General features: G+C 42.7%; 1 protein-coding gene across 2 annotated transcripts; it reads right to left on the bottom strand.

Moving 5' to 3' along the window:
- Positions 1-45339: 45339 nt before the first annotated feature.
- Positions 45340-105276, bottom strand: LOC132821468 (membrane-spanning 4-domains subfamily A member 18-like). Of its 2 annotated transcripts, none has more exons than XM_060834061.1 (7): positions 105093-105276; positions 88875-89081; positions 83835-83963; positions 69035-69091; positions 54532-54600; positions 54263-54379; positions 45340-46975 (listed from the first exon to the last, which is right to left on the bottom strand). In XM_060834061.1, exons 2-7 carry the CDS (start codon positions 89067-89069, stop codon positions 46898-46900), a joined length of 645 nt encoding a protein of 214 aa, XP_060690044.1. In that variant the 5' UTR covers positions 89070-89081; positions 105093-105276; the 3' UTR covers positions 45340-46897. The 2 variants fall into 2 exon arrangements, with proteins under 2 accessions (XP_060690044.1, XP_060690043.1); XM_060834060.1 differs by having other exon boundaries at positions 54475-54600; positions 105093-105275.
- Between the last annotated feature and the right edge of the window lie 38903 nt (positions 105277-144179).

Below are 144179 nucleotides of genomic sequence, written 5' to 3'. Positions count from 1 at the left end.
CCACGAATTAAGAAATGTGGTAAGGAAAGCCATGGAACTATAGACAGGTCGGCCTGATGTCAGTGGTGTGCATGTTGTTGGAGGGAATCCTGAGGACAGGATTTACACATATTTGGAAAGACAAAAGCTGATTAGGAATAGTCAACGTGGTTTTGTGCTTGGGAAATCTCAGCAACTTGATTGAGTTTTTTGAAGAAGTAACAAAGAGGGTTTTTGAGAGCAGAGCAGTGGATGTGATACATATGGATTTCAGTAAGGCAATCGACAAGGTTCACATGGGAGACTGGTTAGCAAGAGTAGATCATAGGGAATACAGGAAGAACTAGCCATTGGATACAGAACTGGCTCAAAGATAGAAGTCAGAGGATGGTGGTGGAGGATTGCTTTTCAGACTGGAGACCTGTGACCAACAGAGTGCAAAAAGGATGAGTGCTGGGTCCACTACGTTTCATCATTAATATAAATGATTTAGATGTGAACATTAGAGGTACAAATAGTAAATTTGCAGATGACACCAAAATTGGAGGTGTAATGGACAGCGAAGCAGGCTACTTCAGATTACAATGAGATCTTGATCAGATGGGCCAATGGGCTGAAGAGTGACAAATGGAATTTAATTTAGATAAATGCAAGGTGCTACATTTTGGAAGAGCAAATAAGAAGAGGACCGTTACACTCAATGGTAAGGTCCTAGGGAGTGTTGCTGAAAAAAGAGATCTTGGGGCGCAGGTTCATAGTTCCTTGAAAGTAGAGTCACATGTAGATAGAATAGTGAAAAAGGCATTTGGTATGCTTTCCTTTATTGGTCAGAGTATTCAGTACAGGAATTGGGAGGTCATGTTGCACTTGTACAGGAAAGAAATGAAACAAAAGACTGTGGATGCTGACTATCTGATATTAAAACAGAGAATGCTGGAAATACATATTGGATGCAGGAACATCTTGTGAAAGATCTCAGGATTTATCCAAGGATTCTCTGGGAAGCCAGGGAGGAGGTGTTGGAGCCTTTGGCTTTGATCTTTGAGTCGTCATTGTTTACAGGTTTATTACCAGAGGACTGGAAGATAACAAGTGTTGTGCCCTTGTTCAAGAAGGACAGTAGAAATGACCCAGTGAGCTTTACATCTGTTGTAGGAAAAGTTTTCGAAAGGATTATAAGAGATAGACTTTTGTATAATACTCTGGTGCGGCCACATCTGGAGTACTGTATGCAGTTTTGGTCGCCATACTATAGTAAGGATGTGGAGGCACTGGAACAGGTGCAGAGGGGGTTTACCAGGATGTTGCCTGGTATGGTAGGAAGATCGTATGAGGAAAGGCTGAGGCACTTGGGGCTGTTTTCATTGGAGAAAAGAAGGTTTAGGGGTGACTTGATAGAGGTGTACAAGATGATTAGGGGTTTAGATAGGGTTGACAATGAGAACCTTTTTCCACGTATGGAGTCAGATATTACGAGGGGGCATAGCTTTAAATTAAGGGGTGGTAGGTATAGGACTGATGTTAGAGGTAGATTCTCTACTCAGAGAGTCATGAGTTCATGGAATGCCCTGCCAGTAACAGTAGTGGACTCTCCCTCTTTATGGGCATTTAAACGGGCATTGGATAGGCATATGGAGGATAGTGGGCTAGTGTAGGTTAGGTAGGCTTGGATCGGCGCAACATCGAGGGCTGAAGGGCCTGTACTGCGCTGTATTTTTCTATGTTCTATGTTCTATGTTCTATGTTCTATTGGATTTATAATCACCTAGTAAGCAACAATTTGATTGTAGGTAGTCAACATGGTTTCGTCAAGGTCAGATCATGCCTCACAAATCTCATTGAGTTTTTTGAGAAGGTGACCAAGCATGTAGATGAGAGTAGGGCAGTTGACGTGGTGTACATGAACTTCAGTAAAGCCTATGGTAAGGTTCCACATGGTAGGCTGTTGGAGAAAATGCAGAGACATGGGATTGAGGGTGGTTTAGCAGTTTGGATTAGAAACTGGTTTTCTGTAAGAAGGCAGCGAGTGGTGTTGATGGAAAATATTCAGCCTGGAGTCCAGTTACTAGTGGTGTGCCACAAGAATCTGTTTTGGGACCACTGCTGTTTATCATTTTTATAAATGACTTGGGCGCAGGCACAGGTAGATGGGTTAGTAAGTTTGCAGATGACACTAAAGTTGTTGGCAGTGTGGAACAATGTTACAGGTTGCAGGGGGACTTGGATAAATTGCAGAGTTGGGCTGAGTGGTGCAAATGGAGTTCAATGCAAATAAATGTGATGTGATTCGCTTTGGGAAGAATAATAGGAAGGCAGAATACAATGGAAAGATTCTTGGTAGTGTGGTTGTGCAGAACGATCTTGGAGTCCATGTACATAGAACCCTGAAAGTCGCCACCCAAGTTGATAATGCTGTTAAGAAGGCATACGGTGTGTTAGGTTTTATTGGTAGGGGGATTGAGTTCCGGGGCTGTAATGCCATGCTGCAACTATACAAAATGCTAGTGCAGAAGCAAGTGGAATATAGTGTACAGTTCTGTTTGCCCCATTACAGGTAGGATGTGGAAGCATTGGAAAAGGTGCAGAGGAGATTTACCAGGATGTTGCCTGGTCTGGAGGGAAGCTCTTATGAGGAAAGGCTGAGAGACTTGGGTCTGTTCTCATTGGCAACAAGAAGGCTAAAAGGGGATGTGATAGAGACATACAAGATGATCAGAGGATTAGATAGGGTAGACAGTGAAAATCTTTTTCCTAAGATGATGACATCAGTTTATACAAGGGGGCATAGCTACAAATTGAGAGGTGATAGATTTAAGACAGATATCAGAGCCAGGTTCTTTTCTCAGAGAGTGGTAAAGGCATGGAATGCCCTGCCTGCAAATGTAGTTAACTCAGCCACATTAGAGAGATTTAAACAATCCTTGGATAAGCACATGGATGATGATAGGATAGAGTTAGGAAGGGGCTTAGATTACTTCACAGGTTAGCGCAACATCGAGGGCCAAAGGGCCTGTTCGGCACTGTTTTATTCTATGTTCTATGAAAGAGATGTGTTGAATTTTTTGGAGGAGTTTGAAGTTCCATTGTCCAGAGGTCCCCATTCAGGCACTGGTATTCAAGGTATTTTGCAGAAATTAGAGGTTCAGATGATTTTTCTGGTGTCAATCCTTCCAGCCTTTGTTGTTAGCCAGTCTTCCATGTACCAGTGTTTAATAAAAGGATGCCAGGGTTTAATACAACAAAACCACTTTCTCAGCCATTTGAGGAAGCAGTTCAAACTCAATCACATTACCATGGACCTGGAGTTACATGTAGGCCAACAAATAAGAATAGATTTCCTTTTCGGAAGGGCATGAATGAACCAATTGGCTTTTATGATCTTAATATTAACTTATTGAAACCATTACTGATTCCAGATATATCTAATTGGATCTTATTTCCCCAATGAGTGCAGTTGGATTTAAATTCCTGTTTCTAGACCATTAGTACAAGCCTCTGAGTTGTTAGTCTTCTGTCATATTTAATACACTACCATTGGGTACTCTCTTGCAGTTTTACCAAAGCAATGCTATACAATCCATGTCCGTAACATTATAATTTGTTATGTTATATCCTTGTGTTTTACAAAGCTGTTTTGGACTAAAATAAACAATATTTTCCACTTTATAAAGTGACACTTACACCAAGGGCTTTGAGCTTTCCTTTGAGCATTTGCTGCACACGAGATGTGTTTTCAGCATGTGCTGCACTTGTAATTTGGTTTAGTTGACCATTATCCACAAATTGCACCAATTGAGGGCCATTGGGCAGTGGCTGTGATGACGGAAGCTGGTTTGGCGCAAGACCATTTTGAACATTCTTTGACAAGTCAGCCATTTTCACAACAATCGTCTGAAAGATAAAGTAGAACAAATGTCTTTTTTCTGATTTGTAAACCAATCTTCCATTCTATTTCTCCACACATTTTTGTTACCAACAATTGTAATGCTTATGTAATAATGTACTGTGTACACAATTGTGAATAAAACAAATGCTTCTATTTATTTTAGAGAGGTGAGGGCCAAAAAAATGCTTTTATCTGTCACAGGATTACAGTGATGGACATGGTTATCAACTATGCGTGTCAACAGAAACTTAATTGAGCAATGTTTTGTTTCAGTATGAACAAGCTAGAACCTGAAAGAGATTATTAGAAGAATTAAGCAATTTCCTCAATAATCATCATTGTATAATTAAATTAAAGTGATTACCATTAAGGAAAGCATTAATTTCTTAGACACCACTGTATTTAAATTGGTATAAGAAAATAATCCCAAATTAGTCTCAATTGATTTTTTTTTAAATAACTAGTACACACTTGTACACACAAACTACCATTATTCCCAAATATACCTTCCACATATGGAAGTTACAGCTCATGTTTTTCCATTGCACATGCACAAATCTGGTAGATTTTAGCAAGGCATTTACCACTGCTTCTACTGTAACTCAGATTTAAAATTAGAATTGTCACAATGTTTGTTATAATAGCATGCACAGCATTTTCCCCAGATAGCAGCTACCGAACGTATTCAGCTTAAAACTGAAGATTCCATATTCATCTCCAAGAAATTGATTACCTCAATAGTTTTGATTTTCCTAACTCACAGTTAGCTGAATGTTTATTTTGTTCACAGGGTTAATACTGTACTTTCTTCTTGTGCCTATGCTTGAACTTTCCCATGCCCAGGTTTGCGGCCTTGCAGGGTTTCTGAACGTTGGCAAATTTTGTTGTCCTTTATTAAGGCTATGTCTATGTTGCAGTAAACTCTGTCAACATTGGAGTACTTTATCCAGAATGCATCCTGACTGTCGGATCTGTCAGCCATCGGGGCATGGATGCATGGGTTCTCACACCAGGACAATCAGGCTTGCAACTTTGCAGCTTTGCAACTTTGATTCAGAACAGATGCTTGATGGAGAGCATTTTAAGGTCATTGAGACAAGCAATGCTTCTTATCTTTTGAAGATATGGGCCTTAGCGATTAACAGATATGTACTAACTGGACCTGGGTACACCCACAATGCTGGTTGGAAGATTATCCCAGGACTTTGACAAAGTGACTCTAAATGATTTAGTTCCAAGCTGGAATGGTGTGTGGCTTGGAGAAATTGCAAATGATGCTTTTTCCATGTGTTTGCTGCCTCTATCCTTCTGTATGGTAAAAATTATTGGTTGAATGATGTTGTCATAGGAGAGTTGTCTCCCGCTTTTTGTCTCGAAAATGGTACAAATTAGAGCCATTATACATTGGGAATGAAGACAATGAATGGGATGTTAATCAAATGAGCTGCTTTGTCCTGAATGGTGTCAAACATTTTACTGTTTTGGAGTTAGATAAGGCAATGCTATTTTTATCAGACCCTCGACCTTGGCTTTTTGAATGATCGACGATCTGTGATGGGTACAGCTGAGAACAGAAGTGAGTCAAACAGTCAGGGCAGGCAGGGAAAAGGTAGGATGAATAAATTAAACTGCATTTATTTCAATGCAATGGGCCTAACAAGGAAGACAGATGAACTCAGGGCATGGTTAGGGACATGGGACTGGGATATCATAGCAATTACAGAAACATGGCTCAGGGATGGGCAGGACTGGCAGCTTAATGTTCCACGATACAAATGCTACAGGAAGGATAGAAAGGGAGGCAAGAGAGGAGGGGGAGTGGCATTTTTGATAAGGGATAGCATTACAGCTGTACTGAGGGAGGATATTCCTGGAAATACATCCAGGGAAGTTATTTGGGTGGAACTGAGAAATAAGAAAGGGATGATCACTTTATTGGGATTGTATTATAGACCCCCCAATAGTCAGAGGGAAATTGAGAAACAAACTTGTAAGGAGATCTCAGCTATCTGGAAGAATAATAGGGTAGTTATGGTAGGGGATTTTAACTTTCCAAACATTGACTGGGACTGCCATATTGTTAAAGGTTTAGATGGAGAGGAATTTCTTAAGTGCGTACAAGACAATTTTCTGATTCAATATGTGGATGTACCTACTGGAGAAGGTGCAAAACTTGACCTACTCTTGGGAAATAAGGCAGGGCAGGTGACTGAGGTGTCAGTGGTGGAGCACTTTGGGGCCAGCGACCATAATTCTATTCGTTTTACAATAATGATGGAAAAGGATAGACCAGATCTAAAAGTTGAAGTTCTAAATTGGAGAAGGGCCAATTAGGGAAGAACTTTTGAAAACTGATTGGGGGCAGATGTTTGCAGGTAAAGGGACGGCTGGAAAATGGGAAGCCTTCAGAAATAAGATAACAAGAATCCAGAGAAAGTATATTCCTGTCAGGGTGAAAGGGAAGGTGGTAGGTGTAGGGAATGCTGGATGACTAAAGAAATTGAGGGTTTGGTTAAGAAAAAGAAGGAAACGTATGTCAGGTATAGACAGGATAGATCGAGTGAATCCTTAGAAGAGTATAAAGGAAGTAGGAGTATACTGAAGAGGGAAATCAGGAGGGCAAAATGGGGACATGAGATAGCTTTAGCAAATAGAATTAAGGAGAATCCAAAGGGTTTTTACAAATACATTAAGGACAAAAGGGTAACTAGGGAGAGAATAGGGCCCCTCAAAAATCAGCAAGTCGGCCTAAGTGTGGAGCCACAGTGTGAGAAATGAAGCTCACTCACTTCAATAATTTCAGTCCGAGACAAGATCTGAATCAGTAGTGTCATTATTTCACTCTTGCAAGAGGAGTGTGGTGTCCAATGTCCACAAGGCAGGGACACACGCACACTGAATTCAACTCGTACACAACATTTATGTAATTCGTTCCTATTCCATCCTTCCATTGCTCCTCCCGTGTTTACATCTCCCATTTCTCTAAGACCGGTGCCCATCACTCTTGTTCATCTCTTGCCTTATCTGGCCTTGTCTGTGAGAAAATGTTTATTTTTGGCCTCACAAGGCCATTTGACCACATCCCGCCATGGTCCACTGTTAGGTATGTCCTCCTTCACTGTCATCTGTTTCTCTCACTTGTTGGACCTTATGACCTCATGACTTCTTGATTGTGGTTTGTTACTGTTTTGCAGAAGCGGGAAATAGATGCTTATAACTCCTGTTTGTATAGGCATATCTAGCTTAACTCCCTCCCCTCACGGCACCTTATCTATTTGTCTGTAACATCTACCATTGCTTGCACATTCTAAATTGGATTCTTGCATGCACATTTTGGCTAATACAAAAACAATTATGTATTTCCTTCACATAGTTTTCATTCTTGTTGACTCAGCTCTTGGATGAAACAATTATACACTGGTGTGAGTTCATTTACCTTGCAAAAGTAATTATGATTGCAGAAGTAACACCACTTTACCTATATCCCACACACAGAAAATGGGGGAGATACTAAATGAATATTTTGCATCAGTATGTACTGTGGAAAAGGGTATGGAAATTTAAACTGTAGGAAAATAGATGGTGACATCTTGCAAAATGTCCAGATTACAGAGGAGGAAGTGCTGGATGTCTTGAAACGGTTAAAGGTGGATAAATTCCCAGGACCTGATCAGGTGTAACCGAGAACTCTGTGGGAAGCTAGAGAAGTGATTGCTGGGTGTCTTGCTGAGATATTTGCATCATTGATAGTCACAGGAGAGGTGCCAGAAGACTGGAGGTTGGCTAACGTGGTGCCACTGTTTAAGAAGAGTGGTAAAGATAAGCCAAGGAACAATAGACCGGTGAGCCTGACCTCGATGGTGGACAAGCTGTTGGAGGGAATCCTGAGGGACAGGATCTAATTGTATTTGGAAAGGCATGGACTGATTAGGGATAGGCAACATGGCTTTGTGCATGGGAAATCATGTCTCACAAACTTGATTGAGTTTTTTGAAGAAGTAACAAATAAGATTGATGAGGGCAGAGCAGTAGATGTGATTTATATGGACTTGAGTAAGGCGTTCGACAAGGTTCCCCATGGGAGACTGATTAGCAAGGTTAGATCTCAAGGAATACTGGGAAAACTAGCCATTTGGATACAGAACTGGCTCAGAGGTAGAAAACAGAGGGTAGTGGTGGTGGAGGGTAGTTTTTCAGACTAGAGGCCTGTGACCAGTGGAGTGCCACAAGGATCGGTGCTGGGCCCTCTACTTTTTGTCATTTACATAAATGATTTGGATGTGAGCATAACAGGTACAGTTAGTAAGTTTGCAGATGACATCAAAATTGGAGGTGTAGTGGACAGCGAAGAGGGTTACCTCGGATTACAACAGGATCTTGATCAGATGGGCCAATGGGCTGAGAAGTGGCAGATGGAGTTTAATTCAGATAAATGCGAGGTGCTGGATTTTGGGAAAGCAAATCTTAGCAGGACTTATACACTTAATGGTAAGGTCCTAGCGAGTGTTGCTGAACAAAGAGACCTTGGAGTGCAGGTTCATAGCTCCTTGAAAGTGGAGTCGCAGGTAGACAGGATAGTGAAGAAGGCGTTCCTTTATTGGTCAGATTATTGAGTATAGGAGTTGGGAGGTCATGTTGCGGCTGTACAGGACATTGGTTACGCCACTGTTGGAATATTGTGTGCAATTCTGGTCTCCTTCCTATTGGAAAGTTGTTGTGAAACTTGAAAGGGTTCAGAAAAGATTTACTAGGATATTGCCAGGGTTGGAGCATCTGAGCTATAGGGAGAGGCTGAACAGGCTGGAGCTGTTTTCCCTGGAGTGTCGGAGGCTGAGGGGTGACCTTATAGAGGTTTGAAAAATTATGAGGGGCATGGATAGGATAAATAGGCAAAGTCATTTCCCTGGGGTCGGGGAGTCCAGAACTAGAGGGCATAGGTTTAGGGTGAGAGGGGAAAGATATAAAAGAGACCTAAGGGGCAACTTTTTTACGCAGAGTGTGGTACGTGTATGGAATGAGCTGCCAGAGGATGTGGTGGAGGCTGGTACAATTACAACCTATAAGAGGCATTTGGATGGGTATATGAATAGGAAGGGTTTGGGGGGATATGGGCACGGTGCTGGCAGGTGGGACTAGTTTGGGTTGGGATATCTGGTCGGCATGGACAGGTTTGATCGAAGGGTCTGTTTCCATGCTGTACATCTCTATGACTCTATGACAGGGATTGGGGACCAAGGAGGTGAGTTATTCATCGCAGGATTTCTGAACCTCTCACCCGCTCTTGTAGTCAAAGGATTTCCTTGTCTTGTGCAGTTTAGGTTCTGGTTAATGGTTACCCACAGAATGTTCAGAGTAGGGGATTCAGAGATAGTAATGCCTTTGAATGTCAAGAGGAGATGGTTAGATTCTTATGTGGAGATTGTCATTGTCTATTACTTGAATAGAACAGATTTTAGTTGTTAGTTATTGGCCTACACTGTATATTGTCCAGATTTTATATATGGACAATGACTGTTTCAATATCTGAGGAGTCATTAATAATTCTGAGTATTGTCCAGTCATTGGAGAATATCTATACTTCAGACTCTATGACAGATGACTTTATGAACCAGGTGAAAATGGTTGGGCTTAGAGCACTACTTCAAAGAGCTCCTGCAGTGATCCTGGGATTGAGATGTTTGACTTCCAACAACCACTACCATCTTTTATTTTCAAGATATGATTCCAATCAGTGGAGAGATTTTCCCCAACTCCCACTGACTCCAGTTTTACCAGGGCTGCTTGTCAAAGGGTAGTCATTGTCAAAAGGACGTCATTGCTCACTATTGGAACTGAGTTCTTTTATCTACATTTATAATCAAAGCTGTAATAAAGTTAGGAGCTGAATGACCCTGGCAGAACACAAAGTGGGTGACAATGGGTAAACTATTACTTTGTAAGTGCTGCTTCATATCATTGTTGATGATATTTTCCATGATTTAACTGAAGTTTGAGAGTAGACTGATGGATAATAATTGGCTGGGTTAGATTTGTTTTGCCTTGTACACACAGAAACATAATTTTCAACATTGCTGGTAGATGCTAGTGCGGTTGCTGGAATGGAACAGCTTGGTAAGGGCTTGACCTTCTGGAGCACAAGTTTTCAGTATTATTGCTGGAATGTTATCAGAGCCTATAAACTTTGCAGTTTCTAATCCCTTCAATCGTTTCTTGACATCACGTGGATTGAAATAAATTGACTGAAAACTGGCATCTGTGATGTTAGGGACCTCTGAAGGAGGCCAAAAAGGATTATCCACCAGAATATCTGACTGTAAACAGATACAAATATTTCAGCACTGTCTGCTGTATTGGCGTGCTTAGCTTCCCCATCATTGAGAATGGAGATATTTGTGGAGTGATCTCCTCCTGTTTGCTGTTTAATTGTTCACCAGCATTCACTGGATTTGATGTGAAAGGACTGCAGAGTTTAGATCTAATCTGTTAGTGTGGGAACTTTATACCCTGTCTATCTCTTACTGCCTTCACTACTTAGCATGTAAGGAAGTTTGTGTTATAGCTTCAACGGAAGAATCATCTAGAGGGAGATTATTCTGCTGTTGACCATTCAGTGACATTTGACCACTAGTAGCTATTGGATAAAATTGTTCCAAATTCACAATGAAAGGAGGTCAGGGATCTAGTCTCCATGATAGGAGTGACCACCAGAGAGTGCTAGTGGGAATCACCTTCTGTCTTCATATCCCTCAGACACTTATATGGCATTAGCACTGTGCTAAATAGGTTAGATTTCAAAGAGATTCAACAACTCAAAGTTGAAAACAAAACTGAGAGGCAGTCAGTGCAGTGTTATCAACCCCATATCTTGCAGTGTCAAATTAAACTAGTTCAACAATTTGGGATTGGTCCTGGTATATTTCCCCTCGGCTCAGCTATTGCTTGGATCAACATCCACATTCCTAACTTGATACCACAGCCTTAAACTTAAACTGCTACCATGTAGACTTTCCCCAGATTGATAATAATTAATTTTACTTGGGTATCACGTAGGGAGGCAAGGTGACTCAATGGTTGGCACTACTACCTCACAGCAGCAGGGACTCGGGTTCGATTCCACGCTCAGGTGACTGTGTGGAGTTTGCATGTTCTCCCCATGCCTGTGCAGGTTTATTTCCATTGCTCCCATTTCCTCCCACAGTCAAAGACAGGCAGGTTAGGTGGATTGGCCATGCAAAAATTGCCCGTAGTGTCCACAGATATGCGGACTAAGTGGATTAGCCATAGGAAATGCATGGTCACAGGGAGAGATTAGGTAGGCTGGATCTGGTTGGAATGCTCTTTGGAAGGTCGGTGTTGACTCAATGGGTTGAATAGGCTGCTTACACTGTAGGGATAAGATGAAATGAATCCTTCACATTTAAATCCTTCATATTTAAATCACAACTAATTACATTGACAGTTTTGACAAATTATCAAACAGGTACTGATTTTAGTCAGAAAAGCGTGCATTAAATTTAAGCCATAGGGTCATAGAGTTGTACAGCATGGAAACAGACCCTTCGGTCCAACCTGTCCGCACCGACCAGATATCCCAACCCAATCTAGTCCCACCTACCAGCACCCGGCCATATCCCTCCAAACCCTTCCTATTCATATACCCATCCAAATGCCTCTTAAATGTTGTAATTGTACCAGCCTCCACCACATCCTCTGGCAGCTCATTCCATACATGTACCACCCTCTGTGTGAAAAAGTTGCCCCTTAGGTCTCTTTTATATCTTTCCCCTCTCACCCTAAACCTGGACTCCCCAATCCCAGAGGGAAGACTTTGTCTATTTATCCTATTCATGCCCCTCATAATTTTGTAAACCTCTATAAGGTCACTCCTCAGCCTCCAACACTCCAGGGAAAACAGCCCCAGCATGTTCAGCCTCTCCCTATAGCTCAGATGCTCCAACCCTGGCAACATCTTTGTAAATTTTTTCTGAACCCTTTCAAGTTTCACAACATCTTTCCGAGAAGAAGGAAACCGGAATTGCACACAATATTCCAACAGTGGCCTAACCAATGTCCTGTACAGCCGCAACATGATCTCCCAACTCCTGTACTCAATACTCTGACCAATAAAGGATAGCATACCAAACGCCTTCTTCACTATCCTATCTACCAGTGACTCCACTTTCAATGAGCTATGAACCTGCACTCCAAGGTCTCTTTGTTCAGCAACACTCCCTAGGACCTTACCATTAAGTGTATAAGTCCTGCTAAGATTTGCTTTCCCAAAATCCAGCACCTCGCATTTATCTGAATTAAACTCCATTTGCCACTTCTCAGCCCATTGGCCCATCTGGTCCAGATGCTGTTGTAACCTGAGGTAACTCTCTTTGCTGTCCACTACACCTCCAATTTTGGTGTCATCTGCAAACTTACTAACTGTACCTGTTATGCTCGCATCCAAATCATTTATAGTAAAAAATGAGGTCTGCAGATGCTGGAGATCACAGCTGAAAATGTGTTGCTGGTTAAAGCACAGCAGGTTAGGCAGCATCTCAGGAATAGGGAATTTGACGTTTTGAGCATAAGCCCTTCATCAGGAATGAGAGAGAGTAGCCAAGCAGGCTAAGATAAAAGGTAGGGAGGAGGGACTTGGGGGAGGGGCGATGGAGGTGGGATAGGTGGAAGGAGGTCAAGGTGAGGGTGATAGGCTGGAGTGGGGTGGGGGCGGAGAGGTCAATAAGGAGATTGCAGGTTAGGAGGGCGGTGCTGAGTTGAGGGAACCGACTGAGACAAGGTGGGGGGAGGGGAAATGAGGAAACTGGAGAAATCTGAATTCATACCTTGTGGTTGGAGGGTTCCCAGGCGGAAGATGAGGCGCTCCTCCTCCAGCCGTCGTGTTGTTATGTTCTGCCGGTGGAGGAGTCCAAGGACCTGCATGTCCTCGGTGGAGTGGGAGGGAGAGTTAAAGTGTTGAGCCACGGGGTGGTTGGGTTGGTTGGTCCGGGCGGCCCAGAGGTGTTCTCTGAAGCGTTCCGCAAGTAAGCGGCCTGTCTCCCCAATATAGAGGAGGCCACATTGGGTGCAGCGGATGCAATAGATGATGTGTGTGGAGGTACAGGTGAACTTGTGGCGGATATGGAAGGATCCCTTGGGGCCTTGGAGGGAAGTGAGTGTGGAGGTGTGGGCGCAAGTTTTACATTTCCTGCGGTTGCAGGGGAAGGTGCCGGGGGTGGAGGTTGGGTTGGTGGGTGTAAATGACAAAAAGTAGAGGGCCCAGCGCCGATCCTTGTGGCACTTCACTGGTCACAGGCCTCCAGTCTGAGAAACAACCCTCCACCACTACCCTCTGTCTTCTACCTTTGAGCCAGTTCTGTATCCAAATGGCAAGTTCTCCCTTTATTCCATGAGATCTAACCTTGCTAATCAGTCTCCCATGGGGAACCTTGTTGAATGCCTTATAGATCACATCTACTGCTCTGCCCTCATCAATCTTTAGATTAGATTAGACTTACAGTGTGGAAACAGGCCCTTCGGCCCAACAAGTCCACACCGACCCGCCGAAGCGCAACCCACCCATACCCCTACATTTACCCCTTACCTAACACTATGGGCAATTTAGCATGGCCAATTCACCTGACCCGCACATCTTTGGACAGTGGGAGGAAACCGGAGCACCCGGAGGAAACCCACGCAGACACGGGGAGAACATGCAAACTCCACACAGTCAGTCGCCTGAGTCGGGAATTGAACCCGGGTCTCTGGTGCTGTGAGACAGCAGTGCTAACCACTGTGCCACCGTGCCGCCCTCGTTATTTGTTACTTCTTCAAAAAACTCTATAAACCTTCATCAAGAATGGCTTATGGCCATAACATCAATTCTCCTGCTCCTCGGATGCTGTGTGACCTGCTGTGCTTTTCCAGCGTCGCACTCTTGGCCCAGATCTCCAGCATCTGCAGTCCTCACTTTCTGCGAGTGCATTAAATTTAAGGCAGGCCCTCTCTCATTGGATGACATCTCTCATTTTCCATTCAGATTCCCATATTGCTGACAGAAGCAATCAATTTGCTTTGACAACTCTTTATCCCCTGTGTGGAAAGTTCAATGGCAACTTAGTCGCACATACTGACAGCTGAGTAAAATCCAAGTGACATTGCTGACTGTGATCGTTGGAACGAGTTAAAAATTTATTACTATGGGTGCTGGAAGTAAAACAGAAGCTGCTGGGAATTGTATTGGAGATACTGTAAGTAGATTGATCACCTTTCATTCCATTGAAGCAAAGATTCTCCAAAGTCCCCCATTAATGCAATACTTGAATTCCAAGTTTGTAAATCGATTTCTAATTAGAAGTTCTTTCATCAGAAAAATTCCAGCATTGAAGGTGTTTATTTTTCAATTGCTGAACTATTTATATTGTGTCACAGGTCTGAAAATAATTAGAGACATAAAAATTCCCTACCTTGTGTTGCTCAACCTTTCCCCGCACCTCCCAGTACAGAAACAGATCCCCTTTAGGATTCTCTTGCCAGACAGGGGGTTTCCTGACCTCAGTAAAGTTGAAAGCTGGGGTGATACATTGTACAGCACATTCAGTTCAGTAAAGCCATTTGGCCCCTTTGCCTCTACTGGCTCTTTCAAAGACAGGAAATAATACTGTAGCAGAAATATTACTGAGCTATTAATTCAAAGTGCCAAGTTAATGATTTGGGAATATGGGTTTAGATCTCACACAATGACTGGCTGGATTTAAATTCACTTAATAATAAAGCAAATCTGGAATTGAAGGCTAGGCTTGGCAATAGTGACCAGCAACTATCATTAATTGTCAGGAAAATCCCATCTGATTTATGATGCTGCTGTAATGTGGTTTCCTGCATGCTATGAGTTACGTCAGACTGGCCAAGAAGGAGGTGAATGACTGTCCAAAGGCTTTGAATTCAAAATAACACTATTTATTATATAATGCAGTTATATATACAGTTAAATAGTTATTCATGGTAATTTGTATTTCTTCCAAACAGTGTCATACTGCTCTCTATTCCTTACAAACAATTCTAACTCAGTCTAGACTGTGACATTTATACACAGTGAGGTGCAGTTCCAACACTTCATAAAGTTGCTCCAAGATCCTGAAGCCATTACACAATGAGCTTTAAGAAAGGAAAATTGTCAGCCTTACCTGGTCTGGTCTACCTGTGACTCCAGAACCACTACAATATGGTTGACTCTTAACTGCGGTCTGAAAAATGGGAGCAAACCACCTTTTTCAAAAACAATTAGGAACGGACAACAAATTCTGACCCTTCCAGTCACGTCCATTTCCATGAAAGGATGAAAATAAAGCAACTCTTTTTCTTTTTCTCATTCGCTTGGAGTTTTCTGTCTCCCTTTCCCTTGTTATCCTGGAGCTAAGGGATGAATCAATGCATCATTCAGTGTGCAGTCACTGCTGTCCAGCCATCTTCACTGTGAAAACTCTCTACAAGTGTCAGACGAGGATGCCATATTGTCCCATTTCAACATTAACATAAGAACAAATATAGATCATTCAGCCTCTTGGCCCTGATCAGCCATTCAATCAGAAGATGAATAATCTGTCTCTCACTTCTCCTTTGCTATCTTTCTATTGCTAACTTCTATAAATACATTGAAAATATGATGAGAAGCAGGCCATGTGTCACTTTGAGCCTGTGTCACCATTCAAAATAATCATGTTTGATTATCCAGCTGAACACCCTGTTCCTGTTCTTTTCTCCCAATAACCTTTGATCCCTTTAGGCACAGGAATGACATCTACCTCCTTCTTGAAAACATTCAGTATTTTGGCCTCAACTGCTTTCTGTCTGTAGCAGAGAATTCCAGAGGCTCAGCACTCTCTGGATGAAGAAATTGCTCTTCATTTCAGTCCTAAATGATCTACACTGTATTTTTAAATCGTGACCCCTGGTTGTGCACGCCCTGGTCATCAGGAACATCCTCTCTGGATTTACCCTGTCTGCTCCAGTTAGAATGTTTAGGTTTCTTGAAATAACTACACAGAGGCTGGTACCCGGTCGCCAAATCACCCTTTATTTACTTGTGCATATTACAATGGCTGTGGCCAGCAAGCTCAGAATCAGTCCCCCGAATTGAGGAGATTCTAAATCTACTGGTTATATTTTTTTCATACAGTAACAATACACAAGGGAAATAAGGACACAACCATAAGGTGCCCAAAATCCCACAAAATAAAAAACACTACATACAACATATATAGAATTTTCACACAAGTCACTGTCTTTTCAAAGATACTACAATGACAGAAATCCAGAGAAAAGTCCATTTCAGCCCCTCAGTGCAAAGTTGCAGCAGGCAAAAACCCACAATATACAATTGCAAATACTTTACACATCACCCGCACCCAGGCACAAAACAGTCTACAAAACACAACATTGCCAAAAACAACATTCAACAATGAAAAATCATTGATTACATAACTCAACTCCCCCCAACACCCTCCTATCCTCGGGTACTCTACACACCTCCTGACACCTGTCCATACCACGTGCTGATCAGACCATCCTTGGCTAGCCTTCCTACATGACAGTTGTTGGTCTTCTGGTGTTTGGCCACCATGCATACTGACTGACCGTCCCCAGGTACGCTTAATCTGCTGGCTATATTGGTCAGCCATGGCTTCTTGAATAGCCTGGGTTAAAACCCCAATCAAGAACCTTATAGTCATCAAGGTCGACTTGGTTCCAATCACCTCATTTCTATCAAATCCCTCCCTCATTCGATTAAACTCCATGAAATTGTCTTAAACAATTCAGTCTTTCTTCATCCATCAGTCCTGCCATCTGAAGAATCATTCTGGTGTCTAAATACAATCCATCCATCTCAGCTTTGAAAATTCCTATTGGCCCAACATCCACATTTTGTAAAGGGAAAAGTTGCAAAATAGTTTTAGAAAAATTGTGTTCTAAAAGTCTGTGTAACGCAGAATAGTCTAACTCTAATTTTGACTTTATGTCTCCATGATGTAAACTCCCTTCTTTCAGAGAAATTTTTTTTGTATCTACACATTTGAATCCTCTAAACATTTTCAGCACCTAGATTAGATTACCCTTCATTGTCTTCTGAGAATAAAAGGCAAGTTTATATAACTTGTCCTCATAATTTAGTCCCTTAAAGTCTGGTATTTTTCTGTTAAATCCATGTAGTACCTTTTTCCAATTAATCTATCATTTCCATGTGCCCTATATGACTCCAAAGTGATCTCCACAAATGAATCATTTATCAAATCTGACTTATCCAACACAAAGCCTGATGAGCTCACATTTGTTCAAGTGTTCAGTCACTTGGTCCTTACTGTTATGCACCTCCGCACAATTAATTTTAAAGAAATGAGAGGTAATGCTCCCTAGGAATACCATGGCAGATGGTATATTTGGAATTCAATAAATAGTGGAATTAAGAGTTTAAAGGTAACCATGAACCATTGTTCATTGTCAGGTAGAGCCCATCTAGTTCACTAATGTCCTTCAGGGAAGGAAACTGCCATCCTTACATGTGATTCCAGACCCACTCTTAACTGTTCTCTATGAGCAATAAATAGTGGATGCCAACATTCTATGAATGTGTTTAAAAAATTGAATTATCATTGCCTGAATTGACATTCTCCTTAAATAATTGTTAGCACGTTTCTAATCATTGATCCTTCAATGGAGAGAGTTTTGAAAGTTTATGATGCATGCCTCGTAATTGCCTCATGTTTTCTTAGCATTCTGGTGCCAACACCCAGAGTTCCCGAGACTCATCTGTTTTAAATTCCACTATTTTCTCTGCTGCTGAAATATTATTTATAAGCTCATTCCATCGATTTATTTTAGTTTTGTTTCTCTCTTGTGTATTTTATCCTCAGAAATGCAAATGAACACAAAGAACTCAGCTAACAAAGCTGTCAATACAATCTTTTATTTACTGCATCACTTGTGCCAGCCTAACATGGGCTCACATCACCCTGAGCATTTTCCTCTTATTCTTAATGTACTTATATTTTACTCTTCGCCATTATTATTGATTTCTAATCTTCCTTTGAAAAATTTGCATTTTTTGTGGCCCCTGTTGTTTTCTATCTTTTTTCTGGTTGTTGGATTGTTGCTTCTTCAATTTTAACCCGCACTCAACTATTTATGTTATATGCATTTACCTGACAGAACATGTAGAACTATTTCCCCCCAGGGGTTGTGTAGTACTACTGAACTAAACATTTCCTTGAATATGTCTCAATGTTCACTTTGTCATGATGAAGTAAAACAGGGCCTATTAATCTTAAAGTCTCAGTGATCAACCTAAAGGCTTTGGACTTTAAAGTAAACCAACAGCTGCGTAACTCCTACTCTAAATTCAAGTTTGACAACACAGCATATGATTCTCTCACTTAAGAAATTTAATTTGATTGCAATTCTAGCTCCTATCACCTACTACCCTGTTTTTTTGTATGCTGGTACATGTGTGTGTAGTGTGTGATTCAGGACAGGTTTTAAATTTTTAGTCATGTTTATCATTTTAACTGAGTGAATTTACTATAATTCTAACTCCTTAATTTTGGTCCTTTCAAAAGACTGGCTGGATTTTTTTCATCAGTGTTTTACATGTGGTCATTGAATTGAAAAACATAACCTTTTAATATTCAAATTCTGTTATCACAACATCAGGAGTAGAAAGAGAGCAAGTATACACATTTCTGGATTTGGTCTTAACAAGTTAATAGGTCAGCCCAGTTTAGCATGTTCAGTTTAGAGCTCATTCCTTTTAAATCAGGTACTGAAACAGATCATGTCCAATTGCAACAAGACTTGGACATCATCCAGGCAAGTAACATTCATGTCACATAAGTGCCAGGAAATGACCATCACCAGCAGAAGAGAATCCAACCAAATTCCCTTCACATTTGATAGCATTGCCATCATTGAATCACCCACTATTAATGTGATGCAAGCTTACCATTGACCAGAAGCTGAAGTGGACTAGGTATATAAATAGGGTAAAAACAATGACTGTAGATGCTGGAAACCAGATTCTGGATTAGTGGTGATGGAAGAGCACAGCAGCTCAGGCAGCATCCAAGAAGCAGTGAAATCGACGTTTTGGGCAAAAAAGCCCTTCATCAGGAATAAAGGCAGAGAGCCTGAAGCGTGGAGAGATCAGAGGAAATGACCTGGGAATTGCAGTGGGAGAGGGACTCCCTGAGATTCTTGTAGAGAGAGGAGGAAAACTGCTTCAAGGCAGGTAAAAACAATGACTGCAGATGCTGGAAACCAGATTCTGGATTAGTGGTGCTGGAAGAGCACAGCAGTTCAGGCAGCATCGGAGGAGCAGCGAAATCGACGTTTCGGGCAAAAGCACTCCATCAGGAATAAAGGCAGCGAGTCTTAAGTGTGGAGAGATAAGCTAGAGGAGGGTGGGGATGGGGAGAAAGTAGCATAGAGTACAATGGGTGAGTGGGGGAGAGGATGAAGGTGAAAGGTCAGGGAGGAGAGGGTGGAGTGGATAGGTGGAAAAGGAGATAGGCAGGTAGGACAAGTCCGGACAAGTTATGGGGACAGTGCTGAGCTGGAAGTTTGAAACTAGGGTGAGGTGGGGGAAGGGGAAATGAGGAAACTGTTGAAGTCCACATTGATGTCCTGGGGTTGAAGTGTTCCGAGGTGGAAGATGAGGCGTTCTTCCTCCAGGCGTCTGGTGGTGAGGGAGTGGCGGTGAAGGAGGCCCAGGGCCTCCATGTCCTCAACAGAGTGGGAGGGGGAATGGAAATGTTGGGCCACAGGGGGGTGTGGTTGTTTGGTGCGGGTGTCCCGGAGATGTTCCCTAAAGTGCTCTGCTAGGAGGTGCCCAGTCTCCCCAATGTAGAGGAGACGGCATTGGGAGCAACGGATACAATAAATGATATTAGTGGATGTGCAGGTAAAACTTTGATGGATGAGGAAGGCTCCTTTAGGGCCTTGGATAGAGGTGAGGGAGGAGGTATGGGCGCAGGTTTTACAGTTCCTGCAGTGGCAGGGGAAAGTGTCAGCATGGGAGGGTGGGTTGTAGGGGGCATGGACCTGACCAGGTAGTCACGGAGGGAACGGGCTTTGCGGAAGGGGGAAAGGGGTGGGGAGGGAAATAATTCCCTGGTGGTGGAGTCTTTTTGGAGGTAGCGGAAACGTTGGCAGATGATTTGGTTTATGCGAAGGTTTGTAGGGTGGAAGGTGAGCACCAGAGGCGTTCTGCCCTTGTTACGGTCCGAGGGGTGGGGTCTGAGGGAGGAGGTGCGGGATGTGGACGAGATGTGTTGGAGGGCATCTTTAACCACATGGGAAGGGAAATTGCGGTCTCTAAAGAAGGAGGCCATTTGGTGTGTTCTGTGGTGGAACTGGTCCTCCTGGGAGCAGATACGGTGGAGGCGGAGGAATTGGGAATACAGGATGGCATTTTTGCAAGAGGTAGGGTGGGAAGAGGTGTAATCCAGGTAGCTGTGAGAGTCGGTGGGTTTGTAAAAAATGTCAGTGTCAAGTCGGTCGTCATTAATGGAGATGGAGAGGCCCAGGAAGGGGAGGGAGGTAGGCATCCTTGCAAGCGGATTCGCTGCAGGGTTAAAATCAATGAGGTAAAAACAATGACTGCAGATGCTTGAAACCAGATTCTGGATTAGTGGTGCTAGAAGAGCACAGCAGTTCAGGCAGCATCCAAGAAGCAGTGAAATCGACGTTCTGGGCAAAAGCCCTTCATCAGGAATAAAGGCAGAGAGCCTGAAGCGTGGAGAGATAGAGGAAATGACCTGGGAGTTGTAGTGGGAGAGGGACTCCCTGAGATTCTTGTAGAGAGAGGAGGAAAGCTTCTTCAAGGCAGGTATCCTTGCAAGAGGATTCATAGTAGGGTTAAAATCAACTAGGTAAAAACAATGACTGCAGATGCTGGAAACCAAATTCTGGATCAGTGGTGCTGGAACAGCACAGCAGTTCAGGCAGCATCCAAGGTAGAGGGCCTGAAGTGTGGAGAGGGCTCTCTGCCATTATTCCTGATGAAGGGCTTTTGCCTGAAACATTGATTTTGCTGCTTCTTGGATGCTGCCTGAACTGCTGTGCTCTTCCAGCACCACTAATCCAGAATCTGGTTTCCAGCATCTACAGTCATTGTTTTTACCTCGTTGATTTTAACCCTAGGCATATAAATACTATAGCTTCAAGAGGAGATTAGAGGCTAGGAATGTTGCAATAATTAACTTACTTCCTGAGTTCCAAAGCCTGTAAACAATTTACAAGTCACAAGTCAGGAATGTGATAGAATATTCCCATGTGGAACAAATGAGTGCAGCTCCAACAACACGCAAAATGCTTGACATCATCCAGGACAAAGAAAATCACTTAATTGGCACCACATCCACAAACATTCACTTCCCTTAACACTAATGCTCAGAAGGAACAATATTTCTCTAATACCCAAAACTCCCTTTTTTCCTATTGCTCTATTAAGCTTTCCTTTTCAGATAACGATACAATTCCCATTTCTGGCAATGTAGTAAGATTCAGACTCACTACTGATGAAGCAATGAAGATACCAGCAATTAGCAGGAAGAAAGACAAATTAGAACATAGAACATAGAACATGACAGCGCAGTACAAGCATTTCGGCCCTCAATGTTGCGCCAACCTGTGGAACCAATCTGAAGCCCACCTACACTATTCCATTCTCGTCCACATGCCTATCCAATGATCATTTAAATGCCCTTAAAGTTGGAAAGTCTACTACTATTGCGTTCCACACCCTTACTACTCTGAGTAAAGAAACTACCTCTGATATCTGTCTTATACCTATTACCCTCAATTTAAAGCTATGTCTCTTTGTGCTGGTCATCGCCATCTGAGGAAAAAGGCTCTCACTATTCAATCTATCTAACCCTCTGATTATCTTATATATCTCAATTAAGTTGCCTCTCAACCTTCTTCTCTCTAACAAAAACAGCCTCAAGTCCCTCAGCCTTTTCTCAAAATATCTTCCTTCCTTACAAGGCAACATCCTAGTAAATCTCCTCTGAACACTTTTCAAAGCGTCCACATCCTTCCTATAATGTGGTGACCAGAACTGTACTCAAAACGTGGCCAAACCAGAGTTTTGTACAGCAGCAGCATGATCTCACAGTTCCGAAACTCAATCCCTCTGCCAATAAAAGCTAGCACACCGTATTCCTTCTTAACAACCCTATCAACCTGGGTGGCAACTTTCAAGGATCTATATACCTGGACACCGAGGTCTCTCTGCTGAGAGACTATCAAGTCTCACACTACCAAGAATCTTACCATTAGCCCAGTACTCTTTATTCTTTTGCTCCTTCCAAAGTGAATCACCTCACACTTTTCTGCATTAAACTCCATTTACCACCTCTCAGCCCAAATCTGCAGCTTATCTATGACTCTGTAAATTACAACATCTTTCATTACTATCCACAACTCCACTGACCTGAGTGTCATCTGCAAATTTATTAATCCAGTTTAAATTACTTTAAACTTACCTTATGTAGGATATATAACTTGTGTGAAGAGCTACTTGTTCACTTTGATGTTAGTATGCTTCAAAAAGCCTGCACGTCTTCTTCCTGCTAATTGCTATTACCTGCTGGTGTTATGATTGATCATTGTCTCCACCCTGTTTGATGACATTTGTCTACTTACGATTCTGCTTTTTATTTAGACCATGTTTGTCACACCAGGAAGTTGTTGTACTTGGATAATGTTGCAAAAATGGTACATTTTTTGTGAGAAATAAACTGCATAGACATATGCAATTAGATCTTCCTTGTCTGTATATATGTTTAGACTCCACATAAGTCTTCTCTCTTTTATTGCATTTCTAACCTGTTTCCAACCCTTTACTGATTTGTTGAATTCACATGAAATATCAAAGTGAAGGGAAAATCAACATTTATACCAAATGAACAAAATAGTACTGAGTGAATGACAAGTGGATTCTGATTGACAGACGAGTTACCCAAGAGAAAGAAGGAGAGATTATGGCTGATAGATAATTTGTAAGCTTAAATCAGGCTGGTTGCTTCTCATTGATCAAAGCATTGTCCTGAGAAATGAGCCAAAGAATAGCTATTTTGTTAGCTGAAACAAGCTCAGGGCTCTAGTTATCTGAAAAGAACAAGTAACAATCATGGAACGCACTTCTACAAATTCTGTGAATAAAGCATATTTTTTGGCAAAAAGAAGATTGTTATGAACACCAGGCCAGCGCAGTCTCTTTGAAAGTAGTATCCAGGAAATCTCATTCCCCAATATGTCCATAAACTTGCAATATTTCCTTCTTAAATATAGGTATTTATATTTTGAAAGTTACTATTGAATCCACTTTTTATCACTATTCAAGTAATGCGTTAATATACATTTAAATCTCATTTTAGTGTTTCAACCAGCATATAAAACCAGGTTGAGGTGATGTTTCTATTCTAAACACGTTGGAAAAGATCTTGACATTATGGCAAAGCTTGAAAAATGCAACATCAATCTTAAACTCTGATTACATTTCTATTGGTTGACTTCTCTTGAATTTACATTGTTCCACTATTTCAACAACCACCCTATAACTTTTAAAGCAACTATTTTATTGCGCCATGTTATTGTGCAACAAGTGATTGACGATCAGCAACCACTATTTAGAAATCTTAGTTGCCAACTAAAGGATGATTCATTAAGAATGTGAATACCAGCATACTGAGAATGAGTCAAATATATTCAGGAATTCCATTCCCACAGCAGCTGAGGAATTTAAATTAATTAATTTAGTAAAACTGGATTAAAATTTTAAAATAACGTGGTGGTAACCTTATGACCTCTGAATGCTTGTTTGATTCCCGCTGATTCTCTGTTGTTCTTCAATGCAGACATTTGCCATCATTACGCTGATGGACCTTAAACTCCAGACCCACACAATATAATTGACACAGAATTACTCTAGCAAACAACCTAGTGGTTAGAAGGCAGTCAACTTCCTGCTTCTCAAGAGCAATTAGGAACAGTTTTAAATTCTGGATATTCTTGAAGCACTATATCTTGTGAATTTTTTTTATTAAAAAAGCAACATCATTCAGCCACATAGCTTGGTTGGCAGGTACCTGGTTAGTGCAGTAAGACACAAACAGTGTTGGTTCAACTCCTGTCCTGGCTGAGGTGAGCATAAAGGTTGCTCCTTCTCAACCCTCTCTTTTTGTCTGTGGTGTGGTGACTCTCAGGGTCAACCACCATCATTTGTCTCTCTTGTCAGAGAAATGGGACTATGGTAACATTATTTTATATGAAATAACATTTTCAAATGTAGTTTGAGATAAAACGTCGACATGCTTCAATTTATTTCAGATTGACCTAGCTCAATTTTTTCCATACACATACCACTCTCTGTGTGAAAAAGCTGCCCCCTTAAGTCTCTTTTATATCTTTCCCCTCTCACCCTAAACCTATGCCCTCTAGTTCTGGACCCACGACCCCAGGGAAAAGACTTTGTCTATTTATCCTATCCATGCCCCTCATAATTTTGTAAGCTTCTATAAGGTCACCCCTCAGCTTCCGATGCTCCAGGGAAAACAGCCCCAGCCTATTCATCCTCTCCCTGTTGCTCAAATCCTCCAACCCTGGCAACATTCTTGTAAATCTTTTCTGAACCCTTTCAAGTATCACAACATCTTTCCGATAGGAAGGAGATCAAGGGTCTGTTTCCATGCTGTATATCTCTATGACTCTATGTATTTTTTTACGAGTCACTAAGCAGGTAACTTAGATTTTGAACAGATTATGTAATCTCTCATTATGAAAACAATTAAAATATCATACTGCTTAGGCATAGGTTAGTAGCTTGACTGGAAATGCTTACTGTCTAGGATGCATAACTGGCAATGGGTCTTACTCAACACTTCATCATCTACAAATGTGTTGCTGGTCAAAGCACAGCAGGTTAGGCAGCATCTCAGGAATAGAGAATTCGACGTTTCGAGCATAAGCCCTTCATCAGGAATAAGAGAGAGAGAGCCAAGCAGGCTAAGATAAAAGGTAGGGAGGAGGGACTAGGGGAGGGGCGATGGAGGTGGGATAGGTGGAAGGAGGTCAAGGTGAGGGTGATCGGCCGGAGTGGGGTGGGGGCGGAGAGGTCAGGAAGAGGATTGCAGGTTAGGAGGGCGGTGCTGAGTTGAGGGAACCGACTGAGACAAGGTGGGGGGAGGGGAAATGAGGAAGCTGGAGAAATCTGAATTCATACCTTGTGGTTGGAGGGTTCCCAGGCGGAAGATGAGGCGCTCCTCCTCCAGCCGTCGTGTAGTTGTGTTCTGCCGGTGGAGGAGTCCAAGGACCTGCATGTCCTCGGTGGAGTGGGAGGGGGAGTTAAAGTGTTGAGCCACGGGGTGATTGGGTTGGTTGGTTCGGGCGGCCCAGAGGTGTTCTCTGAAGCGTTCCGCAAGTAAGCGGCCTGTCTCACCAATATAGAGGAGGCCACATCGGGTGCAGCGGATGCAATAGATGATGTGTGTGGAGGTACAGGTGAACTTGTGGCGGATATGGAAGGATCCCTTGGGGCCTTGGAGGGAAGTGAGTGTGGAGGTGTGGGCGCAAGTTTTACATTTCCTGCGGTTGCAGGGGAAGGTGCCGGGGGTGGAGGTTGGGTTGGTGGGGGGTGTGGATCTGACAAGGGAGTCACGAAGGGAGTGGTCCTTGCGGAACGCTGATAGGGGAGGGGAGGGAAATATATCCTTGGTGGTGGGGTCCGTTTGGAGGTGGCGGAAATGGCGGCGGATAATACGTTGTATGCGCAGGTTGGTGGGGTGGTAGGTGAGAACCAGTGGGGTTCTGTCTTGGTGGCGGTTGGAGGAGCGGGGCTCAAGGGCGGAGGAGCGGGAAGTGGAGGAGATGCGGTGGAGGGCATCGTCGATCACGTCTGGGGGGAATCTGCGGTCCTTGAAGAAGGAGGCCATCTGGGCTGTGCGGTGTTGGAATTGGTCCTCCTGGTACTTAACCCCATGGTCAACAAAGAAATGCTCGGTGTGATGTCCCAGTAATAAAAAGAAAGTTAAAGTGTCTTATTTTTACTGTCACAGAGACTGTAAGGTCTCCGATGTGGATGAGAAATGGGTCATATTAAAATTGCAGCCTAGTTAATACATCCAATTTTCCTGACTGTCACTGAACAGTCATTGACAGCCAAATGACTATTGCCAATTCATGTTATTGTTATGATAAATTTGACCACAGTTAGGCATGTGAATTGGATTGATAATGGATTAGTGAGACATAAAATAATCAAACTGTTAAACTTCACTGGGATTTTGGGCGGTGTTGCAATAAAACCTATGCTAAAGATGCAGCTCCCACAATACAGACAGACACTAAAGTACAGAATGACATTCTACAGCTTCAGAAGACTATTCAGCAAACCTGGCCTTCACTATCTCTTTGAAAGTGCTTCTGCTGTTCCTCTGATTATTCCTGACAGCTCTCCATTACTTCCTTCTTACAAGTGTGTATCACCAGTCATTTGAAAGCTTTAAATCAATCCTCTTCCACCACCTTCTTTCATATTAATTTAGCATTTCAATCCCATCATAGAATCTCTACAGTGTGGAAACAGGCCATTTGGCCCAACAAGTGCACACACTACCCTCCAAAGAATAAGCCATCCACACCCATTCTCCTACCCTATTACTTTTACATTTACCTCTAACTAACACATCTAACCTACACATTCCTGAACACAATGGGCAATTTATCTTGGCCAATTTACCTAACCTGCATATCTTTGGATTGTGGGAGAAAATCGGAGCAGCCAGAGGAAACCCACACAGACACAGGGAGAACATGCAAACTCCACACAGACAGTCGCCTGAGGCTGGACTCAAACCCCAGTCCCCAATGCTGTGAGGCAGCAGTGCTACTCATTGAGCCACCTGAATTTGAATTCTAAACAAATTACAGATGATGTTTCCAATCAAAGAATGTGGGTCAATGACTTCATGTGAGTTAAAAACAGGTAATTAAGACATAATAGGTCATTTAATTATTACTGAATTTGCTTGCATATTCCAGAATGTCGCTGCTATTTGTTTCACAGTTCATTGTACATTTTAACATTTTAATATGTTACATATTAAACAAGCACTGTTTAACATCCAGTGCTTGCCAATGAGTTCTTTGGATGTTAACAGATGTTCACATCAGGCCCTTTAATAAGAGTTAGGTTATATATTGATTGATATCCCCAATATTGATTGGAACCTACTTAGTTCAAATAGTTTGAATGGAGCAGTTTTGTCAGGTGTGTCCAGAAAGGCCTCCTGATGCAATATGTGGATAGGCCAAATAGAGGAGAGGCCATATTGGATTTGGTGCTTGGCAATGAACGATGCCAGGCATCAAATCTCTGGAGAAGCTGGAGTGGGAATTGGAGGAGGGGGAATCACAATGTTATTAGGCAGGAACTGGAGTGCCTAGATTGGGAATAAACATTCTCAAGGAAATGCAAAACAGAAATATGGAGGTTGTTCAGGAAGCACCTTCTGGACAGCTTTGTCCCATTGCGGCAAGAAAGGCATGGTAGGTTGAAAGAAGCTTGGGTGATAAGGGATGTGGAATATCTAGTCAAGAGGAAGGAAGCTTACTTAAGGTTGAGGAGGCAAGGATCAGACATGGCTTTAGAGGGTTACAAGGTAGCCAGGAAGGCATTGAAGAATGGACTTAGGATTGCTAGAAGGGGGCTTAAAAAAGCTTTCATGGGTAGGATTAAGGAAAACCCTAAGGTGGTCTACACTTATGTGAGGAACAGAAGGATGGCCAGAGTAAGGGTAGGGCCAATCAGGGACAGTAGAGTCAGAGGATGTTGTGGAGGTCCTTAATGAATACTTTGTTTCAGTGTTCACTACTGAGGTGGACCTTGATAATTCCGAGGACAGCGGGAAACAGACTGATGTTAGGTTGATGTTAGGAAGGAGGACGTGCTGAAAATTTTCAAAAACACGAGGATAGGTAAATCCCCTGGGCCAGACGGGATATACCCTAGGTTACTACAAGGGAAGAGATTGCTGCACCTTTAGCAATGATCTTTGCATCCTCACTCTCTACTGGAGTAGTACCAGATGATTGGAGGGTGGCAAAAGTTATTCCCTTGTTCAAGAAAGGGAATAGGGATATTACTGGGAATTACAGACCAGTCGGTCTTATGTCTGTGGTGGGCAAAGTATTGGAGTGGGTTCTGAGAGACAGGATATATGATTACTTGGATAGCCATAGTTTTATTAGAGAAAGTCAGCATTGCATTGTGAGGGGCAGGTCAAGCCTCACAGCCCTTACTGAATTCTTTGAGAATGTGACAAAACACGTTGGTGAGGGTAAAGCAGTGGATGTGGTGTACATGGTTTTTAGCAAGGTATTTGATAAAGTTCCCATGGTAGGCTCTTTCAGAAAGTAAGGATGCATGGGATAAAGGAAAACCTGTCTGTCTGGATACAGACTCGCCCATAAAAGACAGAATGTGGTAGTAGATGGAAAATATTCAGCCTGGAGCTCGGTGAAAAGTGGTGGTCCGCAGGGATCTGCTGTGGTACCTCTGCTCTTTGTGATGTATATAAAGGACTTGGATGAGGAAATGGAAGAGTGGGTTAGTAAGTTTGCCAATGACACAAATGTTGGTGGAGCTTTGGATAGTTTTTCAAGGAGAAGAGAAACATTCCACAGCTAAAAGTCGTCATAATAGAACCAGTGTTTACTCTGCCATCTCAATAGTATTGAGTGGTAACAGAGCACTTCTCCAACCCATACTTGCCCATTCAGGACGCGCTCACCTTCTTAACCAGATACATTGGCAGATTGCACTGATGTATAGGCCACCTTCAGGATTTGGACCATCAAGCGACAATTCAAAGTACCGCCATCTAAAGGTAGATGATAAAGGAATGATTATTCACCCTCCCTCTATCTTCACTATTGATCTGAACTGCAGCTACCTGGCCTACATTTGACAGCCCCATGTTTATTATTTCTATTTTGTTGTGCTTTGGTGTTGTTCTGGCAGATCTGTCCACATGACAGCCAACTTGAAACTGCAAATAGACTCAGACCTGCAACTTATTTCATTTCATTTATCTATTATTTGATATTATAATTGGATGAGGTCAAGCTTAAGATTAAAAATGGCAGGAGATCCCACACCTTTGTGCTCTTCTTGCTCTATGTGGGACCTCAGACTGATGTCCCTGACTCCATCATATGCAGGATGTGTGTCCAGCTATAGCTCTTGTTAGATTGCATGACGGCTCTGGAGCTGTGGATGAACTCACTTTGGAGCATCCGCGATGCTGAGGAGGTCATGGGTAGCACAGTTAGTGAATTGGTCACACAGCAGGCTAGGATTGCTGGGAGCGAAAGGGAGAGAAAGTGCAGGAAGGCAGTTTTGGATACTGTTGGGGGAGATAGCTCACTGGGGAACGCAGCAGTAGCCAGGTTCATAATACCATGGTTGGCTCTGCTGTACAGAAGGGCGGGAAAAAGGGGGTTCAATTGTAAGGGGAGTAGATAGGCGGTTCTGTGGTCGAAAATAAGACTCTTGAATGGTATGTTGCCTCCCAGGTGCATAGTCAAGGATGTCTCAGATCAGTTGCAGGACATTTTGAAGGAGGAGGGTGAACAGCTAGCTGTTGTGGTGCATGTAGGCACCAATGATATAGGTAATAAATGAGATGAGGTCCTACAAGCAGAATTTAGGGAGTTAGGAGCCAAGTTAATAAGTAGGACCTCAGAGATAGTAATCTCAGGATTGCTACCAGTGCCACGTGCCAGTCAGAATAGAAATGAAAGATTAGGCAGGATGAATGAGTGGCTTGAGAGATGGAGCAGGTCTGAGGATTTCAGATTTCTGGGACATTGGGACTGGTCATGGAGAGGTGGCACTATTATAAATTGAATGATCTATACCTGGGCCGGACTGGAACCAATGTCCTAGGAGGTGCTTTTGCTAATGCTGTTGGTGAGTGTTTAAACTAATGTGGCAGGGAGATGGGAACCAAATTAGGAGGTTGGTGAAAAGCAAAGAGGTAGTAACTAAAGCCTGTAAGGAACTAGATAATGAAGTCTGTGTGACTAAGGGGAAGAGTTGGCAGGGAGCAGATGGTGAACGCAAAGGGCGAGGTGGTCTGAGGTTCATTTGTCTGAGGTGCAAATAGTAGGTAAAGCAGATGAACTTAGGGCTTGGATTAGTACCTGGGTGTATGATGTTATTGCGATTACTGAGACTTGGCTAAGGGAAGGGCAAGATTGGCAACTAAATATCCCAGGATATAGATGCTTCAGGCATGATAGAGAGGGAGGTAGAAGGGGTGGAGGGATTCGCATTACTGATCAGAGAGATATCATAGCTGTGCTGAAGGAGGGCACAATGGAGGACTCAAGCAGTGAGGCAATATGGGTAGAGCTCAGAAATAGGAAGGGTGCAGTAACAATGTTGGAGTTGTACTACAGGCCTCCCAACAGTGAGTGTGAGATAGCGGTGTAAATATGTAAACAGATTATGGAAAGATGGAGGAGCAACAGGGTGGTGGTGATGGGAGATTTTAATTTTCCCAACATTGACTGGGATTCACTTAGTGTTAGAGATTTAGATGGAGCAGAATTTGTAAGGAGCATTCAGGAGGGTTTTATAGAACAGTATGTGAATAGTCCAACTCAGGAAGGGGCCACACTGCACCTGGTGTTGAAGTTTCAGTCGGGGATTACTTTGGGAATAGTGATCACAATTCTGTAAGTTTTAGCGAGACGAGAGTGGTCCTAAAGGAAGAGTGCTAAATTGTGGGAAGACCAACTATAGCAAAATTCGGCTGGAGCTGGGGAATGTGGATTGGGAGCAGCTGTTTGAGGGTAAATCCACATTTGATATAGGGGAGGCCTTTAAAGAGAGGTTGAGTAGAGTGCAGAACAGACAAGTTCCTGTGAAAATGAGGGATAGAAATGGCAAGATTAGGGAACCATGGATGACCGTGGGGTGGCATGGTGGCTCAATAGTTAGCACTGCTGCCTCCCAGTGCCAAGGGCCCAGGTTCGATTCTAGCCTCATGCGATAGTGGAGTTAGCATATTCTCCCAGTGTCTGCGTGGGTTTCCTCTGGGTGCTCCAGTTCCCTCCCACAATCCAAAGATGTGCAGGTTAGGCAAATTGGCAACGCTAAATTGCCCATAGTTTTCAGGGATGTGGTCAGGGTGCATTAGTCAGAGGTGAAATGTAGAGTAGTAGGATAGGGGAATGGGTTTGGGTGGGTTACTCTTTGGAGGGCCAGTGTGGATTTGTTGGGCTGAAGGGCCTATTTCCACATTGTAGGGGATTCTTTGATTCTCTGACAGGTAAAATTGTGAGACTATCTAAGAGGAAAAAAGAAGCATACATAACGTCTAGGCGACTGAAAACAGAAGAAGCTTTGGAAGAATATCAAGGAAAGAGGACCAATCTGAAACAAGGAATTAAGAGAACTAAAAATGGTCATGAAATGTCTTTAACAAAAAGGATTAACGAAAATCCCAAACCCTTTTATTTTTATATCTGGAGCAAGAGGGTAACTAGAGAAAGGGTTAGCCCACTCAAGGACGAAAGAGGGAAGTTATGGGAGTCGAGAAAATGGGTGAGATTCTTACTGAGTATTTTACATCGGCATTCACCAAGGAGAGGAATATGATGGATGTTACGATTAGGGATGGATGTTTGATTAATCTAGGTCAAGTCGGCATAACGAGGGAGGAAGTGTTGAGTATTCTAAACTGCATTAAGGTGAACAAGTCCCTAGGTCCAGATGGGATCTATCTCAGGTTACTGAGGGAAGTGAGAGAGGAAATAGCCAGGGCCTTAACAGATAACTTTGCAGTATCCTTGAACACGAGTGAGGTCCTGGAGTACTGGAGAATTGCTAATGCTGTCCCCTTGTTTAAGAAGGGTAGCAGTGATAATCCAGCTTAAAAATGTGTTGCTGGAAAGGCGCAGCAGGTCAGGCAGCATCAAAGGAACAGGAGATTCGACGTTTTGGGCATACGCCCTTCTTCAGGAACCTGATTCCTAAAGAAGGGCTTATGCCTGAAACATCGATTCTCCTGTTCCTTTGATGCTGCCTGACCTGCTGTGTTTTTCCAGCAACACATTTTCAGCTCTGATCTCCAGCATCTGCAGTCCTCACTTTCTCCTAGCAGTGATAATCCAGGTAATTATAGACCAGTGAACCTGATCTCAGTGGGAGGAAAGCTGCTGGAGAAGATATTGAGGGATAGGATCTATTTACATTTGGAAAAAAGTGGGCTTATCAGTGGTGGGCAGAATGGTTTTGTGCAGGCAGGGTCATGTCTTACCAATTTAATAGAATTCTTTGAGCAAGTAACAAAGTTGATTGCTCGAAACGTCGAATTCTCTATTCCTGAGATGCTGCCTGGCCTGCTGTGCTTTGACCAGCAACACATTTGCAGCTGTGATCTCCAGCATCTGCAGACCTCATTTTTTACTTGATGACAGAAAATGTCATATACATGGACTTCAGCAAGGAGATTGATAAGGTTCCCCATGGTAGGCTGATGAAGAAGTGAAGTCACATGGGGTCCAAGGCGTACTGGCTAGCTGGATAGAGAACTGGCTGAGCAGCAAGAGACAGACGGTAGTAGTAGAAGGGAGTTTCTCAAAATGGAGAACTGTGACCAGTGGTGTCCCACAGGGATCCGTGTTGAGACCACTGTTGTTTGTGATATGCATATATGATCTGGAGGAAGGTATACGTGGTCTGATTAGCAAGTTTGCAGATGACACTAAGATTGGTGGAGTAGCAGATAGTGAATGGGACTGTCAGAAAACACAACAGAATACAGATAAATTGGAGAGTTGGACAGAGAAATGGCAGATGGAGTTCAATCCAGGCAAATACAAGATGATGCATTTTACAAGTTCCAATTCAACAGCGAACTATATGGTAAATGGAAAAGCCCTGGGGAAAACTGATGTACAGAGAGATTTGGGTTCAGGTCCATTGTACACTGACGGTGGCAATGCAGGTCAATAGAGTAGCCAAGAAGGCATACAGCACGCTTTCCTTCACTGGACGGGGCATTGAGCACAAGAGTTGGCATGTCATGTTACAGTTGTATCGGATTTGGTTTGGCTCCATTTGGAATACTGTATGCAGTTCTGGTTGCTGCATTATCAAAACGATGTGGATGCCTTGGAAAGGGTGCAGAGGAGATTCACCAAGATGTTGTCTGGTATGGAGGATGCTAATTATGAAGTAAGGTTGAATAAATTAGGATTACTTTCATGAGACTGACAGAGATTGAGGGGGACCTGAGTGAGGTCTACAAAATCATGAGAGGTAAAAAAAGGGTGGTTAGCAAGGAACTGTTTCCCAGAGTGGAGAACTCAATTACTAGGGGTCATGAGTGTAAGCAGAAAAGTTTAAGGGAGATATGCGTGGAAAGTTCTTTACGCAGAGGTTGGTGGGTGCCTGGAACTCCTGGTAGAGGCAGGCACGATTGCATCACTGAAGATGTATCTAGACAGATACATGAATGGGCAGGGAACAGACGGATACAGGCCCTTAGATAGAGGATCTGGGATTGACGCAGGCTGGAGGACCAAAGGGCCTGTTCCTGTGCTGTAATTTTCTTTGTTCTTTGTATGGTAGGGTAAACTACCTGTCAAGAATTGCCCAAAAACATTGTTTTAGTTACACACAGGCATTAATAAAATAAGAAGAATATTCGCATGGAAAAATGAATGCAATTACCAACAAGGAGTCCTGTAACTCTCCACCCACTAAGCCCTCCACAAGGCAAAATGAGTCAAAGAAAGACTCAAGGAGGGAGCAGAGGGAATAAGGAAATGACAGACTGCTAAATATTAGCACCATTCCAGAAATATCCCACTTCTCAGCAGACTGAATGAATGGAGGAAGAACTGGTAGTTGAACAACCAGGGAAGTGACAGCTGATAAAGAAGTCTAAAGAGAAAAAAAGAGCACATTGGCAAGAGACCAATCCCTTGGCAATTGGCAATGGTAAATAGCAAAATTTTCTAAAGTTGGTTTTACAATTGCTTCCATTAACGTGTATAGTGTTAAGGCCACTACACAACATATTTCCACCTTGGATTAAAGCCAACCTCTTGTTTCAGCAGGTATAGGTAATACCAGTCTTCAGCTCTTCCAGCCAGTGGTCATGATGGTGGTTCTGTGTCCATTGACTATAAGGATTCAAATGCATGATTGACGTAGAGTACATTAGCAGCCTCTCCTTGTCATGCAGTGGTTCTCATTACTTGGCAGTGCCTCACCAAACAACTGTCTTAGTCGGATGGATCAGAAGGAGAGAAGGAAGACCCAGAGAAAAATTCACAAGCACTATGGTGAGAGAACACAATGCTGCCTTCTTTAATGCGATTGACTCTGAAAAGGATTCTGGGTCATCCAAGATGGAGGACGGGACAAGTTTCTGGCTGTAAGAGTTGCTCCTTTTTTTGAGGTATTTTGGGTGTTGGAGGCGATTTCCTCGAATTCCAGAAGCAGCAATTACTGTTTTATATACTGTTGCATTGTTTTGGAACTTTGGGAAAAAAAAGTCAAACAACAGCAGTTTTAAAAGGGAGAAGAACAGACAAAGGAAGCATGTGGTGAGGACAGTGCAGGAGGGAGAAAGAGAGAGAGAGAGAGAGAGAAAACCTGCACAGTTACCGCCTTTGCTGTTTGAAGTCATGTATCGCTGGACATCGGAGTGCATCTGGGAAAATTAACAAACAGTGAATTTCACAACTAATCTTGGAGGAACTGTTGGGCGAAGTTCACAGCACAGAATCAGGTAAGTTAATTGTTTTTTTAAGTCTGTCCAAGAGAAAGGCTTCAGTAGTGAGTATAGTGGATTCTTTCTTGATTATATGTTTTTGGAGATAAGTCTCTTGATTAAACTTAAAATATAAGCCATAGCTGTTAATTTAACCTGGGGCAGTGTTTGTAGAGGAATAAGACGGTGTTTTTTTTTTGGGTCTGTAGATTGTGAAGGAGCAAAAATGGCCTTTGCAGTGATATGTACTTCTTGTCAGATGTGGGAGTTTAAAGAGAGTTTAAGGGTTACTGCAGATTACATCTGCCATAAATGCTGTTGGATGCGAATCTTATCAAGTTGAGTGGATCGGTTGGAGAAACAAATAGAAGCGTTGAGGAATTTGTGATGGATGGCAATTGTAGGAAGGGGGGAAAGTCTCAGATACAGTCATACAATTGGGTTAACTCCAGGAAGGATAAGAGAGGTAGGCACCTAGTGCAGGAATCTTTTGTGGATATACCCATTTCAAACAGGTATGCTGTTTTGGAAAATGTAGGGGGTGATGGATTCTCAGGGAAACGTAGCATGAACAGCCAAGTTTCTGGTATTGAGACTGGCTCTAATTCAATGAGGGGTACGTCGGCTTCCAAGAGATCAACAATGTTGGGGATTCTGTAGTCAAAGGTACAGACCGATGTTTCTGTGGTCAGCAGAGAAAAATCAGAATGGTGTGTTGTTTCCCTGGTGCCAGGATCAAGGATGTCTCAGAGAGGGTGCAGAATGTTCTCACGGGGGGAAAGGGGCCAGCAGGAGGTCATTGTCCACATTGGAACCAACGACATAGGAAGGGAAAAGGTTGGGATTCTGAAGGGAGATTACAGAGAGTTAGGCAGATATTTAAAAAGGACGTCCTCAAGGGTAGTAATATCTGTATTACTCCCAGTGCTACGACCTAGTGAGGGCAGGAATAGGAGAATAGAGCAGATGAATGCATGGCTGAGGAGCTGGTGTATGGGAGAAGGATTCACATTTTTGGATCATTGGAATCTCTTTTGGGATAGAAGTGACCTGTATAAGAAGGACGGATTGCACCTAATTTGGAAGGGGACTAATATACTGGCAGGGAAATTTGCTAGAACTGCTTGGGAGAATTTAAACAAGTAAGAGGCCAAACAGGGAAGGCAGATTAACCCAGGGCATGGTCAGGAACATGGGACTGGGATATCATAGCAATTACAGAAACATCGTTCAGGGATGGGCAGGTCTGGCAGCTTAATGTTCCAGGATACAAATGCTACAGGAAGGATAGAAAGGGATGCAACAAAGGAGGGGGAGTGGCATTTTTGATAAGGGATCGCATTACAGCTGTACTGAGGGAGGATATTCCCGAAAATATATCCAGGGAAGTTATCTGGGTGGAACTGAGAAATAAGAAAGGGATGATCACCCTATTGGGATTGTATTATAGACCCCCCAATAGTCAGAGGGAAATTGATAAACAAACTTGTAAGGAAATCTCAGCTATCTGGAAGAATAATAGGGTAGTTATGGTAGGGGATTTTAACTTTCCAAACATCAACTGGGACTGCCATAGTGTTAAAGGTTTAGATGGAGAGGAATTTCTTAAGTGTGTACAAGACAATTTTCTGATTCAATATGTGGATGTACCTATTTGATCTACTCTTGGGAAATAAGGCAGGGCAGGTTACTGAGGTGTCAGTGGGGGAGCACTTGGGGGCCAGCGACTATAATTCTATTTGTTTTAAAATAGTAATGGAAAAGGATAGACCAGATCTAAAAGTTGAAGTTCTAAATTGGAGGATGGCCAATTTTGACAGTATTAGGCAAGAACATTTGAAAGCTGATTGGAGGCAGATGTTCGCAGGTAAAGGGACGGCTGGAAAATGAGAAGCCTTCAGAAAAGAGACAACAAAAACCCAGAGAAAATATATTCCTGTCAGGGTGAAAGGTAGGTATAGGGAATGCTGGATGACTAAAGGAATTGAGGGTTTGGTTAAGAAAAAGAAGGAAGCATATGTCAGGTATAGACAGGATAGATTGAGTGAATCCTTAGAATTGTATAAAGAAAGTAGGAGTATACTTAACAGGGAAATCTGGAGGGCAAAATGGGGCAAATAGAATTAAGGAGAATCCAGCGGGTTTTTACAAATGTATTAAGGACAAAAGAGTAACTAGGGAGAGAATAGGGTCCCTTAAAGATCAGTAAGGTGACCATTGTGTGGAGCCACAAAAAATGGGAGAAATACTAAACGAATATTTTGCACCAGTATTTACTGTGGAAAAGGGTATGGAAGATACAGACTGTTGGGAAATAGATGGTGACATCTTGCAAAATGTCCAGATTACAGAGGAGGAAATGCTGGATGTCTTGAAATGGTTAAAGGTGGATAAATCCCCAGGACCTGATCAGGTGTACCTGAGAACTCTGTGGGAAGCTAGAGAAGTGATTACTGGGTCTCTTGCTGAGATATTTGTATCATCGATATCACAGGAGAGGTGCCAGAAGACTGGAGGTTGGCAAACGTGGAGCCACTGTTTAAGAAGGACGGTAAAGACACGCCAGGGAACAACAGACCAGTGAGCCTGACCTCGGTGGTGGGCAAGCTGTTGGAGGGAATCCTGAGGGACAGGATGTAAATGTATTTGGAAAGGCAAGGACTGATTTGGGATAGTCAACGTGGCTTTGTGCGTGGGAAATCTTGTCTCACAAACTTGATTGAGTTTTTTTGAAGAAGTAACAAAGAAGATTGATGAGGGCAGAGCAGTAGATGTGATCTATATGGACCTGAGTAAGGTATTCGACAAGGTTCCCCATTGGAGACTGATTAGCAAGGTTAGATCTCATGGAATACGGGGAGAACTAGCCATTTGGATACAGAACTGGCTCAAAGGTAGAAGACAGAGGGTGTTGGTGGAGGATTGTTTTTCAGACTGGAGGCCTGTGACCAGTGGAGTGCCATAAGGATCGGTGCTGGACCCTCTACTTTTTGTCATTTACATAAATGATTTGGTTGCGAGCATAAGAGGTACAGTTAGTAAGTTTGCAGATGACACCAAAATTGGGGGTGTAATGGACAGCGAAGAGGGTTACCTCAGATTACAAGATTACAACAGGATCTTGATCAGATGGGCCAATGTGCTGTGAAGTGGCAAATAGGGTTTAATTCAGATAAATGTGAGGTGCTGCATTTTGGGAAAGCAAATCTTAGCAGGATAGAGTCATAGAGATATACAGCATGGAAATAGACCCTTCGGTCCAACCCGTCCATGCCGACCAGATATCCCAACCCAATCTAGTCCCACCTACCAGCACCCGGCCCATATCCCTCCAAACCTTTCGTATTAATATACCCATGCAAATACCTCTTAAATATTGCAATTGTTCAAGCCTCCACCACATCGTCTGGCAGCTCATTCCATACACATACCACCCTCTGCATGAAAAAGTTGCCCCTTAGGTCTCTTTTATATCTTTCCCCTTTTGCCCTAAACATATGCCCTCTAGTTCTGGACTCCCCGACCCCAAAGAAAAGACTTTGTCTATTTATCCTATCCATGCACCTCATAATTTTGTAAACCTCTATAATGTCACCCCTCAGGTCCTAGGGAGTATTGCTGAACAAAGAGACCTTGGAGTGCAGGTTCATAGTTCCTTGAAAGTGGACTCGCAAGTAGATAGTGAAGAAGGCATTTGATAAGCAAACCTTTACTGGTCAGAGTATTGAGTACAGGAGTTGGGAGGTCATGTTGTGGCTGTACAGGACATTGGTTAGGCCACTGTTGGAATATTGTGTGCAATTCTGGTGTCCTTCCTATCGGAAAGATGTTATGAAACTTGAAAAGGTTCAGAAAAGATTTACAAGGATTTTGCCAGAGTTGGAGGATCTGAGCTTCAGGGAGAGGCTGAACAGGCTGGGGCTGTTTTCCCTGGAGCGTTGGAGGCTGAGGCATGACATTATAGAGGTTTACAAAATTATGAGGTGCATGGATAGGGTAAATAGACAAAGTCATTTCCCTGGGGTCGGGGAGTCCAGAACTAGAGGGCATAGGTTTAGGGCGAAAGGGGAAAGATATAAAAGAGACCTAAGGGGCAACTTTTTCATGCAGAGGGTGGTACGTGTATGGAATGAGCTGCCAGACGATGTGGTGGAGGCTTGTACAATTGCAACATTTAAGAGGTATTTGCATGGGTATATTAATACAAAAGGTTTGGAGGGATATGGGCCGGGTGCTGGTAGGTGGGACTAGATTGGGTTGGGATATCTGGTCGGCATGGACGGGTTGGACCGAAGGGTCTATTTCCATGCTGTATATCTCTATGACTCTATGACTCACTTTGTGCCTGTTCATTCTCTGATGTCAGTGAATAATCCTCATTTGTCACAGGTCACATACTTATTTACCTGTTATATATGAACAATTAATTCTTAACAAATTTCATAAACCCACAGAAAATTCTTTAAGAATTTAATTAATAACCATAGTCCTGATCCCCAAAATCTAACAGTGGAGTTAAATGTGGGGTCCACAGGAGTTGAAGTATAAGTGGCTTGAAATTTGAGAAAGAGGCACATTTTCAAATTGTGGTTACACGCATAAAAAATCATTCTCAAGTGAAAGAGGATGTTGCGATGGCATTAACAGTTTAACTGAGAAAACAGGTGCATCTAAGCCGGGGATGAACTGAAAATTGTGGTTGCGACCTTGATTAGCTTTTTAAAAGGTTTTGGAAAGGACTGCTGACAGTTAGATTTTGCCATGTAATTTCCATTTTGCGAGTTTGTGGTTTTGGATATTACTTGAGTGGGGATGTTCACCAATGATTACACAATGCTCAGCACCATTCGCGACTCCTTAGATAATGATGCAGTCCATGTCCAAAGTCAGCAAGAGCTGGAAAGTATTCAAGCTTCGGCTTACAAAAGTGGTAAGTAATATTCATGGCAGGCAATGACCATCTCCAACAGAAAACAGTTTAATCACTGCTCCTCGACATTCAGTCACTTTACCATCACTGAATCCCCAATTATGAAGATCCTGGGTGTTAACATTGACCATGCATGAAGCTGGACTCACCATAAATACAGTGGGTACAAAACAGGTCAGATGCTAGGAATATTGCAGTGAATAACTCACCTCTGACGCCTCAAAACCTGTCCACCATCTACAAGGCACAAATGAAGGGTGCATCAGCTGTTGTGCCTCCTACACAGTGTGTTTAACACATTTCCAGCATAGAACCTGCGAGTCTACTCTAAATAATAATAAATAATATTTATTTATTTAATATAATTAATACTATAACAACAAAATACATGCTATACCAATAATTTACACTATAAATCTAATCAACTAATTTAACGTAATTCTGGATGATCATATAACACACCAGATCCTGGCCTTGATCTACGTGGCAATGATCATCTGGTCGTTTTCTCCCAATGGCCCCAGGGGTGTTTTCTCTTCACAATAGTTGGTCACGAGTTACTGCCTCTGAGGGTGGTGTTGCAACGACTCTTACACTTAGTACGAGATGGCACAGCGGCTCAGTTGTTAGCACTGCCGCCTCACAGCACCAGGGATCAGGGTTTGATTCCTGCCTTAGATGACTCTGTGGAGTTTGCACATTCTCCTAATGTCTGAGTGGGTTTCCTCCGGGTGCTCCAGTTTCCTCAAACAATCCAAAGATGTGCAGGTTAGGTAAATTGGCCATGCTAAATTGTTCATAATATGCAGGGATGTGTAAGCTAGGTGCATTAGGCTAATCTAGGGTAGGGGAATGGGTTTGAGTGGGTTACTCTTTGGAGGGTCGATGTGGACGTTTTGGGCCGAAAGGCCTGTTTCCACTCTGTAGGGATTCTAATTCTAGTAGTTATTCCTGCCCTTTTGGGAGGGTCTTTAGTTTCCTCCAATAGATTGATCAGGGCTCAATCATTCTGATCGATCGGACACAACCAGGTGTTGACATGTCAATGGCATGTTGGTCCTGAGGCATCCATTCATGGAGGTGTTGGGCGCACAGGTTAGGGAGCCCTCTCCAAATAAGGATGTCAGGTGCCCCGTGTCTGCCTGAGGTTCTGATTGTCCTGGGGACAGCATTCAGGTTGATTCTATTAAATTCAAATTCAAGAGTATATTGTATTGTCTGCAGCTGCTGGGTCAATTACATGCTGTCTGTCTGTGGCTGCAGCTTGTCTGGATTCTGCAGTATGTTTATTAGCATAGTCACTTCAGTCAAGGTTTGTCTCAAGTTCCCAGTATGCCTCATTTATTGTCCATTTTCAGAAATCCATCATTTTCAGCAGCCCATCCAGCCACACAGTGCATCTTTCAGAACCCCTGCAGAAAGCTTCTCAAGGTCGCAGTCACAAGTGCTATAACAACAAAAATTTGCAACTTCGAATACACACATCTCCTGTTCCTCTTTATTCACGCTGCTTGTTGAATGCTCAGCAAACTCTAAGAATAATTTGTCAAACACAGTAAACAGAAAGGGCTTGTAGATTGTGTGGATGAGTGGGTGAGAGCCCTTGATTGGGCAGGTTGTATGTAATAGAGAAGGCTGTCCTTCATGAATCTTGGTAAGATGTTATGTACAATGGCATACTCATGATGTGGCGGTGCCAGGGTTGGACTGGTGTGGACAAAGTTAAAAATCGCACAACAGCAGGTTATAGTCCAACAGGTTTATTTGGAAGTACAAACTTTCAGAGCACTGTGAAGGAGCAGCGCTCCAAAAGACTGTACTTCCAAACAAACCTATTGGACTATAACCTGCTGTTGTGGAATTTTTAACAATGACATAGTGAGAGTGAATGGTGGGACTTGGTGGTGCTGGTGACTTTGTGTGTATGAGATGGTACAGTGATGGCAATTCTCACCCTGCAGAGTGAAGTCCCATGTTGGATGTCCCGCTTTGCCAGGGACACAGCACTGACCTGGGCTGCTACCTGGGTTTCACCTGGCTTGATCTAGCAGTGTGACATCCTGTGGCAGTCTGCTAAGAAATTAGTAGGGCCTCATTCAACTCTACGTTTAGGTCCCTGTCCATGAACAGGAAGGAAGCCCTTCTTTTCTCTGGTCCATGTCTTCAGCGATAATGGTCAAGTACCACTGTGTGAGGAGCAGTTCCTAGCTTGAAATATCTGAAGTGCTGTACAGGGCTTTAAATATGGTGCCCGTAGCATGAATGCCACAAGAAGTGGCAACTCCTAGAAACGGAGAGCAGCTCTACCCCTCCTAACACATGTCTTCAGTGATAATGGTCACTCAAGAAAGATGCCAAAGATAAAATAAAAATAAACCTTAAAAAATTGCAGATGCTGGAAACCTGAAACAAAAACAGAAATTGCTGGACAAACTCAACAGGTCTGGCAGCATCTGTGGAGAGAAAACAAAGCTGAATACTTCATGTCCAGTGACATTTCTCCAGAATGTTAACAGTTTTCTCTCCACAGATGCTGCCAGACCGGCAGAATTTCTCTAAAAGATTGTTATTGTATCAAAGGTGCAAAAAAGCCTGGTTGCATGATTGAGAAGGTGAAGGGTAGAAGATTTGTTGTTCCAAGGTGCAACAAATTAAAATTTTATATTTGTATAGATTTATCATACAGCACAACAACACAGCAACATCAGAAAATCCTGACTTCTGAAGAGGAACCTTGCCAATTTTCTGTCATGTATAAACAGGTTGGTTAAAAATCAGCATTAATTTCCAAAACACTCCTCATTTTTTCATTTTCCATCTTGAAATATATGGATTTTTTAAAGACTGCAATGTAATAATATGGCAAAGTGATATAAACTTAACAAGTTTATGCATATCAACTCAAGGCATCTGCTTTGCAAACCTTAAATGCCAGGGCATTTTCAGGATTAGACTGTATCATTGTTTGTATTGAGTTTGTGCACGTGAAATTAGCTACCTGTGTGATTTTGTGTGCTCTTTATTGACAAGCATAGTTAATACATAATGTGTTCAGTTAGCTTGTGTACTACTTATTAACATTCTGGATGTAGGTTGGCTCGCTGAGCTGGAAGGTTCATTTTCAGACGTTTCGGCACCATACTAGGTAACATCTTCAGTGTTATATGTTTGGGTTTCTTTGGGTTGGTGATGTCATTTCCTGTTCTTCCTGATGGTATGTAAGGATACTAATGAGAAAGAGTCATGTCATTTTGTGGCTAGTTGGTGTTCATGTAGCCTGGATATCAACTAGCCACAAAACGACATGACCCTCTCTCACTAGTATCCTTACGTACAGATAAGGAATGACACCACTTCAACTGGGACAAAACATCCTTCCTCGGACAAGCAAAACAGAGACATGCACGAAAATTCCTAAAGGCAATGCATTCCAACTGGAACTCTACCAACACATTGACTTGGATCTCATTTACCACCCCCTGAGAAAAAGAACAGGAAATGGCATCACCACAGGAAATGACATCACCAATCCAAAGAAACCCAAACATATAAATAGAAAGCAGGAAACACCAGCAGTGCTTCATCTGGAGGCTCACTGAAGATGCTACCTAATAAGGTAATGAAATGTCTGAAAATGAACCTTCCAGCTCAGTGAGCAAACCTACATCCTGAACATCAACCTGAGCTACAAATCTTCTCAATACTCGCTAAGTTATTTAGATGTTTGTATGATTATATAGTGGCCTTTTTGTTTCCTGTGTCCTGATACATTGAGTTTAATATTGGTTGAAATATGCAGAATGCTTTTCATTGAAAGGATTTTCTTAGAATTCCATGTGGCATACTTGTGTGAGAGTTTATTTTAGGTTTCAAAGAATTGAAAGAGTGTGAAACTAACCTGACTAGTTTTGCAGTTTCAGCTGCTGATAAAGAAATGTACTTTCCTAATTTTCCTTTTTTGCACTTGTTTTTGCTTCGTGTGTCTGTGTGTATGGCGGGGGAGGGGAATAAAGGGGTAGGGCGGGGACAGTGAGCTTCAAAAAGGGCCAAATTTTAAATTCATAAATTAGAATTTTTTAAGTGTTCTGGCTAAAGTTAAGGATGTTACAACTAAGATTTTTATTACGTAAGAAATCTGGTTTGGTTTGCTTTTATCCTCAGTTACAGTTAGTAAGAAGCTGATTGGGATTTTTGATCATTTCATTCAATCTTTACATTTGCAATAACTGCAGGAATAGTGGGGCTTGATTTCCATTACACGGGGTGGCACAGTGGTTAGCACTGCTGCCTCACAGCATTAAGGCCCCAGGTTTGATTCCAGCCTTGGACGACTGTGTGGAGTCTGGACATGCTCCCTGTGTCTGCATGGGATTCCTCCAGGTGCTCTGGTTTCCGCCCACAATCCAAAGATGTGCAGGTCAGGTGAATTGGCCATGCTAAATTGCCCATAGTGTTAGGTGTAGTAGTCAGAGGGAGATGGGTCTGGGTGGGTTACTCTTCGGAGGGTCAGTGTGGGCTGGTTGGGCTGAAGGGCCTGTTTCCACACTATAAGGAATCTAATCTATCCCTATGGGTCATGCTAAAATCAACAAAATTGGAGAAACAGTTGTTTATATAAAAAAAACACACACTACTTTGACTTTTCTTGAGCGAGTTTGGGACAAAAACCTACAGTTGTTTCTAAAATTTAAAAAGTTATTCATGTGCCTGAATGATGAAACTGAGAAATGTTTATGTATGCATTTTAATATCGTTTACCATGAGTTTGGGCTCTTGCAATTTTAGTTAAACATCTGGGTTTGTCTGTGTTTGGAGTTAACAATTAACTTTTTTAAAAAATGATACCCATAATTCCAAGTAAGAGAAATTTATCCAGAGTTCCTTGAGAACTATTGAAAGGTCTTTGGGAGAGGACTATCCAGGTTTATGCAGTCTGGGCTGGGAAGTCATTCAAGAAAGAAACATTCATCCAGCTATGAAGTGCTGCAAATTCTTTTGCCTTAGTAACGCATGCTAGGCAGCATTCTTAAGGACAGGAGTTTAAAGTAATGCAATTATCTCAGAATAAGGAGTGTTGGCATACAGACAGTGGAAAAGAAGTCAAGTTTTTGAAGTTGCAAAGGAGCTGCATCAGGCATGGTAATAGCACTGGAGGAAACTAAGTCAGGAGTACAATAATGATGTTTAAGGGAAAGATACCTAGAGTTCAACAGATGACTTGAAATTTTAATCATTTCAAGTCCAACAAAATATTAGAAACAGTCACTCCTACATTTGGAAATGTGTTAGAATAGGTCTTGCCAGAAGTACAGTTCTAGATGTTCTTTGAAATGTAACCATTTTGCAAGCTGTACCATACTTGGGTTATTTCTACTGTGTGTTTAAAAATATTTGAATCAGAATTTCCTTTGCTTGTATTTCTGTTCTTAATTCGCTTCTATTTGGTTTTATTGTTAAAAGACTGCAACATGGTGTGCTTAAATTTTATTTAAAAAATCATCTCAATAACAAAATGAAATTATGATCTATCTAACCAGTCTCCATCGGGAATCTGATTTATCCAGCACTAACATAACTGAGGCATTCCCCATAACAACTGGGGCCACTAGTTTGTAATAAATGGAAAAGACAATGTTATAGCTGATGCTTTATCAAGATGAAGGAACCCAAATACTGTGATCCAAATAAACACCTAATAAGTATAGTTGCCATGAAATACATTGTATGTTTATTGTTACACCATTCAGTATTTTCAAAGTCTGAAAAATAGAGATTTTATCTATGTGCACATTTACTAAATACAGCAATATCAGAAAATCCAGGCCATGTCATAGAAGCATAATTTGCAGAGGAGTCTCTTCCATCATCCCCATTATATATGATTGAAGTTGATTGAAAAACAGCATTAATTTCTAAACCATTCCTTTATCACTTTCATATTATTCTTTGTTCAGGACTACAGCATGGTACCCTGCTAAGGTGAAACACGAGGGAGATTGGTGAATCTCAAGTTAACAAATCTGTTGAACTATAGCAGAATAAAATAATCTCTGAGTTGAACTAGTCCAAAAGAAATGTAATTCCCTTTGTTCATCTTTGTCTGTTTATTGGTTTTATGGTTAGTTATTAACATGTTCAAATTATTTTGTGCATCATTTATAAAATGCATAGATGATTTTTATTGATATCTTGAGTTAACTTAGTGAATATTATTATTTAATACATTTTGGTTTACTTTATTCTGAACTGTTTTATAAATGTCTCAATTACAATTTTTGAATTTAATATTATGATTAACATTATGACTTTCCTCTCCAGGCTACTGGAGAGACTTGATTCTATTTGTTATTGGATCCTCTTGCAGTTTACATTTTATGGTTGAGTAACAGTTTGCTTTTTTTTTTGAATGTGTTGGACTAGCACTGTGCTATGGGTTTTGACTTTTGATGCAAGTTTGTCTGCAAGTAAAAAAAAAACAGTTTTTTGTTATATTTTCAATGAATGTGGATGTGTATAATGTGTGGTCCACTCCTAAGAGGTAGACTAAAGAAATGGAAGGTTGCTTGATTGTAGGCTTGATAGAGAAAACCAAGTATTTATATAAATAGTACATTGGCATGGTGCAGACATTACAGCAAGTCATCAAATTGAATTGAATATATTAAAATTAAATTGCTATTAAATGTCTGGGTGATTGGAACAATAGAATTGGTTTGCTAATTCCTTACACTGTAGGAAGCCTGCCCACTTCTCTCACCTCAGAGATAGTGAGGACTGCAGATGCCGGACAGTCATAGTTGATAAAGTGTGGTGGTGGAAAAGGCATAACTAGTTAGGCAGCATCTGAGGGCAAGACAGCCAATGTTTCAGGCCTAACAGGACTGGTCCTATTGAAGGATTATGCCTGAAATATTGACTCTGTTGGTCCTCAGATGCTGCCTGACCTGCTGTGCCTTTTTCAGCGCCACACTTTATCGACTCTTACTTCTCCCACCTGTCTACCACACATATTACATTGCCTATACAGAAATGTAGCTCACCGTAAGTAGTTGACTCTTTGGGTGATTGAACCAAACAAGACTAGGAAGCACATGAGGCCTTGGTGACATCATGAAACTAACACAGGAACAAAATGAACAAAATTCTGCATATTTACACACATAAGAATAATGTTGCACCAAACTCAGATGTAGTAATTTGTTCTAATCAGAATTTCGACAGAAGCTATTATTCAGTGCACATATTTTTCATTGCTGTCACAATTTAGGGATGAGTGTTCGCATATAACTGCTGCAACGGAACCAGTTGTTCAGATGTGTTGTTGTACACAACAATAATTGGCTGAAAAAAGATCAACAATGGCATGAATATAATAGAATTTCAAAGGGTTTTGTACAAAATGAGCTAGTCAGTTCATCACAGTTCAATCACATCTCTAAAATCCCCAACTGGGCAATGCTATTGTTCCCTTGAGCTATAAAAACATTTTCACCAACCGATATTGCAAAAAAACAGAATCAGGTCATTATCCCATTGGGTTTGTTAGGATTCCATTCTGCTTTTCCTACATATGATGAAAAGTATAACCATGTAATCATTTTTGGAATTTGGATTGTCTTAAAGAGATGAATGATATGATTACTGGATTGATATGAGTCAGTTCTATAAAGCTTTTTCTTCATTCAGCAAATCATCTTGCAATAGTGACGTAAATTCAACACTACAAAGAAGCCATGTGACTATGGACATCTATGGTGTCAACGGAAGGATGTCTATACTTTAAAGTTTATGACAGGTAGTGGAAGCACATTAAGGTCCTTAGTTTACATTTCAGATCAGAAACCACCAAAGTGGAGTTCAGAAGCAAGTCTTATACAGAGGACCCTCGATTAGGTAGCATTCAATTAACCAAATTTCTGATGATCTTAAAAGATTGCAATATCCCAATGCATGTTATCCAGCATTGATTATTCAGCATTCGATTTAACCGAATGAAATACTCCTCACCCGCGTCCTTCGGATAATCGAGGTTCCTCTGTATTCCTTCATAGCAGGTGATTTCAGTGCAACTTTTGAGCAGCTAGTCAGTCCAGCACAAATATCTAGTTTGTGCAGGTTCCAGGCCAGAACAGTTAGGATAGAAATTTGCAAGTTATTGGAAGTGAGAAAGTTTAGGCCCTCAGATTTGTGAAGGGTTCATGTCAGCAGATTCAATGGAATCATTGATTGTCTTCACAGCCCCTGGGGAAGTATCTCAAAATGTGACTGTTAAATTCAAAACCTGAAGAGTTGATTTAGGGATTCAGTATCCATGGATTTGAGTCTCTGTAATGTATGATATTGGGAAACTTTGTTGTGATATTTGTGTTAAATTCTTTTGATAGATACACAAAGCTTGGCTGTTGTTTTTTTTTAAAAATTATGTTTAGTTGTTAATGAATATCTGCAACTTTGTGTGGATATGTTTCAGTGACTAATTAGCTAACAAATAAAATCATAACATGTATCAAGCCAGGTTTTGTTCTAGGTTTTGACATGTCCAATTCAAATTCACAACTTGTAGTACCTATTGAAGAAAACATAAGGTTAGTTTTCTTTAGGTTTAAAGTGGTTTATTGCAGAGAAGTGAGAAGAGTGTTTTTTGACTGCTGCCAATCTGCTGGTTTCTCTTCTAGTCTGAGCCAGCCTCTCTCTGTCTTGATCACAGCAAACCTTGTTCAGCAACCTGACTGTCAATCACGTATTTGTCGGGCAGCAGAGGACACTTGTCATTGATAATTGATCCCTAATCCACAAACCAATCAACTCCACTTGTAAACAACCCCTTGTCCAGTTCGTCTGCACATTGCTGGAACCCATAGCTATACAAACAGGATTCACAAAAGGAATCAAATCCTGACTTTCAGAACATGCAGCCATTTTTGTAAACCCTTAGGTTTCAAAACAATTCTTTCTCATTTCAGACCACAGTTTTAAAAAGCACAAAAATAAAAAGACATGACCAATGCAATTTTTACGCAGCAAGGTTTCAGGAACAGCACTGTGAAAATATCCAACTACTGTGTTTTATTGATGTTGACTGAGAGACAAATGTTCACCAAGAAAATGGGGACTCCATCCATACTCTTCAACATCAATTCGCAGGATCTTCTATGTTGACTTGAGTGTGACAGGTGGCCTTAATTTGATGTCTCATCTGAAAATACAACTCCTCCGCCAGTGTTGCACTTACCTCCTATAGACACAGGGCTTGTCAGCCAAGGTAATATCTTTGCATTAAATCATGATCCTACAACTTTCTAGTTAAGAGCATAAAAGTGGCACCAACTGAACTACAGCTCAAAGACAAAGACAACTATTTGAAATCTGGGAATATTAAAATGTATTAGGATGGATTGAGGTTAGAATAATTTATTAAAAAGGGAGAGAATGCAATTGGAGAAAAACAAAATACTGATTTAATGAGTGCAGGAGGACATGCCAAGAGCAACACCAGGCATTATCTAAAAATGTGGTGTCAACCTGATGAAGATATAACACAATTCTGCATGCCAAACAGCACAGAGTGAGATAGACAGGACTAAATAATCCTACAACCAACAATCACACTGAATCTTTGCAATCCTGCCACATCCAGTCATGAATGGTAGTACCAATTAAACACCTAATGCAGGAGTAAGGTCCACAAATATCCATATTCTTAATAATGGGGAGCTCAGTGCAAAAGACAAGGCTGAAGCATTTGTATCCATTTTTGCTCAGAAGTATCATATGGATGATACATCTCAATTTCCTCGTAAAGTCTCAGCATCAGAAATGCCAGTTTTCAGCCAATTTAATTGACTCCACATTATATCGAGAAGGTTCAATGTAAGGAAAATGAACCCTGACAACATACCAGTAATCATACTAAATATTTTTGTTCCAGAACTAGCTATACCCCTAGCCAAGCATCTCCAGTAGAGCTGCAACACTAGCATCGACCTGGCAATGTGAAAAGTTACCCTGGTATGTTCTGTCCACAAATAGCAAGACAAACATGACCCAGTCAATGACTGTCTTATCAGTTGATTGTGTAGCATGAGGAAAGTATTGTAAGGTGTTGCCAATAACCTGCTCACTGATGCTAAGTTTGTATTCTGCCAAGGCACTCAATTCCGGTGTTCAATACTGTCTTGGTCCAAACATGGATAAAAGAGCTGAGGTCCGGGGTGAGGTGAGACAGTATTTATCTGAATATATCACCTGAAAGCCCTAGAAAAATTGGTGTCAATGCCAATTGGGGGTGAACTATTCTACTGGTTATAGTCATGCTGAGCACAAAGGAAAGTGGTTGTCTTTGTGGCAAGTCAATCATCTCAGTCTTATGATATCACTTCAAAAGTACCGCAGGATAGTGTCCTATGCACAGCCATCTTTAGCTGCTTCATCAATGAGCTTCGGTCCATCATAAGATCAGATTTTGGGATGTTCACCGATGATTGTACAATGTTCAGCAGCATCTGCAAATCCTCAGACCTTGAAGCAGTCCCTATTCATATGTAACAACAACTGGACTGTGGCATTATCAAACAAGAGAGAATCCAACTATCTTCCCAGACATTAGCATTGCTGAATCTCCCATTAACAATATGCTGTTGACCAAAAAAATGAATTGAACAAGCCATACGGGATTAGGGCAGAAACGCGGAATCCTGGGACAATAACTTACCTCTTGTCCTCGATGCCCATTCACCATTTACAAACCAGGATGTGCGGGTTAGGTGGATTAGTCATGGTAAATGTGGGGTTACAGGCATAAGATGGAGGTCTGGATCTGGGTGGAATGCTATTCAAAGAGTGTGGACACAATGGGCCAAAATGACCTCTTTCTGCACTCTAGGGATTCAATGATTCTACAGGTGTGAAGGAATAATCTTCAAATGCCTGGATGAGTTCAGCTCCAACTACAGTCATGAAGCATGACAACATGCAGGACAAAGCAGACCACTTGACTGGCACCCATCTTCAACATTAATTCCCTTCACCATTGACACAGAGTTACAGCGGTGTTTTGTTATGATTCCAGGACAAGTTAGAACCCAAAATGAAACCCGGCTTGTAGAACACATTTCTAATCTTCAGTTGTTTAGCATTGTTACCAGTCATCAAAACTATTCACTTTAGGTTGCAGAAATCTTTTAACAACAGTGTCCTCTGCTGCCCGACAAATACGTGATTGACAGTCAGGTTGCTGAACAAGGTTTGCTGTAATACATTGGTGTATTACACAAAAGGCAAAATTAATAATACTATACACACACACATGCTACAGTTAGAAATATCTTAACAAACACCAAAACAAAGTTTTTCAGCATGTTTACAACTCTATCCATTACAGAAATCCAATTCCAGATAAATTTTACAGCTATTCAACTATATGTTTTTATTTAAGGGACTCCTTCCACTGACTTGATTCTCCTGCTGGGCGAAACTAGAATTCTAGTTTCTAAGACCACAAGATGTAGGAGCAGAAGGTATCCATTTAGCCCACTGAGTATACTCCATGATTTAATAGGGTCATGGTATTATCTGATAATCCTCAACTCCACTTTCCTGCCTCATCCCCATAACCCTTGATTTGCTTACAGATTACAAACCAAGACTATCTCGGCCTTCAATACATTTAATGACCTAGCATTGATAGACCTCTGTAGTAAAGAATTCCCTAAGTTCACTACCCTCTGAGAGAAGAATTCCTCCTCATGCTTCAAATGGCTGATCACTTACTCTAAGATTATGTCATTTGGTCCTAGACTCTCCAGAAGGAGAAATATTTTTTCTGTATCTACCCTGTCAAGTCCCCTATGAATGTTAAATTTCATTCTTCTAAACTCCAATAAGTACAGTCAAAAAGTGCAGTGCTGGGAAAGCGCAGCAGATCTGGCAGCATTTGAGGAGCAGGAGAGTTGACGTTTCGGGCATAAGTCACTCATTAGGAATGCTGAAGGGCTTATGCCCAAAACACTGACTCTCCTGCTCCTCAGATGCTGCCTGATCTGCTGTTCGACCTACTGTCCTTTTCCAGCGCCACACTTTATGACTCCAATATGTACAGACCTGAACTACTCAACCTTCCTCAAAAGATAGTCTTTCTATATACAGGATAAACCCAGTGACCTCTGGACTGACTCCAATGCCAGGATATTGTTCCTTAGAAAAGGGGCCTTAAACTGTTCACAATATCTCCACTGTGTTCCAGCCAGTGCCTTGTATGCTTCTAACTTACCTCCCTACTTTTATATTCCATTTCCTTTGAAATAAAGCCATGATGTGGAGGTGATGGTGTTGGACTGGGGTGGACGAAGTTAAAAATCACACAACACTAGGATATAGTCCAACAGGTTTATTTGGAAGTAATATCTTTCAGAGTGCTGCTCCTTCATCAGGTAACTAGTGGGGCAGGATCATTAGACAATATTGAATCTTATGATCCTGCTCCACTAGTTACTTGAAGAAGGAGCCATACTCCAAAAGCTAGTACTTCCAAATAAACCTGTTGGATTATAACCTGGTGTTTTGTGATTTTTAACTTTGAAATTACTGGCTAAACTTATATCCTTGCTTTTTGTCATGGACGCACAAAAACTTCCCAATCCCACTGTGCTTTAGTTTTCTGTATTCTTTTTCCAAATAAATAATATTCAACTTTTCTTCCTCCCACAAACAACCTTCGATTTTCTCAGATTATAGACCATCTGCCAAGTTTTGTCACGCACTTCACATTCTGTATCCCTCTGCAGATGCTGACATCTTCACCACTTTCCTTTCCTTGTTATCTATGTTGTTTTATCCACAAACTCAGCAATAATCCATTCACACCCCCCACTCCAACCCCTCCCTCCACACACACACACACACACACACCCACCCATCCAGATCATTAATATATGCTGTAAATAATTGTGCCCAGCACTGGTCCCTATGGCATTCCACTGGTTACAGGTTGCCATCCTGAAAATGCCTACCTTATCCCAACTCTCTGATAGAAGACAGTTACACAATCCTCTATATATTCTCCATCCATTCTTCTGAACTAAAAATTTGAATTTTCTGTTCTGAAGTTAAAACTAAATTGAATAGCTTTGAGATATATTTGCTCTGCTAGTGATAAGTTCAACACAAAAGGGATTAATACGAAAGGGATTCTCCCATGTACTTACCACATTCATACTTAGAACAATCTTGATGTGAGGTCACTGTCCAAATGATCTGTTTTAAAAAATTACCTTCGCAGAACCAATCCATGTCCATCTGTCCATTATACATCTTTCCTCACATTGTGCCATCTACAAAATGTACAGCAACAACTCTCCAAGACTCCTTTGACATCACCATTGTTGACTTCTACCATCTAGGCAGCAGGACAACAGTAGAAGATGCATAGGAATGTCAATACCTATATGTTCAGCTCCAATTTCATCATGTCTTGGAACTAAATAGCCATTCCTTCACTCACTGGGTCAAAATCCTTAAACTCGCTGCATCTACTCTTAAGACTGCAGCCCATTCAAGAAGACAGTTCAGCTCAAACTTCTCAAAGGCAATTAAAGATGGACAATAAATGCTAGCCCAGGCAGTGATATACTTATTCCAGGAACAAAAAAAAGGTGATAGACCAGATCACTTATTCATAGAACATAGAACATTACAGCGCAGTACAGGCCCTTCGCCCCTCGATGTTGCGCCGACCTGTGGAACCAATCCAAAGCCCATCTAACCTACACTATTCCACTATCATCCATATGCTTATTCAATGACCATTAAATGCCCTTAAAGTTGGTGAGTCTACTACTGTTGCAGGCAGTGCGTTCGACACTCCTACTACTCTCTGAGTAAAGAAACTACCTCTGACATCTGTCCTATATCTATCACCCCTCAATTTAAAGTTCCGTCCCCTCATGCTAGCCATCACCCTCCGAGGAATCCCCTCCCTAATGGCATTGTGGATAACCCACATCTGCCATTCCTGTGGCAGGCAAGACTTAATGATTTAGGCCTTGCTGTAGTCAACATCACCTTTTTTTCATAACTGTCATGTGGCTATGCTGGGGTGAGGATGGACAATAACAATTGTGTAAATATATTTTAATTGTTCCTGCTGCGTAAGAAGTGAGCAGAAATATACTGGCTGCTTAGTTTAAGCCTGGCCTGACTTGTTATTGCATTGACTTCCCTCCAGAGAATTTTTAAAATTCATTCGTGGGATGTGGACATTACCAACGTTTATTGCCCGTCCCTAGTTGCTCTTCAGAAGATGGTAGTGAGCTGAATTCTTGAACCGCTGCAGTCCACACGTAGAGGGTGACCCACAGTGCCCTTAGGGAAGGAATTCCAAGATTTTGACTGAGCAACAGTGAAAGAACACCTATATATTTCCAGGTCAGGATGGTGAGTGCCTTAGAGGGCAACTTGGAGGTGGTGCTGTTTCATGTATTTGCTACCCTCGTCCTTTATGGTTTGCCTGCTAGTGCCCAGCAGTTACCATGGACACAGTGGTAGCTTTCTACAACACAAAAGAGATGCAGTATAAAATATGGACATATACAGTGAGAATGGAATATCAGACCAATTAATTACTTAGCTTACCACTGATGTTGTGCCACAACAGTTCAGAGCTTTGCAGTTGAAGCTTGAGACTGCAATAGATATTGCTGCATTAAGCAGTGTCAACAGGAGAAGTATGGCAAAACATGCAATTGCACCCTGTAGTGTGTTAAAGACAAATAAACTCAGTTAGACAGCAAGCTTAAAAATACTGCTGATAAACTTATATTGATGCTGAGACATTTAACATTCACCTCATATTGAGAACAGGAAGCTGAATAATAGCAATATGGTTCAAATGCAAGGCTTACGGCATATATTATTGTCGCTGGTAAGCAGGAAATGGCACTGATGATGTGAAATGTTATACAGCCTCTGATCTGGAATTTAAAACAAAATTCAGAAGATATGAGAAAACATTGGAGCAAAAGGTCAGATAGTTCATCAAGCCTACCCTTAATTCTTCTTATTTGTAAAGTACCCTTTGTGAATCTATATGCATACACTCAAAGTTACATGAAGTACATCAAAATCTTGGAAAGGGTGAAAACACTTATTACAACGTTACCAGCACCGAGTGACTGTATTCACATGGATAGCCTGGAGAAGCTGAATTAATTTGAATGAAAGTTTTCAAGATGCCGAACTGCTTCGATAAATAAATAATGATAAACTGGGTTGAATTCTACTAAATTTCCAAACATAATTTCACAGAATTCCAAGAGTAATGGTGAGTTATCTCACAAAATTCTCCACTGTTACCTCACTAAGTACACACCGCAATCCTAACGCACCGAACTCAAACTATTATCCCCAATCCCATCTGAATTTAATGGTGACTTAAGGATTTAATAGGTCCAACAAGGCTCTATTGGCCAAACAACAAGCCCTTTTGATTTTTTATAAACAGTATCATTGATCACGCAGCATTGCCCTTTGATGTGAAGGGCACTGCTTGTCACTGGCCACTCGGGTGTTTTCCTATCTTCCTGGTGGTGGAAATTGAATAAAGATTCATGCACTTTGTGTCTCTCATTGTGTCTCACACCTATACACACACACCATGGGTGCTGGGGAAAAAAAATAAGCACTACCGCAGTTAGGCAGTAATGTGGGGGAGTAAAAAAAGAAAAAAAAACAAACAACAGTGTTACAAGAAAGAAAGAAAAAAAATAGAAGCAGTATCATCATTAATTTGAAGGCCTTATTATAAGCAAAGGGCAGTTGTCTGAAAGCCACTTCACTTGCCTCTTACCATACTGTTCTCCCTCGCTGCGACCCCAACTTTCCTATTCCACCATTTCCGATGTTCCAGCTGTAATCCTCTGCATAAATTGTGAAGCATCACTGACAACAGCCAAAGTTTGTCATTAGTGCAGCCAGAAATGGAGAGTTGCTGGTCTCCAAGTAGTCAACAGTTTGGTTGGGGTTGGCCTGATAACCATCTTGAGAATCCTTGGTCCCAGTGAAGTCAGAATCAGCTGGTTAAGTGCCTGGATCCATTTGAAGCATGTCAAGCCTCTCCCAAGTAAATAACACATCCTATAGTTTCTTCAATCAGTGGTGTCTCCACATTACAGGAGCCAAATTCTACTCACCATTTCTTCCTCAACAGTATATGCCTCAGTCAATCTATTTTTCTTTGGCCTATGCTAGTGAAAATAAGACACAAGAACACAAGAAATAGGAGCAAAGGTAGACCTTTTGGCCACTTCAGCTTGCCGGAGGATACTTATCTGCATAATTTTAATCATAGAACATAGAATAGTAAGTGGTAAAGGAAGCCTTTCAGTCTGCACTGGCTCATTCAAAAATCCATCTCAGGTTTTTCATCCTGACCTGTTTCCCACTTGTTTCCAATATTTTTGCTCTAAGTATTTATCTAATTCTGTTTTGAAGACTATCAATGAATTAGTAACTATGATCTGAAGGGGCAGGTGGTGAGGAAGAGAGCAAGCAGCCTGAGGTGGACAGTGGTGAGAGCAGGAACAGGTAGTCCCGAGATGGTGAGAGCAGGAGTAGGCAACCCCAAAGTGCTGAGAGCAGGAACAGGCAGCACGGAGGCAGTGAGAGCAGGAACAGGCTGACCGAGGCACTGAGAGCAGGAATAGGCGCCCCGAGACAGTGAGAGCAGGAACAGGCAGCCCCGAGACAGTGAGAGCAGGAACAGGCAGTCCCGACACAGTGAAAGCAGGAACAGGCAGCCCCAAGCTGGTGAGAGCAGGAACAGGCAGTCTCAAGGCATTGAGAGCAGGAACAGGCAGACCGAGGCACTGACAACAGGAAGATGCAGTCTGAGGCGGTGAGAGCAGGAACAGGCAGACTGAGGCACTGAGAGTGAGAACAGGCAGCCCCGAGGCGTGAGAGCAGGAACTGATAGACCAATACAGTGAGAGCGGGAACAGGCAGCCCCGACGTGGTGAGAGCAGGAACAGGCAGCTCCGAGGTGGTGAGAGCAGGAACAGGCAGACCCGAGGGTAGCAACAGTAGGAACAAGCAACCCCGAGGTGGTGAGAGCAGGAACATGCAGCCTCGAGGCGGTGAGAGCACAAACAGGCAGACATGGGCACTGACAGTGGGAACATGCAGTCTTAGGCGGTGAGAGCACGAACAGGCAGACATGGGCACTGACAGCGGGAACATGCAGTCTTAGGTGGTGAGAGCAGGAACAGGCTGACCGAGGTACTGAGAGCGGGAGCGGGAGCAGGCAGCCCCGAGGCGCTGAGAGCAGGAACAGGCAGACCGACGCACTGAGAGTGGGAACAGGCAGAATGAGGCACTGACAGCAGGAACAGGCAGCCCCGAGGCGCTGAGAGCAGGAACAGGCAGACCGACGCACTGAGAGTGGGAACAGGCAGAATGAGGCACTGACAGCAGGAACAGGCAGCCCCGAGGCGCTGAGAGCAGGAACAGGCAGCCCCAAGACAGTGAGAGCAGGAACAGGTGGCCCTGAGACGGTGACAGCAGGAACAGGTGGGCCTGAGACGGTGAGAGCGGGAACAGGCAGCCCTGAGACAATGAGAGCAGGAACAGGCATCCCCGAGGTGGTGACAGCAGGAACAGGCAGCCTCAATGCATTGAGAGCAGGAACAGGCAGACCGAGGAACTGACAATGGGAGCATGCAGTCTGAGGCTGTGAGAGCAGGAACAAGCAGACTGAGGCACTGAGAGTAGGAACAGGCAGCCCCGGGGTGGTGTGAGCAGGAACAGGCAGACCAAGGCACTGAGAGTAGGAACAGGCAGACCCAAGGCGGTGAGAGCAGGAACTGATAGACCAAGACAGTGAGAGTGGGAACAGGCTGCCCCAAGGTGGTGAGAGTGGGAACAGGCAGACCCGAGGCGGCGAGAGCAGCACTGAGGTAGTGAGAGCAGGAACAGACAGACCGAGGCACAGAGAGTAGGAACAGGCAGCCCCGAGATGGTGAGAGCAGGAACATGCAGCCAGGAGGCGGTGAGAGAACGAACAGGCAGACATGGGCATTGACAGCGGGAACATGCAGTCTTAGGTGGTGAGAGCAGGAACAGGCAGACCGAGGTACTGAGAGTGGGAATAGGCAGCCACGAGTCACTGAGAGCAGGAACAGGCAGCCCCGACGCGCTGAGAGCAAGAACAGGCAGCCCCGAGACAGTGAGAGCGGGAACAGGTGGCTCTGAGACGGTGAGAGCAGGAACAGGCAGCCCCGAGGTGGTGAGAGCAGGAATAGGCAGCCCCAAGCCAGTGAGCGGGAACAGGCAGCCCTGAGGCACTGAGAGAAGGAACAGGAAGCCCCGAAACAGTGAGAGCAGGAACAGGCAGACCGAGGTACTGAGAGTGGGAAATGGCAGCCCCGTGGCGCTGAGAGCAGGAACAGGCAAAACGACACACTGAGAGTGGGAACATGCAGTCTGAGGCGGTGAGAGCAGGAACAGGCAGACCGAAGCGCTGAGAGCAGGAACAGCCAGCCCCGAGGCACTGAGAGCAGGAACAGACAGTTCCGAGGCATTGAGAGCAGGAACAGGCAGCCCTGAGACAATGAGAGTGGGAATGGCAGCACCGAGGCACTGAGAGCAGGAACAGGCGGCCCTGAGATGGTGAGAGCAGGAACAGGTAGCCCCGAGACAGTGAGCGCAGGAACAGGTAGCCCTGAGACAGTGAAAGCAGGAACAGGCAGCCCCGAGACAGTGAGCGCAGGAACAGGTAGCCCCGAGACAGTGAAAGCAGGGACAGGCAGCCCCGAGACGGTGAGAGCAGGAACACGCAGCCCTGAGACAGTGAGAGCAGGAACAGGCGCCCCGAGGTGGTGAGAGCAGGAATAGGCAGCCCCAAGCCAGTGAGCGGGAACAGGCAGCCCTGAGGCACTGAGAGAAGGAACAGGAAGCCCCGAAACAGTGAGAGCAGGAACAGGCAGACCGAGGTACTGAGAGTGGGAAAAGGCAGCCCCGTGGCGCTGAGAGCAGGAACAGGCAAAACGACACACTGAGAGTGGGAAAATGCAGTCTGAGGCGGTGAGAGCAGGAACAGGCAGACCGAAGCGCTGAGAGCAGGAACAGCCAGCCCCGAGGCACTGAGAGCAGGAACAGACAGTCCTGAGGCATTGAGAGCAGGAACAGGCAGCCCTGAGACAATGAGAGTGGGAATGGCAGCACCGAGGCACTGAGAGCAGGAACAGGCGGCCCTGAGATGGTGAGAGCAGGAACAGGTAGCCCTGAGACAATGAGAGTGGGAATGGCAGCACCGAGGCACTGAGAGCAGGAACAGGCGGCCATGAGATGGTGAGAGCAGGAACAGGTAGCCCCGAGACAGTGAGCGCAGGAACAGGTAGCCCCGAGACAGTGAAAGCAGGAACAGGCAGCCCCGAGACGGTGAGAGCAGGAACAGGCAGCCCTGAGACAGTGAGAGCAGGAACAGGCGCCCCAAGGTGGTGAGAGCAGGAACAAGCACCCCGAGATGGTGAGAGCAGGAACAGGCAGACTGAGGCACTGAGAGCGGGAACACGCAGTCTGAGGCAGTGAGAGCAGGAACAGATAGACTGAGGCACTGAGAGTAGGAACAGGCAGCCCCGAGGCGGTGAGAGCAAGAACAGGAATCCCCAAGGCTCTGTGAGTAGAAACAGGCAGCTCTGTGGCACTGAGATCGGGAACTGGCAACCCCAAGGCGGTGAGAGCAGGAACAGGCAGCCCCAAGGTGCTGAGAGCAGGAACAGGCAGCCCCGCGGCAGCAAGAGCAGGAACAGGCAGCCCCGAGGTGGTGAGAACAGGCACAGGCAGATCAAGGCACTGAGAGTGTGAACATGCAGTCTGAGGTGGTGAGAGCAGCAACAGGCAGCCTGAGACAGTGACAGCGGGAACAGGCAGCCCGAGACGGTGAGAGTGGGAACAGACAGTCCCAAGGTGTTGAGAGCAGGGATAGGCAGCTCTGAGGCAGTGCGAGTGGGAACCGGCAGCCCCGAGGTGGTGTGAGCTGCAACAGGTGGCCCCGAGACAGGGAGAGCGGGAACTGGCAGTTACGAGGCACTGAGAGCGGGAATAGGCAGCATGAGGCATTGAGAGCAGGAACAGGCAGCCCCGAGATGGTGAGAGATAGGAATAGGCTGCCCCAATATGGTGAGAGCAAGAACAGACAGCTCCGAGGTGGTGAGACAGGAACATGCAGCTTCAAGGCATTGAGAGTAGGAACAGGCAGCACCAAGGCGGTGAGAGCAGGAACAGCAATCCCCAAGGCTCTGTGAGTAGAAACAGACAGCTCTGAGGCAGTGAGATCAGGAACCGGCAGCCCTGAGGCGGTGAGAGCAGGAACAGGCAGATCGAGGCACTGAGAGTGTGAACATGCAGTCTGAGGTGGTGAGAGCAGCAACAGGCAGCCCGAGACAGTGAGAGTGGGAACAGACAGTCCCAAGATGTTGAGAGCAGGGATAGGCAGCTCTGAGGCAGTGCGAGTGGGAACCGGCAGCCCCAAGGTGGTGAGAGCTGCAACAGGTGGCCCCGAGACAGGGAGAGCGGGAACTGGTACCTACGAGGCACTGTGAGCAGGAATAGGCTGCATGAGGCACTGAGAGCAGGAACAGGCAGCCCTGAGACGGTGAGAGATAGGAATAGGCTGCCCCAACATGGTGAGAGCAGGAACATGCAGCCTCTAAGCATTGAGAGCAGGAACAGGCGGACCTAGACACTGACAACAGGAACATGCAGTCTGAGGCTGTGAGAGAAGGAACAGGAAGCCCCGAGGCAGTGAGAGCAGGAACAGGCAGACTGGGGTACTGAGAGCAGGAACAGTCAGTCCCGAGGCGCTGAGGGCAGGATCAGGCAGAACAATGCACTGAGAGTGGGAACATGCAGTCTGAGGCAGTGAGAGCAGGAACAGGCAGCTCTGAGATGGTGAGAGCAGAAACAGTCTGACTGAGGCGCTGAGAGCAGGAATCGGCATCCCTGAGCTGCTGCGAGTAGGAACAGGCATCATGAGGCAGTGAGAGCAGGAACAGGCAGTCCTGAGGTGGTGACAGCAGGAACAGGCAGCCTCAAGGCATTGAGAGCAGGAACAGGCAGACCGAGGCACTGACAACGGGAACATGCAGTCTGAGGCTATGAGAGCAGGAACAGGCAGACTGAGGCACTGAGAGTAGGAACAGGCAGCCCCGAGGCGGTGAGAGCAAGAACAGGAATCCCCAAGGCTCTGTGAGTAGAAACAGGCAGCTCTGAGGCAGTGAGATCGGGAACCGGCAGCCCCAAGGCGGTGAGAGCAGGAACAGGCAGCCCCGAGGTGGTGAGAGCAGGAACAGGCAGATCGAGGCACTGAGAGTGTGAACATGCAGTTTGAGGTGGTGAGAGCAGCAACAGGCAGCCCGAGAGAGTGAGAGTGGGAACAGACAGTCCCAAGGTGTTGAGAGCAGGGATAGGCAGCTCTGAGGCAGTGCGAGTGGGAACCGGCAGCCCCGAGGTGGTGAGAGCAGAAAGAGGCAGCCTGAGGCACTGAGAGTAGGAACAGGCAGCCCCGAGGCGGTGAGAGCAGGAACTGATAGACCAATACAGTGAGAGTGGGAACCGGCAGCCCCGAGTTGGTGAGAGCTGCAACAGGTGGCCCCGAGACGGGGGGGAGCAGGAACTGGTACCTACGAGGCACTGAGAGCAGGAATAGGCAGCATGAGGCACTGAGATCGGGACCAGGCAGCCCCGAGACGGTGAGAGATAGGAACAGGCTGCCCCAACATGGTGAGAGCAGGAACAGGCTGCCCTGAGATGCTGAGAGCAGGAACAGGAAGCCCCGAGACAGTGAGAGCAGGAACAGGCAGACTGGGGCACTGAGAGCGGGAACAGGCAGTCCCGAGGCGCTGAGGGCAGGAACAGGCAGACGATGCACTGAGAGTGGGAACATGTAGTCTGAGGCGGTGAGAGCAGGAACAGGCAGCTCTGAGATGGTGAGAGCAGAAATAGTCTGACCGAGGCGCTGAGAGCAGGAACAGGTTGCCCTGAGACGGTGAGAGCAGAAACAGGCAGCCCCGAGACAGTGAGAGCGGGAACAGGCAGCCCCAAGATGATGAGAGCAGGAACAGGCAGAACGACGGACTGAGAGTGGGAACATGTAGTCTGAGGTGGTGAGAGCAGGAACAGGCAGACCGAGGCACTGAGAGCAGGAACAGGCAGCCCCAAGACAGTGAGAGTGGGAACAGGCAGCCCCGAGGAGCTGAGAGCAGGAACAGGCAGCCCTGAAATGGTGAGAGCAGGAACAGGCAGCATGAGGCAGTGGGAGCAGGAACAGGCAGACCAGGACAGTGAGAACGGTAACAGGCAGCCCCAAGACAGTGGGAGCAGGAAGAGGGAAATCTGAGGCAGTGAGAGTGGGAACAGGCAGCCCCGAGGTGGTGAAAGTAGGAACAAGCAGCTCCGAGCCAGTGAGAACAGGAACAGGCAGCCCGAGACGGTGAGAGTGGGAAAAGGTAGCCCTGAGGAACTGAGAGCAGGAACAGGTGGCCCTGAGACAGTGAGAGCAGGAACAGGCAGCCCTGAGACGGTGAGAGCAGGAACAGGCAGCCCCGAGGTGGTGAGAGCAGGAACAAGCGCCCCGAGACGATGAGAGCAGGAACAGGCAGACTGAGGCACTCAGAGCAGGAACAGGCAGCCCCGAGATGGTGACAGCAGGAACAGGCAGCCCCAAGGCGGTGAGAACAGGAACAGATGGCTCCGAGACGGTGAGAACAGGAACAGGCAGCCCCAAAGCGCTGAGAGCAGGAACAGGCAGCCCCGAGACAGTGAGAGCAGGAACAGGCTGACCGAGGCGCTGAGATCAGGAACAGGCAGCCCTGAGGTAGTGACAGCAGGAACAGATAGCCCCGAGTGAGAGCGGGAATGGACAGATCTGAGGCAGTGAGAGCTGAATAAGGCAGCCCCAAGGGGGTGAGAGTGGGAACAGGCTGACTGAGGAGCTGAGAGCAGGAACAGGCAGTCCCGAGATAGTGAAAGCAGGAACAGGCAGCTCCGAGACAAGGAGAGCAGGAACAGGCAGCCCCGAGACAAGGAGAGCAGGAACAGGCAGCCCCGAAGTGCTGAGAGCAGGAACAGGCAGCCCCGAGGCAGTGAGAGCAGGAACAGGCAGTCCCGAGGTGCTGAGAGTAAGAACAGGCAGTCACAAGGCAGTGGGAACAGGGACAGCAGCCCCGAGGTGCTGAGAGCAGGAACAGGCAGCCCCGAGACAGTGAGAGCGGGAACAGGCAGCCCCGAGACAGTGAGAGCGGGAACAGGCAGCCCCGAGGCACTGAGAGCAGGAACAGGCCAAGGGCAAGGTTGAGCCCTTGTGAGGTGTGCAAGCCCAGCATACCCAGGTGGTTACGGAGTATGACATTGAACTATTTTTTATTTGTTTTCCTATGATTTAGTAAGAAGGCTTGTAATGTTTAACTTCTTAACTTGCTTTCTTTATTTTTCTACTTTATACCACGATTCTGTGCCAAGGTACATTTGTATGGTGCCTATGATGGTGCCATAAGTGACAGCTTGTAAACTTTTCACTGTACTCGTGCGAGACAGTACTTGTGACAATAAAAGTTTATTTTATATGGCAGTGTCTTCCAAATCCTAATCCTAGAATTAGAATCTCTGAAGTGCAAATAGATGCCATTTAGCCCGTCAAATCTTCACAGACCCTTCAAAACCCACCCTTTCCTTATAACTCCACATGCACCATGGGTAATCCACATAACTTGCATATCTCTGGATACAATAGGATAATTTCACATGACCGAATCTGCAAATTTTTGGAACATGGGAGTAAACTGGAGCACCTGATGGAATCCCACATGGACACAGGGAGAATGGGGAAACTCGACCGTCACCCAAGGGTAGAATCGAACTCGGGTCCCTGGCACGATGAGACAACAGTGCTAATCACTGAGCCACTGTGCATTGTATATACTCATTTCATAACAAAAAAGAAATTCCTCATGCTGGCTCTGATTCTCTTCTCAGGTAAATTTAATATATACACCCAGATTAGAAATCAATCATCCAATGGGAAGATTTTTTTATTTACTTTGAAAATTAACCTCTATTTCATAACAAACCCATAATTGCACTTTTAATGTACATCATAAAGTACATAAGTGCATCATAAAAAATGCTACCAGTGGCAATTTAATGTGCAAACATTTGTGCACATTTAGATTTAGAATCGTTAGCGTGAGGAAAGACAACAGAGATCATTTAAAATTATTCATCCAGTCAGTATTATCTTCCCTAACATGATGCATAATTGTATTTGAATTAATATTAGTCATGTGAAATTAGATTTCTACAATATGAATTAAAAGCAGGAGTAAGCCATCAGAGCTTGAGTCTGCTGTCATTCAAAACATCATGACAATTCTGACTACTGCACATTGCCACCCAGTATCACTTAACTTTTATCCCATTGCTTATTAAGAATCTATCAATTTCTGCCTTTAAAATATTAGGAAAGCATTCTACTTCCATTATCTTTGAACAAAGGGAATTCAAAAGATTCACAGTTCTCTATGTGATTAGATTAGATGACTTACAGTGTGGAAACAGGCCTTTCGGCCTAACAAGTCTACACCGACCCTCCGAAGAGCAACCCACCTAGACCCATTCCTCTACATTTACCCCTTCACCTAACACTACGGGCAATTTAACATGGCCAATTCACCTGACCTGCACATCTTTGGACTGTGGGAGGAAACCTGAGCACCCGGATGAAACCTGCGCAGACACGAGGAGAATGTGCAAACTCCACACAGTTGCCCACGGTGGGAATTGAGCCCAGGTCTCTGGCATCATGAGGCATCAGTGCTAACCACTGGGCCACTGTGCTGCTCACTGCCATGAGAAAGAAATTCTCCACATTTTTGTCAGGGATGGATGACCTCTTACTTTTAACCAATAAGCCATACTCCTATATTCTTCCATAAAAGGAAACATCTTTTCCAGAGCCCTCAAGATCTTATATGTTTCAATCAAGTGTCCTACAATAATATCAGAGGTCACAATATGTGAGGTCACTTTCCCACATGAAGCACCTTTCTGGAAACACTGTCTAGGAGTCATCAGCATTGAAAATGCAACAACCATTAGGAATGTTTGGTTTCAGAAAAGTTTGAATTGTGCCAACAGCAATGTTTATGATTACATATCGTTATAGTTAGAAAGGGGAAAATGCTATTGCTGGTTTTAAATAAGCAGCAGAAAAAATATTAGATAACATAAAAGTATGATAAAAAGTGAAAAAGTAAAATATGATTAACAGTCTGAAGCATTATTCTTATCCAAATTATATGAAACAACTTTTCTTTTTAAGAAAAAGTCTTTATTGACCTAGTCAAGTTTTGCGGATTATGAAATGAATTGACAATCCTCATTCGCTAAATACTCAAGATGGCAGGCTAAAGGACATTGAGAGTTAGAGTAATTTAAGAAAAGAAAAATAACTAAGATAAAGATTTGTTCCTATAACCTCAGGCTATGAGAAGGCCAGGAGTTGTGAGGTCCTGACAGAACCTAAACAGAATATCAGTGGACAGGATGTTGCGAAGCAAAAGTGAAAATGCTGCAAAGAGTTAGCAAGTCTAGCAGCATCTGTAGAGACAAACAGAGTTAATGTTTAGAAAATATGTAGACTTGAAACATTGATTTCAGATGCTGCCACAACTTTTGGCATTCACCAGCACTTTTTATCTTCACTTCAGATTTTCTGCACCTGTGTTATTTTGTATTTTTGTTTGCTAAGCAGTTCAGCCTGACAGCACCTTCCATTACTTTACTTACAATCGAGAGTATACTGGTGAGATGGCCAGGAATTTGTCCTACTTTATGTGTATAGTGCAGACCTGAATATATCTTCATTGCTGGGTAAATGTCTGCTGTAACTGTACTGAAAATGTTTGGCTTGAGGTGAGGGGCATTTGAGAGCGCAATTCTTCAAGGCTATTGGCAGACTGTTGTCAGGACTCAAAGCCTTTACATATGCAATGCCTCCACTCATTTCTTGATATCATGTGGTGTGAATCAAATGAGCTGAATCCCAGGACCTGTCATGCTGGGGACCTCTGGAGATTGTCAATATGGAGCTTCGACTCAGCACTTCTGGTTGAAGATTGCAAATGCTTCAGCTTCATCTTTTGCAGAGAATGGTGATATTTGTGCAGCATCTGCCTTCAGTGAGCTGCTTAATTGTCCACTACCAGTCAATAATGGACATCGCAGGTTGCAGAATTTAGAGCTTAGGATCTGATTCACACTCTTCATTGAACCAGATTTGATCCCTTGGCTTGGTAACAATGATAGAATGGTTGCTATGTCAGGCCATGAGATTGCAGATTGTGTTGGGAGTACAATTCAGTTGTTGTTGATGGCTCACAGTGCCTCATAGGTGTTCAGCCTCAAGTTGCTAGATTTGTTGGCAGTTGATCTGTGTCACATAACACAATGAAAGGTATTTTCAATTCGATGGCAGCACTTTGTCTCCACAAAACCTGTGTTGTGGTCACTCTTGCCAATACTGTCAGGATCAGACGCATCTGCAGCAGATACATTGGTCATGAGGTCATCAAATATGTTCATGCCCCAGTTCCTTCACAACAGCCACCAGCGCAATCTAGCAATTAAGTTCTTCAGGGCTCAGTTCAGTCAGTAGTGGTGCTGCTAAACCACTGGGCATTCAAGTAATTCCCCCATCGCAGATACCAGCCCATTGTCACTCGCAGTGCTTACACTTAGTAGTGTTCAACACGGAGAACCACTGATTCATCAACAATGGTTAGAGGTCCCAGGAGAAAGGCAAGGGGGAGGAACACAGGTCCTCAGAACAATGTTTGGAGTAGTAGACAATAAATAACACAGCTTGACTAGATGTCATGACACTTATTGGGATCCACAGTTAAGAATGTGAACTCACAGTGCAACTCTCTACTGACTAGCAGACCTCAGCTGGGTCTGTGTTGTCAGAACATACAGATGGCGTTATCTAGGATGTTATGTGTAAGGAATGATTCCATGAATATGATTATGTCAGGTTGCTGCTTGACTAGTCTGTGAGACAGCTCTTCTAACTTTGGCACTAGCCCCCAGCTGTTAGCAAGAAGGACTTTGTAGCATTGACAGGACTGTAATTGTCATTGTTTTTTCTTTTGCCTTAGCAGGATTCATTGGAATTTCCTTCCTTATTTGAGACGTTTTCGTGATTAATAGAACTGAATGATGTGCTATGCCATTTCAGAGGGTAGTTAAAAGTCAACTACATTACTTGGGTCTGAATTTTGGCCAGACCAGGTTTCCTTCCTCAGAGGACATTAGTGAACCACTGGGGGGATATGGACCAAGGACAGGTAGAAGGGATTAGTTTAATTTGGCGTCATGTTTGGCACAACATCGTGGGCCAAAGGACCCATTCCTCTGCTGTCTAGTTCTATGTTCTATCAACCAGATGAGCTTTTACAGCAATCAATATGGCCATCATTAGGCTTTTAATTTCAGATTTTCATTGAATTCCGTCTGCTCTGGTGGACTATGAACACAGGTCACCAGAAAACTATCTGGATTACTATTCCAGAAACAATAGCACTACACCCTCTCTTTCTCCAGCTGCAACTACGGACAGGCAATTCTGAATACTTCCACTAGTCACAAATATGCATAAGTTCCAAAATGGATAAGTACACTGTAATCCAGAATGCAAATTTAATCTGATCCTTTAACAATGTCGAGATAAACCATACCAGAATAACTTTCCATTTTATCAATGAGTGTAAAACAGGTTTGTGGATTAATTGCCACAAAGAAAAACACACTTCTCATTTCCATTCAGCTGTGACAATCTGTAAATCTATCTGCACTGTGTCCAGTTGCAGTGAGAATCATCACAATGATAGTTCCTGATTGGATATTCAATCTTAGGGCCTGCTGGCCTTTACTCCCATGATTGTTAATTCAGATCTTAACTTAGTACATTGATAGGTTTAAAACAGAATTATTCCTGTACTATATTATTATAAGATAGTGTTACATTTGCACACTAAATGATTTAACAGAATACAGAACAACCTTGGTTACCCAAACATCGATTATCCGAATTTCGGATTATCCGAACAGATCTCAAGGTCCCGATGCTTGGGTAAACATTTGATTATCTAAACGTTCCATTATCCAAACAAAATACTCCCCACCCGTGTCATTCTGATAATCGAAGTTGCCCTGTATACAGGTTGTTCTGCCTTAACCTGCATTTCGGCAATGCGATTCATGAATTGGGAACGCTGTCTCTAATGCACAAACTTTTAAAATGTGCATTGGCTGTAACGTGATTACAGTACCAACACTTTAAGTGTTGTTTCTAAAGTGTGATTGTTCCATAACATGGGGTTGCACAAGAACGAAGCTATTGCATTATTGAAGAACTGACTCTATCTTGTAATAGTTTCCTTCAAGGAAAATGGTTACATGCAAAATAGCACATATTATAATCAAGGAGAGTGACATCCCAGAGAACAAAATAACAATGTGCATAAAGTACAGTACAGTTAGATTAGAATAAGACAGCAGTACAGAGGAAAAGCAAAAATAAACAATGGAGCTGCTGATTTAACAAAACGACAAGCCAAAGTTAGTTATATATTAATAGTGTCAGGATGACTGATCATTGTAGGTAAACGAATTGAAAGAGTAAATATTTTAGGGAAAAAAAAGTATCATTATGCAATGAATTGCTTGATTAAGAGTATTCATAGTCTGGAACCACTATACGAGAATGAGTTTTTGGCTTCTCGTGAATCTCTTTGGCTTGAATGTATTATCATAGAACTTACCCAGTAATTTAAAATTTTATGTCCACCCATGACAATATGTAGGTTTAATACCTTTATTCAGTGAGGATTAATTTACGTAACAACTCATTTTTTCCACATTTGTCTGATATTTTGGTCAATTTTAGAGATTAACGTCTGATTAAGGAGTCTTTCTTGCGATGTTGTCATAAACTTTAACACATTGCTCATATTTACGTGCAGACAGGATGTGTTAGAGTTATCTTTGATGATAGAATGCACTATACTGTGAGTGATTCATCTTAGCACCATTCACCTCAATAAAAGACCTTCATGTTCAACAACATGAACAATCTTACTGAACTTTGTCATCATTTAGATTATTTTTCTTGTTTTTAGGTCTTTTATAGCAACATTTAAATCTGGTCCCGTTAAATAATGAGCAATGCCCAATTTGTGCTAACTAAACCAAAGCAGTGATTTAGTGTGGCAAAAACCTATGCCAAAATCTAGCTCGTTTGTGATCTTGAATGATGATATTAATGTAACTAATCATAAATGAACAAGTACTTACCATAGATACAGTTGGTATTCTCTCAACAGCTAGAGCAAGTGACCCTGCAGTAACAAACTTCAAAAACAAATTTTACATCAGAAAGCAAATATAGAAGAATTGAATAATAATTCAAGTGTGGGATTTTGCTCTTTGAAAGTCTTTGCCACCTTGAGGTACAGACATGTTAAATAATGGCTTCATACACTCTCTGTCTCACTGATTCCTTACTAAGGCAGTCATTCTTCTGTTTCAAACTGATCAAAGAACAAATGAGGAAGTTAAGTGTATTAATAGCACAGTGGGCATCACAGCTAAGACTGCCACTTGTTCATTGTTTTTCTGTCTTCACATCCAAATCATAAAAGTCTTGGTAGGATCAACTTAAGGAACATGGTTAGAACATAGAACATTATAGTGCAGTACAAGCCCTTCAGCCCTCAATGGTTCCACAGATCAGCGCAACAATCTGAAGCCCATGTAACCTACACTATTCCATTATCATCCATGTTTACCTAATGACCATTTAAATGCCCTTAAACTTGGTGAGTCTACTACTGTTGCAGGCAGAGAGTTCCATGCCCTTACTACTCTCTGAGTAAAGAACCTATCTCTGACATCTGGCCTCTTTCTATCGCTCCTCAATTTAAAGCTACATCCCCTCATGCTAGCCATCACCATCCGAGGAAAAAGGCTCTCACTGTACACCCTGTCTAACCCTCTGATCACCTGGTATGTCTGTATTAAGTCACTTCTCAAACTTCTCCTCTCTAATGAAAACAGCCTCAAGTCCCTCAGCCTTTCCTCGTGAGACCTTCCCTGCATATTAGGCAACATCCTGGTAAATCTCCTCAGCACCCTTTCCAATGCTTCCACATCTTTCCTATAATGCGGTGACCAGAACTGTAAGCAATAATCCAAGTGCGGCCACACCAGAATTTTGTACAGCTGCAACAATGCCTCATGGCTCCGAAACTCAATCCCTCTACCAATAAAAGCTAACACACTGTATGCCTTCTTAACAATCCTATCAACCTAGGTGGCAACTTTCAGGTCTCTATGTATATGGATACCAAGATCTCTCTGCTCATCAACACCACCAAGAATTTTACTATTAGCCCAGTTCTCTGTATTCCTGTTACTCCTTCCAAAGTGAATCGCCTCACACTTTTCAGCATTTAACTCCATTTGCCACTTCTCAGCCCAGCTCTGCAGCTTATCTATGTCCCTCTGTCACCTGCAACATCCTTCCACCTGTCCACAATTCCACCGACCTTAGTGTCAACTGCAAATTTACTAAATGACACACCATATTGAATGGAATAGTGCAAAATGACACACCATATTGAAATCAAGGAAAATGACATAACAGAGAATGAAATAACGATGCGTATAAAGTGCAGAACAAATAATTAGAATGGAATAAGGCACTTTTAATCAACACCATTTTGAAAATGAAAGTTCAGTTGGCAGTTAAGAATATAAGTGCAATGATAGCATTCATATCAAGAGTGCTGGAATATAAGAGCAAAAAGTACTGCTGAGTATAAGGCTCTGAACTGGAAGCATGTGGGATATTGTGAGCATTTTTGGGCCCATATCTAAGAAAGGATGTGCTGGCATTGGAGGGGTCCCAGAGGAGGTTTACAAGAATAATCCTGGGACTGAAGAGCTTGACATTTGAGGAGCGATTGAGGAGTTTCAGTCTGTACTTGACAGAGTTTAGAGGGATGAGGGTGAGAAAGCTTGTAAACTTACATGTGACTCATCTGCTATAAGATATGCAGGAAAGTGTTTAACTATGGCGGGAGGGCTCATTTGTTCAGAAGAATTAAGGATATCTGTTCTTAGTCTCAATGGATTGGTGTAAATAGGGTGATAACATTTGTTCACTTGTGGAATGTGTAGCAGTACTTCCTTTCGACCCCAAGGGCTGGAAGCTGGAAATATTTTACAGTTGGACGTTGGATAACTGAATTTCATGTTTATATTGAAGACTCCTGACAAAATTCATACTCAGTAAGAAAATAACTTGTAATTTAATAAACAGAGTGGAATGTGCATGTAGTAGAACAATCACTATACATTTTCATGTATACCGCAATGAACAGGTTTGAATTTATGAAGCTCAGCTCCCTAATCTTGACTGTTCTGGAATGTGAATGTCTCATTACCTTTACAAAGGCTGAAACTGAGATAGTATAAAAGAAGTAAGATGGTCATACGTGAGAGAGGGAGAGACAGGACAGATGCACATGGAAAGGCTAACTCTTTGTGGTCTGATTTGAGTGTACACTTGCTTGTTATGGATTGGATGTCTGTGTGTTGTTCCCTGGAGCTCAGGATCCAGGATGTTAAGAATTTAATTTGCATTTTGAGAATCTAAGATGATTTTTAAAAAGGCCATGCTGTAGAACAATGGTACTGGGCATGTTAGCTGAGTGAGGTTACCTCATGACCTTTCCCACATAGTTCAGACTATCCTCTCGTTATGATGTACTGTAAAAAGGGAAGCTTATCTAGCCAATGGCAATTGGCCATTTGGCCTGGCTTGATCATCTTGACATGCATGTAGGTTAATTAGTCAAGTATGCTCAGACCGGTCAATTAGTTTCTCTTCCTCTACAAACCTTTGCCATTTTATTTTTGCTTATCTGATTAAGAACATGTGTTTTTGTAATCTCAGTACCAATTTCTGTATAAAGACAGCTTGTTTGCACCAATAAAGGGGAGTAGCCTGAGAGAGCTCTTAGGGATAAGAGCTGGCACCTCTACTCTGCTAATGATCTTAAAACCTTAGCTCAAGCCTGACTTGTAGGTATCTATGTCATATTGTAACATTGACGCCATTGGTAAATACAGGTAATAAGTTAAACTAAACTGTCTGTAAGAGGTTTATATTCCAGACAACCACAGAGTACGATCTCTGTGATGAACCAAGAGAGGCTACAGGTCGAGTTCCATTTGGGATTTCCTGAGTCGTCTCAAATACGAACTTTTACAAGGAGAGATCTGATTGAAATTTGCAGAATACCGAGATGCCCAGATAGAGTGAACATGGAAAAGATGCTTCCACTAGTAGGAGAGAATAGGGCCCAAGGGTACTGCTTCCTGAAGAAGGGCTCATGCCCGAAACGTCGATTCTCCTGCTCTTTGGATGCTGTCTGACCTGCTGCGCTTTTCCAGCAACACAGTTTCAGCTCTGATCTCCAGCATCAGCAGTCCTCACTTTCTCTTACTGCTTCAGAGTGAAGAGATTACCATTTAGAACCAAAATGAGGGGAATTTCTTCAGCCAGAGGGTGATTAATCTGTGGATCTCATTGTTGCACAGGGCTCTGGAAGCCAAGTCATTGAGTGTACGTAAGACAGATTTAGATAGGTCCTTGATTGGTAAGGGGATCAAGGGTTATGGGAGAAGGCAGTAGTATTGGGTTGAGAAACACATCAGTCACAATTGAATGGTGAAGCACATTTGATGGGCTGAATGGCCTAATTCTGTTCCTATTGCTACTGATCTTACGATACAATTATGACACATGCAACTCCCCGAACAGAAAATTGTCTAAATATGTCCTGTTCAGAGAAAGCACAACAAATCTAATCCTGCCAACTACCATCCCAAAATTTTACTCATAATCATAAACAAGGTCATAGAAAGTGCTGTTGAAAGTGCTTTCAAGCAGGATTTATTTAGCAGCTCCACAAATCCCTTGATTCCCTGAGACCCCAAACCATATCTATTCCAACATTAATTGTACTCCATGATGGAGCATCTGTTACCTTCTGGGGTAGAAAATTCCCAAGATTCACAACCCTTACCTCAGACCTAAATGATCAGCCCTTGTGTTTTTAATTCCTTGACTGACAAACACTTTCTCGGCATTTCCCCTATTATACCCTTTCAGAAGCTTTTTTGTCCCAATCAGATGACATAGCATTCTTCGAAACTCTGGAGAACATAGATCCAATTTAATCAACTTCCCATCATAGACAACATTCCTTTCCTGGAGAATAATAGCGAACTTTCACTGCAGGGCACCACATTTGTCTTCCTATCCCTTCCTCCACAAGCTCTTCCCAAGATTTTCTGGAGGAATACTTTTTGATTTTACTTTTTTTTCTTTAAAAATTCTTATTAACATTTATTACATGGTGTAGCCACGTTTGATTCATAGATGTTTACGGCACAGAATGAGGCCACTCACCCATTACACCATGAAGATCTGACTACACTGGTCCCATTTTCCAGCCTTTGCCCAGGAGATTATGGAAAAATGAGTGAATATCTAAATAATACTGAAATATTTCAAGGTTTTCTGATTTAATCACCCTTTCAAGCAGTTAGTTCCAGACTCACACCACTCTCTTGAGTAAAAGGAATTTCTCAACTCTCCTCCTCGCCTTCTATGTCTTACATTAAATCTGCGTCCCCTGGTTATTTGCCCCACTACTCACAAGAAGGGTGTCTTCATATTACCTTATTTAAGCCCTTCATAATCTTACACACATATAACAGGTCTCTTCTTATTTCCTCCAAGAGAAACAACACCAGCCGATCCAATTTCTCCTCATAGCTCAGACCCCAGCACACACGTAGCACCATGGTAGATCTCTGCACTCTCTCTGGTGCAAATAAATCCTTCCTATAATGTGATAACCAGAACTGCAATAGTACTTCAGTTACGACACAAACAACATTTTATACAGTTCCAGCCTTGTTATTGTATTCTATGCATCAGCTAATAAAGGCAAGTGTCCCATTTGCCTCTTCACTATCCTACACAGCTGTCTTGCTACCTTGAATAAGATGTAGATATGCACATCAATATCCCTCTGATATTTAGTATTACCAGGGTCCTATCATTCACAGTGCAATCCCTTGCCTTTTTAGGTCCCCTCCAAATGCATTATCCCAACAGTGTTCCAGATTAGATTCTATTCAACTGGTGTGCCCAGTTGATATCTTTCTCAATTTTGGCCAGTCTTCAAATGTTTATGTTACACACATACTATTTGAACATACCTCTCCAAAACTTAAATTCAAATCATTGATGTACACCACAAATAGAACAGGGCCCAGCTCTGAGTCCAACAGAAACCCATGGGAGACAGATTTCTAGTCACAGAAACATTCCCTGACCATCTCCCTCTATTTCCTGCCTGAACCCGCCAATTTTAGATCAAATATACTATTTTGCCTCTGATCTCATGGCTCTTATGTTCTTGGCCAGTCTACCATAAGGGGCCTTATTGGAAGCCTTGCTAATTTCTATGTAATCTATATCAACTGCACTGCCCTCATCAACATTTCTGGGCACCTTCCCAAAAGAAAAAAAATTAATGGCATCAGACAATCCAGAGAGGGTTCATTTGGTTAATCCTGGGTCTGCAGGACTGTCTTATGAGGAGATTTTGAGTGTTTTGGGCTTCTACTCGTTGGAGTTTAGATGAGTGAGAGATTGAAACATAAAAGGTTGTTATGGGTCTTGAAAAGATAGATATGGTGAGGTTGCTTCTCCTTTTGGGAGGGCCTAGGAACAGAGGATATCTGTTTTTCAGTAACAGCAGCAGCACCACCAAGGATGGGAGCTTGGACCAGGGGCCTTTCGGGAGCGGTGAGTCACTGATTTGAGTCTTTATATCTGACATCAGAGAGCAGAGGTTTCAGGGGAAGGAGAGACTTTTTTACTTCCCTCCAGCTATATAAGTGAGTGTTTTCTAAACCTGAGACCCTACCTCTATAGGGCCTCCCACTCATCCACCTCCTCTAACCTTAAACACCAGGGACACATCAGGTCAGTTCCCCTTCTTTTTTACATTCTGATAAAGGGACTAGCAGGGATGGCAGTGCAGGGAAAGGAATGTTCTTCCTGCATGATGTTTGAGGTGAAGGGCATCATTAGTGTCCCATCCAAGTACATCTGCAGGAAGTGCACCCAACTCTTGCTCTTCCTAGACCGTGTTAGGGAACTGGAGTGGGAGCTGGATGATCATCAGATCATTCGGGAGGCAGAGGCTATGATGGATGAGTTACAGGGAAACAGTTACTCCGAGGCATGAAGAAAGCTGGGTAACTGTTCGAAGGGGGAAAATACAGTCAGTGCAGCGATCCCATGTGCTGGTTCCCCTGAAAATCAAGCATTTTTTTTGGATACTGTTGGTGGGGCTGATTTACCAGGGACATGCAGTGGGGTGCAGGTCTCTGGCAAAGTGTCTGCCCCTACTGCACAGAGGAAAGGAGGGAAAGGAGGGAAAGGAGGACAGTGTTAGTCATTGGGGATTCAATAGTTAGAGGGTCAGATAGAAGGTTTGTTGGGAACAAATGAGACTCATGGTTGCCTCCCAGGGTCCATGATGTCTTGATCATGTCTTTGGGGTCCTGAAGGAAGAGGGTGACCAGCCCCAAGTCGTGGTCCATGTAGGTACCAACGACACAGGTAGAAAGAGGCATAGGGGTGGAAGGCAGGATTTCAGGGAGCTCGGGTAGAAGCTGAGAGCTAGAACAAACAGTTGTTATCTCTGGTTTGTTATCCATGCCACGTGATAGTGAGGCATGGAATAGGGAGAGATATCAGCAGAACAAGTGGCTGCAGGGATGGTGCAGGAGGGAGGGTTTCAGGTACATGGATAATTGGGGCTCATTCTGGGGAAGGTGGGACCTCTACAAACAGGACAGTCTTCACCTAAACCAGAGGGGTACCAATATCCTGGGGGGGAAATTTGCTGGTGCTATTCGGGTGGGTTTAAACTTGCTCAGCAGGGAGATGGGAACCTGAGGTGTTGTTCCAGTGCACAGGAGTATGAGAGTACGAAGGTCGTGGACAGGATTTCATGGTCTCACAAATGTGTTGGAGAACAGCAAACTGGTTTGAAGTCTGTCTACTTCAATGCCAGAAGTATCCAAAATAAGATAGGTGATCTTGCAGCAAGGATAGGTACCTGGGACCTCGATGTTGTGGCCATTTCGGATACATAGATAGAGCAGGGTCAGGAATGGATGTTGCAGGTTCCAGGGTTTACATCTTCCATTAAGAACAAGGAAAGTGGTAAAAGTGGGGGAGAGGGTGGCCTTGTTAGTCATGGACAGTATAATGGTGGCTGAAAGAACTTTTGACGAGGATTCGTCTACTGAGGTAGTATGGGCTGAGGTTAGAAATAGGAGAGGAGAGGTCACACTGCTGGGAGTTTTTTTTTAATAGGCCTCTGCAGAGTTCTAGGGATGTGGAAGAGAGGATCGGCAAAACAATTCTGGGTAGGAGTGAAAGGAACAGGTGGTCATTATGGGGCTTTAACTTTCCCAACATTGACTGCAAGTGTTATAACTCTTGTATGTCGGATGAATCAGTTTTTGTCAAATGCATGCAGGAGGGTTTCCTGACACAGTATGTCAAAGGGCCGACAAGAGGGGAGGCCACACTGGATCTCGTGCTTAGTAATGAACCAGGCCAGGTATTAAATTAGTTGTAGGTGAGCTCTGTGGAGAGAGTGACCATAATTATGTTTAGTTTAGCGATGCAAAGGGATAGGTACGTACCACAGGACAAGAGTTATTGATGGGGGAAGGGCAAGTATAATGCAATTAGGCAAGACTTAGGATGCATAGAATGGGATAGAAAAATGCAGGGGATGGGGACAATCAAAATGTGGAGCTGGCTTAAGGAACAGATATTGTGTATCCTTGATAGGTATGGCCCTGTCATGCAGGGAGGAAGTGCTAAGGTAAGGGAACCATGGTTTCCTACAGAAATTGCATTTCTTGTTATGCGGAAGGAGGTTTATGTGATGATGAGATGGTTCAGATGAGGCGATGGAGAGTTACAGATTAGCTAGGAAGGATTTAAAGAGAGTTAAGAAGAGCAAAGAGAGGACATGAGCAGTCCTTAGCAGGTAGAATAAAGGAGAACCCTAAAGCTTTCTATAGATATGTGAGGAATAAAAGGATGACTACAGTCAGTCAGAATTGGAAGACAGAAATAGGAAGGTGTGTGTGGACCTTGGAGATCGGAGAGGTGCTAAATGAATACTTCTCATTGGTTTTCACTCAGGAAAAGAAGAATATTGTAGAGGAGAAGAATGAGATACGAGATATTAGACTAGAATGGATTGAGGTTAGTAAGGAAGAGGTGTTATCAATTCTAAAAGGAGTGAAAGTAGAAGTCCCCTGGGCTGGACAGAATTTATCCGAGGAATCTCTGGAAAGCTAGGGAGGAGGTATTGGAGTCTTTGGCTTTGATCTTTGAGTCGTCATTGTCGACAGTTTTAGTACCAGAGAACTGGAGGATTGCAAATTAGATTAGATTTCCTACAGTGTGGAAACAGACCCTTCTGCCAAACAAGTCCACACCGACCCGCCGAAGAGCAAACTGCCTCTGACTAATGCATCTAACACTATAGGCAATTTAACATGGCCAATTCTTCTCGCCTGCACATCTTTGGACTGTGGGAGGAAACCCATACAGACATGCGGAGAATGTGCAAACTCCACACCGACAGTCACCCGAAGATGGATTTGAATCAAGGATCCTGGTGCTGTGAGGCAGCAGTGCTAATCACTGAGACACCATGCTGCCCTTATGTTGTGCTCTTGTTCAAGAAGGGCAGTAGTGATGACCCAGATAATTATAGACCAGTGAGCCTTACGTCTGTTGTAGGAAATGTTTTGGAAAGGATTATAAGAGATAGGATTTATAATCATCCAGCAAGCAACAATTTGATTTCAGATAATCAACATGGTTTTGTCAAAGTCAGGTCATGTCTCACAAACCTGAGTTTTTTGAGAAGGTGACCAAGCATGTGGATGAGGGTAGGACAGTTGATGTGGTGTACATGGACTTCGGTAAAGCATTTGATAAGGTTCCACATGGTAGGCTGTTGGAGAAAATGCAGAGGCATAGTATTGAGGTTGGTTTAGCAGTTTGGATTAGAAACTGGCTTTCTGTAAGAAGGCAGCGAGTGGTGGTTGATGGAAAATATTCAGCCTGGAGTCCGGTTACTAGTGGTGTGGCACAAAGATCTGTTTTGGGACCATTGTTGTTTGTCATTTTTATAAATGACTTAGACATAGGAACAGGTGGATGGGTTAGTAAGTTTGCAGATGACACTAAAGTTGGTGAAGTAGTGGACAGTGTGGACGAATGTTGTAGGTTGCGGGGGGGATAAATTGCAGAATTGGGCTGAGAGGTGGCAAACTGAGTTTAATGCAGATAAATGTGAGGTGATTTATTTTGGAAAGATTAATAGGAACGCAGAATACTGGGTCAATGGAAAGATTCTTGGTGGTGTGGATGTGCAGAGGGATCTTGGAGTCCATGTAGATACATCCCTGAAAGTTGTCACCCAGGTTGATAGTGCTGTTAAGAAGGCATACGGTGTGCTAGGTTTTATTGATAGAGGGATTCAGTTCTCGAGCTGTAATGTCATGCTGCAACTATACAAAACGCTAGTGCGGCCGCACTTGGAATATTGTGCACAGTTCTGGTTGACCCATTACAGAATGGATTTGGAAACATTGGAAAAGGTGCAGAGGAGATTTATCATGATGTTGCCTGGTCTGGAGGGAAGGTCTTATGAGGAAAGGCTGAGCTACTTGGGTCTGTTCTCATTGGAAAGAAGAAGGCTAAGAGGGGATTTGATAGAGACACACAAGATGTTCAGGGATTAGATAGGGTAGACAGTGGAAGTCATTTTCCTAGGATAATGATGTCAGCTTGTACGAGGGGGCATAACTACAAATTGAGGGGTGATAGATTTAAGACAGATGTCAGAGGCAGGTTCTTTACTCAGAGAATGGTAAGTGTATGAATGCCCTACCTGCCAATGTAGTTAACTCAGCCACATTAGGAAGATTTAAACAATCCTTGGATAAGCAAATGGATCATGATGGGATAGTGTTGGGGGATGGGCACAACATCGAGGGCCTGTTCTACACTGTATGGTTCTACGTTCTAATCTCCGAGTAAGGGGTCAACCATAGAAGATAGAGATGAAGAGAAATTTCTTCTCCCAGAAGATAATGAATCTGGAATTCTTTACTGCACAGGGCTATAGAGGTTGGACTATTAAGTATGTTCGAGCTGAGAAAGACAGATTTTTAATCAGTAATGGAAGCTAATGCTAAAGAACAAGGAAATTGGTGTTTGTGGATTATCAGACTAACAGCTTTTTGTTGAATGGTGAACCAGACTCAATGGGCTGCATGACATAAATATGTTCCGACATCTTACCAAATCTATGTTGACTAATCCTAATTTATCAGTGTCTCTCCAAGTCCAATTGTATTCTGCCCCTCAGAATTCTCTCTCATAGCTTCTTCACCGTCAAGCTTAGACTAACCAGCTTGTAATTTCCTGATCTATTCCTTCCTCCCTTATTAAATACTGGAACAACGTCACTAGTCCACTGGCACCTCACCCAATGCCAGACAGGATGCAGAAAATACAACTATAGCCCCTGATATATCCTCCCTTAGCCCCTCAACAATCTGAGAAACATATCATGCAGCCCTGCGGATTTATCTACCTTTAAGTCTGCAAAGCCCACTAGTACCTCCTGTCACTATATGTTAATTTCTTCTAATGTTTCACAGTCCTGTGGCCTGATGTCTATATGGCATTGCCCTTGTCCATTGTAACGTATTCATTGAGGACTGTGCTCACATCATCTTGGTCCCCAGTGAGCACTACTCTTTCCCTAGTTATTCTCCTGCTCTTTATAGTAGTTGGATTATGTTCAATAGCAACCAAGGTCAGTGAGGGGCAATAATAGCCTCTGTTTTGATCGATTTGAGGCAACAGTGGAATTCCAAACACAGTTTTACAGTAGCCCTTTTTATACACAGTCTTAACATACATTAAAATTTTAGCATAAGAATGTCACATAGTTGTATCAACTATGCACAATTTTGCTTGACATCTGTCCTGGGGAAACAGGGGATAGTTTAAGCATGCTAAATGCTGGTAGCCATTTCTGATGCGACTAGAATATCTGTCCCATCTGAGTTTGCATAATTGTGAGGTGTTAGTCCTTTTGTCTTTAAAGTTCTCATACCTGATGAAGGGCTTACGACCAAAACATCGATTCTCCTGTTTCTCTGATGCTGTCTGACCAGCTGTGTTTTCCAGCACCACACTTTTGGCATCTTTAAAGTTAGTAATGCTAGCAAAAATACTGGACCTATATGATCTAAATAAGTGAGAAATTATACATGGACCAAATAAAAGTATAGAGAATATTAAACTGATCTCTCGCAGCTGGGTCATGAGATTTCATCTACTATTGCCGTTGTTTGATAGTTCCTACATACTCATTCATGCAGTTTCACGGAAGGGCTGTTTTGATAGAAGGTTTCTTAAAGGGGATGGTGGCCCTATTTAATATACATGTGAAAAGAACAAATACATATGTTAGTATTAGTTGGTAGTCCTAAATGAAAGTTAGAAATAGATGGTACAGTGTTATAGGAAAATATAGCATATAAGGAAATTCCAGAGAGGTAAAAAGCAGCAAACTGTCATGGCATGCTGGTGCAGAAAATTGATTTCCTACAGACTTCACAAATTCCAAGTGATGGTTACTAAGGGCTAGTTAATATTATAATCTCTCCATAGTGTAAATAACTCACTCACAATAGTTTTGAGTAGAGACATGATGGCAGGATTGACATTGTTCTGAGTAGCTGACAGCATTAACACTTATTCAGGGGTAATCTTTGATGCAGAAACAGGTCTAAATACTGTTTGCAGCATAGGGCCAATAAGAATTAAAAGGTGTAAAGAAACAGGAATGGGGTGGCAGCCTAGGAAGGGATGTTTAGTTGTTCGTGTAAGAGTAAAACTTACTACAGAAATGCAGTTTTATGAATGAATAAATGGGAAAACAGTATAGTAAACATAGAAAACTTATGAGTGAGTTAGTAAAGAGAATCGTCATAGAGTATCTCACATATATATAGAAATCCTTTTTGAGTTTTCTTTTATCTGACCCACCAATGCTTTCTCATGCACTCTCTTAGCTTTCCTAATGTCCTTTTTAAGTTCCCTGCTGCACTTGTTATACTCCTTTAGGGACTGTGCTCAACCAAGCTTTGGTTCTCTGATCATGTTCCTGCCTTCTGTCTTTAAATCAGTCTTTACAGTGGAAGATACTAAAGAAATGCGGGAGGAATTAAGTACCATCACCATCTCCAAAGAAATAGTATGAGAAAACTAATGGGTTGAAATCTGCTGGTCCTGATGTCTTGCATCCTCGGATCCTAAAAGATGTAGCAACAGAGATAATGGACGCATTGGGCTTAATTTTCCAATTTTCAGTGGATAATGGAGAAGTACTAGAGGATTGGAAGCTTAATAATGTTGACCACCTGTTCAAAAATGGAAAGAGGCAAAAAGTGGAAATTACAGTCTGATTAGCGTGACACCCGCTGTTGGAGAAGTATTGAAATCAATTAGTAAGGAAGCAATAGCTCCCATCACAGAATTTTCCAGTGCAATTTGGAGGTTTCGTAGAATCCATATAGTGTAGAAGCAAGCCATTCACTCCATCACCTTTGGACAGTGGGGGGGAAACCAGAGCACCCAATGGAAACCCATGCAGACTCAGGGAGAATGTGCAAATTCCATACCGATAGCCGCCAGAGGTTAGAATTGAATCCAGGTCTCTGGAGCAATGAGGCAGCAATGCTAACTACTGAGCCACCTTTCCAACCATTTCAGGGTCATTTTACCTGCTGGCCCAGTGTACTTTAAGAGCAGCTTCTCTGTATCACTTTTAATTTAAGTATATTCTTCCTTAAATATGGAAACAGAAAATGGAATACATTATTTCAGACTTAGTCTCACCTAAGTCTTTGTACAATTCGAGAAAGACTTATTTATTCCTGTTTTTCAATCCCCTTGATATAATGCCCAACATGCCATTTTCTTAGTTCACTGCTCGCTGTTCCTGCATGCTAACTTTCAATTCACTTGTGCTCGTTAACCCAAGCCTCTTTGAACAACAAATTACACATCTTTCTAAAAAATACATTCTGTTTTCCATTTTCTGACCAAACTGAATAACTTTGTATTCCATCTGCCATCTTGGTGCTCACTCACGTAGTGGTCTTACTTTTTTTGCAACCTCTTTATGTCCATCTTACAGTTTACTGTTCCATCTGGCTTTATATTAGATGTACGCAATACACTGGCTCTTTCTCTAATATAGATATAATATAGCAGCATTAAATTTATACCTCACCATCTTGGAGGTTATCATTGACTAGGAGTTCAACTGGACCAGCTATATCCATACTGTGTCGACAAGAACAGGAGTGGCTGGGAATTCTGTGACAAGAAACTCAAGTTATCACTCCCAAAGCCTGTCCACAGTCTACAAGTCAAGAAAACAATATTATAGTTTCCACCTGAGTGCATCTCCAAAACCACTCAAGGTTGCACACCATCTGAAACAAAGCAGTTTGCTTGAAATGACACCTCATCTGCCATTATAATAAAAATAAACTCCCTCCACCAAAGGCAGACAGCTGCAGCAGAATACATAATCCACAAGATGCCCTGCAGTTACTTCCAAAGCTCTTGCGCCAACAACCTTCAACCCCCCTCATCTAAGAGGACAAGGCTAGCAGAACTTGGAACTGCATCACCTGCAAGTTCCCCACCAAGTTACTCCTTTCTGATTTGAAGCTACATTAGCAATGCATTATGACTATGGGCCAATATCCTAGGAGTTCCTTCCTAACAATGTTTTTAGAAACATAGAAAAATAAGAACAGGAATAGTCCATTTGGCCCTTTGGGTGTGCTCTGTCATTCAATACAATCATAGCTGATCGCAGCAATAGCTGTTTCAGCTTTAGCCCCATAACCTTTGATCCCTTCAGCTCCATGAACTATGTCTATCCACCTCTTTAAAATGTTTGATGTTTTGGTCTCAAATGATTTTACGGATTCTTCACTCTCTGGAAGAAGAAATTTAGTTTCATCAAAGTCCCAAATGGTTGATGCACTTGCACCAAATAGTTCAAGAAAGCAGCTCACCATTATCTTCTTAATGGTATTAGGGGATGGGCAATCAATGGGCTGCTGGAAAAGCGCAGCAGGTCAGGCAGCATCCAAGGAACAGGAAATTCAAAGTTTTGGGCATAAGCCTGAAGAAGGGCTTATGCCCGAAACATCGAATTTCTTGTTCCTTGGATGCTGCCTGACCTGCTGCGCTTTTCCAGCAACACATTTTCAGCTCTGATCTCCAGCATCTGCAGACCTCACTTTCTCCTCGATGGGCAATCAATGCTGGTTTTGCCAGCAGCATTCATATTCCATTAAAGAATTCAAAGAAAAATGAATTCGAATAAATTGTCTCTTTAGCAAAACTGTTCATGTTCAGGCCTGTACCTGGTGGATCTTGATCCTCATTTTAATACATGGTACATGTTTTTCCACAAAGGAGTTCAATTCACATCATGCAACAATGATGCTCAGGAGTGCTCCTGAAGCTAAGAGGAGCCAAATTTGTTCACATACAAGGCCGCAAACAAGTGTAACAAATGTTAGGGAGCCTCCCATGTTTTAGACCAAGTCTACAGAGATCAACCTGACAGAAGAAGGCTGCTCAAAAAATTTCAATTTGGCAAAGGTGCCATAAAACAGGAGCTGTGCCCTCTCTATTTCCAAATGCAAATATAAAGAGTAGATTGGAGATTGCTGCACACAGAAATATTGTGTGGAAAGTAGACAATGCATGTTGCTACCAAGTGTAACTTTTGAGCATCTGGCATATACAAAATCTCTGCAACTTCACATTAACATATTTGTCAGTAGTTCTTACTAGAACTCCAGTCCACCAGGGTGTCCCGATTACTAGGGCAAAGTCATAGAAGCGATTTCGACTTGACAAAATGCACATTTTCACTATTCCAATGATCATGCCGATTACACCAGTCACGATCTCTGTCGCCTGCAAGAACCAGAAAGTTGCGTTGATTAGGTTAGATTAAATGCCCTACAGTATGAAAACAGGCCCTTTGGCCCAACAAGTCCACACTGACCCTCAGAAGGGTAACCCACCCAGGCCTATTCCCTTACATTTACCCCTGACTAATGCACATATCACTACGGGTGATTTAGCCTGGCCAATTCACCTGACCTGCACATCTTTGGATAAATTGATCTTATAAAGTCACTAGTTTCAATTTGCCAATGTGATGCAAAATTGGGACTACAGAGAAAGAATCTAATTTTCAGCACCATTTGTTACTAAACTGCAATTTATCCAGTTCATCAAGAATTTGAATTCTTGAATCTGAATTAATAATTTATTTAGATTTATTGTAAAAACTGAAAAGCAAAGCAGAATAATTTGTGCCATCTTCTCTCCAGTATAATTAACTTCATTATTAAAATAACATTATCATTGTGGCACAACCAGAAATGTCTTTATGGAAGGTGGTTGACCTCATCTTTTTAAAGAAGAATGTTTGTTTAACTGATGTCATGATGTTGTGGCAAATCATTATCTGTGCAGTATTTATTAAATAAATTCTGGTGGGCCTAATATTCTGTCTAATTCTGCATCCACTGATGTTTTCACTAAGATAATCCAGTAAGTTCCAAAAGGGATGTACAATTTTCTTCACTGGGTTTTTCGAATAGTACTTAATGCACTGGTTGTAAAGATGGAAACTTTCCTCACTCAAAAAAAATTATGGAATTGATCAGCAGCAGAAGTCCATTCAGTCTCCCATGCTGTGCCAGCTCTTTGAAAGAAAACTCCAATTAGTTCTGCTCTATCAGCAACCTTCCCTACAATTTTGCTTTACTTTTTAACTTTTCACTATAACTCCAATTGCTTTTTGAAACAATTGCTGAATCTGCTCCCACCATCCTTTCAGGAATAGAACCATAGACAATTTAGCAGAAAAAGACCACTCAACCCTTTGCGCCCACTCCACCATTCAATAGGATCATGGGTTGGTCATTCAACTCAATATCCTGTTCTCACTTTCTCTACATCTTTTAATCACTTTAACTCTTAAGAACTGTGTTCTTTGAAACCATCCAATGTTTTTCCTGCTTTCTGTGGCAGAGAACAGCATTCTGTGGCAGAGAATTCTATAGACTCACCACACTCTGGGTGAAGAAACTTCTCCAGATCTCAACACTAAATGGCCTATCCCATCTCTTTAGACTATGACCTCTGGATCTGGATTCCATAGTCACTGGGACTGCCCTTCCTGCATTTACTCTGAATAGTCCTGTTTGCATTTTATTTCTACTTCTATGAAATCCCCTCATTCTTCTGAAGTTTGGTGAATATAGTCCCAGCCGATTCAGTTTCTCTTCATACATCAGTGTTGCCATCTCAAAAATCCATCTGGTAAAATTTCATTTTCCTCTTTCTCTAGCCAGAGCAACTTCCTCAGGGAGAGAGACCAAAACTGCACATGATGCTCTGTGTGTTCTTCGATTCCAGCAACACATCATCACGAAGTCCAACGTACCATTTGTCTTCTTCACAGCCTACTGCAATTACATGCTAACTTTCAGCATTTGGTGTACAAGGACATCCAAGTTTTGGTGTACCTCCCCATTTCCCTATCTATCACCTTTCAGATAAGCATATGTCTTCTTGTTTTTGCTACAAAAGTGGATAATCTCACATGTATCCACATTATACTTCATCTGCCATGCAGGTGCCCACTCAGTCACCCTGTTTAAATCACACTGAAACCACCTCTCTATTCTCCTCTTTACCCTTCTACTCAGGTTTGTGTCATCTGCAGACTAGGAGATTATTATATTCAGTGCCCTCACCTAAACATTGACATGTATTGTGAACAGCAGGATCTATTAGTCACTGGTTGCCACTCCGAAAAAAAGATCTGTTTATTTTAACTCTTTGTTCTTTGTCTGCCAACTAGTTCTCTATCCATGTTTGAACACTATCACCAATCCCAAGTATTTTAATTTTAAACACTAATCTCCAAAGTTCAGTCTTATCCTTTTGAAAGTCCAACATCAGCTGGCTCCCCCTTATCAATTCTATGAATTACATCCTTGAAAAATTTCACTAGGTTTATCAAGCAGTTTGGATACAGAACTGGCTCAAAGGTAGAAGACAGAGGGTGGTGGTGAGGGTTGTTTTTTAGACTGGAGGCCTGTGGCCAGTGGAGTGCCACAAGGTTTGGTGCTGGGTCCTCTCCTTTTTGTCATTTAAATGATTTGAATGCGAGCATTAGAGTTACAGTTAGTAAGTTTGCAGATGACACCAAAATTGTAGGTGTAGTGGACAGCGAAGAGGGTTACCTCGGATTACAACAGGATCTGGACCAGATGGGCCAATGGGCTGAGAAGTGGCAGATGGAGTTTAATTCAGATAAATGTGAAATGCTGCATTTTGGGAAAGCAAATCTTAGCAGAACTTATACACGTAACGGTAAGGTCCTAGGGAGTGTTGCTAAACAAAGAGACCTTGGAGTGCAGGTTCATAGCTCCTTGAAAGTGGAGTCGCAGGGAGACAGGATAGTGAAAAAGGTATTTGGTATGCTTTCCTTTATTGGTCAGATTATTGAGTATAGGAGTTGGGAAGTCATGTTGTGGCTGTACAGGACATTGGTTAGGCCACTGTTGGAATATTACATGCAGTTCTGGTCTCCTTCCTATCGGAAAGATGTTGTGAAACTTGAAAGGGTTCAGAAAAGATTTATAAAAATGTTGCCAGGGTTGGAGGATTTAAGCTACAGGGAGAGGCTGAACAGGTTGGGGCTGTTTTCCCTGGAACGTCGGAGGCTGAGGGGACACATTATAGAGGTTTACAAAATTATGGGAGGCATGGGTAGGATAAATAGACAAAGTCATTTCCCTGGGGTCGGGGAGTCCAGAATTAGAGGGCATAGGCTTAGGGTGAGACAGGAAAGATATAAAAGTGACCTGGGGGCAACCTTTTCATGCAGAGGGTGGTACGTGTATGGAATGAGCTGCCAGGAGATGTGGTGGAGGCTGGTACAATTGCAATATTTAAGAGGCATTTGGATGGGTTTATGAATAGGAAGGGTTTGGAGGGATATGGGCCGGGTGCTGCCAGGTGGGACTAGTTTGGGTTGGGATATCTGGTCGGCATGGACGGGTTGGACCGAAGGGTCTGTTTCCATGCTGTACATCTCTATGACTCTAAGCATGGTTTCCTTTTCATCAAGGCTGATTTTGTTTGATCATGTCTTCATTTTCCAAGCGCTTTACTATTAAATATTTTAAAATGAATCCTATAATTTTCCTCACTGCTGACATCAGACATATTATTCTATAATTTCCTGCTTTCTCACTGTCTTCTTTTTAACAAATGGGGTATATTAGCTACTATCTAAGCTATAGGAACTGTTCCAGAGTTTATGGAATCTTGACGGATAACCACTATAGCAGCCACTGTTTCTCAGGCCATTTCCTTAAATACTCTGGGATGTAGACTATCAGGGCCGAGGGATTTTTTAGCCTTTCATCCAATCAATTTCCGGAACACCATTTCCCCATTAATACTGGTTTCATTCAGTTCCTCTCTCTCATAGACTCTCAATATTCCATCATTGTTGGGATATTATTTGCATCCTCCTTTGTGAAGACACAACCAAAATGTGTATTTAATTGGTTTTCCCTTCCTTTTGTTCTCCATTATAACTTTATGACTGTAAGGTACCAACATTTGGCTTCATTAATCTTCTTCTCTTCACATACTTACAGAAACTTTTACACTCAGTTTGTGTGCTCCCCCTAAACTTACTCTTGTACTCACTTTTCCGCTTCATAATCAAACTCTTTTTTTTTCCTCCCTTGCTGAATCGAAACTGTTTACAATCTTCACGTCTGTTGCTTTTTTTGATCAATTTGTGTGCCTCTTCATAATATCGTCCCCAGTTTCCTTTGTTAGCCATTTTTAGGCCATCTTTCTATTTTACTTTTGTGCCAGACAATAATGATGAATTAGTGTTGTACATTGATGAGGTGTTTAAATGTTTGTCATTTCCTATCCGCAGTCATGTTCCCCTATAAATCATATCTAACTCACATCATTGTTTCCTTTATTTAGATGTAGGACCTTAGTCTCAGAATCAATGACAAAAGGTGCTATGCAACACAGCTCAATTGCTAAAAAAACAAAATACAAAACATTACAGTAAAAGTATTAAACTTGAAAACTGCATTTTTTAAAAAATTCCCTAGAAATACTCATTCATGGCAACAACTGGAAACAAAAATACTGCACTGAAGTTATCTGCAAGATTGTCACCAGGACAGCAAGGAACCCAAGCTTGGCATGCAGTCGGAAATGTTGCAGATGGTTAGAAGTTTGTCCCAGTGACAGTATCTTGGCGATAGCAGCACAATCCTTGGCAGCAATTCTTCCATCCCCTTTCTGGGAGAGTGTTAGGGTTTAATACAACTAAACAGCTTGCTCAGCAATTTGAGAAAGCAGATAAAATAGATCACATTGCTGTGAGTGTGGAGTTATACACAGGCCTGACAAGTTCTGGAACCTATTCGTACTTACCTTTTATCTTTTGGCTAATTTCCTTCACAAAAGAACGTGTGTGAACTAGATGAGGTTTTGAGACAATACAATTAACTTATCACAATCATGACTGATTCCAAATATATTTAATTGAAAGTTATTACCCCAGTGATCCTATTTCCAAATCATCAGTCCAGGTCTCTGGATTACTTGTCTTCAGTAATAATTAATCCACTATCACTGGGTAATGTCTTTCAGTTATGTCAAAGTAACCCCAGGCAATTCATGCCCATACCATTTCATAATGTTGAAAAAAATGTTTTGGGCTAAAATATAAACAAGTCTCATTTTGTGAACTGCACTTACACCCAGGAACTTGAACTTTGCTTTGAGCATTTCCTGTACTCCGGCACTATTCTGTGTAAGCATTTTCGCTATGCTTTGGTTCAAAGGACCATTTTCCACATATTGCACCAATTCAGGACCACTGGGTAGCACCTGAGGTGGTGGGAGTTGGTTTGGTGTCAGGTTATTTCCAATATTCTTCAGAATGTCAACCATTTTCACAATTGTCTGGAAAAAAAATATAGAATGCGTAAATTCTCTCTGATTGCCTAGCCAATTCTCTATCATCTACTTCAATTTACATTGATTAACTGCAATCTTGTGCAAAAACTAAAGGCAATTCCGAATAAAATAAAAGTACATGGAGAATAAATATTTGTATCTACTTTGGAAATATGAGATCCAGAAAAATTCTGGAAAAATACTGGATATAATTATAAGGTGCAGGATTAGAGTGTTGCTGGAAAAGCACAGCAGGTCAGGTAGCATCTGAGGAGCAGGAGAAATCAATGCTTCGGGCAAAAGACCTTCATCCAGAATGATGATGAAGGGCTTTTGCCCGAAACGTGAACTTTTCCTGCTCCTCGGATGCCGCCTGACCTGCTGTGTTTTTTCAGTACCACTCTATTCTTGATTCTGATCTCCAGCATCTCCAATACCCACTTCAACATAGTTATAAGGTGCGATTGTTCACAGAATATAATCTTTGACAGCATATTTTCCAGTACAATACATGAAACAGAATACCATGTGGTCATGGACTAGAAATGTCACACTAGGATCTAAAGACACTTGGATGAATAATACTTGACAAGGATATTTGGACTCTTAAAATTATAGTGAAGCCCAAACGTTGAAAGTTTATATGTTCATTTTCTCATTGAAGCATTCCTGCTCAACAAAGGTGCTGTTGCTGCTACTCCCCTCTCTCTGAATGAAGATTGAACTTCACCCAGACTGAAACTTCCTCCTCTGTTCATCAGCTGTGGGTGCAACACTTTGTTTTCTCTTTGTTTCCATTTAATTTCTGGTTCTAGGGATAAAATTGCACCATCCCCTCTGCCCACACTCAGGTCCCACAGGTGAGACAGGGTCTGACAGGGGAAGGGCTGGAACAGCAGCAGATGCAATGGTGCTCAAATCATCATCCAAATGCTTCTGAAATGTTATGATGGTTCCCACCTTGTGATGGTAAATCCATGGTGGTAGTGGTGGAGTAAGTTAAAAATCACACAACACCAGGTTATAGTCCAACAGGTTTATTTGGAAGCATCAGCTTTGCGAGGGGCACTCCTTTGTCAGGTGGTTGATGAAGGACGTAATGAAGGAGCAGTGCTCCAAAAGCTAGTGGTTCCAAATAAACCAGTTGGACTACAACCTGGTGCTGTGTGATTTTTAACTTTGTCCACCCAACCCAACACCGGCTCCTCCAAGTAGTGATACAGTAGACAGAGTTCAGGCCCTTGGGCCCAGATCATATCTATTCTGCCCAATTTCCCTTTTATTTCTGTTTTATCTTCCTTTTTCAATTTATTTTTGGTTTTCAGTGTTTCCTACTTGCCTTTGAGGCCCTGGGGGCAGCAACAGTAATGGAGCAAGGCAGCAGTTGTGGCCTATCGTAAGCCCAGATGGTGGCAATGGGGAGGCAGCAAAGGATGGCAGTAGTGGAGTTCGGCTAAGAGGGATGGCAGGAGTTGCCATGCGGTGGTCTGGCCTGAAGCCTTGTGAGTGGTGGTGAAGCCTAGTGTTACCGGGTGGGTCTTAGCCTAGTGCAGATTAAAGCATGACCAGAGCAGGGGAGAGCAAGCCTTCTTGAGGGAAACCCAGCTTGGAACTTTTTCAGGCCCGTGGTTTAAAAATGGACTGTAATGTTTGGAATTTTAAATTTATTTATTTGTTTTTCTACTTTTGTGCTAAGAAGATTGTAGTGCTGAACTTTTTAACTTATTTCTTTATTTTTCTATTTCTGTACTTGGGTACTTTGCCCTAAGATGGCTCCGTATGTGGCGACATTGTACACTTATCACTGTACTATTGTACCTCGTACTTGAGTACACGTGGGAATAAAACCTAAATATAAAATCTTCCATGTTGTAAGTAAATACAGTATAAGCTTGAAAGTTAGAATAATTCATTTACAAGTTACAGATTTATAAAATTAAGAATGTGAAGATATCCAGCAACCTAACTTTTTCTTGCTTCTTCCTCCAACTCCGAATCCTTGCTGGCTTGGATATAGCAAGGTTACAGGTAGCTAGCATCCATTTGCATTCCTGAGCTCAGAGTATGGGCAGATCACTGGAAATCAAACTTTGGCATCTCCTCAAGTTGGATATGTACCCACCGCCCTACACCTAACTGTGGTCAGACGTTACACGCCCTTCAATCTGAAATTAAATGAGTTCAACATTGGATCAACATTGGATATGGTGATTTCCTTCTCAGCTCAGCTACTCACTGGATTATTATCAGTGTTTACCTCTGAATAAGTGCAGTGTACAGAACAACACCATACCTATCAAGTCTCCACGAAACATTATAATACTAATCAGCCCTTACCAACCATCTCCTGGATCTGAATAGATTCCCAATTAATATGTACCTGTTAAATAGCTTTTAACTGGGCCATTATCCCTGCAATAAACTAATTGACAAAACAGTGCTTCCATGAAATTGCAGGAATGAATAAAACTCATACCTGTAAATAGTAAATCTGTCTCACAACCCAGCTGCAGTAATCGTTTTAATATCCTTTATTCTTTTATTAAGTACAGGCACAATTTCTAACTTCCTTAGAGCATGTGGGCCTAGGATTTTGACTAACATTTATTAACTTAAAAAGACAAAAGGACTAACAGTTCTTAGTTAGGAAGCAGATCAGACACATTCTTTATCCCATCAGAAGTAGCAGCCAGCATTTAGCACATTTTAACCCATTTCCTGTCTCCTAGGACAGAAGCCCTTCAAATGATTGTGTACGATAATTAAAACAATGCAACACCACAGTAATAGAATTTTAATATATGTAATAATTGTGTATAAAGGGGCCCTTGTAAAAGTGTATTTCAGGATTCTATTGCCATCTCAAACTTGTGCTGTGATTGCGGAATAAAAGAGGCTATTTTCGCTACTCACCAATTTTGGTTGTTATTTGATCAAGATCCCACATTAGCTAGCATCCATTTGCTTTTCTGAGCACAGAGTATGGGCAGATCACTGGAAATCAACCCATGGCATCACCTCAAGTTGGATATGGACTCACTATCTTAAATCTACCAGTGGTCAGACGTTACATGTCCTTTAGTCTGAAATTAAGCTAGTTCAACAATCGATCAACATTGGATCTGGTGTATTTTTCCACAGCTCAGCTACTCATTGGTTAACATGCATCTTCCTAACTTAATGTTCCTGACTTAAAATCAAACTAATATCATACAGGCATTTCCAACATTATATAATGATTAATTTGGCACTGAGATATTGAGAGAGCCCTTCAAATTAATTAACATAATTAGTATAACTGTTAGTTTAATTTTGGCAAATTATCAAGCAATTAGTGGTTCTAGTCAGGAAGATTTACATAAGGATTTGAGGAACAGAGCTCTCCATCAGGACAGGAACTCTCATCTTATATTCAGGAACCTATATCACTGAAGGAAATAAACCAATTTGCTTTGACAACCATTTATCCTCTGTCAGTATGCAGAAAGTTCAGTGACAAAGTAAGTATTTAGTCATGTACATTGTCAAAAAAAACTGACATGGCTAACTGCAAAGCACTCGTACACATCCATTGAAACCTAGATTGCCCAGAGTCTCATTTTTTAACTCAATATCATTGAATCCACATTTGCATTTCCTTCATCTGATTCTCAGTTAGACAGTACGACAATTCCGGTCTTGAATATATCACTACTTCAAATGAATTACATATTGTGTTAAAGGGCTGAAAATTATTTAAGATGTAAAGACAGTCCATTTTGTGTTGCTGATCCTTCGCTTCAGGCCCCAAAATAGAAACAAATTGTATTTGATATTCTGTTAAAAATCACACAACACCAGGTTATAGTCCAACAGGTTTAATTGGAAGCACATTAGCTTTCGGAGCACTGCTCCTTCATCAGGTGACAGTGGAGGGCTCAATCCTAACACACAGAATTTATAGCAAAACTTTACACTGTGATGTAACTGAAATTATACATTGAAAAATTGATTGTTAAGTCTTCATCTGTTTAAAGACTTAACAATCAATTTTTCAATGTATAATTTCAGTCAGGATTGTGTGTTAGGATTGAGCCCTCCACTACCACCTGAAGGAGCGACGTTCCGAAAGCTAATGTGCTTCCAATTAAACCTGTTGGACCATAACCTGGCGTTGTGTGATTTTTAATTATGTAAACCCCTGTCCAACATCGGTATCTCCAAATCATGATATTCTGTTGACAGACTGAGTTAACTGATCTCAGAAGGGCTAATAATTGAGGTGATATAATGCTCATAATCATTCAGCACACATGAATCCATCCAGCCCCATTCAATTATGCAGACTCTTTTAAATCAGTCCACTCCTTTACTCTTTCCCATTCACTCTGCATTTTCCACCTCCTTTTAATGCATTACCAATAACCAGGAGTTAAATGAGAAATCATAAGGTTTCACTACAATCAATCATGTCCAGCCTCTTTCACCAGGAACATTGGTTGTGACTATTAAATGACAAATGAATATTGGGTCACTTAGATATTCAATTGGCATAGGAACAGGAATAGGCATTTAAGTTCTTGAGTTTGACGTGCCATTCAATTAGATGGTTTATCTGCCCTCAGTTACACTTAGCCACTGTTACTTCATATCCTCCGATAGACTTTAATACAAATTAAAAGACATAATCCATTTGACTCTCTACTGCTCCACAATTCTTTAAAATCATGACAGATCAAATTGTTGCAATTCCTTATTCCAACCACCCCTGATAACCATTAATGCCAGTATTAGTTCGAAATCTGCCTCTACCTTAAATATTTTCAATAAGGCCACCTCCATCACTCTGTGGTAAGAGAGTTCCAAAGACTCTCAAGACAAAAAAATCTCCACATCTCAGTCTTAAATAGGAGATCCCTTACTTTCCAACCATGTCCTCTGGTATGAATCTCTCCCACGAGGGGAAACATCTTTTCAGCATCTATCCCTCAGGATCAACATATTGCATTAACAATGATATCCCATTCTTCTACCCTCCAATGGGTACAAGTGCAGCCTCTCCAAATTTTCCTCATAGGCTGACCACCCCATCATAGGCACCAGCCGAATGAAGGGACCAAATGTATGCTGTACTGGTTTTAACTCGTTGTCTTAAATAAGGAGGAATAGACTGCTCACAGTACTCCGTATAACGTTCTGTTAAACAATAGGAAAACTTTCCTACTTTGTTAGTCCTTTCTATAGAATAAATGACAACAGTCCATTTGTCTGCCAAATCATGTGCTATACCAACATAATAATTTCATGAGATTCATGTACCAAGGCTCTCAGATGTACCCTAGGTTGCATAATCTCTCTCCACATAAACAGTATACCACTTTTCTCTTCTTTCTGCCAAAGTGGACGAGCTCATGCTTTCCCATATTATACTCCATCTGTTAGACTCTTTTTGTACTCCTCACAACTTATGGTCCTTTATGTATATTATCATCATCAAACTGAGCAGCCATACATTCCATTCCTTCATCCAGATCTTTGAAATAAACTGTTTGCAACTGAGGTCCCAACACTGATCCCTTTAGCACAGCATCCTACCAACATGAAAGCAATCCATTTATGCTCATTGTCCAGTTCCAAAGGGCCAACCACTACTTCATCCAAGCTAAAATATCACCTCCTGCAACATGAGCACTTACTTTGCACAGCAACCTTTTGATGTGAGAAATTATTTAAACAGTTTACACATCTTAAAGTCATAAAGCATGCAAATTGGCCCTTCAGTTTAACCAGTCGATGCTGAACATAATGCCAAAATAAACTAGTCCCACCTGTCTGTTCCTGGACCATATTCTTCCAAACCTTTCCTATTCCAAACCTTTAGATGCATCTATCTAAATGAATTTTAAACATTGTAATCATACCCACACCCACCACTTCCCCAGGATGTTCATTCCACATGCAAATCACCCCCGTGTAAAAAAATTGACTTATGCCATTTTGTAAATATCTCTCCTCTCACCTTAACAATGTGCCCCCACTCACAAAATTCCTCCTCCTTTGGAAAAGACAACTACCATTAACTATATCTTTAACTCTCATTATTTTATAAACTTCAATCAGATCGCCTCTCAATCTCTTATGCTCCAGGGAATAAAGTCCCAGCCTATCCAGCCTTTCTTTATAACTCAAATCTTCCATTCCAGCAACATCCTGGTAAATCTCTTCTGGATCCTCTCCAGCCTTGATAATATCCTTCATATGACTGAGCGACAGTATTCAAGAAGATGCCTCACCGATATCCTGTACAACCTCAGGTTGACTTCTCAACTCCAATACTCAAAGGTCTGAGCAATGAAGACAAACATGCTATTTAACAACCCTGTCTATACGCTGATGCCAACTTCAAAAAATTATGCACCTGCACACCTAGGTCCCTCTGTTCTACAACGCTACCCATGTACTGCATAAGCCCTATCCTTGTTTGCTGTACCAAAATGTAATACCTCGCATTTATCAAGATTGAACTCCATATGTCATTTCTTTCAGCCCATTGACCCATTTGATCAGGATCCCTTTGAAACGTTAGAAAATGTTTTTCACTGTCTACTGTGGCACCAGTTTTGTTGCTGGCTGGAAACTTAATAACCGCATCTTCTATATTCTCATCCAAATCATTTATATAAATTAGAAACAAAAGAGGACCCAGAGGTGATCTCTGTGAACACCACTGGTAATAGACCTCCAGTCCGAAAAGCAACACTCCACCATTACTTAATCAAATGCTTTCTGAAAATCTAAGGATTGAATTGAATTTATTCTAACGTGTACCGAGGCACAGTGGAAGCTTTGTCTTGTGAGCAATACAGACAGATCACATAGTTAAATAGCATGGATAAGTAAATAATAGGTAAACAGCGGCAAAAACAAAAACACAGGTACAGGCTAATGTTCAAAGTTTGTGAGTCAATTCAATATTCTAACAACATTGGGACCCTGCAACCTCATGTGATAAATGTGCATTTCAACAGTTTCTTCATTTCCCCTCGCTGCACATTATCCCAGGCCCAAGCCTCCAACTCGGCACCGCCCTCCAGACCTCTGTGTCCTTTCACCTTCTCCCTCACCTTCATCCACCTATCGCTTTCCCCCCTACCTCCCCCCAACCCCACTTCCCTCCCATTTATCTCTCAGCCCTGACCCACAAGCCTCATTCATGACGAAGGGCTTATGCATGAAACGTTGAGTCTTCTGCTCCTCATCTGACTGGTTGCGCTTTTCCAGCACCACACTTTTGACAGTATTCTAACAACAGTAGGGTAGAAACTGTTTCGAAACCAACTGGTGCGTGAGTTCAGGCTTCTGTACCTTTTCCCTAATGGTCAAGGTTGTAGAAAAGCATTGCCAGGATGGGATGGATCTTTAAAAATGCTGGCGGTCTTTCCTTGACAGTGGGCCTTACATTGTTAGTTCTTTGTTATCTACGTCATGTGTTACTTCCTCAAAGAGCTCTAACAAATGAAACAAATATGTTTTCCCTTTCATAAGTACATTCTGATTCTGCCTAATCACATTAAGATTTTCTCAGCGACCTGTGAATTACAATCCAACTGTCTCAACCTTGAAAACTTGCATTGATTCAGCACTCACAGTTTTAAGGATTATAGTTTCAGAACTGCATTGTGTAATTTGTGAAAGTGTGCTTCCCGATTTAACTCCTGAATAGATTCACTGTAATTTTAATATTGTGTTGCCTTGATCTAGGTCATCACCACCACCGGAGAAACAATCTTCTGCATCAACCCTTCCAAACTCTTTAAACATTTTCAACACCTTGATCAGATCAGATCATTTCACTCTTCAATTGCTAATGTGTACGAAGAGATTATCAGAAATTGAAGTCAGTGGCAAACAGGGGACACTTTCAGCTGGTTGGAGTCAAGCTGACTTTAAAAGAGATTGATTGTAGCTATTGGAGGTGAATTATCTGAGTTCCAGAAGCTCACTACAAGAGCTCCTTAGGGTAATGTCCTGGGCTAACCACCTTCAGCATTCTCTTCATCATAAGGTCAGAATCAGGATTGATGACTTTACAATATAAAGCACTATGCATCAGCTCTCAAATACTAAGAGGTCTAATCATGTACAGCAAGTCCTGAACAATGTCGACATATAAGGACAGATTGATACCATCCATCATTCAATGGTCTGGCAGACACAACAATTCAAACATTGAAGGCAGACTTAAAGAAACAGCATACGGCTTCATTAGATACCAAAGTCTCCCAGTTCCTGTTTGATGACAGGACCATCCCTCGTGCAACTACAGTGATAGCTCTAGCAGGACTACTAATGGAGAGCAGCCTTCACACCAGGTTAAATCTAATCTTCCTAGACTTGAGGAGCATGGTGAAACAGCATCGGAAATGCCAATACCAGACACGAGACTCTGCCAAGCAAGAGAGTCAGTTTACTTCAGGAGATGATGTTTGGTGTAGGAATCACAGGAATGGCCCTGTATGGGTAAGAGGCATAGTAAATGCAAGGTCAGGTCCAGGAATGTTTAAAGTTTGGGTAAGAGCAACGGTCCTGAACAAATACATGGGCCGTACGAAAGCTGCAAACTCACAAAGGGTGCAAGAACAGAATGTTCCCAGCTCCTAGCCAGCCCTTCTGACTGTTCTGGAACATGTGGGTTCTCCCTCTCCATCAAGCAATGAAGATAGTTTGGAATCTGAGATGGACACAACGGATATTGCCACCTCAATGCCTTTGCCACCTGAATACAGAATCTATTTCTTCCGAGATGCTCCATGTGTAAGATGCGAGATACTATGAATTACATATAGTACACAATGGAAGAGTTTGAGGAATCTAACCCTGTGCTAAAATGTCCCAGGAGGAGCTTAAAAAAAAATGGACCATGTCCTCAGACTCAGCGGGGAAGGGATATGATGACTGTAACAAGGTTAGTCGGGTGGACCTCACAGAACGTGACTTCCCTGATTGAAGCCGTTAATCTGGTCCAATCGGGGAGACCTGCCTGACAGATACGAACAGGAGTATCCACCTCCAACTCCATTTTGATTTAATCCCTGCCCTCCCCTTCACTTTTCGGTCACATAGCCTTTGTTGAGAAGGACAATGCTTGTCACTGGCCACTCACATGTTTCCCTTCTTCCTAGTGGTGGAATATAAATAAAGATTTACACACTTGTTGTTTTTCGCTGTGTCCGACACCTGCACACACATGACAGCACTATCACTGTTAGGGGGGAAAATGGAAAAAAAAGGAGGGTCAGAGGTTCTGTCCATTCTGAGAGCTGACTCTGAGGGAGTTGGATCAGTGTGTGAAGGACTCTTAAGGAGGGGAGACAGACCTCTGAACTGCTTGGACCACACAGTCAGGTCAGTGAGTTTAAAAAAGAAAAGAAAATGAACAGTGTCCCCCTCCAACTCTATTTAGATTGAATCCCTGCCTTCCCCTTCACTGTTCGATCATGCAGCATTGCCCTTTGTTGAGAAGGTCACTGCTTGTCACTGGCCACTTGGATGTTTCCTTTTTTCCTGGTGGTAGAATATAAATAAAGATTTACACTCTTCTTGTTCTTCACTGTGTCCAACCTGCACAGACCTGACATGGGTGCCAGGGAAAAATAAGCACTATCGCTGTTAGGTGGTAGTGTGGGGCACGAGAGAGAGAGAGAAAAAAAGAGAAAAAGAACAAAAACAAAGAAAAAGAGAAAGAAAAGAATAAAATACATGCAGGAGTGTCAGATGTTCTGTTCAATCTGAGATCTGGCTCTGAAGAAGCTGGATCAGTATCAAGGACTCTCCACAAGTAAATAAAGGGTGACTTGGTGACAGGATGCCAGTCTCTGTGGAGTTATCTTACAGTCCAGTGTAAATTACCTCCCATTTTCCAACATCAGGCTTTGGTGTCATAGTTTGGATCACTCACTTATTCTGTACATTACCCATTACAATTGCTAGATGCAACCTAAATTGAAGTATTTACCAACATCGCTATAATCCTTCATCAAGTTATTACTAAATATAATGAAACCTAAGACCTTGGAATAGCTCCTGGGAAAAAACAGTTATCTGCACATTGCCCTGTTTTTATCACACCCTGGTATTCAAAGCATCTATAATTTTCCACAGGCTGTCTCTACCATTCACAATCAATTTCCAACTAAATCTGTATGTTGCCTCCTAGCCTGAGTACTTTTGTTTTTGCTAATGCTGTTGAATATCATCAAATGCCTTCTGTAACTCCACAAACAATAACAAGACAACCTACTCGCTTGCCTTCTTCGTGATCTTTGCAAAATAAATCCCAAATGCTCCTCAGACCTAATCAACTCATATTGATGCAAGTTTTCAATCACCCCACCCTTAATGACAAATCTCAATCATTTCCGCATGATTACTGTTAAAGTATCAAGCCTGTAGTTTCCCAGGTTCTCGTTCCATTCTCCCTAAAGAATAGTGTGACACTTGTAAATTTCCCATTGATGACATGATCCTGGAATGATTGGAGCTTTGAAAGATTATGATGGATTGCTCCTCCCAATGATTTATTTCAGTTTACCTTCTCTCACAAGTATTTCACCCTGTTTCCCAGTGAAATTGAAAATCAATACATCAGTCGTTACTTTTTTAAAAAAACTGTATCCCTTGTGAAGTGATTATTGGCCCAAATAATTCCGCTTACCTCCCTCTTCTAAATATATTTACAAAAATATTCACTTTTTGTCTTTAAGACCACAAGGAATAGGAAGAGGAGTGGGCCAATTGGGCCCCTTGAGTGTGCTCCACCATTCACAGCTGATTTGCCAATCCTCATGTCCACTTTCTTGCATTATCACCATGATTCCTGATTCTTGTACTAATCAATCTCAGGCTTAAATATACACAAGGACTCTGCCCTGACAACTCGCTTTGCAAGGAGTTCCAAGGCTCAAAACCTCTGAGAGAAGACATTCCTTCATATCTCAGTCTTAACCCCGTTATTCTGACCCTGGATTGTTTGGTCCTAGACTATTCCAAAAGGGGAAACATCCTCTCAGTATTTACCTTGTTACGCCCCTTAAGAATCCTGTATGTTTCAATCAGATCACCTTTCATTCTTCTAAACTCCGGTTAGCAGTGTCCCAACCTGTTTAGCCTTGTTCATAAGACAATCCCTTCATACCACAGATAATCTGAGTGAACCTTCTCTGTATTGCCTCCAACAAAGCTCTCTTAAATAAGGGAACCAAAACTGCTCATGGTACTCCAGATGTGGTCTCACCAGCACCTTGAACAGTTGCAATAAGATTTCCCTACTCTTATCTGTCTAAAAAAACAGCCACATGGTGACTCAATGGTTAACATTGCTGCCTCACAGCACCAAGGACATGGGCTCCATTCCAGCCTTGAACGACTATCTGAGTGGACTTTACACAGTCTCCCTATGTCTGCATGAGTTTCCTCCAGGTACTCTGAGAATTTGTATAGGGTATGAGCAGGCAGGGAGAGGTATGTTCTGAGTATTGTGAAACAAGAGGTTCAGCTGAGCATGACTCAGATCAGATAATAACTTACAGTTAACAATGGGGCGCTGGAGGCAAGGGTAATGGGTTAACAAGGTGGAAAAGCATTCATTATGTAGCTCCATTTAATGAGGTGAGGTAGCATTCAGTATGGAACGTCAGTTAATAAGGTGAAATGTATTCACTATGTGAAGCCAGTTAACAAGGTTAAGAACATTCATTGTGTAACAATAAAGGGCTTGGTCTCTGCTACTGATCCTCATTGATTATAACGGTCAACCAATTGTTATGTATGTTGCCTTATCTGGATGCTCCTCCCTGTAAAATGACTATATAGTTAATTGAGAAATGGCTGTTCCAGAGAAGACCGTGAACTCATGTCCCTGCGCATGGGCAATCATTCTGTCTCCTTCCAGGGCCCAGAGTAAAGATGAAGGTAGTAAAACTATACTGTGTCTCTGAGCATTTTGCTTTGACTGAGGGGGGAGCAAGACAACAATACTCCTGCTTCCTTCTACACTCCAAAGATTTGCAAGTTATGTGGATTGGCCAGGCTAAATTGCTGGTAATGTCCAGGGATATACATGGAGAGGGTAGGGGGTGGGTCAGGGTGGGATGCCCTTCAGAGGGTTGGTGTGGACTTGGTGGGCCAAATGGCCTGCTCCTACACTGTGGGGATTCTATGAATTTTATACTCCAACATGCTTGAAATAAGGACCAACATTCCATTAACCTTCCTGATTATCTGCTGCACCTATCTGCTAGCTTTTTGTGTATCATGTTCAAGTATGCCTAAGTCTGTTTGTGTTGTGGCTTTCTGCAGTCTTCTGTTTATATATTCTGTTGATTAGTTCTCCATTCCAAAATGAACAACTTAACATTTCCCCATACTGTGCTCCATTTGCCAACTTTTTGCCCACTTACGCAACCTATCAATCTCTCTCTTTCTAAACTTTTTTTCTCTCATAATCTGTCATTCTGCCTATTTTTGTGTCAATAGATTTGGCAACAGTACATTCACTTTCTTTCTCATTTATTGTAAACAGTTGAGGTCACAACACTGATCCTTGCAGAACCCCACTGGTCATGGATTGTCAACCTGAAAAAGAAATCATTATCCCCACTTGCTGTTTACCTGTCAATTGGGCCAATTCTCCTTTAAGCTTTTGTGAGGTACCTTGTCTGGCACCTTTTGGAAGTCTTAATACAGCGCTGTTACTTTTTTAATGTTTATTTTATGTTTCATCTCTAATGTTTTTCTTTGCGATTTATTGATTTATATCTTTATGGCATTCTGCTTAGTATTGAATCTTTTGCGTTTTGTAAACAACTTAGAGTCATAGAGATGTACAGTACAGAAACAGACCCTGTGGTCCAACACCTCCATGCCAATCAGGTATCTCAACCCAATCTAATCCCACCTGCCAGAACTCAGCCCATATCCCTCCAAACCCTTGCTATTCATAAACCCATCCAAATGCCTTTTAAATGTTGCAATTGTACTATCTTCCACCACTTCCTCTGGCAGCTTATTCCATACACGTACCACCCTCTGCGTGAAAACGTTGCCCCTTAGGTCTCTTTTATATCTTTCCCCTCTCACCCTAAACCTATGCCCTCTAGTTCTGGACTCCCAACCCCAGGGAAAAGGCTTTGTCTATTTATCCTATCCATGCCCCCCATAATTTTGTAAACCTCTATAAGGTCACTCTCAGCCTCCAACGCTCCAAGGAAAACAGCCTCAGCCTGTTCAGCATCTCCCTTTAGCACAAATCCTCCAACCCTGGCAACATCCTTGTAAATCTTTTCTGAATCATTTCAAGTTTCACAACATCCTTCTGATAGGAAGGAGACACAAATTACACACAATATTTAGCAAGTGGGCAAACCAACATCCTTACAAAGACAACATGACCTCCCAACTCCTGTACTCAATACTCTGGTCAATAAAGGAAAGCTTATCAAATGCCTTCTTCTCTATCTTATCTACCTGCGACTCCACTTTCAAGGAGCTTTGAACCTGCACTACAAGGTCTCTTTGTTCAGCAACACTCCCTAGGACCTTACCATTAAGTGTATAAGCCCTGCTAAGATTTGCTTTCCCAAAATGCAGCACTCACATTTATCTGAATTAAACTCCATCTGCCACTTCTCAGCCCATTGGCCCATCTGATCAAGATCCCATTGTAATCTGAGATAAATTTCTTCACTGTCTGCTACATCTCCTGTTCTGATGTCATCTGCAAGCTTACTAACTACACCTCTTATGTTCACATCAAAATCAGTTATATAAATGATGAAAAGGAGTAGACCCAGCACCCATCCTTCTGGCACTCCATTGTTCAAAGGTTTCCAGTCTGAAAAACAACCATCCACCACCACCCTCTGTCTTCTACCTTTGAGCCAGTTCTGTATCCAAATGGCTAGTTCTCCCAGTTTTCCATGAGATCTAACCTTGCTAACTAGTCTCCCATGGGGAACCTTGTCAAACACCTTACTGAAGTCCATATAGATTATATCTACCCTCATCAATCCTCTTTGTTACTTCTTCAAACAACTCAATTACCCATGCACAAAGCCATGTTGACTACCTCTAATCAGTCCTTGCCTTTCAAAATACAGGTGCATCCTGTCCCTCAGGATTCCCTCCAACAACTTGCCCACCACTGACATCAGGCTCACTGGTCTATAGTTCCCTGGCTTGTCCTTACCACTTTTGTTAAACAGGGGCACCACGTTAGACAACCTCCAGTCTTCTGGCACCTCACCTGTGACTATTGATGATACAAATATTTCAGTAAGAGACTCAGCAATCACTTCTCTAGCCTCCCACAGAGTTCTAGGGTAACCTGCTCACATCGTGGGGATTTATCCATCTTTATGCATTTCAAGACATCCAGCACTTCCTCTTCTGTAATATGGACATTTTTCATGATATCCATTTCCCTACATTCTATGTCTTTCATATCCTTCTCCACAGTAAATACTGATGCAAAATACATGTTTAGTATCTCCCCCATTTTCTGCAGCTCCACACAAAGGCCACCTTGCTGATCTTTGAGGAGCCCCATACTCTCCCTAGCTACTCTTTTGTTCTTAATGTATTAAGGGCATTTATGTACTAACTTATTGAATGAGAGCTTGTATTTTACCCTTCGTAGCATCCGTGGTTACTTGAGTGAACAGTTAGGAACATGTCCCTTGAAGTGTGCGCATTAAATATTGTGTTAAATATTTGTTTGTAAAGACCTCTTTTTTAAAAAATTCACTGCAAACAGTTCAGCTCAGTTTAAACGTATGGCCTATTCCTTTAAAATTTTCCTCAGAAACATTTTAAACTTGTGTTTATGAAGGATCTTGCTCTCTCTTGAACTTAATGCCAAACTTCTAGGTTGTTGTAATGGTGAAGATGTGTTGAATATTCCCATGTTACAAACTATTAATTCTGGTTCTTCACTTGATCCCAAATCATAGAATAGTTCCAACATAGGAGGCCATTCGGAACACCTGGCCCATATTGGTGTTTATACTCATTGCGTTTTTTTTATTCATTCCTGAGATGTGAGCATTACTGGCTGGTCAGCATTTATTGCCCATCTTTAGTTGCCCTTGAGGAGTTGGCTGCCTTCTACACTGCTGTGGTTTGACCAACCATGCTGTTTGGAATGGACTTCCAGGATTTTGACCTAGCGACAGAGCAGGAATTGTGATATATTTCCATGTCCGGATGGTGAGAGGCATAGAGTGGAACTTGCAGGTGGTGGTGTTCCTATGTATCAGCTGTCCTTGCTCTACCAGATGGAAGTGGTCACGCGTTTGGAATGTGCTGTCTGAGGATCTTTGGTGAATTTCTGCAGTACATCTTGTATTTAGTACATAATGCTGCTACTGAGTGCAGTGGTGGAGGGGGTGGATGTTTGTGGATATGGTGCCAATCAAGTGGGCTGCTTTGTCTTGGATGGTATCAAGCTTTCAGAATGTCATTGGAGCTGCACCCACTCCCCACTTGTGCTGTGTTGATGATTTCATTGTTTGTCTACCCTGTGGTGCTGCCTCTAATGATTTGTTCCAGCGCCAAAGTCTCTTCCAGTAAGACAAATAAAAACAGTGAAAGGGACATTTCATAACTGGGAATCGAGACACAAAGCTTCGGAGTAAACTGCACACCAATCACGCATTGCTAACGGAGCTGAGTCAAAACATCCAGTGCATTGCAGACAGAGGCAGATAATCTGCTAACAAGTTACCAGAGTGAAAGAAGTTACAGAGACGGGCACTGATTAAAAGACTGTTAAGAAATGTTCGGAACACATTTATAATTGGTCAGTTTAGTTCTTTCAATTAGTTGAATCTCACAACAGAAATATGACCGAAATTTGATCTGTCCTCGGGAGACTTGGAAAACGGCAACATAACGTAAGGCATGTTTTCAGATGGCCGAGTGATAAAATGAATTCTAATAACATTTTGGGTTACGATACTCAAACGATAAAACGTAACATACCTTGCTTCCTGTGTCGATCGTGATTGTGTGAAAACAGACTTTCGTTGAGTTGTTCGTCTGGTTCCAATGTCTCGCTGTGTTTTACTTCCCTTGAGTTCGACAATTCCAAGAACCAGTCCGATTATTTCCCAACGCCCGTATTCTGCGACAGCTCGCTGACGACAGAATCTACAGGGTGAGCAGTGGGAGGAGTGTACTGGAGGGAAGGAAGTCAGCAAAGTTAGCCTCCAGTCAATGTGCTGGCCAGAAGCTTCGAAACTGTTTTCCGAACGACCCATGGCCTTTCTGTACTTTTAAAGATCAATCCCAACCAAAGAGACGGGAAGCAGGCCAAACAGTGGTCTGCTGAAAGGAAACCCACAATAAGTGATCAAAAAGTCTTATGTCAGTGGGAATTTAGCTGTGTCGCCGATACTATCTCCCCCCTTTTCCCAGAACAATGTCAGCAGTCTGCAGGGACTGTTCCCTTCATGTCATTCCTCGATCACGCCTAACCCTTCCTCACTCCCCAACGTAACTCCCCTTGTAATCAAACAAGATGTAACACTTGCCCATTCACCTCCTCTCTCCTCATTGTCCAAGGCTCCAAACATACTTTGCAGGCGAAGCAGCATTTCACTTGCACTTCTTTCAATTTCATGCCTGATGAAGGGCTTATGCCCAAAACATGGATTCTCCCGCTCCTCAGATGCTGCCTGACCTGCTATGCTTTTCCAGCACCACACTCTCAACTCTGCTCTCCAGCATCTGCAGACCTCACTTTCTCATTTCAATCTAGTCTACTACATTCATTGCTTACAATGCAGTTACCTCTACACTGAGGAGAGCAAATGCAGACTGGGTGACCACTTGTGGAACACCTCCACTCTGTCCATAGGAATGATCCTCACTTTCCCGTTGCTTGCCATTTCAATAAGCCACTTGGATCTTCTCTTAACATTCATGTCCTGAGTTTCCTGCAGCTTGAGGAACAATACTTAATTTTCTGTTTCAGCATTTTAGAGTCTCAAGATCCCAATATAAAAGTCAATAATTTCAGAAACTGACTGCATTATGTCTGATCTGTTTTTCTTACATTCTCTTCCCCCAACCCCCACAGTTATATTTAGATAATAGACAATAGGTGCAGGAGTAGGCCATTCAGCCCTTCGAGCCTGCACCGCCATTCAATATGATCATGGCTGATCATTCCTAATCAGTATCTGCTTCCTGCCTTATCTCCATAACCCTTGATTCCACTATCTTTGAGAGCTCTATCCAACTCTTTCTTAAATGAATCCAGAGACTGGGCCTCTACTGCCCTTTGGGGCAGAGCATTCCACACAGCCACCACTCTCTGGGAGAAGAAGTTGCTCCTCATCTCTGTCCTAAATGGTCTACCCCGTATTTTTAAGCTGTGTCCTCTGGTTCGGCACTCACCCATCAGCGGAAACATGTTTCCTGCTGCCAGAGTGTCCAATCCTTTCATAATCTTATACGTCTCAATCATATCCCCTCTCAGTCTAACAGAAACAGAAATTGTTGCAGAAACATAGCAGCTCTGGCAGCATGTATGGGGAGAGAATCGAGTTATGTTTCAGGTCCAGTAACTATTCATCAGAACCCAATTCCTGACCTGCTGAGCTTCTCCAGCATGTTCTGTTTTTGTTTCAGATCTCCAACGTTTGTTCTTTGTTTTATCTTGTTTGTGTCTTGTTTACTTTGCTGTTATTTGAGATAATCCATTCTCTCCATTTCCCACCAAAATGCAGACCCATTTTACATCTCCTAAATGCAGATGCATTTTACATTTCCTATTCACATTCTCCACCATTAACAATGTCTTTGCCTTTTGCATTGGGCCTCTGTCTCAGTCAAAAGTGAAAAAAATAGTTCCAGCACTTTTCAGTTCTGAAGAAGAGCTGTATCCGTGCTTAAAATGTTAACTCTATTTCTGTCTCCGCAGATGCTGCCAGACCTACTGAGTTCCTCCAACCTGCCCTGTATTTATTTCAGATTTCCAGATTCTGCATTTATTAGAGAAATCACAAGCCCTGCTGCTTCTACTTTCTTAATCCCTGAATAGATTTCCTCCCCTAACCACCTCTTACATAGCATTTGGGTGCCCGGAATTGGAAAGGATAGTTGTAGTGGAGTTGAATTATTTTGGTTTAGCAAAAACTCTTGATTTTCATACTCTTTGTCTCTATTTGTGAAACCAGGCAAAAGCTCAGGTTTCTGTATAATACGCTTTAAAATCACAACCTTTGCCTGATGATTGTATATAACTTGGTTGATCATAGCATGCGACCAGCTCTACCTTCTTGAATGTATGCACTATCTTGGCAACAACATCTAAAAGACTTCAAACTTACTTACACCACAAACAACCAACCCATGCACAAGTGAGAATATCTCAACTGCTGAAAATGTGTTGCTGGTTAAAGCACAACAGGTTAGGCAGCATCCAAGGAACAGGAAATTCGACGTTCCGGGCCAGAGCCCTTCACCAGGAATTCCTGATGAAGGGCTGTGGCCCGAAACATTGAATTTCCTGTTCCTTGGATGCTGCCTAACCTGTTGTGCTTTAACCAGCAACACATTTTCAGCTCTGATCTCCAGCATCTGCAGACCTCACTTTTTACTTGAGAATATCTCAAACCAAGTGACATAATCTATTAGTTTATGACTTATGGTGTTATTAGAAGTTTAAAAATGGCATAATTTAAAATGAAATTAGCACCAACCAAAATGCTTGCAAATAAGTGCCATTTCTGTTGACACAAACAAAAGATCACATTGTGCACTGCATAATTTATTTTCATTTTAGACTGAAGGTAAACACACTTACAAATGACTAAAATGGAACAGATAATGGGACAGGAAGATGGTATAACAGCTGGAAAACTGATCCATAAACTGAAAATATTGAAAGTATGGCTCAGCGTAGGCAGTGAAGAGAGAAGCTTTGCTTCTGTGTCAGCACTTGGTGTCCACAATCTGCCGTAATTCTGACGAAATCTCATTGACTTCTGTTTCCCTCCATCCAGCTGTCACTGGTTGTGTTGAGCATACGCTTCCTGTTTTTGTGGACCCGAAACAATCTGTTTGCCATTCCGCCAAATAGCAATCATACTTCCGATGAGCCTCCTATTCCCCTTCAGCAAGAATCTAGTCGTAGTTGCCTGAGAGCTGTTTTTAAAGTTCGTTCATGGGATGGAGGCCTCGCTGGCTGGGCCAGCATCCTCTGTCCATGATTCTTTTTATTTTCGTTTTGCTTTACCGTACCTTCGTGTGAAGAGCTCAGTCACAGTGGTAGCGGCAGCAGTGAGATAGGCTCAGCGCACTTGAACCACTGCACCCTGTTTGCAGTACCTACATTCACAATGCCATTTGGAAGAGAAATCCCCCAGGACTTTTCCCCAACAACACTGTAGAAATGACAATATATTTCTAAGTCTGAAGGGTGAATGGCTTGGAGGGCAACTTCCTGGTGGTAGCATTCTCATGTATCTGCAGCCCTTGTTCTTCCAGATGAATGTGGTCATGGGTTTGGCAGGTGCTGTCTAAGGAGCCTTGGTGAATTTCTGCAGTGCATCTCATAGATTATGCACACTGCTGCTATTGATTGTTACTGGAAGAAGGACAGAATGTTCGTGGATGCGGTGCCCATCAAGCAGCTGTTTTGTCTTGGATGGGGTCAAGCATTTGGAGCAAGTCTAGGGTATTACATCACAGTCCTGACATGCCTCCTAGAAGGGGAACAGGCCTGGGGAGTCAGAAGCTGAGTTACTTGCTGCAAGATACTTGTCTTTGACCTGCTGTTGTAACCACAGTATTTATATGAATACAGGGCGACCACTGCTTTCGCGATGTCAATTATCCGTGGTTTGCTGCGGCTGAAAATATTACGTGGAACATTCCAGAATCAGGAACCGGAGAGGGGGGGCTGTTGAGGAGGTAAATTTCTCATTTAAATGAATGGGTTCGCTACTATCCACTGTTTCGGGCATCCGCAGTAGGTCTTGGAACATAAATCCAGCAGATAAGGGGGGAGGGGGAGTGCTCTACTGTATATCAATTATGGGAAGTGTGCATTGCTAGCAAGATGACATTTGCCATCTATGTGTAGAAGACTGTTTTCTAAACAGGAAAAGACTTCAGAAATCTGATGTACAAAGAGACTTCGGAGTCCTAATTCAGGATTTTCTTAAGGTTAGAATTCAGGTTCAGTTGGCAGTTAGGAAGGCAAGTGCAATGCTAGCATTAATTTTGAGAGGGCTAGGATTCAAGAGCAAAGATATACTGCTGTGACTGCATAAGGCTCTGGTCAAACCCCATTTGGAATTTTGTCAGCAGTTTTGGGCCCTATATCTATGGAAGGATGTGCTGGAATCAGAGGAGGTCCAGTGGGGGTTTACAAGAACGACCCTGGGATGGGCAGGTAATGGTCCAATGGTATTATCACTGGACTATTGATCCAGACACCTAGGTATCGACTCAGGGACCTGGGTTTGAATCCTGCCACCTAATGATGACCATGAATCCATCACCAATTGCCAGAAAAAAACATCTGGTCCTCTAATGTCTTTTGAAGAAAACGGCCATTCTTACCTGGTCTGAACTACATGTGACTTAAGATTCACAGGAATGTGGTTGACTCTTAACTGCCCTGTGGTCAATGAGGGATGGGCAATAATGCTGGCCTGAGCAGTGATGTCCTCAATCCATGAATGAGTAAGAAAAAAATGTAGGGCTTGTCATATCTAGAGCAGTTGAGGACCCTGGATCTGTACTCGAATTTCGAAGGATAAGGGGGAATCTCATTGATACTTGCAGAACACTGAATGTTCAAGATAGAATGAATGTGAAAAAGATGTTTCCACTCGTAAAAGAGATTAGGACTCAAGGTCACTTCCTCAGAGTAAAGGGATGATTGTTTAGAACTGACGTGGAGAAGAATTCCTTCAGCCAGAGGGTGGTGAATTGGTGGAACTCACTGCTGCAGAATGCAGTGGAGGCCAAGTCAGTGGGTGCACTTAAGACAGAGATGGTTAGATTTTTGATTAGTATGGGGATCAAGAATCACATGGAGAAGTCAGGAGATTGGGTTTGAGAAACGTATAAGCTATGATCGAATGATGTTGCATACTCGACAGCCAAATGGCCTAATTCTACTCCTATATTTTATGTTTCTTTTGGCTATTACCCTTGAGAAATGTGTTAGTTAAACTGCTGCATCCCATATGGTGTAAGTGCATCCACAGTACTGTTTGGAAGAGGGTTCCACGATATTGACCCAGAAACATGGAAGGAATGTTAATGTTTAAACTCACGATGGTGAGTGGCGTAGAGTGCTGGTTTTGTGTTATTTACTGTTCTCTTTGTTCCTTAAGGAGGTGGAAGAGGTTGCAGGATTTTAGACCAATACTTTTGGTGTTGCTGCAGTGCATCTTCATGTTATATACTGTTGCCACCGTGTGGTATTAGTTGAGGGAATAAATTATTAATGTGGTGCCATGTAAGGCTACTAATTTATTGGACAATGTTAAGCTTCTTGGGTGTCAGTAGAGCTTCACTGATCAAAGCCAGTGAAGAATATTCTATCAAGTTCTGTTCTTCGTGGATGATGCATAGTCTTTGGAAAGTTATTATATGAATAATTTTACCCAAAGTTCCTAGCCCGTGACCTGCCATTGTAGCCAAAATAGTTCAGCAAACTTTGTTTCAACAGCACGTTAAGTATTCTTGGTAAACTGGCAAATCTTATACACGTCAAGATACCACAAAGTTTACTGTATTATACTGTCTGAAATTAATAGTTTTAAAAATTTATTTACCTCAATGTAAGTATACATGTTGTTCAATTGACTGGCCACACGACATATCAACAGTTGATTCAATTTCCAGTTGACTTTTTCTTAAAATCTGTTGCAATATGTGAGTAGTGAGTTGAGGGTGTGAGTGAGAACTTATTTATGGTAAAATTGCATTATTATTTAAGTGATTTATGCAGTAAGTAACATATAACAGTGATGTGTATACCCCCTGCATTACATTTCTATCACTAAGTAAAAAATGAGGTCTGCAGATGCTGGAGATCACAGCTGCAAATGTGTTGCTGGTCAAAGCACAGCAGGCCAGGCAGCATCTCAGGAATAGAGAATTCGACGTTTCGAGCATAAGCCCTTCATCAGGAATAAGAGAGAGAGAGCCAAGCAGGCTAAGATAAAAGGTAGGGAGGAGGGACTAGGGGGAGGGGCGATGGAGGTGGGATAGGTGGAAGGAGGTCAAGGTGAGGGTGATAGGCCGGAGTGGGGTGGGGGCGGAGAGGTCAGGAAGAGGATTGCAGGTTAGGAGGGCGGTGCTGAGTTGAGGGAACCGACTGAGACAAGGTGGGGGGAGGGGAAATGAGGAAACTGGAGAAATCTGAATTCATACCTTGTGGTTGGAGGGTTCCCAGGCGGAAGATGAGGCGCTCCTCCTCCAGCCGTTGTGTAGTTGTGTTCTGCCGGTGGAGGAGTCCAAGGACCTGCATGTCCTCGGTGGAGTGGGAGGGAGACTTAAAGTGTTGAGCCACGGGGCGATTGGGTTGGTTGGTTCGGGCGGCCCGGAGGTGTTCTCTGAAGCGTTCCGCAAGTAAGCGGCCTGTCTCCCCAATATAGAGGAGGCCACATCGGGTGCAGCGGATGCAATAGATGATGTGTGTGGAGGTACAGGTGAACTTGTGGCGGATATGGAAGGATCCCTTGGGGCCTTGGAGGGAAGTGAGTGTGGAGGTGTGGGCGCAAGTTTTACATTTCCTGCGGTTGCAGGGGAAGGTGCTGGGGGTGGAGGTTGGGTTGGTGGGGGGTGTGGATCTGACGAGGGAGTCACGAAGGGAGTGGTCCTTGCGGAACGCTGATAGGGGAGGGGAGGGAAATATATCCTTGGTGGTGGGGTCCGTTTGGAGGTGGCGGAAATGACGGCGGATGATACGTTGTATGCGGAGGTTGGTGGGGTGGTAGGTGAGAACCAGTGGGGTTCTGTCTTGGTGGCGGTTGGAGGAGCGGGGCTCAAGGGCGGAGGAGCGGGAAGTGGAGGAGATGCGGTGGAGGGCATCGTCGATCACGTCTGGGGGGAATCTGCGGTCCTTGAAGAAGGAGGCCATCTGGGCTGTGCGGTGTTGGAATTGGTCCTCCTGGGAGCAGATGCGGCGGAGACGAAGGAATTGGGAATATGGGATGGCATTTTTACAGGGGGCAGGGTGGGAGGAGGTGTAGTCCAGGTAGCTGTGGGAGTCAGTCGGTTTATAATAGATGTCTGTGTTGAGTTGGTCGCCCGAGATAGAAATGGAAAGGTCTAGGAAGGGGAGGGAGGAGTCTGAGACAGTCCAGGTGAATTTCAGGTCGGGATGGAAGGTGTTAGTAAAGTTGATGAACTGTTCAACCTCCTCGTGGGGGCACGAGGCAGTGCCGATACAGTCATCGATGAAGCGGAGGAAAAGGTGGGGGGTGGTGCCAGTGTAGTTGCAGAAGATGGACTGTTCCACATATCCTACGAAGAGGCAGGCATAGCTGGGGCCCATGCGGGTGCCCATGGCAACTCCTTTGGTTTGGAGGAAGTGGGAGGATTGAAAAGAGAAGTTATTCAGGGTGAGGACCAGTTCAGTCAGTCGAAGGAGGGTGTCAGTGGAAGGGTACTAAGGCAACTGATCCTGACTTGGAGGCAGGCCGAGATGGTCAGCGGCAAGAGCAGGAGCTAGCCACCCCAGGCAGCCTGAGGTGGTGACAGGAACAGGAACAGGCAGCCCGAGGCAGCGGTAGGGTTGAGGTTGAGTGTGGAGTGGGGGAGGGGTCGAACCCTTGTAAGGAGTGTGAGCCCAGCATGCGCTTCTGGAATGTGGTATTGAACTTTTAACCATGTTCCTTTGTTTCTCTACTTTTAGTAAAAAGGACTGTCATGTTTAATTTTTTTAAATCCTGTTTCTTTACTTTTCTGCTTTGCACCTAAGATTCTGCACCTAGATTCCTTTCCAGATTAGAAACTAAAATTAGAATTAAGTTGATTGTCATATGAACTCACATGAATACAGTGAAATGTTTACAAGTGGACCTTTAATCTGCAAGTAATTTATAATAGATAGTGAAATTAGCAAGTATTCGCAAAAAATAAACTTACAATTTCCTTTTGCAATCTATGAACCAAAAAAGCAAGTAAAGTGCACCTCTTTCCCTCTGCACTGGATTCCCGCTGTGGATGTGATATCTCCTTCCTGATCACACGAAGCTTACTAATCAAATTGTTTGTTGGATTATATCCCAACCAGTACTGGTCTACTCAATCTCTCCTCATACTTCTCCTCTTCATACCTGGTTTCAGCCGAGTGAGAAAGTGAGGATCGCAGATGCTGGAGATCAGCCTAGTGAACCTTCTTTGCACTCCTTATTCTTTAGATAAAGGACCCAAAACTGTTCACATTTTTCCAGCTGTGGTTGGACTCGTGCCTTGTAAAGTTTTAGCAAAATCTCCCAACGTATATACTCCATTCCTTTGAAATAAAGGGCAACATTTCATTTGCTTTCCCCATTACCCACTGAATGTGCATGCTAGCTTTTTATGAGTCATGGACAGGGACTCCCAAATCCTCAACTAGTCTATCAAGCCAGCTCATGATTTTGAAGACCTCTATCAGATTTCCTGTTAGTCTTCTTGTCTCCAAGGGCATCAATCCCCACTTCTTCTGTTTCCCCCGAAAACAGAAGTCCCTCATCTCTGGAATCAATCTTGTAAATTGCTTCTGCACTGTCTCCAATGTGTTCACATCCTTCCTGTAATGTGGTACCCAGAACTGTACACAATACTCCTGATGAAATCTAACAAGTATCTTTAGCAAGTTCAACATTACCCCTTTACTCAAACATATGCTTGTGGTGTTATTTACACCGCTGGTGATAAACTTTACTTACTTCATTACTCTAGTCATCACACATGATGGAAAAATACTGGAACTTACTTAAGGAAAGAGATCAAGGTAAAATCTTACCTCGCGGGCCCATCAATCTCACGCAACCAGTACCCAGATGATCACTTATTCAGGGCGAAAGTGAGGACTGCAGATGCTGGAGATCAGAATCTAGATTAGAGTGGTGCTGAAAAAGCACAGTAGATCAGGCCACATCTGAGGAACAGGAAAATCAATGTTTCGGGAAAAGCCCTTCATCAGGAATGAGACAAGGAGCCTCTCGGGTGGAAGGATAAATGGGAGGGGGGGTGGGGCTAGGGAGAAGGTAGCTAAGAGTGCAATAGCTGGATGGAGTTGGGGATGAAGGTGATAGATCGGAGAGGCGAGTCTGTTTCAGGACATGATTGAAGAGCTTCAGGGGAGAGGCGATGACCAATTTGGGATTTGAAAATTCCCCTCAGACTGTCAGGGACAACACTGCCACCCGCAGAAAACGCTTTGCCATTTCCAGTGCAATGTCTCAAATGCAAGACAGATTTTCTAAATCATAGAATTCCTACAGTGTGGAATCAGGCCATTTGGCCCATCAACCCCACACTGATCCTCCAAAGAGTAACCCACACAGACTCATTGCCCTATCCTATTACTCTGCATTTACTCCTGATTAATGCACCTAACCGACACATCCCTGAACAGTATGGGCAATTTAGCATGGCCAATTAACGTAACCTGCACGTCTTTGGATTGTGGGAGGAAACTGGAGCACCCAGGGGAAACCCACACAGACATGGGGAGAATACACAAACTCCACACAGACAGTTGCTTGAAGCTGGAATCGAACCCGGGTCCCTGGCGCTGTGAGGCAGCAGTGAAGGAAGCAAAATTTGCTCAAATTACTTGTCTGTTTCAGCCCAGGATGACAGAAAGCATGGATCAGATTCTGTACTAATCAAAGATTATTATTCATTGGAATAATAGATTATTGCTACAGGAAGACAACGACGAACCATTGATATATCATGCAACTAGTTAAAACTCTTATTCCCTTTTAAGATAGCCCTAAACACACAGATTAAAAACAATGACTGCAGATGCTGGAAACCAGATTCTGGATTAGTGGTGCTGGAAGAGCACAGCAGCTCAGGCAGCATCCAAGGAGCAGTGAAATCAATGTTTCGGGCAAAAGCCCTTCATCAGGAATAAAGGCAGTGAGTCTGAAGCGTGGAGAGATAAGCTAGAGGAGGGTGGGGTTGGGGAGAAAGTAGTATAGAGTACAATAGGTGAGTGGGGGAGGGGATGAAGGCGATAGGTCAGGGAGGAGAGGGTGGGGTGGATAGTGGAAAAGGAGATAGGCAGGTAGGACAAGTCTGGACAAGTCATGGGGATAGTGCTGAGCTGGAAGTTTGGAGCTAGGGTGAGGTGGGGGAAGGGGAAATGCGGAAACTGTTGACGTCCACATTGATGCCCTGGGGTTGAAGTAATCCGAGGTGGAAGATGAGGCATTCTTTCTTCAGGCGTCTGGTGGTGAGGGAGCGGCGGTGAAGGAGGCCCAGGCCTCCATGTCCTCGGCAGAGTGGGAGGGGGAGTTGAAATGTTGGGCCATGGGGCAGTGTGGTTGAATGGTGCGGGTGTCCCGGAGATGTTCCCTAAAGTGCTCTGCTAGGAGGTGCCCAGTCTCCCCAATGTAGAGGAGACCGCATCGGGAGCAACGGATACAATAAATGATATTAGTGGATGTGCAGGTAAAACTTTGATGGATGTGGAAGGCTCCTTTAGGGCCTTGGATAGAGGTGAAGGAGGAGGTGTGGGCGCAGGCTTTACAGTTCCTGCAGTGGCAGGGGAAGGTGCCAGGACGGGAGGGTGGGCGGCGTGGACCTGAGCAGGTAGTCATGGAGGGAACAGTCTTTGCGGTAGGCGGAAAGGGGTGGCGAGGGAAATATATCCCTGGTGGTGGGGTCTTTTTGGAGGTAGTGGAAGTGTCGGCGGATGATTTGGTTTATGCAAAGGTTGGTAGGGTGGAAGGTGAGCACCAGGGGCGTTCTGTCCTTGGATGCTGTCTGAACTGCTGTTCTCTTCCAGCACCACTAATGCAGCCCTAAGACCATAAGACTATAAGACATAGGAGTGGAAGTAAGACCATTCGGCCCATCGAGTCCACTCTGCCATTCAATCATGGCTGATGGCATTTCAACTCCTCTTACCAGCATTCACTCCGTAGCCCTTAATTCCTTATGACATCAAGAATTTATCAATCTCTGCCTTGAAAACATTTAGCGTCCCAGCCTCCACTGCATTCTGCGGCAATGAATTCCACAGGCCCACCACTCTCTGGCTGAAGAAATGTTCTGAATTGACCCCCTCTAATTCTAAGGCTGTGTCCATGGGTCTTAGTCTCCTCGCCTAACGGAAACAATTTCCTAGCGTCCACCCTTTCAAAGCCCTGTATTATCTTGTAAGTTTCTATTAAATCTCCCCTTAATCTTCTAAATTCCAATGAATACAATCCCAGGATCCTCAGCCGTTCCTCGTACATTAGACCTACCATTCCAGGGATCATCCGTGTGAATCTCCACTGGACACGCTCCAGTGCTACTATGTCCTTCCTGAGGTGTGGGGACCAAAACTGGACACAGCACTCCAAATGGGGCCTAACCAGAGCTTTATAAAGTCTCAGTAGCATAACAGTGCTTTTATATTCCAATCCTCTTGAGATAAATGACAACATTGCATTCGCTTTCTTAATCATGGACTCAACCTGCATGTTTACCTTTAGAGAATCTTCGACAAGCACTCCCAGATCCCTTTGTACTTTGGCTTTACGAATTTTCTCACTGTTTAGAAAGTAGTCTATGCTTTTATTCTTTTTTCCAAAGTGCAAGACCTCGCATTTGCTCACATTGAATTCCATCAGCCATTTCCTGGACCATTCTCCCAAACTGTCTAGATCCTTCTGCAGCCTCCCCACTTCCTCAGTACTACCTGCCTGTCCACCTAACTTCGTATCATCAGCAAACTTTGCTAGAATGCCCCCAGTCCCTTCATCCAGATCATTAATATATAATGTGAACAGCTGCGGCCCCAACACTGAACCTGTGGGACACCGCTTGTCACTGGCTGCCATTCCGAAAAAGAAACTTTTATCCCACCTCTCTGCCTTCTGTCAGACAGCCAATCCTCAATTCATAGCAGTAGGTCACCTTGAACACCATGGTCCCTCACCTTGCTCAGCAGCCTCCCGTGTGGCGCCTTTTAGAAGTCTAGATAGACCACATCCCTGGTCTAACTACTTGTCACCTCTTCAAAGAATTCCAACAGGTTTGTCAGACATGACCTCCCCTTACTAAATCCATGTTGACTTGTTCTAATCAGATTCTGCTCTTCCAAGAATTTAGAAACCTCATCCTTAATGATGGATTTTAGAATTTTACCAACAACCAAGGTTAGGCTAATTGGCCTATAATTTTCCATTTTTTGTCTTGATCCTTTCTTGAACAAGGGGGTTACAACAGCGATCTTCCAATCATACATACAATCAGAAGTAAGCAGGTAAGAGGATTGATATTTTGGGTGGATGGAAAAGCTAGGAAGTCAGTTTAAGAGCCTTGTTTACAAGGTTCACTGAAATGATCCTTGTGCTTGTCAGGACTGGGTGTTCATTGATCTCTTTTCGCCAAGTGCTTTTCATTGCCTTGCAGGAGTTCACAAAGTGCAAAGTTTCTTAGCTACTGGTTAAAAGTCACAGCTTATAGCAATTAGAGAGGGAAAATAAACTGGATTTCTTCAGGTTTTCGGTATTTTTAACTGCAGAGAGAGAGAGAGTGCATCTCCCCTTATGAGGGCTTCTTTTCATATTGTACACATCAAGTGGTTCAGCTACCTAGGAATTAATCACATGGTTGTTGGCAAGCCGAAGACCTTTGGTCATTAACAGCTGGTCCCCATTTCACAAATTGATCAACTACTTATTGCTAGCCAATCTCATTTTGTAGACTTGACCTGATGTCAGCTCATCTGTAGGAACGATCCTCTGCTGCTTGAACAAGAAACAGCCTTTAAAATTAGTGTTCATAACCTGTTTTTAAAAAGTACAGCAACCTTTTCCACAATCCTTGGTTTTAAAACAGGCCTTTTCCCATTTCAGTCCACAATTGAAAATACAAAGAAAAACGTTACAGAAGGTAATTAAGAAAGCTGGCACTATATTAGCGTTTATCGTGATGGCCATTACATACAAAAGTAGTCAGGTTATACAAGGTACATCTGGAGTACTGTGCATTATATTGTTCAACTTGTTTAAGGAAGGTTATAAATGTATTTAAAACAGTTTAAAGAAGGTTTGCCAGGCTAATACCTGGAATGAGCAAGTTGTCTTATGAAGCAAGTTTGCTTAAGCCAGGCTTGTATCTGCTAGAAACTAGAAGCGTAAGAGGTAACTTGATTGTAGCATATTAGATCCCGAGGGATTTTGACAGGATAGGCACAGAGGGGATTATTTCTTCTTATTGGAGAATCTAGAAATAGATGTCATTGTTTACAAATAAGGGGTCAACATTTAAACAGAGATGAAGTAATGTTTTATCTCACTGAGAGTCGTGTGTTTATTGAATTCTCTTCCTGAAATTGTGGTGAAAGCTAAGCCTTTGAGTATTTTTAAGGCATTGGTGGGTTGGCTCTTCATAGAATCCCTGCAGTGTGGAAACAGGCCATTTGGCCCAACAGGTCCACACTGACCCTCCAATGAGGAGCCTATCTATCACTATCACTCTACATTTCCCATGATTAATGCATCTAACCTACACATCACTGAACACTATGGGCAATTTGGCATGAAAATGTGTTGCTGGTTAAAGCGCAGCAGGTCAGGCAGCATCCAAGGAACAGGAAATTCGACGTTTCAGGCAAAAGCCCTTCATCAGGAATGAGGAAAGTGTCCAGCAGGCTAAGATAAAAGGTAGGGAGGAGGGACTTGGGGGAGGGGCGATGGAGATGTGATAGGTGGAAGGAGGTCAAGGTGAGGGTGATAGGCCGGAGTGGGGTGGGGGCGGAGAGGTCAGGAAGAAAATTGCAGGTTAGGAGGGCGGTGCTGAGTTCAAGGGAATCGACTGAGACAAGGTGGGGGGAGGGGAAATGAGGAAACTGGAGAAATCTGAGTTCATCCCTTGTGGTTGGAGGGTTCCCAGGCAGAAGATGAGGCGCTCTTCCTCCAACCGTCGTGTTGTTATGTTCTGGCGATGGAGGAGTCCCAGGACCTGCCTGTCCTTGGTGGAGTGGGAGGGAGAGTTAAAGTGTTGAGCCACAGGGAGGTTGGGTTGATTGGTCCAGGCGTCCCAGAGGTGTTCCCTGAAGCGTTCTGCAAGTAGGCAGCCCGTCTCCCCAATATAGAGGAGGCCACATCGGGTGCAGCGGATGCAATAGGTGATGTGTGTGGAGGGGCAGGTGAATTTGTGGCGGATATGGAAGGATCCCTTGGGGCCTTGGAGAGAGGTAAGGGAGGAGGTTTGGGCGCAAGTTTTGCATTTCCTGCGGTTGCAGGGGAAGGTGCCGGGAGTGGAGGTTGGATTGGTGGGGGGTGTGGACCTGATGAAGGAGTCACGAAGGGAGCTGTCTTTGCGGAACACTGATAGGGGAGGGGAGGGAAATATATCCCTGGTGGTGGGGTCCGTTTGGAGGTGGCAGAAATGACGGCGGATGATACACTGTATACGGAGGTTGGTGGGGTGGTAGGTGAGGACCAGTGGGGTTCTGTCCTGGTAGCGGTTGGGGGGGTGGGGCTCAAGGGCGGAGGAGCGGGAAGTGGAGGAGATGCGGTGGAGGGCATCGTCGATTACGTCTTTGAAGAAGGAGGCCATCTGGGCTGTACGGTATTAGAACTGGTCCTCCTGGGAGCAGATGCGGCGGAGACGAAGGAATTGGGAATATGGGATGGCGTTTTTACAGGGGGCAGGGTGGGAGGAGGTGTAGTCCAGGTAGCTGTGGGAGTCAGTTGGTTTATAGTAGACGTCTGTGTTGATTCGGTCACCCGAGATAGAAATGGAAAGGTCTAGGAAGGGGAGGGAGGAGTCTGAGACAGTCCAGGTGAATTTGAGGTCGGGATGGAAGGTGTTAATAAAGTTGATTGACTGTTCAACCTCCTCGTGGGAGCACGAGGCAGTGCCAAAACAGTCATCGATGTAGCTGAGGAAAAGGTGGGGGGTGGTGCCAGTGTAGTTGCGGAAGATGGACTGTTCCACATATACTACTAAGGCACAGGCATAGGTGGGGCCCATGTGGGTGCCCATGGCAACTCCTTTAGTTTGGAGGAAGTGGGAGGATTGGAAAGAGAAGTTGTACAATTTGGCATGGCCAATTCACCTAACCTGTACATGTTTGGACTGTGGAAGGAAACCGGAATACCTGCAGGTAAATCACGCAGACATGGGAAGAATGTGCAAACTCCACACAGATGAGGCTGGAATCAAACTGGGTCCCTGGCGCTGTGAGGCAGTCATGCTAAGCACTGAGCCACCGTGCCATCTTGGTGTACAAGGCAATGAAAGGTTTTCAAGAGTAGGTATGAATGTGAATTTGAGGTTACAACCAGATCAACTAGCATCTTAAATGGCTGAGCAGGCACAAGAAGCTGAATGGTCCACTCCTGTCTCTTTTTCACATGTTGTATTAATTAGCATTCTTTGGGTGACTTTATTGTGTACCGTTTATGAATGCGTCTTGATCACTTTTTTTTCCTTTCATACTTTGTTGAATTATGTGTGTAACATTGTAACTGTTTGTTCATATGCAATGTGACATTCTTCAGCCCTCTGAACATTATTTGTGAGCAGTTGGCTTATTTGTTATTGAGCACTGTTTGATCTTATAGTTTGTCATGCATTTGGGTGACTCTCTTGTCATTTGCTGATGTCGTGGAGTCATAGAGTCCTAGAGATCACAGCACAGAAATAGACCCTTCGGTCCAACTCATCCATGCTGAGCAGATATCTTAAATTAATCTAGTCCCATTTGTCAGCACTTTACTCATATCCCTCTAAACCCTTCCTTTTCATATACCCATCAAGATGCCTTTTAAATGCTGTAATTGTACCAGCCTCCATCACTTGCTTTGGCAGATCATTCCATACACTCATCACACTCTGCATGAAAACGTTGCCCCTTGCATCCCATTTAAATATTTCCCCCCCTCAACTTAGACCTGTGCCCTCTAGTCTGGACTCCCCCACCCAAGGGAAAATACCTCAACTATTTATCCTATCTATGCCCATCATGATTTTATAAACCTCTGAAGTGGGAGATGACACTAGGCACACGGAAACACAAGATGGCCGCTGAGCCATCAGTTGTCCATTTGGCACATAAGATGGCCACAGAGCAAAGACAGACACTGCCTGGGGCCACCAGAATGCCAGCACAATGCACTCACATCCTGGTTGGTTAGTTTAAGGTGGGTGGGGGAGAGAATACACGAGTAATGTACACTGCCCACCAAAGTATCTGGGTCCAGCCAACACCTTTGATAGAAATGCTAACAGCTTGATACTGACTCAATACAAAATACTAATAGCCAGGGCTGCAGTAATCATCCTTCTCAGGAAGAGTGATTAGCACCCATTACTGCAGCAATAGACTTCCACACAGGCATTGAAACTGACAATGTCCTCATTAAAATTAACAACAAACTGTGCTGAAATTAACAAAGGCTGCGTTGGAACTGACAATGACTGTATCGAAACTGTCAACAATTCTGATTACTTTAAACAAATCATGTTACAAAGAAATAATCTCATCATTGACCTAACGTATCACAAGATGTGTAAAAGTATCTTGACATGTGCTCCGGGTCAAGAGAAGAAGTGTAGCTGACCACTGTGCTGTTGGTGTCTTTCTCTCACTGGAACTCCGGTATTTCCTCATACAATAAACTCAGTAATTGAAACCAGACTGACTCCGAGACTGGTGATTTTCCCCATAATATCTCGATAAGGTCACCCCTCAGCCTCCAACGCTCCAGGGAAAACAGCCCCAGCCTGTTCAGCCTCTCCCTTTAGCTGAAACCCCTCAACCCTGGCAACATCCTTGCAAATCTTTTCTGAGCCCATTTAAGTTTCACAACATTTTTCTAATAGGAAGAAGACCAGAATGTTTTGAAATAACTATTGCGGTTAGTAAAGTTTATCTATTACCACAAGGGGATGAATATTTTCACATCATTTCCCAACATGTGTGTACAAAATGTGCTCTATTTCTGAATATGTTCAAAACGTAGAGATTTTCTTGACTGCAACACATAACAGTTGTGTGTGTGAACAAATTATTGGCCTTGGCCCTCAGTAAATCAAAAAATTGAATTGAATACATCTGGCAACTAATGGACTGCCATCAAAAATAAATCACTATTAGACATCTGCATGATTGGAACAATACAACTGTCACAAATTTCTTATAGAATATAGTGGCTGCTCCCAACTCCTCTCTCTTCTACCATACATGTAACGTGGCCTATACAGAACTCTAGTCCACTGTAAATGGTTGACTTTTAATGCCTTCTGAACCAGCCAAGAATACAAAGCTCGCTGCAGCCTTATCCAGGCTACGAGGATTTGGGCAATACATGTGGCCTTGGTGAAATTGTGAACAGCCCATAAACAAAATGGACAGAATCCTGCATGATTACGTACATTCTAATGATATTGTGCCAAGCTCAGAATTAAGTTGTGCGAAGCAAAATTTCAACAGAAACCCTTGCTTATCCTGGATGCTTTTCCACCAATCTCAGTACTGAGGCTGAATCCTTTGGAACTGTTGGCCGGCAATCAGTTGCTGTGATGTGTTGTCGTACACCACAATAATAGGCTGATAAAACAAAAAAAACACAAAAAAGTGAATATAATAGAGTTTTCAAGGTTTTGGTACAGAATGAGCCACTCAGTCCGTCTAGGCTCAGCAATCTCTACAACACCACGGAACCCATTCTCTCTTACTTTCCCAGTTTGGACTGTGGATGCTAGCTTGAGCTCTCTGTTCACTACTTGCCAATGAATATCACTAAAACTCAGCATCTAGTTGTTATTCTTTGATGTCGATGCAATTCTTCTGTCTGCAAGAAATCTGTCATGTTTCCTATGTTAGAAAAGTCACTTCACATCAAAAATATTTAATTACCTGTGAGGTGTTTTGAGATGTCTTAAGGTCATACAAGGTACCATAAAAATACAAGTCATTATTTGGCTCGACTTGCTCTCCTTATGCACTCATGTGTCTGTCCACATTTTATGTAAAATATATCTGAGAGTCATGAAAGTTTACAGCACATTAAAAGGCTCTATGGCCCACTGAGTCTTCACCAATTAAAAGCAAATACCTAGTATTCTAATCCCACATTCTAGCGCTTGGCCCATAGCCTATATACTGTGGCACCACAAGTGTACATCTCAGTACTCTGAAAGTTATGAGAGATTTTGTTTCAATAACCCTTATAGCAGCATTTCCACCAATCACTGAGTGAAAGAAAATTTCTTAACGTCCCATGAAAACCTTCTGCCCCTTACTTTAAGTATATGTTCGCTTCATTCATCCCTCCATCAAGAATCCTTCCTTACAGGATGAAGTCACCATCATCCTGGTACCAAAGAAAACTCATGCAGTGTGCTTCAATGAATACCAATGGTGCCTCTGACCTCCATGATTATGAAGTGCTTCAAGATGTTATCAACTCAACCTCCAAGCCTGCCTTGATGCCTTGCAATTCAACAACCATCACATAAGTTCCACAGCAATTGCCATTTCCCTGGTGCTACACTCATCCCTGGAACATCTGGATCACAAGAATACCTGCTTCAGACCCCTACTTATTGACTACTGCTATGCTTTCCACAGTATAATTCGAACAAAACTAATCCCTATATTCTGAGATGTAGGTCTGTGCTCCACCCTTAGCAACTTTCTGACCCACAGACCACAATCAATGAGAATAACAACAACTCCTGTTCCACAATAACCTTCAACACCATTGCCCAGCAAGATTTGGACTTGCAGGTGTTGGATTGGGGTGTACAAAGTTAAAAATCACATAACACCAGGTTATAGTCCAACAGGTAGAATTGGAAGCACTAGCTTTCAGAGCGCTGTACCTTCACCAGGTGGTTGTGGAATACACAATTGTAAGATATGTAGGTTACTCAATCTCTCTTCATAACTAAAACTTTCTAGCTCTAGCAAAGCCCTGGAAAATCTCATCTCCACCTTTCAATCATGTCTCTCTTGTAGTGTGGATTCTAGAATTGCACACAATATTGTTGCAACATTGGGTAGAGTAATTTCAGATTGGGAGACAGGAAGTTAGAATTTGGTGTTTGTAAAATTGTAAAACATGGAGGTGGGATGGTGGGGAAGTATTGCAGTCTCAGACTCCTCCCTCCCCTTCCTAGACCTTTCCATCTCTATCTCGGGCGACCGACTCAACACAGACATCTTACTATAAACCGACTGACTCCCACAGCTACGTGGACTACACCTCCTCCCACCCTGCCCCCTGCAAAAACTCCATCCCATATTCCCAATTCCTTCGTCTCCGCCGCATCTGCTCCCAAGAGGACCAGTTCCAATACCGCACAGCCCAGATGGCCTCCTTCTTCAAGGACCGCAGATTCCCCCCAGACGTGATCGACGATGCCCTCCACCGCATCTCCTCCACTTCCCGCTCCTCCGCCCTTGAGCCCCGCTCCTCCAACCGCCATCAAGACAGAACCCCACTGGTTCTCACCTACCACCCCACCAACCTCCGCATACAACGTATCATCCGCCGTCGTTTCCGCCACCTCCAAACGGACCCCACCACCAAGGATATATTTCCCTCCCCTCCCCTATCAGCGTTCCGCAAGGACCACTCCCTTCATGACTCCCTCGTCAGATCCACACCCCCCACCAACCCAACCTCCACCCCCGGCACTTTCCCCTGCAACCGCAGGAAATGTAAAACTTGCGCCCACACCTCCACACTCACTTCCCTCCAAGGTCCCAAGGGATCCTTCCATATCCGCCACAAGTTCACCTGTACCTCCACACACATCATCTATTGCATCCGCTGCACCCGATGTGGCCTCCTCTATATTGGGGAGACAGGCCGCTTACTTGCGGAACGCTTCAGAGAACACCTCTGGGCCGCCCGGACCAACCAACCCAACCACCCCGTGGCTCAACACTTTAACTCTCCCTCCCACTCCACCGAGGACATGCAGGTCCTTGGACTCCTCCACCGGCAGAACATAACAACACGACGGCTGGAGGAGGAGCGCCTCATCTTCCGCCTGGGAACCCTCCAACCACAAGGTATGAATTCAGATTTCTCCAGTTTCCTCATTTCCCCTCCCCCCACCTTGTCTCAGTCGGTTCCCTCAACTCAGCACCGCCCTCCTAACCTGCAATTTTCTTCCTGAGCTCTCCGCCCCCACCCCACTCCGGCCTATCACCCTCACCTTGACCTCCTTCCACCTATCCCACCTCCATCGCCCCTCCCCCAAGTCCCTCCTCCCTACCTTTTATCTTAGCCTGCTTGGCTACTCTCTCTCATTCCTGATGAAGGGCTTATGCTCGAAACGTCGAATTCCTTATTCCTGAGATGCTGCCTGGCCTGCTGTGCTTTGACCAGCAACACATTTTCAGCTGTGATCTCCAGCATCTGCAGACCTCATTTTTTACTTATATAAAATGTTTAGATTAGACTTACAGTGTGGAAACAGGCCCTTCGGCCCAACAAGTCCACACCGACCCGCCGAAGCGAAACCCACCCATACCCCTACATTACCCCTTACCTAACACTACGGGCAATTTAGCATGGCCAATTCACCTGACCCGCACATCTTTGGACTGTGGGAGGAAACCGGAGCACCCGGAGGAAACCCACGCAGACACGGGGAGAACGTGCAAACTCCACACAGTCAGTCGCCTGAGTCGGGAATTGAACCCGGGTCTTCAGGCGCTGTGAGGCAGCAGTGCTAACCACTGTGCCACCGTGCCGCCCCACTGTTGTTGTTATGCATTTCAATAGTTACAGTTGTAATTTTTTTTAACTTTGCCTGTAATTTAATTGTTGTATCAAAACAAAGTGTGTTTTGCTTAATTCAATTGTAACGGGAATGCAGCACTTACACTTAACTTGCAAATAAGAAAAAGTTAAGGCCAAGGCTATCTTAACATATTTTGAGCAGGTTTGGTCTGGATCACACTTGTCAGGATCAAATCTCTAATTCCAGGTAGGGTTTAGAATTAACACTCAAAGGCTGTGAGTGTTGGCATTCTCTTCAGGTGTTGCATTCAGTTGATTTAAATAGTGTGTGCTTTGTGTAATAATGGCTCGTTCACTCACTAAGAGTTTCATGGATGTGAAAGAAATCATTTTGAGTATTATATAGAAAGTAAGGAAGGCAAAGCTATTGGAATTGGCAAACAAGCTTAAGTTGGGGTTGCTTTTGTTCATGTGAGAATGGGAGGTAATTGCAGCAATAGTTCAACATCTACAATTGCTGGATATGCCTTTGGAATAATTGGGAATGGTAACAATTCAATTGCAAATGAAGCAGCTTGAGCATGAAAAGGAAATGAAACAATTTGAATTATGATTGAAAGTAGAAAGAGTGAAAGAGTTTTTGAAATTCTGAGGTTGGAACTGAAAACTCGAATGAAATTGAATGAAATCGAGGTAATTGCATCGTAGCCGAAAGCCTATTAGGGATCTGTTCAAATATATCCAAACATTGCCTAATTCGACAAGAAGGATGTACAGTTAGCAGGCCGAGCAGCGGTTTTTACTAAGACAGCAGGTTTTACATTTAGCCAATCAATTTGAACGAGGCACTCAAATACCAAAAACCTATCAAATTTAAATCTGATAGTTTTGACAACTTAGGTCAAAACTTATTGTCAGAAATTGATATGTCATCATGGGTATAAAAGAAGAGGGCAGTTGGACAAAGGCCCCAGAGATAACTGCCATCCACCAGATCTGACAGCCCTCAAGTCTAGAGAGAAAGCATCATATAAAAAATAACAGTACCAATGACAGAAAAAGGCATGCCTGACAGAAGAATGTTGGAGGACAGATGGAATGTAGGAGTGGGACTCATATTTATTGGAACAGCATACCATTAGAGTTTTGTTTTATTTGGGAATAGTTAGTAGTTAGAAGAGATTTATTCAGGTTCTTAAAGGTTTGTTCACTGTTAAACATGACTTGGAGGTGCTAGTGCTGGACTGGGGTGTACAAAGTTAAAACTCATACAACACCAGGTTATAGTCCAACAAGTTTATTTGGAAGCACTAGCTTTCGGAGTACCATTCCTTCATCAGATGGTTGTGGAGAATAAGATCATGATCACATAATTTATAGCCAAATGAATCCCATGTCACAGAAGTGTGATACATTAAACAATTTTCAATTAAATCTTTCATCTTTTAAAATTATATATGCTGGTTTCTGTTCTTTGAAATGTAAATCCCAGAACCTGTTTTAGATTACATTCTCAAGATAGTTCAGCTTTTCAAACGATAGGTGTGAAATCTGTCTGCATCCCAATGTGTAGTAGACTGACAAGTCCTCTGCAAAGTTTAACGGAGTCTTACATGGATTCATGCAGTTTTTGCTTTTCTTTCAAATTTCTTTTCCACTGCTCTACCGCCGAATTGCAGTAGTGCTTATTTTCCCCAGCACCCATGTTGTATGTATGCAGGTATAGGACACAGTGGAGAACAATGGGTGTATAAATCTTTATTGATATTCCACCACCAGGAAGAAAGGAAACACCGGAGTGGTCAGTGACAAGCAGTGCCCTCCTCAAAGGGCAGAACCTCCTGTTTATTTTTTTTTGGACACTCCTTTTTTAAAAATTTTTAACTCCCACACTACCACCTAACTGCGGTAATGCTTATTCTCTCCCCAGCACTCATGTTGTGTGTGTGCAGGTGTGAGACACAGTGAGAGACACAATGTGTATGAATCTTTAATTTCCACCACCAGGAAGAAAGGAAACACCCGAGTGGCCAGTGACAAGCAGTGCCCTCCTCAAAGGGCAGAACCTCCTGTTTATATTGTCAGCCAGGGCTCCCTAATTGTCCCTGGTTACCATCCCCAATCAAGAATTTCAGCATCAATGAGATCCACTGGCCATGGTTCCAATCATTTCAATACAATTCCAGCATAACCTCCCTGATTTTTAAGCACTACATCTCAGCTATTAAAGTCAAGTATCCCACATGCCTCCTTCATCACTTTGTCCATCTGAATTAGATTAGAGTAAGAAAAAATAAAATAAAATGGAGGACAATGCACAAGACAAAAAGCAAACTCTGTTTAATGAAAAGTGCTGGAGGACATGCCAAGAGCAGCAAAGACAAACTTAAAAATGAGTTACCAACCTGGTGCAGTAGCAACATAGAAGAGCTTGCATGCCAAGCAGTGGATGCAGCATGAGATATACAGGGCTAAGTTATCTTTCATGCAAAAGATTAAGTTTAAGCTCTGCAGTCCTGTCATGTCCAGTCATGAATAGTTGTGGACAGGAGGAGGCTCAACAAATAAATCCATCCTCAATGATGGGGAAGTCCATCACAGCAATGCACCCATTTTCAGCCAGATACACTTGGTGGCAATTTTATTCAATCTTAATGATGTAAAGAAATGGCTGAAGGCAGGGGACACTACAAAAGCCAGCACTGATAATATTCTGGCAATTATACTGAAGCCTTGGTGTTCCATAATTAGATTTGCCCCTGGCTAAGCTATTTAGTACAGCTAAAAGAATGGCATCTTTCCAGCCATATGGCAGGTGTGTCCAAGCTGAAAAAAATATTTTGACATACAATAATTCTGGCCCAGGCTGGTATTACCTTGATGTGGTTGACAGTACAGTTTTGTCATAACTGTTGTGGCAATACTGGGATGAGGATGTACAATGAATTTTTTTGAGATTATTTTCATTGTTCCTGCTTGGTGAAAAGTGGGTAGAAACACTTTGGTTGCTTGGTTTATGCCCTGCCTCACTTTCCATACCATTGACTTCTCCAGGATGGAATGGTTCACCTGATGGTGCCCAGCAGTTATTATTGAGGCAGAAGTGCTTTTTTCAAAAATAGAAAAGAGAGGTAACAGACATATGGATACATAAAGTGGAATCAATCACTATATAGCTTACCTCTGATGTTGTGCAACAACAATTCAAAACTTTACAGTTGAAGCTTGAAAACAAAATAGATATTATTGCATGCAGAAATGTCAAAAGGAGAAATATCAGGTATATAACTGAATCCTGTAATGTGTTAAAGACAAAGACATAGAGTCATAGGAATGCATGGCATAGAAACTGACCCTTTGGTCCAACTTGTCCATGCTGACAAGATATCCTAAACTAATCTAATCCCATTGACCAGCACTTGGCCCATATCCCTCCAAACCCTTCCTATTCATATACCCATCCAGATGCCTCTTAAATGTAGTAATTGTACCAGCCTCCACCACTTTCTCTGGCAGCTCATTCCATACATGCACCACCTTTTGCATGAAACATTTGCCCCTTTTAAATTTTTCCCCTCTCACCCTAAACCTATGACCTCTAGTTCTGGACTTCCCCACCCCAGGGAAGAGATCTTGTCTATTTACCCTATCCAAACCTCTTGTGATTTTATAAACCTCTTAAAGATCTCCCATCAGCCTCTAATGCTCCAAGGAAAACAGCCCCTGCTTAGCCAATGTCTCCCCTTAGCTCAAACACAGAAAATATTTAAAAATATTGATTGGCAATGTTTTCATATTTACAATTTAATACTCACCTTATGAAGTGAATTGTTTGCCAACCTATATGGTTGATTGTTCAAGTTTAAAATATATATGAATATAGCAGGTAAACAGAAAATAGCACTGATGATGTTCATTGATATGCATCCTCTGACCTGTAAGTAATAATAAACATAGAAGAGCAGATGAAATAGTCATTTGGTTTACCAAGCTTGCTTCTCGATATTTTCCTCATCAACCTGTTCAAAGATGTTATTACACACCTCTGGAGCAGGTTGGACTTGAACCCAGGCCTCCAAGCTGTGGTGGTGCCAGTACTGGTGGTGCCAGTATCACTGGGCCACAAAAGCATCTTCAAGCTTACTTAATATTTTAGAATATAGAAGCAGATGCATCAATAACATTCCAAAGACAATTTCATGAAGGGAAACATTTACAGGGCTATAGGATAAAAATATTGGAATGACATTAATTGGATAAATTTAGCAAAGAGTTGCCATCAACACAAAAGTTTGACTATTTCCTACTGTGCTACACTACTCTGTAATTAAAGGCAATGATTTTATCCATACTCAATTGCCTACAATGAGAATCGAACTTTCACAGTACTCCGTCATCCAAACAGATGCACTACTTTTGTGTTATGATTCATAATTGACCAAATTTATTGAGGCACACTGGAGCTGGAATGATAGTAGTTGTTGGGAGAATGTGATGGTTGTTCACATATCTGGTTCTCAGCATCAGGAAAACTGTCTCCAGTTATGGAAGGGCTACAAGGGCCAGATTGGGGAAATCCATCTCACTGGTGGTGGGATGCCAATGCGGCTTAATTAGGAATCACTCAACACTCCATATTCCTGAACTAATGGAATTTAATGGTGGCTCTATTCTCAACACAGTTCTCCTGTTGTTCCTGAAAGCCACACAGCAAACATTTGGATTTTCCAAGAACCTCAAGAAGGTTCCTCATTCACAGGCAGCCAGAGAGATGTAGTATCAGAAGAGGAGATTGAAATTTCCCTCCACCCCCTCTGGATATGCTTTCATGTCCATGGTCCCATCTATCTGCTGTTGGAAGTGGGACTTCCATTATCTAATATACTGGATTTCAGTGAGACATGCACTACACATATAAGTACAATGCACTTAGAGGGTATCGAGCTTCCCCCATTGAAGCAACATGAGCTCTCCATGATTCTCCTATCAATGGTGGATTTACATGTCATGAACTTAATTCGAGATAACAAGTTCAAAATAAAAAATTATAACATTAGAAATAGAAGGTCGCTTGAGCTTGCAGTAACAAATTTTTTGGGCAATTTTAAACATTGGGCAGAAAACTGAGGGGCAAATATTTAACAAGATATTAGATATCTGTAAGAATAACAGGGTTGTTATACTAGAGGATTTTAACTTTGTAACAAAAACTGGTACTGCCATAGTGTTAAGGGCTTGAATGAGGAAGAATTTGTTAAATATGTTCAAGAAAACCTTCTTTATCAATACGTGGATGTAACTATAGAGAAGGATTAAAACTTGACCTTCTTTTGGGAAATAAGGCAGGGCAAGTGACTGAAGTGTTAATGGAACAGCACTTTGGGACCAATGATCATAATTCTACTAGTTTTAAAATAGTTGTGGAAAAGGCTAGGCCTCATCTAAAAGGTATAGTTTTAAATTGGAGCAAGGCCAATTTTGACAGTATTAGCCAGGAACTTTCAAAAGTTGATCAGGATAAACTGTTCACAGGTAAAGGGATGACTGGAAAATGGGAGGCACAAAAGTAGGATAACAAGAGATCAGAGACAGTATGTTCCTGTTAGAATGAAGGGCAAGGCTGGTAGGAATAGGGAACAATGCATGACTAGAGACATTGAGTCTTTGGTCAATAAAAAGAAAAAGCAAATGTCAGGGAAAGACAGTTGGGATCAAATGCATCTCTTTAAGTGCATAAAGAGCATATTTAAGAGAGAACTCAGAAGGCAGAAAGGGAATATGAGGTTGTTTTAGCAGGTAAATTTAAGGAAAATCTAAAAGACTTTCAACAAGTACATTAAAGGCAAAATAGCATTTAGGAAGAAAATAGGGTCCCTTAACGATCAACAAGGTCATCTATTTCATATATTTCATGTCCATTTTGACTGTGCAGCAAAGCAGTGAAGCTAGGGAACTCAGGGAAATAAATATTGATGACTTGAAAACAGTCCACATTACAGAACAGGGGTGTTCGAAATCTTAAAAATAATTAAGGTAGATAAATCCCAGGACATTGTTAGAAGCTAGGGAAGAAATTACAGGGCCCTTAACAGAGATATTTGTATCACCTACAACCACAGGTGAGGTGCCAGTAAATTTGAGGGTAGCTAATATTATGCCTTTATTTAAGAAAGGCTGCAAGGAAATGTTAATCTGAGCCATACTATGGAAAAGGTATTATTAAATAGAAAGGTACAAAAGAGATTAACAAGGCTGTTACTGCAGTTAGAGGGTTTGATTTATGAAGAGAGCTTGGATAGGCTGGAACTTCTTTTCTCAGAGTGTTGGAGGTTGAGGGGAGACATTATGGAAGTTTAAAAATCATTGATGGGCATAGAGAAAGTAAATAGCAAAGATCTTTTCCCGAGTGTATGGGAGTTCAAAACTAAAAGGCATAATTTTCAGGTGAGGGAAAAAGGTTTAAAAGGAACCTGAAGGGCAATAGAGAGTGGTTTGTATATGGAATTAACTGCCAGAGGAAGTGGTCAATGCAGGTACAATTACAACATATAAAAGATATTTGGAGAGGTACATGAATAGGAAAGGTTTAGAGGGATATGGAACAGGTGTAGGCAGGTGAGACTAGTTTTGGTTTGGGAAACCTGGTCACCATGTTCAAGTTGGATTGAAGGATCTGTTTCCATGCTGTATGATTCTATGACTCCATCTCTCCCTGGCTTTTCTCCCAATCCTCTCCAAATATTTTAAAGGATATTATTGAACCTGTAATCCATTACAAATCTTCATCTAACCCCAAAAAATCCACTGATTATTACTGTTTGCTTCCTGTCACTCAGCCAATTTTGTCCTTCTATACCATAACCAATAACTTCTGAGAGGTCTGATACACTGTATGAAACACCTTCTGGAAATCCGTGTATCTGACATCAACAACTTTATTCCCATCAGCTTTTCTGTTACCTCTTCAAAAATCACCAGTAAGTTAATTTAAAACAATTTCTCCTTTAGAAGTCCATGCTGACGCTCCTTAATCAAATCACCTTTTTCAAAGTGACTATGAATTCTATCCCAAATAATTATCACTAGAATTTGATTCACCACAAAAGTGAAACTGATAGTTTGCAATTGCTGGGATTATCATTTCAACCTTTCTATATGGAAGACCAAGGGATTATTGCCAGTGACCTATAACTTCTACCCTGACTTCCTTCAAATCCTTTGATGCATCTCATCCTGTCACAGTGCCTTGTCAAACAAGTGCTCACAGTCTATTCAAGACTTCGTCCTTATTAATTTTGACTTCTAGTGACTAAGTTCCCTCCTCTGCCACAATAACTTGGATAGAATCCTCCTCATTTGTAAAGATAGAGGCAAAATTATTCATTAGCCCCTCAGCCCTGTCTCCATGTGTAAATTCCCTTCTTAGTCTCTGATTAGCCCTACTCCTTCTTTCGCAATTTGCTATTATTTATTTGCCTATAGAAGATTTTGAGATTTTATTCTTTACGTGAGCTGTTGGTCTTTCCTCATAGATGCACTTTGCTCCTCTTATTTGCTTTCCCTTCCTGTTGATTCTTGATTATATTTTCTGCCTTACACCTATCATAAACACACTTTACTTTTCTAAAATTAATTTCTACATCATTTGTCCTGCAGGGAACATTAGATTTGGTTGTCCTACCTTTCTCATTGGAGAGAATATATCTCAACTGTCCCTGGTCTTTGTAGGTGGTCCATCGTTCAGTTATTGTTTTCCCCACCAATCTCTTATTCCAATCAATCCTGCTCAACTCAGTTCATGCCCTTTTAAAGTCCACTCTCTGTCAACTGATTCTCCTCACTCTGTATCGTAGTATGTCCGTTTCGACTATCGTGTTGTAATTTATGATACAATGATATCTATCTCCAAATATTTCTGCACTGACACTTGATCTACTTGGTCCATCTCATTGCCAAAAGCCAGATCCAACAATGTATTCTTCCTTGTTGGACTGGACAGATATTGCTATAGAAAACTGTCACACATGTAATCCAGGTACACTTGCCCCTTTGTCCCACTTAATATCCCATTCTATTTGAGTAATTGAAATCTCCCATTATCTGGCTATATTTAATTTTATTCACTCATAGGATGTGGGTGTTGCTGGCTGGCCAAAGTTTATTGCCTATCCCTAGCTGCCCTTGAGAAAGTGGTGGTGAGTTGCCTTCTTGAATTGTTGCAGTCCATGTGCTGTAGTAGACCCACAATGCTCTTATGGAGGAAATTCCAGGAGTTTGACTCAGTGACAGTGAGGAATGGTGATATATTCCTAAGTTAGGATAGTGAGTGGCATGGAAGGGAACTTGTAGATGGTAGTGTTCTCATATATCTGCTGTCATTGTCCTACTGGATGGAAATGGTTATGGGTTTGGAAAGTACTGTCTAAGGATGTTTGGTGATTTTCTACAATATTGTCATCTCTGTCATTTCCCAGCAGATTTGTTCCTCTACACCCTATCCACAAATTGGTGGTCTTTACGCTATACCCAGCAATTCACTTTTTATTCCTTAGGTTTAATCATAGAGTCATAGAGATGTACAGCATAGAAACAGACCCCTCAGTCTATGCCGACCTGATATCCTAAACCAACCTAGTTCCCTTTGCCAGCATTTGGCCCATATTCCTCTAAACCCTTCTGATTCATATACCCATCCAGATACCTTTTAAATGTTGTAATTGCACCAGCCTCCACTATTTCCTCTGGCAGCCCATTCCATACACCTCTTAGGTCCCTTTTAAAATTTTCCTCTCTCACCCTAAACTTATGCTTTCTAGTTCTGGACTCCCTGAATCGCACACAATATTTCAAAAGTGGCCTAACCAATGTCCTGTACAGCTGCAACATGACCTACCAACTTCTATACTCGATGCTCTGACCAATAAAGGAATGTATTTCAAACACCTTCCTCACTATCCTATCTAGGAGAAAGTGAGGACTGCAGATGCTGGAGAGCAGAGCTGAAAATGTGTTGCTGGAACAAAGCAACACTATCCTATCTACCTGCGACCCACTTTCAAGGAGCAGTGAACCTGCTCTCGAAGGTCTCTTTGTTCAGCAACAGTCCCCAGGACCTTACCGTTAAGCGTATAATTGCTGCTCTCATTTGCCTTTCCAAAATGTTGCATGTGATTTTTTAAAAATTAAACTCCATCTGCCACTCCTCGGCCCATTGGCATATCTAATCAAGATCCCATTGTACTCTGAGATAACCTTCTTCGCTCACCATTACACCTCCAATTTTGGTGTCATCTGCAAACTTACTAATCATTCCTTCTCTGTTCATATCCAAACCCAGGTTCCTGAAGCTATGAGGCAGCAGTGCAAATCATTGAGCCTCCTTGCCACCCCAAAATACTGGTATTGATTGTTTCAATTATTTGAAAGTTTTTGATCTGGAAAAAAAACAACTTACAAAATACAGGAATGCATAATATATAGCAAGTAATAAATGCCATTCACACATGACGCCAAATCCTTTTTTAGATTATCAGAGAATCATACAGTGCAGAAGAGGCCCATTGGCAAGATTTAGGATGCATAGGATGGGAAACTGCAGGGATGGGCACAATTGAAATGTGGAGCTTATTCAAGGAACAGCTACTGTGTATCCTAGATAAGTATGTACCCGTCAGGCAGGGAGGAAGTGGTCAAGAGATGAAGCAGTGGTTTAATAAAGAAATTGAATCTCTTGTCAACAGGAAGAGGGTGGCTTATGTTAGAATGAGATGTAAGGCTCAGTTAGGGCACTTAAGTATTTCAAACAAGTTAGCCAGGAAAGACCTAAAGAGAGACCTAAGAAGAGCCAGGAGGGGACATAAGATGTCGTTGGTAGATAGGATCCAAGAAAACCCAAAAGCTTTCTATTGGTATATCAGGAATAAAAGAATGACTAGAATAAGATTAGGGTCAATCAAGTACAGTAGTGGAAAGTTGTGCATGGAGTCCAAGGAGATGGCAGAAGTATTAAATGAATATTTTTTGTCGGTTTTCACACTGGAAAAAGATAATGTTGTTGAGAATACTGAGATACAGACTATTAGACTAGATGGGATTGAGGTTCACAAGGAGGAGGTGTTAGCAATTCTGGAAATTAAGAAAATGGATAAGTCCCCTGAGCAGGATGGTATTTATCCTAGAGAGAAACCAGGGAGAAAATTACAGATCCTTTGGCTTTGATCTTTATATCGTCATTGTCTATAGGAATAGTGCCAGATGACTGGAGGATAGCAAATGTTGTCCCCTTGTTCAAGAAGAAGAGGAAAGACAACCCTGGTCATCATAGATCAGTAAGCCTTACTTCAGTTGTGGGTAAACTACTGGAAAAGGTCATAAGAGATAGGATTTATATTCATCTAGAAAGGAATAAGTTGATTGGGGATAGTCAACACGGGGTGTGAGGGTTAAGTCGTGCCTCACAAACCTTACTGAGTTCTTTGAGAAGATGACCAAACAGGTGGATGAGGGTATAATGGTTGATGTGGTGTATATGGATTTCAATAAGGCTTTTGATAAGGTCACCCACGGTAGGCTATTGCATGAAATACATGGGATTGAAGGTGATTTAACAGTTTGGATCAGAAATTGGCTAGCTGAAAGAAGACAGAGGGTGGTGGTTGATGGGAAATGTTCATCCTGGAGTTCCGTTGTAATGGTGTACTGCAAGGATCTGCTTTGGGGCTACTGCAGTTTGTCATTTTCATAAATGACCTGGATGAGGGTGCAGAAGGATGGGTTAGTAAATTTCCAGATGACACTAAAGTCAATAGAGTTGTTGTGGATAGTGCCGAAGGATATTGTAGGTTACAGAGGGACATAGATAAGCTGAAGAGCTGGGGTAAGAGGTGGCAAATGAGGTTTAATGCAGAAAAGTGTGAGGTGATTCACTTTGGAAGGAGCAACAGGAATAAAGGGTATTGGGCTAATGGTAAGGTTCTTGGGAGTGTAGATAAGCAGTGAGATCTTGGTGTTCATGTCCATATATCCCTGAAAATTGCCACCAGGTTGATAGGGTTGTTAAGAAGACATATGATATGTTATCTTTTATTGGTAGAGGGATTATGTTTCCAAGCCATGAGGTCATAATGCAGCTGTACTGGAGTATTTGTACAGTTCTGGTCACTGCATTATAGGAAGGATGTGGGAGCATTGGAAATGGTTCAAAAGAGATTCCCCAGGATATTGACTGGTATGGAGGGAAGGCCATATGGGAAAAGACTGAGGAACTTGATGCTGTTTTCATTAGAGAGAAGAAGATTGAGAGGTGGCTTAATTGAGACATGTAAGATAATCAGAGGATTAGACATGGTGGATAGTGAGAGACGTTTTCCTCGGATGGTGATGGCGAGCGTGAGGGGACACAACTTTACATTGAGGAGAGATAGACAGAGGACATATGTCAGAGGTAGTTTTTTTTACTCAGAGAATAGTAGGGGCATGGAACACCCTGCCTTCAACAGTAGTAGACTCATAAAATCTAAGAGCATTTAAATGGTCATTGGATAAACATATGGACGATAATGGAATAGTGTAGGTTAGATGGGCTTCAGATTGGTTCCATAGGGTGGTGCAAAATTGAGGGCCGAAGGTTCTGTACTGCATTGTAATGTTCTATGTTCTATGTACATAGATTTTATTAAATTGGTAATATTAGCAATTACTATGTCCAGTTAATTTAGCTGTATGGTTTAAAAGCTTTATTCGCAAAATGAGAAATACTCTAATTAACAGCTCACCTCATTGTTGGGAATATATATATATATTTAAGGACTAGCTGGAAAATGGTGGAATGTTTTTGATTATTGAATGTTTAGATTATTTAGACATTCTCTGAATACAGAAGAATTATACCATGTGATTCCTGATGAAGGGATTTTCCTGCTCCTCGGATGCTGCCTGAACTGCTGTGCTTTCCCAGCACCACTCTAATCTAGAATCAGGTAACTTAGTGTACATATTAAACTGTTAGCTTCACTGTCCAAGAAATCACATGGTATAATGCTTCTCTATTCAGAGAATGTCTAAATAATTTCAACTGAAAATGTGTTGCTGGTCAAAGCACAGCAGGCCAGGCAGCATCTCAGGAATAGAGAATTCGACGTTTCGAGCATAAGCCCTTCATAATTTCAACATCCACTCTAATCTAGAATCTGGTTTCCAGCATCTACAGTCCTTGTTTTTACTAAGCTACCTGATGCATTGCGAAAAATCAGGTGACTTTGGAGAAGCATCAAAACAAAATTCAAGGAGGTAAGAAATATTGTTTGAGAGTTCTACTTTCCCATGCTAATGATTGCCTGGTAATCTTCTCTGGTTCTAGAATTCTGTTTTGCAAACCCAGTTTTCAGAGGGTTGGTAGAAAGAAGACACTCCTGTTTACAAAATTGGAGGTGTATTGGACAACGAAGAAGGTTACCTCAGATTACAATGATCAGATGGGCTAAAGGGCTGAGGAGTGACAGATGGAGTTTAATTTAGATAACTGTGAGGTGTGAAAATTTGGAAAAGCAAATCTTAGCAGGACTTATACATTTCATGGGAAGGTCAGAGGGAGTGTTGCTGACAAAGAGACTGTGGCGTGCCGGTTCATATTTCCTTGAAAATTGAGTCACAGGATAGTGAAGAAGGCATTTGGTATGCTGTCCTTTATTGGTCAGAGTCTTGAGTATAGGAGTTTGAAGGTCATGTTACAGCTGTACAGGATGTTGGTTAGGCCACTTTTGAAATATTGCATGCAATTCTAGTCTCGTTTCCGTGAAAAGGATGTTGTGAAATGTGAAATAGTTCAGAAAAATTTACAAGGATGTTGCCAGAGTTGGAGGATTTGAGCTAAAGTGAGAGGTTGAATAGGCTAGGGCTGGACCATCAAATGCTTAGGGGGTGACTTTATAGAGGTTTATAAAATCGCGAGGGGCATGGATAGGATAAATAGACAAAGTCTTTTCTCTTGGGTGGGGGAGTCCATTATTAGAGGACATAGTTGTAGGATGAGAGGGGAAAGATATAAAAGGGACATAAGGGGCAACTTTTTCTCGCAGAGGGTGGTACGTGTATGGAATGAGCTGCCAGAGGAAGTGGTGGAGGCTGGTACAATTGTAGCATTTAAAAGGCATCTGGATAGGTAAACGAATAGGAAGAGTTAAGAGGGATAAGGACCAAGTGCTGGCAAAGGGAACTAGATTAGGTTAGGATATCTGGTTGGCATGAAAGAACTGGACTGAAGGGTCTGTTTCCGTGCTGTACATCTCTATGACTGTATGACTCCAGACGCTGTAGTCCTTCTTCTGAAATCTTGCTTCTTCAAAGAATTTGCTGCTAATTTAATAGAATTTTCAAATGCCAATTTTTTTTGTCAGCCTGCTAAAATCTGACTGCAACCAATTCTCAATAACATCAATCTAAGTTGATTCAAATCAGGACTGAACATACATCATCAATTTATAGCTGTCAGCAATGCACCTGCAAGAAAATACAAAATTTCTTGGAGGCGTTGTAGCGCAGCAACCCTATCTCTGATCCATGCAAACTGAGTTCTCTCTGCTTCAGAGGTATGTTATAATGTCTCTGAACAGGGTGATTTAAAACATCTGCAGAATTTCGATGGGGTTCTAATGGCACAGTGATGGTGGCTCTACCGCTGAACCAAGAGGCTTAGGTTCAAGTCCCACCTTCTCCAGAGCTGTTTAATAGGGCTTTTACAAATACATTAAGGACAAAAGCATAACTAGGTAGAGAACAGGGACCTTCAAAGATCAGCAAGGTGGCTTCTGTGTGGAGCCACAGGAGATGGGGGAGATAATAAATGAGTATTTTGCATCAGTATTTACTGTGGAAAAGGACATGGAAGATAAAGAATGTAGGGAAATAGATGGTGACATCTTGAAAAATGTCCATATTACAATGGAGGAAGTGCTGGATGTCTTGAAATGCATAAAGGTAAGTAAATCCCCAGGACCTGATCGGATGTACCCTGGAATTCTGTGGGAGGCTAGGGAGGTGATTGCTGGGCCCCTTGCTGAGATATTTGTATCATCGATAGTCACAGGTGAGGTGCCGGAAGACTGGAGGTTGGCTAACATGGTGCCACTATTTAAGAAAGGTGGTAAGGACAAGCCAGGGAACTATAGACCAGTGAGTCTGATGTCGGTGGTGGGCAAGTTGTTGGAGGGAATCCCGAAGGACATGTATTTGGAAAGGCAAGGACTGATTCGGGATAGTCAACATGGTTTTGTGCATGGGAAATCATGTCTCACAAACTTGATTGAGTTTTTTGAAGAAGTAACAAAGAGGATTGATGAGGGCAAAGTGGTGGATGTGATCTATATGGATTTCAGTAAGGTATTCAGCAAGGTTCCCCATGGGAGATGGGTTAGCAAGGTTAGATCTCATGGAATACAGGAAGAACTAGCCATTTGGGTACAGAATTGGCTCAAAGGCAGAAGACAGAGGGTGGTGATGGAGTGTTGTTTTTCAGACTGGAGGCCTGTGACCAGTGGAGTGCCACAGGGATCGGTGCTGGGTCCTGACGTTTTGTCATTTATATAAATGGATTGGATGTGAACATAAGAGGTATAGTTAGTACTTTTGCACATGACACCAAAATTGGAGGTGTAGTGGATAGCGACGAAACTTATCTCAGATTACAACGGGATTTTGATCAGATGGGCCAATGGGCTGAGAAGTGCAGATGGAGTTTAATTTAGATAAATGTGAGGTGCTGCATTTTGGAAAAGCAAAACAAAGCAGGACTTATACACTTAATGATAAAGTCCTAGGGAGTGTTGCTGAACAAAGAGACCTTGGAATGCAGGTTTATGGTTTCTTGAAAGTGAAGTCACAAATAGGTAGGATAGTGAAGAAGGCGTTTGGTATGCTTTCCTTTATTGGTCAGAGTACTGAGTACAGGAGTTGGGAGGTCATGTTGTGGCTGTACAGGACCTTGGTTAGGCCACTTTTGGAATACTATGGGAAGGATGTTGTGAAACTTGAAAGGGTTCAGAAAAGATTTACAAGGATTTTGCCAGGGGTGGAAGATTTGAGCTAAAGGGAGAGGCTGAACATGCTGGGGCTGTTTTCCCTGCAGTGTCGGATGCTGAGGGGTGACCTTATAGAAATTTATAAAATCATGAGGAGCATGGATAGGATAAATAGACAAAGCTTCTTCACTGAGGTGGGGGAGTCAAAAACAAATGGGCATAGGTTTAGGGTGAGAGGGGAAAGATATAAAAGAGACTTAAGGGGAAACTTTTTCATGCAGAAGTGGTACGTGTATGGAATGAGCTGCCGGAGGAACTGGTGGAGGCTAGTACAATTACAACATTTAAAAGGCATCTAGATGGGTATATGAATAGGAAGGGTTTGGAGGGATAAGGGCCAGGTGCTGGCAGGTGGGACTAGATTGGGTTGGGATATCCGGACAGCATGGACGCATTAGACCAAAGGGTCTGTTTCCATGCTGTACATGTCTATGAGTCTCATAGCATCTTTGAACAGGTTAATTAGAAAACATCTGGAGAAGTTTGGACCTTCGTGGAGTAATGGTAACATCCTTATTTCTAGTCCAGGAGATCTGGGTTCAAGTCCTACTTACTCTGGTTGTAGGACATGACACCTTCATGAAATATCTAAAGAATTTCTATTTCTTCTGTCCAGTGGTCACATTATGTATTTCTAAGTAAACTGCAGCAAATGCTAAGTGTAGACCTAAGTTTTCTTTACACACCCCGAAACACTCCTGAGTAAGCATCAACTAAATACAATGTGAAACTCCCACCACAAAGATACATAGTGGAGCTTTACTGTCCCCTCCAAAACTCACAGGGCAAATACAGCACAGATCACAGAGTAAAACTTGACACTCGTGCATTGAAAGAGTGGCAGGTACAACTTGGGCTAGCTACAGTATCCAAATTATCAACCCATATTAAACAAATCACAGTTTAAATGAATTGCCTACTTTGCCCACAAATAATTAGGTCCATTTTCAATTTGGTTTATTTTCAATTTGGCTGCAGATGTACTCTGATTTCAGAAGTGGACATATGCTGTCTAGTGGGTGGCACGGTGGCACAGTGGTTAGCACTGCTGCCTCACAGCGCCTGTAGACCCGGGTTCAATTCCCGACTCAGGCGACTGACTGTGTGGAGTTTGCACGTTCTCCCCGTGTCTGCGTGGGTTTCCTCCGGGTGCTCCGGTTTCCTCCCACAGTCACAAAGATGTGCGGGTCAGGTGAATTGGCCAAGCTAAATTGCCCGTAGTGTTAGGTAAGGGGTAAAATGTAGGGGTATGGGTGGGTTGCGCTTCGGCGGGTCGGTGTGGACTTGTTGGGCCGAAGGGCCTGTTTCCACACTGTAAATCTAATCTAATCTAATCTCACTTCTTCCAGCACTTAACTGACAACCAAAACCATCTGGATTTCAATCCAAGACCCAAATGTGGAGGTTTCAAGTTTTAACCTTTCCACTGGATATCCTTTTATTCTATTCTCAGCATTTATTTTGGGCGAACTATATCAGAGAGTTAATGTGGGAAAAACTAAGGACAAGATCTGGCTAGTTTGTCATCTTGAGCAATGCAAATCAATCATACCAAAATCATTGTTTGAACAAGTACTTATCACAGAATGAGTTGACGTCGACTCCGCAGCTGCAGCAAGTGATCCTGCAATGATAAACTTTGAAAACAAATTTCACATCAGACAGCAATTTAGAAGAATTGAAAAGCAATTAAAACGTGTGATTTTTCTAAATGGTTTCTCTGTTTGACAATGGCTTGTGCATATGTTGTGCTTTTCTCTGAATCACCCCTAAAACATTCTTCCTGTTTGAAGCTCCAAAGAGAGTGAATGAAGGAAGTTAAGTAGGACTGTTGGGTGGAGAGCATTACAAATTGAAACTTATTTATTCGTTTTGTATCTTCATAATTACATTTACCCTTTGGGGAGTAGTCAGAAGGATGTTCACATCTCATGAATAAATTAAAAGAAAAAGGAAGCCACATTAACCAACTTTTCTGTTTAGCAGGACTGTTCATCTTCCAGTCTGAAACCAATGTGTCTCATGCTTGGTGAGTTGCTGGTAATTAACTTGATTCAAAGGAATTCAGTTTAGGATGCCTGCCTTTCATTTCGAGGCATTCAATAAGACTTGGGTGCTGAGGGCTGTGTAGAGGTAAGGTGTTTGAAGTACAATGGATGTGGGACAAGTAACCTGCAGCAATAGCAGTCAGGAGTGCTCCTGGAGCAATAAGGAATATGCTGCTCTTACTGATTCTATATGCAAAGCCACATGCAGGAATCTCTTTGGTGACTCCAGGTTGCATTTACATCTGGTTGCTCAAGGAGACCCAAATGAATAATCATGTTCTAAACAATCACAAAGTCCTCTCATTTAGAAATGCGAGGAATGCAGGATCTATAATGAAGACTGATAGCACATTCCATTCTGTCTGGAAAAGTGCCAATGCATAATTGAACCCAGATATAGCAAACCCTGAACTGTTCTAAATATTCTTATGGTCCTCAGTAATACTTACCAGAATTCCAGTCCAGAAGGGTGTCCCAGTAATTAGGGCAATTAAAGGGCCAAAACATAATAGAGTACTGATTCCAACAATAAGGTTGAGTATCATTATCTCTATTGTCTGCAAGAACCAGAAAAATAAATTATTTTTAAAATTACAAATATTAGCAATTTCAACTTTGCCACCATGAAGTGCTGATCATCCACTCTTCCCATAGAAAAGGTACAAATTACAACTCCCATGATTTCTCTTCTTTAATTAATTCATGTGAGTTGGGCATTGCTGCCTAGGCCATAATTTATTACCCTTCCTTAAACACCTTGGAGAATGTTGAGCTTAATTTAGGGAAGTGTGTGGTGCTGTAATTTGGAAAGGCAAATCAGGACAGGACTGATACATTTAATGGTAAGGTCCTGGGCAGTAATCCTGAACAAAGAGACCTCGGAGTGCAGGTTCAGAGTTCCTTGAAAGGGGGTCGCAGGTAGATTAGGTAATGAAGAAGCTGTTTGGTATACTTGCTTTATTGGTCAGAGCAGAAGTTGGGAGGTCATATTGTGGCTGTACAGGACATTGGTTAGGCCGCTGTTAGAATACTACATGCAATTTT

The sequence above is a fragment of the Hemiscyllium ocellatum genome, chromosome 13 (assembly GCF_020745735.1).
Source record: "Hemiscyllium ocellatum isolate sHemOce1 chromosome 13, sHemOce1.pat.X.cur, whole genome shotgun sequence".
Lineage (NCBI taxonomy): Eukaryota > Metazoa > Chordata > Chondrichthyes > Orectolobiformes > Hemiscylliidae > Hemiscyllium > Hemiscyllium ocellatum.
This window is presented reverse-complemented; position numbering and strand designations above follow the sequence as displayed.

Coding starts and splice junctions, on each gene's coding strand:
- LOC132821468 (XM_060834060.1), bottom strand. CDS start 89,069: ATGGTTGACATTCTGAAGAATATTGGAAATAACCTGACACCAAACCAA. Junction 83,964..88,874: donor CAAAGTTCAAGTTCCTGGGT/GTAAGTGCAGTT, acceptor TGGTTCTTGCAG/GCGACAGAGATCGTGACTGG. Junction 54,380..54,474: donor CTTCCTGTTCTCAATATGAG/GTGAATGTTAAA, acceptor AACACACTACAG/GGTGCAATTGCATGTTTTGC.